Source organism: Heterocephalus glaber, unplaced genomic scaffold (genome assembly GCF_053883595.1).
Source record: "Heterocephalus glaber isolate CG9 unplaced genomic scaffold, H.glaber_assembly_v1.0 deba00001733, whole genome shotgun sequence".
Taxonomy (NCBI): Eukaryota; Metazoa; Chordata; class Mammalia; order Rodentia; family Bathyergidae; genus Heterocephalus; species Heterocephalus glaber.
The window spans coordinates 17,545,630-17,667,633 of NW_028258444.1; the positions used below are offsets into that span (position 1 = coordinate 17,545,630).

Here is a 122,004-nt window from a genome sequence, read left to right on the forward strand (position 1 = left end):
ACAAATGACAGACTCACTGAGAGAGACATAGGGCAAATAATTCCTTTCACAATAGCATCCAAAAAACTGAAATACCTAGGAATCATCCTAACAAAAGAAATCAAAGACCTCTTCTCTGAAAACTATGGCACTCTGAAAAGAGAGATTGAAGATGATATCAGAAAATGGACAGACATCCCTGCTCCTGGGTAGGAAGGATTAATATAGTGAAAATGGCCATACTTCCAAAACTGGTACATAGATTTAATGCAATTCCAATTGAGATCCCAGCAGCATACTTCATAGACCTCGAGAAAACAATCCAAAAATTCATTTGGAAAAAGAAGAGACCCAGAATAGCAAAAGCAATTCTAGGTAACAGAGACATGGCCGGGGGTATCACAATCCCCAACCTGCAACTCTACTACAAAGCTACTGTGATCAAAACAACATGGTACTGGCAAAGGAACAGACTTGAGGACCAATGGAACAAATTAGAAGATGCAGAAACAACGCCAGACACACTCAACCATCTCATCTTTGACAAAGGAGCCAACCACCCTCACTGGAGGAAAGATAGCCTCTTTAATAAATGATGCTGGAAAAATTGGGCTTCAACTTGCCAAAGATTAAAACTAGACCTGTATCTTTCACCATGCACTAAACTAAAATCAAATGGATTAAAGATCTAAATATTAAAATAGAAACTCTGAACCAGTTGGAACAGAGGTTAGGTAGAACCCTTGAAGACATCGGTGTAGGAAAAGATTTTATGAACAAAACCTCAGTTGCCCATGAACTAGCTCAAACAATCAACAAATAGGATCTCTTCTTACTAAAAGGCTTCTGCACAGCAAGAGAAACCACCAGCAGTGTGAAGAGACAACCCACAATGTGGGAAAAAATCTTCACTTGCTCTTCCTCAGACAAAGGTCTACTATCTTAAATCTATAAAGAACTTAAAAAGATCAGACCTCTCAAATTTAAAGACCCAATCCAAAAATGGGCATCTGAAATGAACAGACATTTCTCAGACAAAGAAGTAGAAATAGCAAATAAATACATGAAAAAATGTTCAACATCACTGATCATTCGAGAGATGCAAATGAAAACAATGCTGAGATTCCACCTCACTCCAGAAATAATGGCTGCTATCATGAAATCAACCAATAACAAATGCTGGCGGGGCTGTGGGGAAAGAGGAACCCTGCTCCACTGCTGGTGGGAGTGTCGACTGGTGCAACCACTGTGGAAATCAGGATGGAGATACCTCCAAGAACTAGGACTGGAAGTCCCATTTGACCCCACTATTCCACTGCTGGGGATCTTCCCCAAAGAATTAAAAGAATCATACCACAGTGATATATGTGCGCCCATGTTCATAGCAGCACAGTTTGTGATAGCTAAAACTTGGAAACAGCCCAAATGCCCATCAACTGGAGACTGGATAAAATGTGTTTTTTTTATAAAATGGAGTGCTACTCAGCTATAAAAAATGAGAAATTAGAGACATTTATAGCTAAGTGGATGCACATTGAAGCAATACTCTTAAGTGAAATAAATAGGACACACATGTGTAAATACCAAATAGTTTCTCTGGTGTGAGAAACTGAAAGTGTAAATAAGGACTAAATGTATAATAGGTAATGTGAAATAGGAAGAAAAGGGGCAAAGGGAAAGGAAATGGGAGGGCTAGGGGAAAGGATAGAATGGAATGGGATTAATATGAGAAAATGGAAAAATAGGAACAAAATCTTTGTAAATAGGGAGGACTGGAGGGGTTGAAGGGAAGGCTGGGCAAGGTTGAAAAATAAGAACCAAGAGAGACTATGTAAAGGTGCAAATTTCCAATGATGAATGTCATTATATTGTATACCTAAAATGTACCAATGATTAGAATGAATAGTCGATAATGTAAAATAGGAATAAAAGGTCCAACGGGGTAGGGGTAGTGGGAGGCACAGGGGAAAGGAAAGAAGGGAAAGGAAAAAATGATGAGAAATGGAAAAAATGGAAACGAAGTCTTTGTAAATAGGGAAGGGTGTAGGGCGTGAAGGGAGGGCTAGAAATGGGGAAAAAATAAGAACCAAGATGCATTATATAAAAGTATAATTCCCAATGAGAAATGTACTTGTGTTGTATACCTACAATGTACCAATAAAAGAATTTAATACAAAAAAAAAAGTTTTCACTTGAGAGGAATGAAAACACATGTTCACAATAGATTTGTACCTACAAGTTGACTATCCCTTATCTGAAATTCTTGGGACCAGGGTGTTTCAGATTTTCATTAGAAATTCACTTCATCTGCAAAGAGGATAGCTAATCCTTTTTATTTTTCGGGTTCCTGTCACATGGAGTATTGTTTACCACCCTTTAACTTTCAGACTATGAGATTCTTTTTGAATTAAATTGTATGTAGAATATTGTTGGATCTTGCTTCTTGACCCATTCTGCGAGTCTATTTCTTTTGATTGGTGAATTGAGACCATTAACATTGATGGTTACAACATATCCATATTGACTTATCATTGTCATGACTTTTTCTGTTTGTTGGATTCTCCCCCTTTGTGTTTAATTTCTTGTCATGCCTGATGGATTCATTCTCTTGGCCTTTGTGGGGTTGTGATCCTCATTGTCTGTTCCTAGGATATTGCCTAAAATTTTTTGGCATACTGGTTTGGTATTCATGAAGTTCCTCAGGTGCTCTTTGTCATGAAAGTATCTTATTTCTCCATCAATTTTGAAAGATAATTTTGCAAGGTACATCAATCTGTGTTGGAGGCTGTTTTCTTTTAGGGCTTGAAATACATCACTCCAAGCTCTTCTTGCCTTGAGGGTTTGCATTCAGAAGTCTGCTGTGATTGTGATGGGCTTTCCTTTGTATGTGATTTGTTTCTTTTCTCTAACTGCTTGTAGAATTTTGTTCTTCTGTTGGGTTTCTCGAATCTTCACTATTATATGCCTATGTGTAGTTTTTTTTTTTATCACAGCTACTTGGCGTTCTATATGCCTCACTTATCTGTATGTCAAGTTCTTTTCCCCTGCTTGGGAAGTTTTCTGCCATCACTTTTGAGAACAGTTTTTTTTTTTTATGTTGTCTGCACTCTCTCCTGTTTCTTCATTGACTCTGATCAGTCTTATGTTACTCTTCTTTCCATCATCTAGCAGGTGCTGGATTGATTTTTCATAGTCCCTTACAATTTTAAAGCAATTTTTATTTTCTTGTTAACTAATTGCAATCTTAATCTTGTACATCTGAAATTCTGTTCTCACATTGGTTCATTCTGCTGCATAGACTTTCAATGGAGTTTTTAATCTCCTGGAAATCTGTTTGTATCTGTTTTATGGATTTGATTTGTTTCCTATGTTGAGATTCCATCGTGTTCCTCAGCTCCTCTATTTTTTTATCTGTGTCATCTCTAGATTTATTAATCATGTCTTGCAGTATGGGCACAATCTCTGTTGTTATCTGAGAAATTATTTCTGATTTCATTTTTTCCAGATCCCCTTTAGTTGCCAGTTCAGGGAGTCCAGGTGGTTGAGTATCAGAGTGTTCCCTCTTGTTTCCCTTTGGGGTTGTTTTAGGTGATCTGGAAGTCTGGTTTTGAAACTTGGTTATGTGTCTTCTCATTTCAGTAGAGGGGGGATGCTGCTGGCACCTGTGTGGCTCACCTCTTCTGTGCTGGTGGGTGGTGGTGGTGGTTAGGCGGCCCGGAAGCCTCCTCTTGTGTGCTGGGAGCGGCTCACCCTCTCTATGTTGGCAGGGGTAGCTGTCCTGGAGCTCCCAGAGCTGGATCCTCCTGACTACGGCAAACTGTTAAGATGGAAAATTCCTTAACACAGTTAAATTTAGTCCAGTTTTAGTTTTTGGGGGAATCTCTACACTGATTTCCACACTGATTGCACCAGTCTACACTCCCACCAACAGTGGAGAAGGGTTTCTTTTTCCCCACAACCCCACCAGCATTTGTTATTAGCTAATTTCATAATAGCAGCCATTCTTTCTTAAGTGAGATGGAATCTCAGTGTTGTTTTCATTTGCATCTCTCGAATAACCAGTGATGTTGAATGTTTTTTATATGTTTATTTGCTGCTTCTGCATCTTTATTTGAGAAATGTCTATTCATTTCAGGTAGTGATATATATTTCAAACAAACAAAAAACTTTTAAGTGCAGCCACTATTTGCCCTCTGATACTTTGAGAATCTTATTTTAAGCCTATGCAAAGCCAAGTTCTTACAGGGAAGTTAGGTCTTGACATTTGTGCCATTGAGGAAAGAATTCAGTCAAGGCACATAGTCATGGAAAAGTCTATGCAGAATTTATTGTAAAGCAGATGTAGGGGGATTTAGGCCTTCATTTAGGCATCTGCCTACAATAGAGGTCAGGATACCTTTTTATGCACACAAGAACAACTCCTTTGTTAGGGAGCACTAGGGTAATTATGGTACTTATTGATATTTTACTTAGAAATTACACTGGAATTGCAAAAATATGTTTCTGTCCTTTTTAGATGGTTATTATTCCCTGAGGGGCTTGGTAATGCAAGAAACTTACAAAAGAAATTTAGAAAAGATAAGTTCTTAATTTAACGAAGTCCCAGCTCAAGAAGAGACAGTCTTTAAAGAAGGTTTTCTTTCCTGTTATCATTAGGCAATAGCTCCTGGCAGTCGGGAAGATATATGCCTTGTTTTTGAAATAGAAGATCTGTGTCTTTGAGCCTGGGACCTAATATATGATTATAAATATGTTATACATTAAGGTCTTTCTCTTTTTTTTCAGTTTTTAAAAATTTTTATTTTATTGGTACATGTTTGCAGTATATAATGATTACATTCACTGTGGGCAATTGGAACTTTGTTTCTTAACCATAACAGGCAAAGCATGCTATTTCGGTCTCCTCCTTTGTCCTTCAGGCCCACTGATATCTAACTACTTGCTAAATAAAGTGACAGTAAAATGCTTGCAATGTATCTCTAGATCTGAGCTTACAATGTGTACATTAATTTGAACTTCGATAGTTCCCTGTGCTGTAATTAAGTTTACTATGCATTTGAATGTCTGTGAGTGACAGAATGAAGCAAACAGACTCAGAATAGGAAGCCACCTGAAAACAGACAGTGAGAAAAATCAAACATGGTCTATGGAACATAATTACAACAAAGTTAATCAAGTAGTATTATGGCCAGATTAACTGCCTCTTTATAGTCCTGGGCTATTATACATACATACATACATACATATATATATATATATATATATATATATATATATAATATATATATATGTATAATAAGGGGTATAGTATTAGAAAGTCTTTTCCTCCTAATATAGGACGGGAATGATGCTGGCAATAATTTGTTTTCTAGGAGCCACCACACTTCTGTTTATATTACGGTTTCTTCATTTAAGCAAATGTCTATTCATTCAGCAAAACATCAAATTTCTTAAGCGCTTACCTTATACAGGGTAGTGGCAACCAAGAGACACCTAGATGCTGATTTTTTTTTGGGGGGGGTACCGGAGATCGAACTCTAGTCCTTGCGCTTGTGCAGCAGGCGGCTAAACCACTGAGCTAAATCCCCGGCCCTAGATGCTGATCTTATATAGCTAATGGTCATTTCAGTTTTTCATGATAAATTCTAGGGCATGTTCATGAAATATAAAAAAATCACTTTAACTCAATGGCAAGCTCTCTAGATTATCCAGATCCTAATGCTAGCTGGGTACTCTGTCAAAAGAACTCCTCAGAATGGCTAATCTTAACTCTAGTGTTCAGTCATCAATATAAGATGCTGGGTCCTCTACTAGGAATGCTGAAATGGATAAAACTTCATCTCCACTATGCTGTGCTTACTTTCAATTTGAATACTGTGGTATTTTAGTCAGAGCAAATTGAATATCCTAACCCTAGTTCTTTGCTTTTGTTTTACCTATACCGCCCAGTGCAATATTGATTGGATAGTTGTTAGATTTCAGAGTTTTAACAAATCTTAGATACCCTCTAGCATTTCATATTGAATGACTGGTTAACAACCAGTTAATGGAAATACAAATGGCCTTCATTTTTTTTAAGCTTGGTAATAATGATTACCTTTTATAACCTGTAAGGCACAGTGATTTACTTTTAAATTTTTTATTTTTATTAGCATGTATTTGCAGTACTAATGGTTACATTTATCTTGGGGAGTTGGTACATGTATATAACATGTCTGTCTGAGTTTTTTGGTACATCCCCTTCCTCTCCTCTCTTCTCCTTGTTCTATATATTGGTCCCTTTCCCTTTTATAAAAGATCTATATCTTTGTTTCCTATTATGTTTTATTTAACTCTTTATTTATATTTTGAGTTTCTCATATAAGAGAAATCATTTGATATTTAAGATTGTGGGGGGGGTGTGTTTTATTTCACCTAAGATTATCGCCTCAGGGTGCATCCATATCCATATAAATGACTCATGTTTATCCTTGTTTATTGCAGAGTAGTACTCCACTTCCTTTATTCATTCATCTGTTGGTAAACAGATAGACTACTTCTAAGATTTAGCTATTATTAATTGTGCTGCTATAAACATAGATATACATGTATCACTATAATATGATGTCTTTAACTCTTTGAGGAAAATATCTAGAAGGGGAAGAATACGTGGGTCAAATGAAATTTCTAGTATTAGTTTTTGAAGAATCTCCATGCTGATTTCCATAATGGTTGTGCTCATTTACATTCCCAACAATAGTGTAGGAGTATTCCTTTTCCCCTATATCCTCACCAGATTGGTTATTATTTCATTTCTTGATAATAGCCACTCTTCCCGGAGTAAGATAAAATCTCAGTGTTATTTTAATTTTCATTTCTGTAGTGGCCAGAGATATTGAACATTTTAATGTGTTTACTAGTCATTTGTACTTCTTATGAGAAATGTCTATTCATCTCAGTTGTCCATGATTTAATTGGGTCTTTTATTTTGGGGCATCTAATTCTTTACGTATTTTGTATTTTAGTCCTCTGACTGAAGAATACCTGGCAAAAAATTTTTTCCTATTCTGTAGATTATCTCTTCTCTCTGTTGGTTTTTTCCTTTGCTATTCCTTTGCTATTTTTAATTTAATATGATCACATTTGCTGATTCTCCATGTTATTTCTTGTGCAATTGTTATTCTTTTCTGAAAGTCCTTGTCTATTCCTATGTCTTTAAGAGTTTTACTTATTTTGTCCTCCAGCAGAGTGTCTTTCTGTTTTAACATTTAGATTGTTGATCCATTTTGTACATGGTGAGACATATGGGTCTAGATTTAACCTTCAGCATGTGGATAGCCAGTTTTCCCAGCACCATTTAGTAACATAACAAATTTTTTGAAAGGCGCATTATAGTGGGTATATAACACCCATGTTTATTTTTTAGGAGTATTTTTATTGATGAATTATTAATTTTAATTTTATGAGTTTTGTTGTATTAAACAATGTATACTTAACAGGAAAATAAAATATCAATTAAATAAAATGTTAAATTTTTAATATGTAATGAGTATTTACAATAAACATCAACATTTTTAACATCAACTGTTTACCTGCTTATAAGATCTAAAGTATAACAGCAGAAATAATTTCCTTGTAAGCTACAATGAAAATACAAACATAATTCTACCACAGAAATAATTTTGGCTTCAACTGTCACACTCAACACAGTCTTCACACATCACAACAGCATGTTCCATACAGAAGTCTTGCTTACACTGACAGCACATGTGCTTAGCTTTCCTTTCCTGTTTAGCAGGTCATGCTTGTCACTTCTCTTGTCTTCCTCTTTTGGCAAGAGAGGAAAATGAAATAACAATAAAATAAAATGTCAAATATATAAAGAGTGTTTAGAATAAACATCAACATTTTCTACATCAACTGTTTGTTAGCTTCAACATTTTCTACATTAACTGTTTGTTAGCTTACTAAACCTAAAAAGTAACAGCAGAAATAAATTCCTATGTGAACTACAATGAAAATACAAATATAACTCTATCACAGAAGTAATCTTTACTTCAATTATCACACCTATGGCTCTTTTCACACATGAGAAGAACATGTTCCATACACAGGTATCACTTACATGGAACGCATGTGTGTTTTGTTTTCTTGCCTTCTTGGTAGAACATACTTGACATCTTGCTGGTCTTCCTGTTTTCGTAGATTCTTGTGATGTTTCACCTGTCTGTTCACTGGTCAGCTCCCTAATTCTTTTGAGTTCTTTGGGCATTTACATGCTGTTCTTCCTTTTTTGTAATTGCTCATTTATCAATTCTATTCTCAATTCTCTAAAAAATTTCTGTGATATTTTGTGCTTCTTATTTTCTTTATAAACTATGAAACTATGCTTGACATGTTTAAGATCAAGTAAAATACAACCAGTGGCCAATGCTTTTTGTTTCAAGTGACATCATAGTTGCTGCGTAACTCATCAACAGCATCTACTCTGCCTTTTGTTTGGTTGTAGTGTGACCATTTCTGGCTTGATTTGTGTTCGGGATTCACTATCAGTCATTGTTTGTTTATTTGTTTGTTTTTGAGACAGGGTCTTACCATGCAGTCCAGGCTAGCCTTGAACTCACAAGATCCTCATGCCTCAGCTTCCTGAGGGTTTGGACTATAGGTGTGCACCATGACTCCTGGCTTCACTATCAATCTTATCATCATGGTACAACTACTTTGTTTTTCTTCCCCATGTAGGATGCCAATGTTATGTTTCTCTCAAATCCAGAGTTTGCATTATACATTTCTCTGTTGTGAGCTTGCAACATTATTTCAGGAATCTCCACTTTGTTCTTGTGAATAGTTCCTGTGATGGTCTACTGGTGCTCTTTTAACAAATGTAACATCAATGGGTAACAAGTGAACCAATTGTCAAATATGGCATTTGGGTTACATTTTGAAATAGGTGTAACAAGTCTGTTCACAAAGTCATATGGTTTATTACTCTATGAATAAAGATATGGTGGCTGAGTTCCAGGATAAATTTTAAATTCAAGGTATAAAATGTCTTTGCATCTACCAAGGTATATATTTTTATACCATATTTGGAAGGCTTACTTGGCATATATTGCCAAAAGCTGCAACAACCATGAAATGATGCAAGTTGTTCATCAGTTGTCATGTATTTGAACAGTGTATAAATTCTTCACAGTTTGAAACAAAGCTTTCAAAAAAATGAGCAAGTAGCAGCCAAATTGTTTTTCTTTTCTTGGTAGGTCTTTGTTATCAAAATGTAGGCAAATTTGAAGGAAAATAAAGGCCTTGAGTGTCATTATTGTTTTCAATACCACATCTGTCACTTCTCCATAAATCCTTTAGATTCTGATAATTAGAATGATAAAATCCTTCTTTTAGTTCAAAGTGTAAGATGTCATGATAAATATATTTTGAGTATTACTATTGATGCATATAGAATGTTTTACTTGTATTTCATTATTACTATATTTCAAAACATCTTGTAGCATATCATGCATTACAAACAATTGAATTACAGTGTTGCTATTTGTCCAGTAGGTTTCACCCATGGCAAGAACCTAATAACATTTTCTGACCTAGTTCTAATGTTGGATTGTTCAGGTATACATGATCATTTTGTAGCATTTTGACTAGTCAAATATTTATTTACATTACTGTTTTCTTCCTCATCTAAATCAAGGTCTTCATTCTGTACTTCTCCATCGGTCACATCTTGCTAACTTCTTTAGCTTACATGATCCAAGTCATCATTGGTATCCAAGTCACCTGATGACTCATTTTCAACCTCCTCCTAAAGTTGTAAAAGCAGATTTTCATGAGACATTTTACTGAATTGGGCTAATTCCACAAGAAAAATCAAAAGAATACATTTAGAAAAAAAATTATGCACATACAAAAATATAACATGGTACACAATGGGGGTAAAACTTGCCTGTTTATACTTTGACACACATGCATGAAGCAGAACTTAAAGAAAAACAAGTTCTTCTGAGACTTGGGCAGTCCCCTTGCCTTGGGTCACCCTCCCACCCTGCCCCTGTAGCTGTAACTCCTTGTTCTGGTACAGATAAAATTGACATCTATGTCCTGTAAACAAAATTCATGCACTCTATTCTCACATGATTAATAAGGCTCTGTCCTCTTTTGTTTGTTTTTTTGGTACCAGGGATCGGACTCGGGACCCTGCACTTGCAAGGTAGTCAGCGGAACCACTGAGCTAAATCCCCAGCCCTGGCTCTGTCCTCTTTCAAGGCTGTTACAAAACGATTGTCCTTGTCTTGTTTCTGTAAGTCCTCTTGCTATGTCACTAAAAAGACCACCAACCTTCAATCAAATGTATAAAAAGTAAAACTTTTCATTGCTCTTCCTTTGGACATTAGTCCACTGAGCTGGTGTTCACCTAAAGCCTGAAATAAAGTTCTCCCGAATCCCACTGGTCTTTTCTGTCTCTTGAATTCTGCAACATTGTAACAAGTAGTTGAACACAAAAATTGCTTCCTGTATTCCCCCAATGCAGATACTGAGATGCACAGCCAGCTACTATTATTCTAAAGTACATATTTTCATTAGAAAAATATGGTATGGGTATCTGTGACCTTGAATAAGGAACTGAGAGGCTACCTTTCCTCCAGTGCATTTTTTTGGTCCCTCTGTCAAAGATCATCTAGCTAAATGTGCCTGGGGTTGTTTCCGCATCCTGTATTCTATGCCATTGATTCATGTATTTGTTTTTGTGCCGGTACCATGCTGTTTTTATCATTATGAAGCTTCCCTCCAGTGAAATAGAATGCAGTTATGGAAAGGGAAATTATTATGAAAAACTTCCCAAGATATGTTTAGTGAAAAGAAGTTTCAAAAACACCCAAGTGGTTCTCTATTGTGCAGGGAAAGCAATGGGGATTGTAGGGGATAGATTAAAGTGAGATTCTTATCATATCCTTATATTTATTTTCAGAACCATTTAAATTATAACTTGTTGAAAATTAAGGTAGAAATTTCTGCATAATTGTCAAGGTGGTCTTTCCTTTATAAGGTTGTTTATAGTACTGCATGCAAGCATTAATTCATCTCACCAGTTCAATCTCTAAAATGTGAATGTTTTAAAAATGTACAACTTGGAAATACTTTTAATTGCTAATTCATTGCACTCTGTAATTCTAGAATTTCAGTGGGGCCTAACCATTTGCTCATGAACTCCACAAACCATCTTTACTTATGGAGGTATTACAGCTTGTGTCTAGATGTCTTCCCAAAGTCTCATGCAGTCATAGGTGGGGATTTGTAGAGGTGGCTGGATGTAGACTGTGTGATGCTAGGATTGATTCATAGTGCAATGCTAAGATTAAAGGTGCTAGGATTAAGAGTGTGAGTGCTACCTATCCTAAGGGCAGGTAGTTTGGATACAATATAAAGCCAGAAAGAGGCTTGTTTTCGGTCACTCTCTTGCTTGCTTTTGCTGTCTTCTGCCTGCCATGAACTGTTTTTCCTCTGCAATGCCTCATCTACCCTGTCTTGGAGCCAGCTGATTATGGACTGAATTATGATTATGGACTCTACAAACTATAAGCCAAAACAAACATTTCCTCCTTTAACTTTGAGTGTCAGGTATTTTGTCCTAGCAAAGATAAAAGTAACTAAGACATAGGGCCAGGGATTTAGCTCAATGGTTCTGCCACCTGCCTCACTAGTGTAAGTACCAAAAAAATAAATAAATAAATAACTAAGACAGTAAGTAAAGGTCAGAAATTCAGACTCCATTTCTGCACCGAGCTTTTTATTGTTGCAGAGATTTCACAGTGAGGGGAGCAATGTTCTCAGACATTTAACCCGTGTTTTAGAACATGTAAACATCTCCATTTGTCAGTGGTTTCCAAATAACAGATCTCTCCCATTATCTTGGGGATCTCTGATATGATATAGCCATTTGGGTGGGCTAACAATCACTATAGCCAAAACATAAGCACCTGGGAAGGAACAGAGGTTGTTTGGGAAATTGATAGAGGGGCATCATATTGAAAAGACTTACACACAAGCAAGCTGAAGAATTTGGAAAACAGGAACTGAAGACTGAGGGGTGGTAAAACCAGGACTTCAATCAGGGTGAGAGAGGAATAGGAGGGTAGATAGGATATCATGATTTCAATTGAAGGAACAATTGGGGAGGCTGTTTCTCCTTTCCCTCTTCCCAGTTCCCTTGCCTTCTCTACTTTTTTGGTAATAGAAAAGACCAGACTCATCCAAGTAGTCTTCAAAGTGGCTGGGGTTAAGTGAGTAAACACAAAAGAATAAGCAAACATATTGTCAGGTAAAAGGGCCAAAAACCAAGACCAGACCAGGCCACAACAAGCCTTTATTAGGGGAACAGATCTGCCGGGCTGTCTCTGAACAAAGGAGAGACAAAAGCAATATGGCCGGGGCAGGGAGAGTCTTTTATAGGGACTGGGGTGGGGTTTGTAGGGGCTGAGGTGGAGTTGAGTGAGGTAGTGACTAGGGAATGGAGGAGCCGGTGATGTCACTAGGTGGTAGGAGGTGAGCGAGTATTAGGTGACTTTCTAGGCGGGACCAGGGGCATGCTGGGAAGAAGGGTTTATTCTTTGGTGGGAGCAACCATCTTGGCATGATGTCACACAGGGGAGGGGGCAAGGCACCATAGGAAGAGGGCAGCTACTATACATAATAGCTGCTGAGGCTGTTGTGCCCAGATCGCGAAGTCCCCAAAGACCACCAAGGAGCCGATTCCGATGTAAACACACGAGGGTCGTTTATTCAAGCTCGAGCAGGGGCACTCAACCGTCACCGACTCAGCGGGTCAGGATTGAGAGCCCCGAATTCCAAATCAGCAGGGTTTTTATTGTGGCTACAGCAAGGTTTGGGAATGTTCCATTTAGCAGTTACATGATTGGTTGATATTTAGCAAGCATGGGGGGTTGAGGGGTGGCTACATGTAGAGTTTGTGGGAAAAAGGAACAATCAGCACATTGACAGAATGTTCTATAGATAATGGGCCCGGGAGCATCTGTTTTCTGGGCAGACAGAGGATTGAGTTAGGAGCTGTGTCTCTTTTTTAATCTGTTGTCCCACAGCAAGGACATTTTATCATTAGTTTATGGGCACAAAGGAGACTAGGGGAATAGTTGACTTCAGTGAAGTGGAATTTATGTCAAGGCCACTTTACTGTCTTATATTTAAGATGGAGTCAAACTTTAAAATGGAGTTAGTTAGGTCTCACAAGGCAGTGGGAGACCTATCACATATGAAGCCCTGAAGGCAACAAAACAGGCAGTGGTGACAGAAAAATAACCAGAGATCTGGAGTTAAAGAAAGCTGCAGCTCTGTCTAGCCTCTGTGGGTAGGCATTTAGCTGTCATTTCAGTGTGTCTTCATCATGTCTAGGAGAGGAACTGGAGGAGGTAGCTGGGCCAGGGACTACAAGACAGATCCTTTTCCATAACCAGAACAACACAGAATTTTCGAAGCAGGAATGCATTCTTTTGGCACCACAGTTAAATTGGTTACCTCTACCTAAGAAACAGTATGGGTTTGAATTTTGCTTGCGTCACATCTTACAAAATAAACCTATTTCCCACTTGTTCTCTGGGCACGCTCTGATAGTTCTGGTGCTTGCCTGTTGGGTACACCAAATCAGAGTTAGGAATCCCTTGCATTGCCCCTTACTGGTCACTAATTCAATTTTGAGGTTGGAAAACCGTGGTTCTTAAGGGCTTAACCCAATAAGATTTAATATCTACCTTTCTGCTGAATGCTCACCCCATCGGCCTCCAGGGGAACTTATTAGAAAGCTGAGTGAAAGGACGAGATAGCCAGCAAAGGAAGACCATTTTCTTGAATGCCAGTCTTTTAGTTTAAGTTGGACTATCTTTGAGCTGGCCTCTTCTTTCTGTTGTTTCAGATTTCTGGACCCAAGTGTCCCCAGTGTTCATATTGAAAGCCCTTGCTTCAATCAATTATTGGAGCTTTGTAGTGGCTTCCCACAGTTTCTGAAATTTGTAAGTGATGGCAATTCTTTCACTGAGTTAAGGGTGAAGGAAAGCTTTGGAACTAAGTGGAACAGACTAACGCCTACTGCAGTGAAGGTAACAACAGGACTGTGAAGATCCATTTGAAGAGGGTGAGGTACCACTGCTTGAAACGGAGTTTGAATTCCCTAGCCAGTGTTCTCAAACTTTAGCTAATATCATATACTGGAGGGCATATTAAAAGACTGATTGTTAGGCTCTACTTCCAGTTTCTGACTCAGTAGGTCTGAAGTGAGGTATGAGAATTTGCTGCTGGTCCAAAATTACACTTTGAGAACAATGGTCTGGTATTACACAAAGGGATAGCGGGAAATTTTACCAGCTCAGGCCAAAGGATCTAAGGGAACAGATTTTACTTTTCTGTCATTGCTCATCCCTGCTGAACCACCTTTAGTGAGCCCATCTAGTGATGGAAGGAACCTGTCTCTAGCCCCTGTGGGTCTGAATCAGGGCTTATTTTGTACTTGATGGAAGTAAGAAACAGTGATTGGATTGCAATAGGAAATTATTGCATCCAAATAATCACCTCTTTAGCTCTTCCGATGGCATAACATTTCTGTAACAAGGGAAAAATAGTTCTTTCCAAAATTGAAGCTAAGGCCTAAAATGTAAATAACCTCAAGGAAAAGCTCAGTTAGGGTTAGCAAGTATTCTTTTTATAAGTAGGCAGTAAGGGGAGGATATCTGGAAAAGAACGTAGCATCACAAATGGAAAACTGTGAGAGCTTCTTGAAGATGGACTTCCCTATTTTAAGCTTTGACCAGAGAGAACACAGGCATATTTTTTTATTTAAAGGAAATAAGTGACCATGTGGCATGAGAGAGTTTGGTGAACAATAGAAGTGTGAGACTGATTCAGATCTAGTCACTCATCGGATAGCTTTTACTTGTTCTATTTATTTATTTTTTTGTCCAAGAGATTGGTGTTGGACCGAGGTAGGGAAGACAATGGTACACCAGAAGTGACCCAAAGGATTGCCCCTTCTGCAGAAGGCCCTTAGACTCCACGATGCTTTTTAGCTGGGTATTATAATTGCACCTACACTTAGAAGGGTTCACTTTCTATCCCTACAATTACTAAAACAGATAAGAATTTGGAGGTTAACATGTAGTCATTAAAATCATCTGACAATATGGGATATCGCTTCCCATGTGTTCTTAAAACAAAGTTTGTTAGATGGGCTTGTCAGATCTTTCTTAAAGATGGACATATCAGATCTTTCTTAAAAAACATAGAATGTAAGCAATATCCTTCTAGTCGTTAAACACTATACTGTATATTCATACTCTGATGCCTTTTGGATGTTAGCCCTTAAAATACTTAGTGACCCTTGCCTTGTAATTCTTGATACACATTTATAACCACATTGAATCAGGGTAGATCCCTTTGACCCGTTTACTGATTCCATCGAAAATGTCTGTTTTACTCAGCCATGGGTTTCTGGTTCCCATCAGATTCACAAACATGTATGGGATCCAAAATAGGTTGCACTAGAGAGCTTTATATAGAGCTGATTTGTATTAAATATTTATATTAAAGTGGGAGGGTAAAAAAAAAAAGGCACAGTTCAACTTTAACACCGGAGCACAATATTTTCCTATTTTTCTTGGGCATTTTTAAATACTGATCCTAAAATGCTCCCATCTCTGAGGACCCAGATAGGGCCTGCCTACAAAGGGCTGATCATTTTGCTTTGTTTGTAGGAACATAAGAGAATTACATTCCAGGCAAAGAAGGAAGGCTGCTTTCAATAATAGAAGGAAAGTTGGCCCACCCAAATCACATAGTCTTAAGAAGCCATGTCAGCAAAATGACCCTATTTTCAATTTCTTTTGAGCCCAGGACCCGGAGGAGCTGTGATTCACCCAGCTTTTCCTAAGCAGATGTAACACTTATGAAAGTAGATTGTTGCAGCTTACTTCCTCTTGCCTCTCCGGCTAATTCTACCAATTATGGTTGAGAAATAAGTGTCTTAGAGAAAAACCAGGATCTAAGCATTAAAGTGAAAATATCCCACTTTCATCCTCTTTGCTTCACTTTTTCTCTAACCCCAAACTGCTTATACATCCAAGATAATTTTCAAATTATAAGATTGGCATTAACACAGTCATCAATACAGAGAAACAATGACCAATTCATGAACATATGCTGGAATTCTTATATGTCTTATTGTGGACACCTTAGAGTTAGGAGCTTCTTTAAAAAGTGTGGACATTTTCCCAGGATTCAGAGGAAAACCAACCAGAAAGGTCATCTGCTGAAAATCTAAGCAGGCTTTTCCCCTGAAGTTCTGTCTCTGGGAGAATGATATCTTCCAGAATAACTTCTCCCTTGATGAGGTGATCAAAGTCAAATAAGAGTGATGATGACAACTTGCAAACACTATGATGCCCTTGCTAATTTTCAAGCATTTAAGACAAAATCCCCCACTCAGTACAAACCATATACATATGTCCACCTTGCTTGAAATCAACAAGAAACAGCTCATCTCACTGACGAATTCTCTTTCTCTTCCCAAATAAAAACAATGTGCAGCCCAGAGATTCAGATATAGACATATAAATCTACAATGTTTTGATCTCACAGATACTGAGGAAAATTTTGTATACAACTTACATATCATTGAACCCTTTCCACTCATGCTTCCTTCATCACTCAGATTATTTCCTACCTTGAAATTAAAAACCTCATACAGCCCCACTACCCTCATACCCAGAACATAGCCCCTAGAAAACCTACCAGGTAAATTTGCACTTAGCATGCTCTCTTCAAGGACCCTGCACACATATACACATAGACAACACAGTCAAGAGGACAGGGTTTGTTCAAGGGAATATTTTTTTCTTCTGTGTGGGCCTGGATTACTGGGGGCATAGGTTCATCTTTTAGCACTGTAGCATGACTCTCAGCTGGATATAAGTATGTGTAGACTAATGGGGTAGGAATAAGGGGGTGAAAAGGTCATTATATTTTTCAGCAGGTAGGGGTGAGAGTGTAGATATATATATTATATATATATATATATATATGAATGATGAGGTAAGGGTGACAGACCCACACAGGAATAACATCTGACCCCCCTGGCTTTCCTAGGAATACAAAGGGGTGTTTGCGTGCCTGATCACTATCTCTTTGCTGTTTCCCCAGTACTTTGTAACCCAGTGTTCACCAGAGTGTGTTTCATGGAGTCACCAGTTCTGTGGGATGTGAAATAGGATGCTGAGGTCAAATAAATTTAGGAAACATTATATTAATAGAAGCTAGATTACTGCCAAAGTAATCAGAGCCTTTAATATGCTAAAATGGTCTTCTCTTTATACACATATATAGAGAGAATATAATTAGTATGCAAGGTTGATACGCAAAATATTTAACAATGGGTACAGCATAGATGCCAACCACTTAGAAGTGACCCCAGCTATAACTACCAATAACACGGTACCCTTGTAAATGGGCTCAGGCTGAATATCAGCCCACGTAATATACACCGTTTCTCAAAATTGTGCTCAAAGAACATCGTTTATATGTGTTATCTCACAGAACTGCTGAGTAATGCTCTTCCCAATGCTGGAACATCATCTCTTTAGGGACAGGATGAGGGTTCACTATTCTGGCCATTGCAGTGCACGGAGAGGGGCAGCCCTGGCAGTGACCACTAGCACTGGCTGATAAACTTGATTATAGCTGTAGCAGAAACATATTTCAGAAGACAGATGTCCCTCTGTCCCAGCTGCTCCGGGGACTTTGTCCCTGGTGGGTCAGCAGATGCCTGTCCAGGTGATGTTTTCGGCCAAAGCTCTTTTCACAGCGAGGACACTGGAAGGGCTTCTCCCCAGTGTGGGTCAGCCAGTGTCTCACAAGGTGGTGCCTTCGGCCAAAGCTCTTCCCACATTCAGTGCACACATGGCACTTTGGCACCGGTGCTGCATGCTGCCGTTTCCTAGCCCCAGAATTCTCTCCAATCTCTTGGCCCTTGCAGGATTTGCTTTCTGCATGCACTCTCTGGTGGCTGGCCAAATGGGAGTTGCATCGGAAATTCTTGCCACACTCAGAGCACCTACTGGGCTTGTCATGTAAGTGGGTTTTCTGGTGCCTGATTAGGTGATGTCTTCGCCCAAAACTTTTCTCACACTTGAGGCAGCTGTAGGGCCTCTCTCCGGTATGTGTTTGCTGATGCCTGGCAAGGTGGGAGCCCCACACAAACTGTTTCCCACACTGGGGGCATGTATGGGGTCTTAACAGGGAATCCATCTCTGTATTACACAGAAGGTTTGGGAAGCTATCTTCCTGAAGAAAAGCTGGGCCCAGCAGCATTCCTCTGGAGTTCCTGGGTGTGGAATCCCAGTTTTCATTCTGCTCTGGGTTCCAGGGAACAATATCTTCAGACACACTGGATAACATTCTTGGAGGTTCTGCTTCTAGTTCAGGGGTGTCCCCCTCTTGTTCACTTCCATCTCCTGTGGAGAAGGGAAAACCCCAAAAAGGACATTACAATAGAGTACCTCAGGACCCAAGTCACTGATAAGGATATATGATGCCAAGCCTCACCCCAGAAGAACTCAGAGAACACATTCTAATGTACAAGATAGTGCAAGAGACATAGAGGTTTTTAAGGCTCAGGCTCAGGAGCCAGATTAGGCAAGTTTTAATCTCAGCTATTCTAGTGAACTAAGCTTTCATTTCTTCATTTCAGACTAAGCTTTTCATTCTAAGCTTTCATTTCTTTTCAAAACAGGAATAATCTCTCTCTCTCTCTCCCTCCCCCCTCACTCTGTATTAGGTAGCACGGTATCTACATATATTTACTTAATAAATAGCATATGCTATGATTATTTATTCACATTACTTATTACTATTTATTATTACTAATCATTACCTTCCCACCTAGGAATACATGGAGAAGGGAAAGAATGTGTTTAATCATCACTGGCTGGATTATCACATGTCAGCAATGGTACAGGTACTGTGAAAGGCATTTGCAAAGTGAGTGGGAGGCTGAACTATAACAACAATAACATTTATTGAGTGCTATATGCTTAGCACTGTCTCACCATTCTAACATGTCAACACATTTAATTCTCACAATTACAGATGAAGAAACCAAAAAGAAATTAACTACTTTTCTGAGGTCTCACACAGGTGTGGCTCTTGAATTCAAATTCACAAAATTTGACTCTAGAGCCTGACCTCTAAATAATCCTTCTGCTACCTTGCCTTGCTTTTGAAGCAAAAAAAATCTCTAAACCTTTCCACTCGAAGGACATGTAATGATGACACCCCAAGAATGGAGAAGGTAGTGGCTAAAACTCTATCCTAGGTTCTCACCTATGTATGTGACCCTCAGGATGTCCCTCTCCTCCAAGTCCTGGGGGCCCGGAACCCATTGTTCTTCTCCTCCTCCTAGCTGAGAAAGCATGTCCAGCTTAGGGATTGGAAATCCTGTCACGGGAAAGGAAAATGGAGCTATCAGTTAGTTCAACAGTTAGTCTATATTTATGTAAAAAGCAATTCCCTAGATGATCTATTTGTGATAGTGGGGTACTGAGGTCTCCCACTACAATTGTGTTAGTGTTTATTTGGTTTTTCATGTCTATTAATGTATGTTTTGTATAGTTGGGGGCATTTGTATTGGGTGCATAGATATTTAGGATTGTCATCTCTTCCTCTTGGACTGTTCCCTTCACAAGGATGTAGTGACCATCTTTGTCTCTCTTAATTAGTTTTGGTTTGAAATCTACTTTGTCTGCAAATGAGATTGCCACCCCTGCTTTCTTCTGGGTTCCTGTGGCATGGAGAACTGTTTTCCATCCTTTTACTTTCAGTCTGTGAGTTTCTTTTTGAGTTAGGTGTGTTATATACAGCATATTGTTGCATTTTCCTTTTTAATCCATGCTGCCAGTCTATTTATTTTGATTGGTGAATTGAGGCCATTAACATTGAGGGTTATAATTGATAGATACTGACTCATCCTTGTCATGCCGTTTTACTTTTGTTGGCTCTTTTATTTCTTATTTTTTCCCCCTTTCCCTTTAGTGTCTTACCTTGCCTGGTGGTTTCCCTCTGTTGGGCCTCATGGAGTTGTGACTTTCATTGTTTTTTTTCTAGGATATTGTTTAGAATTGTTTGTAGTGCTGGTTTGGTGTTCATGAAATTTCTCAGGTGTCCTTTGTCGTGGAAGTATCTAATTTCCCCATCAATTTTGAAAGATAATTTTGCAGGATACAACAATCTAGGTTGGAAGTTATTTTCTTTTAGGGCTTGAAATACTTCACTCCAGGCTCTCCTTGATTTGAGAGTTTGTGTTGAGAAGTCTGCCATGATTCTGATGGGCTTTCCTTTGTAGGTGATTTGTTTCTTTTCTCTAACTGCTTGTAGGATTTTGTTTTTCTGTTGGGTTTCTGGGATCTTGACTATTATATGTCTAGATGTAGATTTTTTTTTTGAACATGGCTAGTTGGAGTTCTATATGCCTCACTTATCTGTATGTCCAATTCTCTACCTCTGTCTGGGAAGTTTTCCACTATTAGTTCTGTGAATAGTTATTTTATGTTAATTGTGCTTTCTCCTGTTTTTTCATGGACTTCTATTAGTCTTATGGTATTCTTCTTTGCACCATCTGTCTAGCAGTTGTTGGATGGATTTCTTGTGGTCTCTAACCGTGATTCTGTCTTCTATGTCTGATATTCTATCTTCAGATTCCCTTAATCTGCTGTGGATACTTTCAGTGGAGTTTTTGATCTCCTGAATATCTGTTTGAATCTGTTTCATGGATTCCATTTCTTTATGTTGGGCGATCATAGTTTCCATTTCTTTCTTATGCTGGGTATTCATGGCTTCCAGCATGTTTCTGAGCTCATCTATTTTTTTATCTGTTTCTGTTCTAGATCCTCTAATCATGTCTTTCACTCTGCTCACCATCTCTGTAGATATCTGGGAGATTATTTCTGCTTTGAATTTTTTTAGAGCCTCATGCATCTGTTTTGTTACTTCCTGTGCTATCAGTTCAGGGTATCCAGGTGGTTGGTTATGGGACTTTTCCATCTCATTTCCCCCAGGATTTATCATTGGTGGGGTGGAAATCTGAGTTTGTGCCTTGCTTAAATGTCTTCTCATTTTTGTTTTTGGTAGTGTCCTTGGTTTAACTCCTGGGTTGATAGTTTGAAATTGCTTATTATAGGTATCTTTGTTGCTTGTAATTAAGAACCCTTATGGAATGATTGCTTCTCAGAGGTGTCTTCCAGGTATAGCTGGTCTTTAAATTTTGAGTCTCTAATGTCTCTGAGGCTATTTCATTTTCTATATACTAGGAAGGTTCATTGACTGGATCAATAACAACACCTTAGCCCAAGTGATACAATCAGAACACCACTGCATCAAGTACATCTTCGAAAATGATATTTTGTGGTAGTTATTGATCTATCACCTTTAGCTGTGTGAATTAAATCAAGATCGAGGACCAACCCAACATATAGTGAATAAACTCTTCAGTATAACAACTTTACCCTTTGGGATGGGGAGTTAGAAGGGGTTGGGGAGGGAGAGACAGATGGGAAGAAGGATAGGGAAGGTTAGCAGTGTGGCCAGAGAACACAGGTGAGAAGCAAACAAATATATCAAAAAATGTTCAACATCACTGGTCATTCGAGAGATGCAGATGAAAACAACACTGAGATTCCACCTCACCCCAGAAGGAATGGCTGCTATCAAGAAATCAACCAATAACAAATGCTGGCGGGGTTGTGGGGAAAAAGGAACCCTTCTCCATTGTTGGTGGGAGTGCAGACTGGTGCAACCACCGTGGAAGTCAGTACAGAGATACCTCAAAAAAGTAGGACTAGAGTTCCCATTTGACCCAGGTATTCCCCTGCTGGGTATCTTCCCCAAAGAATTAAAAGAATCACCACAGTGATATATGTGCACCCATGTTCACAGCTTGTAATAGCTAAAGCTTGGAAGCAGCCCAAGTGCTCATCAACTGGAAACTGGATAAAGAAAATGTGGTTTTTCTTATAAAATGGAGTACTACTCAGCCATAGAGAACGAAAAACTAGAGTTATTTTTAGCTAAATGGATGCATATCGAGGCCATACTCTTAAGTGAAATAAATAGGACACACATGTAAATACTGACTAGTTTCTCTAGTGTGAGAAACTGACAGTGTAAACAAGAGTTAAAATGATTAAAATGAATAATTGATAATTTGAAATAGGAACAAAGGTCCAAAGATGAAAGAGTGAAGGGAGGGGAAGGGAAAAGGAAAAGAGGGAAAGGAAAAACTATGAGTAAAGAAAAAAAAATGGAAATGAAATCTATGTAAATAGGGAAGGGTGGAGGGGGTGAAGGGCACAGAGGTAATGGGGAAAAAAAATAGGAACTAAGATACATCATGTACAGGTACAAGCACCCAATGATAAATGTAAACGAACTGTATACCTAAAATGTACCAATAAAATGTACCAATAAAATTAATTAACAACAACAACAACAAAAAAGTAGTTCTCTAGATTACTGCTTCTGACTCCAGGTAAAAGAAGTCCACACTCAAGCCTCTTCTCCACACTCTGCCACTTATGTTAAGTCCTTTTCCTTTGTACTAGAAAATCACATTCTTTCCCTATGGGTCTGTTTTCTTCCATCAAATCCTCCCAGCCCAACTCTCCTTTCTGGTCATAACTTTATTTCAGTCTTACAACTATCCTAACCCTTACATGCTCATCTTCCACTAACTAGATGGTTCCCAAATTTCCAAGGGCAGAGTTCCAGATGTCCCCCTCTCTGCTTTGTAAGAACTTCCCAATTTCCAACCAAGAAGAGCACCAAACTTTTTACTCCTGAATTCACCATTATTTGCTATTGTTTTCTTAAGATGATCCTTCATTATTCATTCTCTTAGGATTAGTCTTGGTGTTCTTTATTTGGTGAAAGTTTAAGATAGATGCCTGCCAGAAAAAGACCCCTAGAAGACACTGCTCAACATCCCTGAAGCAGATAGCTCTATCCTCCCAGGGTGCAATCTTTTAATAGCTAGGAAGAGCATACAGTACTTACTCAGAGAGACCACTATTCCACAGTTTTCCTGCATGACATATTCTCCATAAAAGTCTGTCTGAGAGGGGTCTAGGCTCCGCCACTCCTCCTGGGAGAAGCACAATGATACATCCTTGATGGTTACCAGGCCCTGAAACAAAATATAGAATCATCTGTCAGCAGCCGTTCCTTACAGAAAATGTGATTGTGGCATAAAAGTTATAAAAAGCCATGGTAGTAGAGCAGAAAGGGTAAGAGAAGATCTAGGAAAATAATTGCCCAGAGATCCCTGGGTAAGGCACACGGTTTTGGTAAAGAGGTATTAAAGAGAGGAATAAAGGTAGATGCTCAAGGAGTGAATGAAGGTAATGTAAGTAGAGGAGCTTCCCTAGTGGGATTATGAGAAAATGGAGGTGCCACAAATTCATCAGTCTCATCTTGCTTGCCTTATTCTTTTTATCGCAGAAATTCTGTACCTCCACTTGGTTTTTCCTTTTCTGTCAACAAAATATGTTATAAATAAAACATTCTTTTTTGCCTCCCCTATCATGCTATATCTTTATCATTTTAGGCAGCACAGGTTGGTAGTTAGGCCTGAATTTGGAGCCAAATAACTCTTAGTTTTGCCACTTACTAACAATGTAACCTTATACAAATGCCTTAATCTCTCTCTGCTCTATTTTATTTTTATAAAATAGGATGTTTGAGTTGTTCCCAGAATTAAATTAGTTAATATACATAAGGCACTTGGAAAACAGCTCACATGGTAAGCACTCAGGGAGGATAGCTGCTACCAATGTTATTATTACTTTCAATGGCTTTCATGATGCCTTCTGAATCTAGACCTCTTTTACTTCTTGGGCACTACTCCTGCTTATACCTTTCTTTCCTTCTTTTCCCCAAATGCCCCATTATCTATCCAATCATGTTCACTTTCTAGTCTTTTAAGATCTTTTCTCTCTCTCTTATTTATTATTATTATTATTTATTTATTTTTTGGTGGTACTGGGGATTGAACCCAGGGCCTTGTGTATGATAGGCAAGTGCTCTATCACTGAGCTGCATCCCCAGCCCAGCCAGATTTATTTCTTAAAGGAAGCTAATTTATTGTTTTTAAAACCACCTGCATATATCACAGCCATCCTTTACAAACCTTAACCTCAAAGATTCTTTTTTTTTTTTTCCTTTGGTTATGCCTCCATTTAATATTGCAAGGGTCTCATAGTCCTCTTGGAACAGGATAGAATATGTTCAGTTAGAAGACGAACATACCATCAGTGTTCATGTGAACTAACAAATCAATGGGATGATGCCAAAGCTTTAAAAGGCAATTGTGATGAGACCTTGGGAGAGGCCAAGGGAAGCACAGCCCACCTGTGATCCGGCTGCAAGAAGTGCAGCTGCCATCTCCCAGTCTCCGGTGCTCCCCTCCTGGGGAATTGCAGGAACCCAGGGAGTAGACTGAGCTGGTGAGGGGAGAGAGGAACCATTAGAGATGGACTAATCCACCCTTTGCCAGCAAGCACCTGGGCCCATTTTAAAGGAGCTTAAGAGTCTCATCTTTGCCTATATCTAGCCCACTGGTAAAATTCAAATGCATAAATGTAGGTGAAGAGTCCTTCACTCAAAATGTTCTGTAAGAGTATTGGGTGGCTTTTAGTTAAGACTAGCTGTGGCTGGAATTTATATTACTTAAATGTAATTTTCACTAATAAAGTGCACCTTACTGGGTCTATTCTCTGCCAGTAATCAGTGTCACGATCACTTCCTTCATCTCCCACATTCACTACTACTAATTATGCACTTGCACGCAGAGGGAGTGATTATGCAAAAACAGGAGAAGCTCAGTTATATGGCTTGGAGAATCCAGGACTCATTCTGCATCTGAGAGCAGGGTTCAGGAAGAATGACTGGCTCAGTCCTGGGATTGGGTATGCTGTTCAGTCCATGGCAATGTGGGAATTTTTAACTCTATTGTTTGAACAGAAATAATGGGACTACTCTATGCATTCTGCTTCCCACGTGCTCTGTTGGTTCTCACCCTTCTCCTGAAGGGACTGTGGCTCCTCTTCAAGGCCACAGCAGAGGTGCTCCAGTGGCCCCGGTGCTGTTCTCCGTGGCCCTTCCTCCTGGCTTCCCCTTTGTACCTGGGGCTCTGTCCCATCCAGTTGTATATTCATTGACTCCCATCCTGTCCCCAGGGCTGCTTTCTGTTTTGAAAGCATTTTTTCTGAAAGCCCAAATCGTGACCTGGAATAAATCAGTATCAGCTATGGCCATGAAAATAAAAAGAGGTGATACTCCTGAGAAAGTTATGGAGAACATCCCCAGAGATTAAAGATGAAACTGGATAAGAGAAGCTTAATATAAGATGAATTTTAATAGCTTGATGTTTTCCAATTAACTGAGCCTAAGCCATGCTTCTCGGAGGAACAAAGAAATTGGCATGTGTTACACAGCAATGTCACTTTGGGGACCTCATGATATAAACAGATTATCCCTGAGGGCTAGAAGAACATCATATAAAAAAGAGCAATCTTGGAAATTCATAAGCTATCTATTTTGTCTCAACCACTAAAAGTAGAGAAGCATAAGCAATCTGGAAACATACTGGAACATACATAGACCTGCAATCAACAAAGATAGGTATAATCACACATAAGATTTTCTGCTATCACATCCTCATCAATTAGTTTAGAATGATATAATTCCAAAGGTAGAAGTCCCAGCCAAGGGAGTATGTACACATTATGAACACACACCTCTTTCTGAGGCTGAACCAAATGGTGTTTCACTTAGGATAAGCTTCAACAGAGAGACACATGACCTGTCACTCTCCTGTACTAAATATGATAGACTGATAGCTTGGGAAGCAGGTGTAAGACTGACAAAACCCTAAAAGATAAAAGAAATTGTTGGTCAGTGAAAAGCTGAAGTTTAATTGAGAAAAGTAAAAAATAATGGAAAAAATGTGGACTGGGGCTGCTAACATGAACATGACAGCCCTGAGATTTAAGATACAAGAATAAACCCATTTGTTTGGCAAGTCCTAGTCTTGTCTCATTAGAAAAACACATTCAATTTTAAAGAAGGGTATGGAGAGGTCAGTGTGTGTTCATTAGAAGAGAAATTAAGGTGAAGAAAGGGATAAGGCCAAGTCTGATGGCACACACCTATAATCGCAGCACTCTGGGAGGAGGAGGCAGGAAGATTGCAAGTTTAAGGCCAAATTGGGCAATTTAGTGATTTAGCAAGACTTGGTTTCAAAAATAAATAAATAAACAGGGCTGGGAATCTAGCTCAGTGCAAAGGCTCTGGGTTCAATTCCTAGCAAAGAAATAATAGGCTGATGAATGGAACTACCAATGAATAAAAAGAGAGGTGTTCTCTATCTCTGTGTAGATTAAGGGGTGGGTCTTGATTGTAAGAGAACAGATTCAGGTTAGATTTTTAAAATTCTGAATAATACTACAGTGAATAAGAACAGGTGGTGGGCCCTTCTTTGCTTCACACATTTTAAGAACAGGATAAATCCCAGTTGAGAAATAGTCAATTGTAAGACTGCAGAATCCCTTTCTAGTTTGTGATTCTTATTCACTACCCATGTAGTAAGAGCCAGTAAAAAGCTCCAAAGAACAGGTGAGAACCTTGGTTAAAATCCTGTTTCAAACATTTCCATTTACTAATGTTCTCAAGGACCCAGAAGACAGGATAGGTAATGAAAGATGTCAATGCAGTTATTTCCTTGCCTATTTTTCTTCAATAAAAGAAACAAGTGGGAATCCTAAGCCCAGTGTACAGGAAAAACAAACTCCCCTATCATCTCAGAGGTCCAAAGATGGCTTGGGGCCTTATGGGAGCATCCTAGGCTGATTCCCAGCTAAGGTTTTTGTTTTAGAGTCTTCTCATGAGAAAGGAAAATTCCCGACAAAGCAATAAAATGAAACTTCCACTTAAGCTTTGTGTTCCGAATTTCAGTTTCTGCATTTTCACTTTTTACACATAAGACACCAATTTCCTTCGTCATCCTAAGTCTTACTCATTCTCTTGGCAAATTCACTCCCAAGGGTTTACTTCTAGCTAAGTATCTGGACACCTGTCTCAAACCCATTTCTTCGTTTCTTCTAGTAGAAGATCCATTGATGGGAATCCTCTTTCTGCTGAGCCCACTGAGCCAGGTGTGAGTCTCTGCAGACCCCGACAGAAAACCTGGGGAAGTGCTGGCAAAAGTCTAGCAAAGGAAGGGGTGGGTACCTGTCCCCAGACTGTATTTCCTAAGATGTTTATGGCAGAACCAGCACCAGGGCTGTTAAGGAGCAGCCCTAACTTGGTTTCTCCTGATTCCAGAATAATCCCATGCCTGCCAGCGCCTGGGTACTTGGCTCTCGTTCCCCTCCTTTCCTCACATAACTGGGTGGCAAGGCATCTGCAGAGAGAAGTTTTTGTAACGAGTGCTGCTGGACAGCAAACAGGGCCCTGTTATCAAAAAGAGTGGTCCAAGGGCACAGGGATGAACCCAGCCGGCTGTCAGAAAATCCTGGCCCCAGCCGCAGGTGGGGCTTGGGCGGGACCAGAGCCTGCTGAGGAGTAAGGTTGCTTCTTCCCTCCGTCTCTTCACTGTGTCCCTGGAGAGGGTCAGATTTCAGAGAATCCGAGCAAGGCAGAACTGGATCGGGGAAAGTGAGGTCAGAAAACAGGTTTCCCTCAAGCTGGGGCTTGAACAAGTGAAGAGAAAGGGTTCCGTGGCGGGGTAACCTGCGTGCGACTGACAGCGGCGGGAGCCCGCGGGCCTGACAGCGACGAGGGGAACTAGCGACAGGGCGAGCGGATGGCACGGAACGTCACTGGGCCCCCGGGGAAAAGCAGCGGCCGGAGGCCTCCGCGTTCCTCTCCCGCCCCCTTGGGTGGCCGAGCCCCCCCAGCCGCCCCCCAGAAGCCAGGCTTCTCCCCCTCCGGCCGCAGCACCCTCCGACCGGGCCCCACTCACCCCGGGTCGGTCTGGCCCGCGGCCCGGTACCTCCCTCCCCGGCGCCGCCTGCCCCTCCCCTCCGCCGTCAGCTGGCGTTCCCGGGCCGCCGGCAGCCCAGCGAGTGGCGGGCGCGGGCGGGGCGGGACGGGCACAGGAAACCCCGCCCACTTCCGGAGCTCGGTGGGGCGTGGGGCGTGGGGCGTGGGGCGCGGGGCGGGGCGGGGCGGGGCGGGGGCACCGGGACCAAGCAAGCTGCGCTGAAATGCTGCGGCACCGGGCGGCGGAACCCGGCGTCACCGCCTTACTGGTCGCTCGCCGAGCTTTCCCCCGGTGGACTCTTTTCCATCCTGGCCTCCGAGCCATCCACGGAGCCTCCGCAATCGCTTCAGTAATTACCTCTAATTTAAAAACTGCGCGTTGGAGGCCGGAACAAGGTTGCGAGTGCGATTTTTCAGGACAAGTCTGGAATTCCTCAAGGAGCTGACCCTACAGGTTTCAAGATCGTCAGGATAAAGGGCCTGAGAGAGCCTTGAGGAGTCCGTTCTGAGTGGGGGATCCTTCGTTCAGTTGACTTCACCAAGATGGTGCAGTATGAACTAGGCCTTCGGCTGTGTTGCCCACCAGTCACGCGGGGCATCTGAGCTCTTGAAATGGGACTGGTATGACTAGAGTTGTGTTGTAAGTGTGCATGTTAGGTTTAAAGACTTGATTTTTTAAAAAATGTGAAATAGCTCATGAGTGATATATGGGATACATTGGGTTAAATATATTATTGAAATTAATTTCACCTATTTTTAGCTTTGTTAATGTTTCTACTATAAATTCCTAAATTACAAATGCGGCTTGCCTTAAATTCCTACTGCACAATTCTTCCTTGAAGCATTACGACAGATTTGACCGGAAAAGATCAGAAGGGCCTAAGAAACAGAATAAACATATCACTGTTAGAATCTGTTTATAACTGATAAATCACATTCATTTTTTCATCCTCACAATAATTGTGTAAAATATTATGTTATAGTCTAAAAAATGTCTCGCTTAAGGTTTTATGTGACAATCATTTCTTTAATATGTAGTTCTCTCCTGCTTTATGACATACATTGTAAGTAACAGATGGGAATCAAAGAAAGAACTCTGGAAGCGCATGTCAACAAATATTTGCAATGAAATGTAATAGATGTTGAAACAGAGAAATATGCTCTACACTTGGAGCAGAGAAGTGCCTGTGTGTATGAGGGATGTCAGAGAAGGTGTCACAGAAATTCTGAGGTAGAAGAATAGGCTCCATAATGAGAAGGAGGAGAATGAGCTACACAAACAGTTGAAGAAGGCATAGAACATATTCTAGGAGCAGATCATGGGATATGTGGGGAGGAATGGTAGAGCCAGGATTCATATCCTAGCTTTTGGAACTAAATGTAAGGTTCTTTTCACTTATGCTATCACTGGTGATAAATACAATGTGTTAATTAGGGCTGGGTAACAATACCAGTATTTCAGTAGTTTAACTCCACAAAGGTTTATGTCATTCAAGTCACAGAGTATTTTGGATTGACTGGGCTTGGGTGGAGATATCTGTTCCTTGCATTCGTGGAAGAACTAGGCTCCTTCCATCGAGAGGATCCCATGGCCTTAGAAGACTGCAGTTCCATCTATAGGGCATCTATAAATAGGGAAAGAGATCTGTGGCTAAATTGTCCACAATGGTAGGAGCCAATCCTGGAAGTAATTTTTACCATATACCGTTAGCCAGAATGCATGTGCATGGTCACATGGTGCCACCTAACTATAGGATGGCTGGAAAATAAATTGTGCTTAGTAGAAAAGGAAACAAGAGTTTAATAAACACTCATAACTGCATAAATCTGGTATTACTAAATATTATAACAACCTAGTCTTTCTTATTTGGAAAACAAACCAGTATGAGAGAATATCTTAAAATAGAAAAGAAAAGAGATAAAGTAGGCTTTGACTCAATGACAAAATAGTAGGTCATAAATAGTTAATAAGCATCTACTTTATGCCGGGACATTGTCTTAAACATCCCAGGGAGTAAATGTAAAATACCATTACATTATGCTTTGATGTATATCTCTTTATTAAGTATAGACATTATCTCTGCATGAGTTCAGAGGCAATAAGTGAGCAAAGAGGCAAAATAGAAAATTGAGCCCTACTTTGATTTTTAATCGGGTGTTCATGTCTCCAGTTTGGTACTTGCCTTTCATGAAAGTCCAAACTTCTATGCAATATTACAAAGTGGGATAATTATATGAGAACATTAGGCATATCTTTCCTTTAAAACTTTCTAGTACAAGAGTTTCAGGATCAACTTTGGAGGTAAAATGTAAGAAGAACACCCCAGATTGCATTGGAAGGCAGAAATGGACGTGCTATGTAATGAAAATCTCACAGATGGAAGTGTATCTGCCTAGAGTAGAGAAGAAATGAAATGGGGCAAAATGATAAAAAAAAAAAAAAGGTCAAGGATTTTTTACTTGCTATGCAAGGTGATAGTTACTATTTTTAGGTTTACAAGGAAGTGATATAGCTAGTATTTGTTTGTTTTGTTTTGTTTTTTGAGACAAGGTCTTGTTTATAGCCGAGGCTGACCTCAAACTCATGGTGATCCTCCTGCCTCAGCTACATAGTATTTTAAATTACATCATTAGAAGAAAACTTGTTGGTCCTGGGCTGTCTTGTTGATGAAGCTCTGATAACACAATGGAATGAATTGGGCCCACAGTTGAATTCTAATTTGTGGAATATAGACTTCCTTTAGACATATGAATGTTCTTCATGGACATGAAGGAAAGGTCTCATACATTCAGGGTCCCAAGTTCCATATAAAATTTGAAAATATCTTAAGAGATACTGTCTTTTTTTTTTTTTTTGACACAAGATCTCGTTATGTAGTTCAGGCTGGCCTCAAACCATGGTGATCCTCCTGCCTCTGCCTCCTTAGTGCTGGGATTACAGCCATACACCACCATGCCCACCTGAGATATTGTCTTTTGTATTTCAGCTTGGCTCCTTCATTTCTGAATTCTTGTTCAACTTATATAAGAGGGTATAAGTCAAGTGTACACCAATTTAGGAAAGTATTATTCAAGTTCTTTTATTAGTTGATTATAATAAATTACAGTCTAGCTTATAAATGTCCATTCAGCCATAATGAAATCATGCAATCAGTTGGAAATTAGAACCTAACCACAATTTATGGTATTGCCTTTTATTGGATCCAAAGTTTTGAAGCTTGTGTCAGAGATGAATTTTCTTCCAGCAGGGCAGTGAAGACAGTTGTTTCCTCTATGTCCACAGCTATAAAGGAAAGAACAGGGCTAAAGGAAATCTTGGGTTAAGACTTCTCTAAAGGGGAAAAGGAAAGGCTCTGTAGTCATTGATAACTAAATATAGCTGACATTTGTAAGGCACTTTATAGTTTATAGAGTAAACTGGGTATGTGATCTTCATAACTCAAGGAAGTGAATTATTTTTATTTCCAGTTTACTGTCAAGAAAAAAATGGCTGAGATATTTAAAATTCTAGGCCTACCATTATTTATTTATTTAATTTTGGGAAGATTCACCTGTATTAGCCTCAGTTCTCTTAACTATACAGTGAATGTCATTACTTTATTGGGTAGAAGTGAGGGATAAGAGATACAATGAAAATCAGTAATACATTGGAATAATTCAACAAATGATAAAATACACAGATTGAAGCTGGATAACAAAGGGAAAGACTTTAGTAGTATGACGGACAATAGAAAGAATGAAAATAAAATTTATTTCTAAATAAAACAAAATTTATTTGGGTTCCAGAACTGGTTGGAATGGAATGAGCTGGTGGTATAGGGGGCAAAGGGAGTGCTTGAACTGGGGGTTATGGAGGGGCTGCAGTTGTCGGTAGTAAGTAGGAACAGAGTATGACTTAGGGATGTTCATGGCCGAGGAGGTGGACAAGATCATTTGAGAGAAAGACAATGGCTGAGAGGCTAGGATGTTAACTATGGTTTGAACGTATATCCCAAATGTTTATGGATTGGAAACTTAATCCCCAAATTTATAGGTTAGTGATATTTGTAGACAAGTCCTTTGGGAGGTAATTTGGATTAGATGAGGCCATGAGAAGGAAGCCCCCTGGTGCCATGCTCTTGGACTTCCCAGCCTTTAGGACCATAAGCCAAATAAATTTCTATTTTGTATAAATTACCCAACTTATGTATTTCATTAGACCAATAGAAAATGGACTAACACATGAAAGCAGCACCAAGAAAGGAGTTGCTCCTATACAAATACCTCAGAATGTGGGAGTGGCTTGGAACTCAGTAATTGGTAGAGGCTGGACCAGTTTAGAATTGAATGTTAGAAAAGCATGTATTTCTTTTTTTTATTATTCTTAAGTTCTTTTATTGGTACATTTTAGGGATACAGTACATTTACATTTGTCATTGGGTGCTTGTACCTGTACGTGATGTATCTTGGTTCTTATTTTTTCCCCATTATCTATGCAACCCTCACCCCCTCCACCCTTCCCTATTTACATAGACTTTGTTTCCATTTTTTTTCTTTTCTCATAATTTTTCCTTTCCCTTCTTTCCTTTCTCATTCCCCTTCCACCTTCCCTACCCCTTTGGAACTTTCTTTCCTATTTCAAATGATCAGTTATTCATTTTAATCCTTATTTACACTTTCATTTTCTCACACTAGAGAAACTATTTGGTATTTACACGTGTGCCCTATTTATTTCACTTAAGAATATGGCCTCAATATGCATCCATTGAGCTATAAATGTCACTAGTTTCTCATTCTTTGTGGATGAGTAGTACTCCATTTTATTAAAAAACCACATCTTTATCCAGTTTCCAGTTGATGGGCAATTGGGCTGTTTCCAAGCTTTAGCTATTACAAACTGTGCCTCTATAAACATGGGTGCACATATATCACTGTGGTATGATACTTTTAATTCTTTTGGGAAGATACCCAGCAGGGGAATAGCTGGGTCAAATGATTTTGAATCCATACTGATTTTCACAGTGGTTGCACAAGTCTGCACTCCCACCAACAATGGAGAAGGGTTTCTTTCTCCCCAAACCCCTGCCAGCATTTATTATTGGTTGATTTCTTGATAGCAGCCACTCTTTCTGGGGTGAGGTGGAATCTCAGTGTTTTTTTCATCTGCATCTCTCAAATGACCAGTGATGTTGAACATTTTTTCATATGTTTATTTGCTGCTTTTAATTCTTTTTCTGAGAAATGTCTGTTCATTTCAGATGCCCATTTTTGAATTGGGTCTTTGAATTTGGGGGGTCTGATTTTTTTCAGTTCTTTATATATTCTAGATAGTAGTCCTTTTTCTGTGGAACAGCTGCTAAAAATTTTTTCCCACCTTGTAGGTTGTCTCTTAGTTCTGCTGGTGATTTCTCTTGCAGTGCAGAAGCTTTTTAATAAGATGAAATCCCAGTTGTTGATTCTTTGTGCTAGTTTCTGTGCTACTAAGGTTTTGTTCATAAAGTCTTTTCCTATGCCAATGTCTTCAAGAGTTCTAGCTAACCTATCTTCCAGCAAGCTTAGTGTTTCTGTTTTAATATTTAGATCTTTAATCCACTTTCATCTTAGTTTAGTGCATGGTGATAGATATGGGTCTAGTTTTAATTTTTGGCAGGTTGAAATCCAGTTTTTCCAACACCATTTATTAAATAGGGTATCTTTCCTCCAATGATGGTGGTTGGCACCTTTGTGAAAGATGAGGTGGCTGAGTATGTCTGGAGTTGTTTCTGCATCTTCTAATCTATTCCACTAATCCTCAGGTCTGTTCTTTTGCCAGTACCATGCTGTTTTTATCACAGTAGCTTTGTATTATAGTTTCAAATTGGGGATTGTGACATCCCCTGCCATGTCTCTGTTGCCTAGAATTGTTTTTGCTATTCTAGGTCTCTTCTGGTGACAAATGAATTTTTGTATTGTTTTCTCTAGTTCTGTGAAGTATATTGTTGGAATTTCAATTGGCATTGCATTAAATCTATATAGTAGTTTTGGAAGTATGGCCATTTTCACTATATTAGTTCTTCCTACCCAGGAGCAAGGGATGTCTTTCCATTTTCTCATATCCTCCTTGATCTCTTTTTTCAGACTGCTGCAGTGTTCAGTGCAGAGGTCTTTTGCTTCCTTTGTTAGGTTGATTCCTAGATATTTCATTTTTTGGATGCAATTGTAAAAGAAATTGTTTCCCTAATTTCTCTCTCAGTGAGACTGTTATTTGTGTACAAGAAGGCTATTGTTTTTTGAGTGTTAACCTTGTATCCAGCTACTCTACTGAATCTGTCAATTAAGTCTAGAACTCTTTTGGCGGAGTATTTTGGGTCTTCTATGTAAAGTATCATATGGTCAGCAAATAATGACAGTTTAACTTCTTCCTTTCCTATCTTTATTCCTTTTATTTCTTTCTCTTTTCTAATTGTTGTGGCTAATGTTTCCAGAACTATATTGAACAGGAGTGGTGATAGTGGGCATCCTTGTCATAGTCCTGATGTTAGTGTGAAAGTTTTCAGTTTTTGACCATTTAGTATGATGTTGGCTGTTCATTTTTTATAGATAGCCTTAATCAGGTTGAGATAAAGACCTTCTATTCCAATTTTCTGTATCGTTTTTATCATGAATGGGTGTTGGGCTTTGTCAAATGCCTTTTCTGGATCTATTGAGATGAACATATGCTTTTTGTTCTTGGCTCTGTTAATATAGTGTATTACATTTATTGATTTATGAATGTTGAACCATCCTTGCCATACCTGTGATAAATCCTCTTGTGTATGATCTTCTTGATGACCCTCTGTATTCTGTTTGCCAGTATCTTGTTGAGGATTTTTGCATTTATGTTCATTAGAGAGATTGGCCTGTAGTTCTCTTTTTGGGTTGGGTCTTTTCCTGGTTTTGGAATCAAAGTAACACTTGCTTACAGCAGTGAATTTGGAAGTATTGCTTTCCTTTCAATTTCATTGGAGAGTATAAAGAGTAATGGCAATAGTTCTTCTCTAAATGTCTTGTAGAATTCAGCAGTGAAGCCATCAGGTCCTGGGCTTTTCTTTGTTGGTTAATTTTTTATTACATTTTCAGTTTCATGCATTGTTAATTGGGGTGTATAGAATTTCTATATCTTCATTATCTTTGGCAATTCATATGTATCTGAGAATCTGTCCATTTCTTCTGTGTTTTCCATTTTATTAGAGTACAGGTTCTCGAAGTAGGTATTGATGATCCTCTGGATTTCTGTTGTATCTGTTGTGACTTCACCTTTTTCATTTTTAATCACATGGATTTGCACCTCTTCTTTCCTTTTTTTGATAATGTTGGCTAAAGATTTATCAATTTTATTTATTCTTTGGAAAAACGAACTCTTCGATTCATTGATTTTTCGGAGCATTGTCTTAGTCTGCAGTGCATTGATTTCTGCTCTGATCTTTATAATTTCCTCTCTTGTACGAGTTTTGGATTTGTTATGCTCTTCTTTTTCTAGGAGCTTGAGGTTCTGCATTAGGTTATTTAAATAAGTTCTCTCTATTTTCCTGATATGGGCATTTACTGCTATGAGTTTCCCACATAGAACTGCTCTCATTGTGTCCCATGGATTGCTGTATGTTGTACTGGCATTATCATTTACTTGTAGAAACTGTCTAATTTCTTCTTTAATTTCCTCTATGACCCAGTGGTTGTTCAGGAAGGTGTTGTTCAATTTCCATGTGTTTGTGGGGGTTTTGTGGTTTCTTAAGGTATTGATCTCCAATTTTATTGCACTATGGTGTGATAATTTACTGGGTGTCACTTCAATTCTTTTACATTTACTTAGACATGTCCGATGAGCTAGCATGTGGTCCATTCTGGAGAATGACCCATGTGCAGCTGAAAAGAATGTATATTCTGATTTTGTGAGGTGGAACACTCAGTAAACATCTGTTAAGTCCATTTGTTCAATAGCTTGGTTCAGTTGTAGAATTTTGTTGTTAATTTTTTGTCTAGATGACCTGTCTATTTGTGATAGTGGGGTACTGAGGTTCTCCACTACAATTGTGTTACTGCTTATTTGGTTTTTCTTGTCCATTATATTTGTTTTGTATAGTTGGGGGCATTCATATTTGGAGCATATATATTTATGATTGTCATCTCTTCCTCTAGGATTGTTCCCTTCACAAGTATGTGGTGACCATCATTGTCTCTCTTAATTAGTTTTGGTTTGAAATCTACTTTGTCTACAAATAAGATTGCTACCCTGCTTTTTTCTGGGTTCCTGTGGCATGGAGAACTGTTTTCCATCCTTTTACTTTCAGTCTATGAATTTCTTTTTGAGTTAGGTGTGTTTCTTGTATACGAAATATTGTTGGATTTTGCTTCTTAATCCATTCTGTCAGTCTATTTTTTTTAATTGGTGAATTGAGGCCATTAACATTGATGGTTATAATTGATATTGACTCATCCTTATCATTATGTTTTACTGTTGTTGGCTCTTTTATTTTTTATTTTTCCCCCTTTCCCTTCAGTTTCTTTCCTTGCCTGATGGCTTCCCTCTGTTGGGCCTCATGGAGTTGTGACCTTAATTGTCTTTCTCTAGGATATTGTTTAGAAATGTTTGGAGTGCTGGTTTAGTTTTCATGAAATTTCTCACTTCTTCTTTGTCATGGAAATATCTGATTTCATCATCAATTTTGCAAGATAATTTTACAGGGTACAACAGTCTAGGTTGGAAGTTATTTTCTTTTAGGGCTTGAAGTACTTCACTCCAGGCTCTCCTTGACTTGACGGTTTGTGTCGAGTAGTCTTCTGTGATTCTGATGGGCTTTCCTTTGTAGCTGATTGTTTCTTTTCTCTAACTGCTTGTAAGATTTTTTTCTGTTGGGTTTCTGTGATATTGACTATTATATGTCTAGGTGTAGATTTTTTTGACCATGGCTAGTTGGAGTTCTATATGCCTCACTCATCTGTTTGTCCAGTTCTTTACCTCTCTCTCTGTCTTGGATGATTTCTACTAGTCCTTCTGTGAACAGTTTTTTATGTCAATTGTACTTTCTCCTGCTTTTTCATGGACTGCTCTCAGACTTTTGTTATTCTTCTTTGCATCATCTAGCAGCTGCTGGATTGATTTCTCATGGTCACTTACTATTTTGAAGGAATCTCTGTTTTCATGGTCATTAACCTCAATCCTGTCTTCCATATCTGATATTCTATCTTCACATTCCCTTAATCTGCTGTGCATATTTTCAGTGGAGTTTTTAATCTCCTGGATATCTGTCTGAATCTGTTTCATGGTTTCCATTTCTTTCTTATGCTGGGCATTCATGGCTTCCAAGATGGTTCTGAGCTCATCTATTTTTTTTATCTGTTTCTGTTCTAGAGCCTCTAATCATGTCTTTCACTCTGCTCACCATCTCTGTAGTTATATGGGAAATTATTTATGTTTTGAAATTTTCTAGAGCCTCATTCATCTGTCTTGTTACTTATTGTGCTGTCAGTTCAGGGTGTACAAATGGTTGATTATAAGACTTTTCCACCTTGTTTCCCCCAGAATTTACCCTTGATGGGGTGGAAGTCTGAATTTGTGCCTTGCTTAAATGTCTTCTCTTTTTTTTTTTTTTTTTGGTTCTGTCCTTGGCTTAATTCCTGTGTTGGTACTTTGAAATTGCTTATTGTAAGTGGGTTTTTTTTCCTTGTATTTAGAACCCTTCTTCAATGATTGCTTCTCAGGGGTGTCTTCCAGATATAGCTGGTCTTTAGGTTTTGAGTCTCTAATGACTCTGAGGTTATCTCATTTTCATTATACCAAGAAGGGCAACTGATTAGATCAATCACAACACCTTAGCCTAAGTGATACAATCAGTAAAACCGTAGCATCAAATACATCTTAGAAAATGACAATTTGTGGTAGTTTTTAATCTATCACCTTTAACTGTGTGAATTAAATAAAAATTGAGGACCAACCCAACATATGTGGTTAGTAAATAAACTCTTCAATATATCAACTTTACCCTTCAGGATGGGGAGTTAGAAGGAGTTGGAGAGGGAGGGATAGGTAGGTAGAAGGATAGGGGAAGGTTAGCAGTGAGACCAGGGGACACAGGTGAGAGAAGGAAAAAGAGAAGGAAAGAAAAATAAAGAAGAAATCCAAATTAGGGTCAGAACAGGAACACAAAGGAAGATGAAGAACAATGTGGGCCAGGAAGAGAGTGAGTGTAGGAAAGAGAGAGAAAGAATAGAGAAAAGAAGAAAAAATAAAAATTTGAAAATAATAGGAAAAAAAATAAAAGCAAAAAACTAATTTTGAAAATAACAAATAAAAAATAAAACTGAAAATGAAAGGCCTCCTTCAGGTTATGTCTCTGCTGTCACAATAGACAATGTGGGCAACCGTATGCAGATATAAGTCAATGAGTCTCAGGAAACCAGTTGCAGATCCATGGAATTCAGGCAGATTTCTGGCAGCACGTCCCAAGTTGAACTCCCTGCCCTCTTGCAGGGTTGAACTCTGCAAGGTTCTACTGCAGGTTCTAGCTGCCCCTTCCCCTGAAGATAGTCCAGGTTCTGATGGGAAGTGTTGATCCCTCCAACTTACCAAGTATGGTGGTCTGGTGTGCCTTTATTGCAGAGATTCTCTTCACTCTTCCAGTGGGCTTCAATTTTTCATCAAGGATCCTGAGGGAGGCCCTTTATCTGTTGTTCACTTCAGCTCTATCTTCTGGAGCTCAGGACAACTGCCTCTATGCCCCCCCTGTGCCTTTGTAGAGTAGAACAATGTAGTGGTACTGCCAGGTTGCCCGAGGTGCATGGGGGGGTGCTGCAGGTACGCTCGTGGGGCTAACATGGTTGCTGCCATGGGTGTGGCAAGCAGCGAGGGGTCCTTACCTTGTTGCAGGTTCCCAGTGGTCGAGACGCAGGTTGGACTGAGCAGGGCTCCAGGCCATAAGAGACCTCTCTCTCCAGTGGGCTAAGCTGGTCACTGCTGTATGTGTCTATGCATCTAATTTGAGAGCACCTCAATATATAAAGCAAACTTAAAAAGAAAGAATGTAATAAAATAATAGTATACACCCCTACCTTAATCAATAGACTGGTCATTCCTACAGAAAATCAGCAAAGAAACATCAAAGTTAAACTGCCCTCTAGGCTAGATGGACCTAATAGACTTCTATAGATAGAATACATTTCAATAGCACATGGAACATTCTCCAGGATAGATTATATGCAAGGCCACAAAACAAATCTTATCATTTTTAAAAACCGAAATCATATGAAGTATCTTTTCTAGCTAAAATGGAATATAAGAAAAAAAATCAATACAGAGCCAGAGGCCTGCCATTCCATTGGTAAGTGCGTGCAGATCCCGGGGAGCAGCTATGTGGCCCAGACACAGAGCAGCTATGTGGTGTCGCTGCAGGCACATACCAGCCAGGGCTCTGCCCTGACCCTAGAGGCTACTGCACACCCACCCAAGCCAAAGGCCCACCTGGAAAAGAGCTGCACAGGCACGCAAGCTTCAGCCAGGAGCCCGCCATTCCATCAGCCACAGACAAAGACCCACCTGGAAAAGAACTATTCAGGCACACAAACAATACCCAGAGGCTCACCCTGATACCATTGATAGGTGCATGGAGACCCTAGCAAAAGCCTGTACAGACGACAGGAACTGGGGTGCACAGCCCCCAGTCAAAGGTCCTCCTAGACAACAGCTAAATAGAGGCCCCAGCAAGAGGCATGCCTAGAAACCATCCCAAGTGTGCCCAGGTCCAAGCCAGAAGCCCACCCAGGCAACAGGTCAACTCAGGGATCTAGAAGGTAACCACTCTGATCCCAGGAATTGTTATATTGGTAAGCTGCAGAGTAAAGTCTGTTTGATGGCTTGCTGAGAATTCAAGACAACATGGTGAGCAAAAACTTGCCTCAACAAAGGCACAGCAGGCTGCATCTGTTGAAATGAGAAGACACAAATAAGTCTCAAAACCAGACTTCCAGATCACCTAAAGCAACCCCAAAGGGCAACGAGATGGAACAATCTGATACTCAACCACCTGGACTCCCTGAACTGACAATGAAAGAGGACTTGGAAAAAATGAAATCAGAAATAATTTCTCAGATAACAGCAGAGATTGTGCCCATAGTACAAGACATGATTAATAAATATAGAGCAGACACAGATAGAAAAATAGAGGAACTGAGGAACACGATGAAATCCCAACATAGGAAACAAATGGAATCAATAAAACAGATGCAAACAGATTTCCATGAGATTAAAAACTCCATTGAAAGTTTATGCAGCAGAATGAGCCAATGAGAGGATACAATTTCAGATATAGAAGATAGGATTGCAATTAGTGACCCGGAAAAGAAAAATTTCTTTACAATAGTAAGGGACCATGAGAAATCAATCCAGCAGTTGCTAGACCATGCAAAGAAAAGTAATATCAGACTGATCAGAGTCAATGAAGAAACAGGAGAGTGTGCAGACAGCATAAAAAATTTTTCACAAAAATAATGTCAAAAAACTTCCCATATAGGGGAAAATTGACATAGAGATAAGTGAGGCATATAGGATTCTAACTAGCTGTGATAAGAAAAAACTACACATAGGCACATAATAGTTAAGATTCCAGAAACTCAACAGAAGAACAAAATTCTACAAGTAGTTAGAGAAAAGAAACAAATGACATACAAAGGAAAGCCCATCAGAATCACAGCATACTTCTCAACACAAACCCACAAGGCAAGAAAAGTGTGGAGTGGTGTATTTCAAGCCCTAAAGGAAAACAACCTCCAACTCAGATTAATGTACCTACAAAACTATCTCTCAAAATTAATGGAGAAATAAGATACTTTCATGACAAAGAGCTCCTTAGGAACTTCTTGAATACCAAACTAGCACTCCAAAAAATTTTAAACAGTCTCCAAGGAAATGACAATGAGGATCATAAACTTAGGAAGCCCTGAAGAATGAATCCATCAGGCATGACAAGAAATTAAACACAAAGGGGAAGATTCCAACAAAAAGAAAAAGTCGTGACAATGATAAGTCAGTGTATCACTTAAATAACCATCAATGTTAATGGTCTCAATTCACCAATCCAAAGAAATGGACTGGTAGAATGAGTCAAGAAGCAAGGTCCAGCAATATGCTACATACAAGAAACACACTTAATTCAAAAAGAAACTCATGTGCTGAAAAGTAAAGGGTAGAAAACAATACTCCATGTGACAGGAACCAAAAAAAAAGCAAGAGTACCTATTCTCTTTGCAAATCAAGTGGATTCAAATGAACACTGATTAAGAGAGATAATGAAGGAAACTATATCCTTGTGAAGGGAACAATCCAAGAGGAAGAGATGACAATTATTAATATATATGCACCAAACACTAGTGCACCCAACTAGATAAAACAAATACTAATGGACATGAAAAATCAAATAAGCACTAATACAGTAGTAGTGGGGGACAGCAGCACCCCACTGTCACAAAGAGAATGATCAACTAGACAAAAAATAAACAACAAAATTCTAGAACTCAATCAAAATCTTGCACAAATGAACTTAACATATTTACAGAGTGTTCCACCCCACAAAATCAGAATACATATTCTTTTCAGCTGCACATCAGTTGTTCTCTAAAATAGACCACATACTCCCTCATAGAAAATGTTTAAGTAAGTGCAAAGGAACTGAAGTTATCCCCTGTATATTATCACACTGTAGTGTGATGAAATTGGAGATCAGTAGCAGAAGAAACCACAAGAATTTCATAAACACATGGAAATAGAACAACACACTTCTGCATGACCAATGAGTCACAGAGGAACTTGAAGAAATCAGACAGTTCCTACAATTAAATGATAATGACAATACAACATTTTGGAATCTATGGGACACAATGAAAGCAGTCTTAGGAGGGAAATTCATAGCAGTGGATACTGACATTAGCTAAACAGTGAGCTCAATTATACAACATGATGCTGAACCTCAATCTTCTAGAAAAAAGAAGAGCAGGACAAACCCCAAGCTCATACAAGGGAGGAAATTATAAATATCACAGCAGAAATCAATGCAATGGAGACTAAAACAATAATACAAAAAATCAATAAAGCCAAGAGTTGGGTCTTTGAAAGAATCAACAAAATTGACAACCCCGTAGCCAACCTTATCAGAAAAAGGAAAGAAAAGGCTCAAATTCATGCAATTAGGAATGAAAAGGGTGAAATTACCATGGACCCAGAAGAAATCCGGAGGATCATCAGCACGTACTTCAAAAACATATACACCAATAAGATGGAAAATACAGAAGAAATGACCAGATTCCTAGACATGTGTGAATTACTAAAGTTGAATGAAGATGATCTAAAAATTCTAAATGACCCAATATTAATCAATGAAATTGAAAATGTAATTAAAAACTTACCAACTAAGCAAAGCCTGGGTTCTGATGGCTTCACTGCTGAATTCTACAAGACATTTAGAGAGGAACTACTGCAACTACTGTTTAAACTATTCAATGAAATTGAAATGGAAGCACTACTCCCAAATTCATTCCTGGAAGCAGGCATCACCTTGATCCCAAAGCAGAGAAAGACCCAACTGGAAAAAAGAACAATAGGCCAATCTCACTAATGAACATAGATGCAAAAATCCTTAATAAAATACTGGCAAATAGAATGCAGAAGATGGGTCAAGATGATCAAGAAGATCACACACCCAGACCAAGCAGGATTCATCTCAGGGATGCAGGGATGGTTCAACATACGTAAATCAATAAATGTAATACACTATATTAATAGAGGCAAGGACAAAAACCGTACAACCATCTCAATAGATGCAGAAAAAGCACTCCACAAAATCCAATATGCATTCATGATAAAAACCCCTGAAGAAAATGAAATAGTTGGTCTCCATCTCAACCTGATAAAAGCCATCTGTGAATAACTAACAGCCTATATCATACTAACTGGTCAAAAACTGAAATCCCTCACACTAAAATCAGGAACAAGACAAGGATGACCACTATTACCACTCCTGTTCAGTATAGCTTTGGAAACATTGGCCATAGCAATTAGACAAGAGAACAAAATAAAAAGAATAAAGACAGGAAATGAAGAATTGAAATTGTCATTATTTGCAGGTGACATGCAACTCTATATAGAAGACCCTAAGAACTCCACCAAAAGTTTTCTAGACTTAATGAACAAATTCAGTAAAGTAGCTGGATACAAGGTCAACTCACAAAAAATCAATAGCTTTCCTCTACATGAAAAACAGACCACTGAGACAGAAATAGGGCAAACAATTTCTTTCACAATAGAATCCAAAAAACTGAATTACCTAGGAATCAACCAAACAAAAGAAATCGAAGACCTCAACTCTGAAAACTGTAGCACTCTGAAAAAAAAGAGATTGAAGAGGACATCAGAAAATGGAAAGATATCCCTTGCTCCTGGGTAGAAAGAATCAAAATAGTGATAATGGCCATACTTCCAAAACTGCTATATAGATTCAATGTAATCCCAAAATCCTAGCAGCATACTTCACACACCTGGAGAAAATAATCTAAAATTCATTTGGAACATGAAGAGACCTAGAATAGCAAAAGCAATTCTAGGCAACAAAGACAAGGTAGGGGATATCACAATCCCCAACTTGAAACTATACTACAAAGGTACTGTGATTAAAAACAGCATGGTACTGGCAAAGAAACAGACCTGAAGATCAGTGGAACAGATTAGAAGATGCAGAAACTGATCCAGACACACTCAGCCACCTCATCTTCAACAAAGGAGCCAACCATCCTCACTGGAGAAAAGATAGCCTCTTTAATAAATGGTGCTGGAAAAATTGGGTTTTGACTTGCTGAAGATTAAAACTAGACATATGTCTCTCACCACGCACTAAACTAAAATCAAAATGGATTAAAGATCTAAATATTAAAACAGAAACACTAAACTGTCTGGAAGAGAAGTTAGGTAAAACTCTTGAAGGCATTGGTGTAGGAAAAGACTTTATGAACAAAACCTCAGTGGCCCGTGAACTAGCACAATCAACAAGTGGGATCTCTTCTTACTAGAAAGCTTCTGCACAGCAAGAGAAACCACCAACTGTGTGAAGAGACAACCCGCAATGTGGGAAAAAATTTCACCAGTTGTTGCTAAGAGAAAGGTCTACTGTCTAGAATCTATAAAGAACTTATGAAAATCAGACCTCCCAAATTTAAGAACCCAGTCTAAAAATGGGCATCGGTAATGAACAGACATTTCTCACACAAAGAAGTAGAAATAGCCAATAAACAGATAAAAAAATGTTCCACATCACTGGTCATTCAAGTGATGCAAATGAAAACAACACTGAGATTCCACCTTGCTCCAGAAAGAATGGCTGCTATCATGAAATCAACCAATAACAAATGCTGGTGGGGCTGTGGGGAAAGAGGAACCCTACTCCACTGCTGGTGGGAGTGTAGACTGGTGCTACCACTGTGGAAATCAGTATGGAGATACCTCAAAGAACTAGGACTGGAAGTTCCATTTGACCCAGCTATTCCCCTGCTGGGTATCTTCCCCAAAGAATTAAAAGAATCATACCACAGTGATATATTTGCACCCATGTTAAGAGCAGCACAATTTGTGATAGCTTAAACTTGAAAGCAACCCAATTGCCCATCAACTGGAGACTTGATAAAGAAAATGTGGTTTTTTAATAAAATGGAGTACTACTCAGCCATAAAGATGAGAAACTAGAGACTTTTATAGCTAAAGGGATGCACATTGTGGCCATACTCTTAAGTGAAATAAATAGGACATACGTGTGTAAATACCAAATAGTTTCTCTAGTGTGAGAAACTGAAAGTGTAAATAAGGACTAAAAGGTATAATAGACAACGTGAAATAGGAAGAAAAGGGGCAAAGGGAAAAGGGAATGTGAGCGGTAGGAGAAAGGAAAGAAGGGAATGGAATTAATATGAGAAAATAAAAAATGGAAACAAAGTCTTTGTAGATAGGGAGGAGTGGAGAGGTTGAAGGGAGGGCAGCAGAATGGGGAAAATATAAGAACCTAGATGGATTATTTAAAGGTGCAAATTTCCAATGATTAATGTCATTATATTGTGTACCTAAAATGTACCAATAAAATTAATTTTTAAAAAAATCAATACAATGAGGAACTGTGGAAATTGTACAAATAAATGGAAATAAATCACCCTGTTTCCAAATAAACAACTAGTCAATAAAGAAATTAAAAGATTATTTAAAAGTGTCTCAAGACAAATGAAACTAGAAGTACAATGTATAAATGCCTATGGAATACAGCAAAAGCAGTTTTACAAGGGAAGTGTATAACAATCAAGGCCCACCTTATAAGGGAATAAAGACTACAGATAAATGGTCTAAAAACAAGAAAAAATATGAACAAACAAAACCCAAAATTAGAAGATGGAAAGAGATATTACAAGAGGAGAAATAAATAGAATTGAAACTAAAAACAACATAAAAGATATTGGCATAAATCAGAAACACAGAATAAAACAGAATAAAGACATCTCCAGTCCATGAATTTATAGCTAATTGGTTTTTGTGAAAGGCACCACGAATGTGCATTGGGACTCTTCACTAAAGGGTTCTGGGAAATCTGGATGTTCACACGTAAAAGAGTGAAATTATGTCCCTATGTCTCACTATATATAAAAATCAACTCAAAATGAACTAAATTTATAGGTAAGACCAAAAAACTCTGAAGTTTTCTGAATACAATTTAGGTAAAATACTTTATAACATTGGTGTTGGCAAAAATATTTTTTAGATATGATTTCAAAAGAACAGCTGACAAAAGAAAATACAAATAGATGAAACTGGATCAATCTAAGTTTCTTGTGCAGCAATGAAAAGAATGAACAGAGAGACAACATACAGAATGGAGGAAAATATTTGCAAACCACATCTGATAAGAGGTTAATATCCAGAAGATATAAAGAGCTCAAACAAATCGATAGTGAAGCCTTCAAAAATCTGACTGAATGGACTAAAGATTGGAATAGGAATTTCTATTGGTACATGTTAGGTACACAATATGATGACATTCATCATTGGAAATTTGCACCTTTACATGATACATCTTGGTTCTTATTTTTTTCCCCATTTCCCTGTGCTTCCTTCAACCCTCCACCCCTCCCTGTTTACAAAGACTTTGTTTCCATTTTTTCCTTTTCTCATATTAATTCCATGGAACAGGAATTTCTGAAAGAAGACATACAGATGGACAAGAGTATATGAAAGAATGTGCGATATTGCTAACTGCCAGGGAAACACAAATCAAAATCACAACGAGGGAGGATTTCATTCTAGTTATACACTATCACTGGGAATTTAATTAGTAATAGCCACTATAAAAATATATATGTTAGTATTACCAAGCCATAGAAAAGAATAAATCCAGCCACTTAGGTCAATACTGATGAACCTAGAGGTCATTATATTAAGTGAAATAAGGCAAACACAGAAGGACAAATACTGCATGATCTTGTTCATATGTAGAATATAAAAATGTTAATGTCATAGAAGTAAAGGTAGGATACTGTTTATCAGAAGCTGTGGGGGGTAGAGGAAAAGGAAAGATGTGGAGAGTCAGCAAGTACAAAATTACAGTTTTTAGAAATAAATTCTGGTGTTATATTACACAGAACTTATAGCTGTCACAAAAATAAATTGTATATCTCAAAATAACTAGGCTAGATGATTTGTTCTCATCACAAATAAATAACGGATGTTTGAGGTAATGAATATGCCTATTATTCTAATTTCATCATTTTGCAGTATATACATGTATCAAAACATACTGTGCATAATAGATTTGTATAAATATTAGATGTCTATTAAAAATAGAATAAAACTTAAAAAGGTAGTGAGCTGAAAGATTAGCTACAGGCTGTGCCTCCAAGGAACACAAGGCACAAACCCAGCTGTCTTCTGGGATCTAGCTCAGCTGCTTATCCATTAGCTACTTAAACATACTGGTACTTCCAGTTAGTTAGACCTGAGAACACTGTTTTCATAAGTTCAGAATCTTAGAATGGTATGGAAACAATATAGAAAAATAAGTGAGCAAGTGACTGGGCATGAGACAAGTTGCTCAAATAATTAACTGGTAAGATTTGTAACTCCTTGATTTATATTATTTTCCAAAAGTGTGATACGTCTGAGCTCAGAAATATGTGTGAGGGTTTTGACTGAGGGGATCCCTGGAACTTCAGTTAATATGGTCCTTTTTTTCCACAAATATCTGCAGAAATGAAAAAGGATTGTCTATAGCCAGATTTGTATAGCTGTGAAGTTTTCCTGAGGTTGAAAATTTGCCTATTAATGAAGAAAATCATGCTTCTCTCTTTATCTGCAAGGTAACATCCCCACTAGTTTGCTCACAGAGCAGTCCATTGCACCTGCCCTTGGCTCTTTTCCTGCATTTCACTTCTCTGTTCCTGTGTTTCTCTTTAGTTTTGTAGAAATACTGAATGATGAACAAGTTAGAAATATATGACGTGGTGTGTTTAATTAGAGTCAAACAGTCTCATAAATTATATAACTAAACTATTACAGATTTGCAACTCCATTATAAATTCGAGAAAAATAAAAAGAGAAAGAGCTAAGTTTTCGAAGTTCACACAGTGAGTACATAGTAGAAATAGGATTTTTATTCCTTTCCTCAACTCCATTTCCAATCCCTACAATCTGATCCTCTCATCTCATCAGTGGACCAGAACAGAGCAGTCCCCGAGAACCTGTGGTACTCAGAAAACCACATCTGAGAGCTAACAAGGATATGAGGGAAACAAGCATAGCAGAACAGATTGGCTTCCTTGTTCTGTTCTTCCTTGTTCTTCTAGCCTAATGTCCCACTTTTACGAACTCCAGAGTTGTTTACTCTGACACCATAACCATTCCTCATCTCTGTTCACCAGTGAGGCTTGTAGTATACAGAGCCAAGTAAGGGACAAGTGACAGGCACTTTCAAGACCAAACTCTCCAAGGAGTTTGTTTCTAGCCCCGTTCTACTTCTAGCTTCCTTATTCTTCTTTCAAAAGCTGGCAACTTCTCATGATTCCAGAAGTATCATCCAGGAAGACAGTGTCCCAAAACGTCACTCATAATCACCCAACTGTTACTGCTACCAAGAACAGTGAAATTGTGGATATTGCTTTCATTATTCATTTATTTTTGTTTTCATGTAAAACTTTTAGAATTTTGATAAAGTCAGGTAGCTATTTTTCTCATTCTGGATTGAACTGTTCAAAGCAACCCTTTGGATATTTTCCACTGGACTCATTACATATAATGGTGCTTTTACAAAACTTTTGTTATATTTCCTAGAATTTGTTTATTTTATATTTTAGCTATATAGTCTGAAAAATGTATTACTAATACTAGTGTGATTTCAAATGTAAAAAAAAAAGATTTTAAATTAATTATATGGTTTCCTGGGACACTTCTAACAGAGAAAATCTCTATTTCAGTCTAGAAATTAGGTATTTTGACAGTGAAATATAATAGCCTGGGACAACTTTTAAACTTTATCTCCGAGGTTAGAAATATTTCTTCATAAGTCAAACATCTTTAGTAATTATAGCTGGGGTTATATCTTTGGAGTTTAGGAAATCTGAGGGACACTATTTGCTGGCTCTGAAACTACATAAACAAATACAGCTTCCTTCCTACTCTCTAGGCAAAGTGGTCCCTCCACTTGGAAGCAATGTATTTATTCCTACAAAACTACTTTTTTGTATCATTAGGAGATGAGGGACATATCTCAAGATGAGACTTTGCAACTTCTGAGGACATTGTGCGCAAACCACGGTTCATGAATGAAAGAAAAACAATCCTAGGGAAAATTCACTCTTGAAATACTTACAACAGTCACATATTCTCCATCTCATTTTGCTCCTATAGAATCCAGGGGAAAAGTTTATCTCTCATGGTATCCAACTAACTCTAATCTGATGCAATTTCTCAACTTTTATCATTTAAAAATGTGAGGAGCCTAGGATCAGCCTGAAAATGGAGCAAACGACGTGAATTGTTTATCCTGAGCCAGAGGTAGACATATGGTATCAATCAGAGCAAGGGAAAAAGATCAAACTGTGACTGATGATGAGAAAGTATAGGCTACCTGTGTAACAGCAACCTCATCACAGCACATTTCTTTCATCTATTTGTTTGTAACAATTCTTTATTGTGAGTTTATTATTTTAGCACTTTAAACATATTTGAAAAATGATAGGTCCTTAGAACTTTGAAGTTGGGGAGAAGAATAAAACAACAGGTGGGTTGATCAGGTGGTTCATTGCCTTTTTTTATTTCAAAGAAATTTCTTTGAATCATGCCTCAGTTACATCACTATTTATACCACTAGAGCGAAGATATTTTTAAGAAGTCTCTATCTCTATCCCTATCCTTCCTCCTTGCTTACTCAACTGGTCTCACTCCAGTGACGAAAATTCCAGTCCTCTTGAATCAATCACATTTTCACTATCCATCCATTGTCATTAGAGCTCTCAGTTCTTTTCAGAAGAACATAAGACCTAAAATAAAACATAACAACAAAAGTTCATTAGCCTATGTCATAAGGAAAAGAGTGATCTATGAAGGTAGTGGCTTGTTGTAATGACAGAGATGTGACACTTAAAATACCAAAGTTATTATGGTGTCTAAACTAGTAGTCAATGAAATTTGGATTCCAAGGTTGTCAGACGATAGTACATTTGAAAGAGAAAAGTAAGGCATTGAGTAAGGTGGGATATAAGAGGAATCTTTATTATTTTTATTTTCTGCATTCCAAGGCAAGATGTAGGTATGAAGAACTTTAGTGCTATCACTGAGTTCATCCTCCGTGGACTGTCTCCTGATACCCAGGTCGAAGCTGTACTCTTTGTACTCTTCCTTGCAATTTACCTCCTGACCCTGACAGGAAATTTAATGATACTGTTGGTGGTGGTGGCTGATGTTCACCTCAATTCACCCATGTACCTCTTCCTGGGTCACCTCTCTTTCCTGGATCTTTGGCATTCAACAGTCTCTTTGCCCAAGATGCTGGAAAACCTCATGTCTAATACCAAAACCATCTCTGTGGAGGGCTGCTTGGCCCAGGCCTTCTTTGTATTTGTCACTGGGGGCACTGAGGCCTGCCTCCTGGCTGTCATGGCCTATGACCGTTATGCTGCCATTTGCCACCCTCTGCTCTATAGCCAGATGATGAACAACCAGCTCTGTAAGAGTCTTGTGTGGGGTTCCTGGGGCTTTGCCTTCCTAAATGCCCTCATCAACACACTTCCAGCTGTGAATTTGGACTTCTGTGAGTATAGAACCATCCCTCACTACACCTGTGAGCTCCCTTCTATCTTCCTTCTCTCCTGCTCTAATGTCTCCACCAACATCACTGTCATGTTCTGGTCTTTTGTCATACATGCTTTTGGAACCTTTGTCGCAATTTTATCCTCCTATGGCTGCATTGTCTCCACCATCCTGAGCATCAGTTCTACCACAGGCAGAAGCAAGGCCTTCTCTACTTGCTCCTCTCACCTCACTACTGTGATCTTGTATTTCGGTTCAGCATGCTTACGCTATCTCATGCCAGCCTCAGGTTCTCCCTTGGAGTTAATCTTCTCTTTACAGTACAGTGCGATCACTCCCATGCTGAATCCCCTCATCTACAGCCTGAAGAACAAGGAGGTGAAGACAGCTGTAAGAAAAATATTTGGAAAATATTGTCAGCATTCTAAGTAATTGATCATAGACACAGAGTGTTACGGCTTGTGTTTTGATGTCACCCCAAGTGATAGGTGGAGCTTTTTCTGGATTTGATTCATGGTGTAATGCTAGGCTCAAGGGCGCTAGGATTGATGGTGTGAGTGCTACTTGCCCTAAGTAGTCTGCATAAGATAAAGGGGCCAGAAAGGCACTGTTGAGGGCCCTACCCCTTCCACTGTTGCTTTTGCTGTTTTTCACTGCCATGAACTGTTGCCCTCTCTCATCCTGCCTTGGAGCTAGCCGATTATGGGCTGAAACCTCTACAAACTATAAGCCAAATAAACCCTTCCTCTCTTAACTTTGGGTGTCAGGTATTTTGCAATGAGAGAAAAGTAACTAAGACACAGTGCAAAGAAGAAACGAAAGACAACTGAAGTTAAGATATGTAGCAATTAAGCCCAACTGCCATTAAAGTCAGATGCTATTGAAAATGTTGGGGTTTTTCCTGAGGAATGTCCTTTAAAGTTAATCCTGCCCAGAGATAAAGCATTGAGTGAGCTGTCTTCCTTTTTCATGAAATTACCTTAAAACATGTTGATTTATTGTTTTCTTTGTGGAGGACATTTGTTGGTTTGCTGCCCTGCATGCTTTCTTCTTTCTATTAATAACAGAACCCACTCTTCTTTTAGTAAAGTTCTGCTGACCCACTCCATGCACTAACAATCTTAGTATTCTTCCCTCTGCCACAACAGAAGTGATTGTGAGACCCGAGTGGACCAGTCATTTTATTACATTCCCCTACTACTCTGTGACTAGCCCAACAGTGTGGTCAATTGATTGCAAAAATGGCTCAAATTTTCTACCTCCCCTATATTCACTCCCTTTGCAATTTGACTTTTTACCTCTTCCCATTAAGACATGTATTTTCCACCCTAAAAATGCTAAATCTGGGATGTCCATGTGACCGACCTTCCATGCTTATAGAATTCTAGCTCTGACCCTCAGATGGCCTTGCATATGTCCCCTCTCTCACACACACACACTCTAGCCTCTGTCATGAAAACAAACAGGCTAGCCTGGAGGAAGATGGGTGACTAACACATGTCCAGCTGACCCCCAAACACATGAGATCTCCGTGAGAGTTAGCAGTGCTACCTACCCTCCCCACATGTAGGGTAGCAGCATGAATAAACTCAGCCAGATGAGAATGACCTAATCTATAGATTCATGAGTAATAATAAATGCTCCTTGGTTTCATTTAGTGATTTTTGCATTTATTTTTTGTGCACCATTATTGTACAGATAGCTGATGCAATGATAACATACATAAGACCATAACCCAAAGTAAGCCAGTAATACTTTTCCTCCAGGGAATTTGTATACTGACCAGTGACCAACTAAAAGAGAAAGTACTTGGAGCTGAGACTAGTTGACGGCAGGGCCTAGAAAGACTGTCCATGAATTCCTCTACTCCAAACTACCCAATTTATTTTCTTATCAACAGTCAAGTTTTTCAGCAAGAAAATAACAATAAGAAACATTTTTTTAAATGTCTGTGGTGAGAATTCTACAAAATGCTTCATCCATTATCCTGTTTCCCACTGAAACAAACCTAAAAAATTAATCGTCTTTCTGATGCAAAATGGAAATGTAAAGAGATATAAAACCTGCCCAAGATCACAAAGAAAATGAGTGGCAAACCCAAGATTTTAAGCCAGAAAGTCTGAATTGAGAGTCCAGGTCCCTAATGCCTTTTTTTTCTTAGTCTGTTAGTTACCCATATATATCCATATTGTGTGTTCCACATAATCCATTATCACTTTATGATATCCAAGATTAGATTCTCTTGGGGCATAAAAATCCAAACTGATATGGGAATTTCTGTGACTGCTTTAGCACACTTATCTCCCCCATTATATGATCTTATACCCTTTTCTTAAATAATATTTTTTAGCAATTTAGAGTCAGTTTTTAATCTTAGGACAAAAGAAAATATTATATACTTAAAGTTAATATAAAATGCATAACAGGTAATTACTTCATGAAAGATAATTAAAATTCATTATTGTGCCAAAATGAAACTAAAAGAAAAAATACAACTAACTATACTCTCAATGAGAAAAAGGCACCATAATATGTGGAATGGTAAAACATACCTTTATTTTATTGCCATAAACATATCTTTATCTTATCAACATATCTTTACTTTTCTTTATTTTTATGAGTATACTCATAACTATTGTTGACTAACTTATAGATTACACTGGAAACTTAAAGCAAGGCCACATCAAATCTCCAAATTCTAGCCCCAATGATAAGAATAAAACTCCAGGTCTCTCATTTTCATTATAAAAATTTATTTTATAGTCATAGGGCTGATTTGATCCCCAAAGAAGACTTATTATGAAGTGCAAGTTTGCAGCAAGTTTTGAATTTATTATTTTACCTGCACTTGTAAGGGTGTTTGTCAGAGAGGCAGGGCCACTATGCGTGATATGGACTAAGTGATGCACTGTAGGAATTGGGCCTCAAATAACGGGGAAATGAGCCTGGAAAGTAAAGGTCTGGGAGAGGGAGGTGGGGGACCAGAAGAGGAGTCACTATCTAGTTCTTCTGAACTGTTGGTACAGATCAACAGCTCAGAACTTTCCAGGGAAATATGGAGCCACAGAAATCTGCTGCCAAATTAAAGCCTCCATGAGGGGGAGCTCATGGAGATATCTGTGTGCATCCGTTGCCCCTGTGTCATTTCCATTTCTGGAGATTGGTAGCCAAGGGTCTGGTGGTGCGCTTGCAGCTGCTGCTGTTAGTCTTCCTTGGGAAGAAGAGCTGACGATTTAGTGGAAAAGAGCAAGAACAAGCTTGCATCATGCGTCCATTACCAGATCTGGCCATGGAGACCAGCAAAGAATACAGTATTCATTTCTGCCTTCCAAATTTGACAAATTCTTCTTTTGGTCAATCTAACATGTAACCATATATGGAAGAGGAGTCAGTGAAATGTCATTGCCAGCTTAACCAAGTTGACACAGCATAGTCCAGCACAGCACTAGATTTATTACAGAAGGTAACATTGGCCCCGAAGGTATGAGAGTTTAGAAATTGAATTAGCCATATCTGGGAGAATAACAAATCCATAACCACTCAAAACATTCCCTTTTCTGACAAAGTTATCTCTTGATTGTGAGAGAATGCTAATTGTTCCTCTGTGCTTTAATCTTTGTTGTTCTTGTGCACAATTCAAAGTCAATATGGCCTGCAGAATAAAGTGAAGAATAAGAAAAAGAAAAGAAAGAGTAGCTCATGGAAGAAAGTATAAGAACTCATTTATTCTGATCTCCAAAATCTGGGGAATGTTGCAAAAATGAATCCTGAGTGTTCTGACCAAGAATAATAGTCATCATGTTGTATTTTTGTTATTTTTAATAATTTTGTAGCATAATGTATATAAATAGTTATAAATAGACATGTAAAAATTTACCTAAATGTATAAATGTAATCATATAAATGTTCTGGGTTTTCTTATTATGCCTCCCCTTTCTCTTCTCTGCACTTACTCTACCTGTATATATTAGCTCATGTTAACAATCGAGTACATATAAATATGTCAGTGTATATCTTCAAGTTCTTTTAATCATATATAATCACATATTTATATAGATACATGCAAATATGTACACATTCATGTCTACAAATACAGAGTTTTGCTGCTCTATTTTCCAATGAAACATATAACCAATTCTTTTAATTTTTTTCTCAACCATTTGACAATAAAATCATTCAAAATGCTATATTTCTACTTTGTTTTTGTTATATTTGCATTGTAGAAATGTACAGTAATTCTATTCATTATTGTCCCATATACAGGCATTCATGCATGTTTCTTCTAGTTTTTGCCACTATAAACAATGTTCCAATAAACATTAAATATTTTTAATGTTTAAATTATTTTTTTAGATCAATTTCCATGAAGGAGATTGCTGGATCAATTCCTTAACATTTAAACATTTTTTATCTTTTATATAAGCATCACTGAGATATAACTTACAAAAAATATAACTTATCAATTTAAAGTGTACAGTTTGATCATTTTTTATATATGTACATGTTCTTGGAATATTAAATATATTATGTTTCCTATATTATTTGATGAATAAATTTTCCAGCTCTGTAATTTCATTTCGTACATTTATTATTTCTGTTGCTCAAAGTTCCAATTTTTATATAGTCAAATACATTTTTTCTTATAGCATTGTTATCTAAATTTCTATCTGGGGTCCTGGGATGGTAGGCCCCACGCCTGCCTTGCAAACACAAGGTCCTGAGTTCAATCCCCACTACTGGAAAATAATTTTTTTTCTATTGGCTCCCTTAAGTAACAATTGTGTATCATCTATAACTTCTCTTCCAATATCTTTTTATATAAATTAAATTAATTCAGAAATTATTTGAGCACATTGTATGAAATGGAAATAAATTTTTATACTGTAGATATATAAACACCTCTGACAGACACTTTTACTAAATAAGTTTTTCCTTCTTGACAGAAGTCAAGTAATATTTGTCAGCTGGGTGACAGTTTGAGAACTCTGTCTCAATTTATATTTTATACTAATTTTCCCTTTTCTTTATAAAACATATTAGTTGATAGAAGAAATCTCCTCAGCATGCTTTAAGTATTCACGTTTATTCCCATGAATTTATTCTTTCATTTGATTCAGATATTTTTATCTAATTATCAAACCAGAAATTGGTTCTTAATCTTTTCATGTATTATGTCCTTTGAAGAAGTATTAACTTTTTTCTTACAAAGTTTTTCTCTAAGAACTTTGAAGTTTTGTCACCATGTTTTCCTATTTCTATAAGAAACAATTTCTAGCACAGAAAAGCTGTTGAGTTTTGTGTACTCATCCTGCACTGAGTGTATCAGATACTGTAATGAGTCATCCCAGGTTCACTTCAACACCCTGCTAGAGTTCAAAATCTAGAATGCTAAAAATCATGGCCTCCTGAGAGTACTGATCCAATTAAACAGATGCATTTTGCTCCTGTAAATCCTATGGAGAGAGGAGGGAGAGAAGGAGAGCCAGAGAGAGAGAGAGAGAGAGAGAGAGAGAGAGAGAGTGGTTCTTAAGCAGCATCTGTAACAACCACATTCTGACTCAGCCTGTTGGTTCCTAGATGGGTCAGGTGTTGTAATAAGGGAGACAGGTGTCTAGGAATCCTGCACCCAGCAATAGGAATGGCAGCAGATTTCTGATTTACCAACTTTCTGCAATGTTATTATCAGATTTTTTTCCGAATGAGACAGAAATAAATATATTCAGTGCAATCATTTTTATTGTAGAATCTGAAAACAGAGCCTCTTCTTTCAACCTGTATCATAATTATTATTTAATATATTTACTCTTTTAAACTGATTGTTAAGACTGGATTCTATTTTCTTCAACTAAACATCAATAACACACCATGCACATTATAAAATTATCATTTAAATTCTTATTAGTTTGTATATTTTTGTTCTTAGTATTTCTTGGTCTTTCTAGGTAAATAAGCATATCAATATTACATATGTATAATTTACTCTTGTTTGTAATGTTCATACAGTAATTTCATTTTTATTGTTGTTTTTAAAATGCAACCACTCACAACTACAATGAAGAATGCCTATAAAATGGATAAGAATTTAACACACTAAAAGAGATGCCTATGTAGAGGAGAAGAAGTGATATGGACTCTGTGGTTAGAAAAATACCAGTGAATGGAGGCTCTTAATTAAAAACAGTGATACTAATGTGCTACAAACTAAGATGTTATATTTAACTCAACTCTTTGTCCCTGAGCTAAAATTAAATCCACCTATCAATATATGCTGTCAAAGCAAATATAGCATCAGAGTTAAGCAGACAAGTAAGAATTTAACTGTTGCAATATAGGACAAAGACTGAGCCCAACCCCAATGAAATAAAAGACAAAAGGATTTTTAAACACCAGGGCAAGTTAGTAGAAAGGTACTGGAGCACACAGTCAGGGAGGTTGATCAATAGGATGTGCCCAGTACATTGAATTATTTCTGAATGTTCAAATGTTTTTCTTTGTGATCAGGACTTCTGTGGTTTCTAATGGGGTCTATTTATGTTAGGTTCCTACTTTCCACAGAGATGCTTTCTCCTTCCACGTCTGCATTCCAAAGAGATGGTTCCTGGGTCCTTGAGAACCACATTTCCTGGGTGGTAAAACTGGTAAGGGGCCAGAGGGCATATTTTCATACACTTCAAAGGGGTAGAATATTTATAATTTCAAGTCTTCTTAAGTAAACATTTTAAGAAGACAGAGGCTAGGGGCTTGTACTCAAGAAGAAATTTTCCTAAAGCTTACTCAAACCGAAAAGAATTTAAAAGCAATCTTGACCAATATATACATACAATTAGTTAAAATTCTGAGATAATGAGACCAAAATAAGTATCTATATGGACTCCAGGGGATTCAAGGCATCAACTCAGCTGTTTCCTGTATTTGCAGACTCAACTGCCCATTGACTGAATATCCAAATTTAGGTATTCTGCTGAATGGTTATATCTGAGAAGTCTCTTTTTGTATATTATCTTAGTTGCTGTTCTTGTTGCTGGGACAAATGCTTGACACTGACAGGCTAAAGGAGGAAAGGTTTATTTTAACTCCCAGTTTTTAAAAGTTTCAGTCCATAGTTGGCTGGCTCCAAGGCAGGACAGCTTGGCAGAGGTGCACAGCAGAGGAGAAACAGTCCATGGCAGGGTAGCCAGGAGGCCACAAGCAGTGAGCTTCCCTTTCCTTTTCATTCCATTCAGGGTATAAGCCTATTTTTTGGTGTTACCCATTATCCACACCCAGAACTATGCTAAACCAATCAGTGGAGTAATTTATCACACATCCTTAATCCATATTCACACACACTAGATCCAGCCCCTTCTGAAAACCCCCACCTATGAGTGGGGGCTTTGCTGGTGTCATCTAGATACAAGCCATAACACATATCCTTAAAAAAATGTTGAGAATAAGAAAAACTGTAAAGAACAACTGTGTGTTTGCATTTAAAATAGCCTAATTATTCACATATTTATGATATATATTTCCTGTATATATTGACAATCAGAGCTCCCCAGAGTTATACACTTAATTTGAACTTAATTTGTTTTATGATTTGGGGGATTTGGGGGAAGATGGCCCCATTTGTGTTTGTGTGGGGAAGATAGCCACAGCTGTGTTTTTCACCTGGTGTGGAGTTTGTGAATGAAAGCAAAAGTTTTTTGAACACTTTTTTCTGAGAACCAAATTGTGCCTACAAGTGTTCATGAACCGAGGTATTACTGTATAGTTTTTCTTTTATTTGGATTCAGTGCAACACAAAATTAGAAAAACCTAGAAAAGAATTTTGAGATCTTAGCCTAGAAGGTTCCTGGCATATGGTCTTAGTCCGTTTTCTTCTGCTATAACGGAATATCTTATACTTGCTAATTTATAAAGGAAAAAACTATACATAAACTCACGATTCTGAAGGTTGGACTATCCAAAGTATACACTGGCATCTCTGCTTAGCTTCTGGTAAGGCTCTGCCTCAAGTGAGTGGGGAAAGTGGAGGGGCAAGCTGGTGTATGCAAAAGAGACAAAACATGAGGACCAGCCTCATTTTATAAAAACTGATATTATAGGAATTAATCTAGTCCCATTAGAGCAAGAAGATACTCATGAGGGGGAGACTTAGTTCTACAAGAAAGGAATCAATTTATTCATTAAGGTCCTGTCCCATGACTCAGACACCATCTACTATGCCCCACATCCCAACAGACAGCTGCACTGAGAAATTAAGTTTCCAACATATGAACTTTTGGAGTAAATACTCAAACCCTAGCTCTCATGAATTAAAAATTTTCTTTGTTTCTACAACTGGCACCTATATAAAGGGGGAAAAAGGTCCTTTCCTACAGAAAGATAGTTGTTGGTCTTTTCCTCCTGTATGAACACTTGTGCAGACAATTGTTTAATGGATCAGAGTACATGGAGCCTCTCTCCATTGGGGAAATCAAGAGATAGGATTGCCTTTGTATCCCTGGTCAGGTCCTAGGGCACTAATTACAACTCTTCACCTCTTCCTATCTATTTCTTCTTTGTCCTGAATTTTATTTGTCCTTGAGCTCTCCTATAATGCTGCTGTCATAGTAGAATCATTCTTCATTTCTCCCTCCTTGATCTGGCTTTTATTTCTCTTTTCACTGAATGTTCTACTTTATTCTCAGAATTGACTATTCTTTCTTGGTAGTATTGGGAGATTAAAATGAATGCAATGAATATCATAGAAGTCTTATTATAACTATGACTAATGTACTCTGAACATGAGTTATCTAGATAAATTCTTAAAACCATGCAAGAGAGATGCTGTTACACATCACTCTGTATCGAGAAAATTGAGATATGGAAAGCTAAGAGTGTTTAAAGATCACAGAGCTTGTAAGAAACAACTAGAACTTAATATAACTTGATCCCAGTCATGTCTTCAAGGACTTCTCTGTTTTCACATATCCTGATGCATTCCCTGGATTCTGGAGCAAAGAGTCTGTCTCTTTAGGGTTGTGAACCTTCAGCAAAGCTGAGACTAGAATTCTGGTACTGCCCATCTGGAATGGACAGAAGAGAAGGCATAAAGAACATATTTTGCATTTCCTGTGGCTCAATGAATCATTTCAACCAACATTCTACTCCTATGGACTTGAGCATCAATTTTTCTGCTGTTATAATAACTTCCAATTTCCTAGCTAACTGTTAAGATAGGGAAGTAGACCTTTTGCAAAAGGGAAGAATTCCAAGAGATGGAGAGAGAAGGGAAGGAGAGGAGGGGGAGGGTATGAAAAAATTAAGATGTATTATGTGCATGTACCAACTTCCCATTAGGAATGTACTCAGTATGTACTGAAAATATATATACCAGTAAAATAGAAATTAAGAAACAAAAGCAATTTCTTATGCTACCAAAGGGGACCTTGGCTTTATTTGTAAATTGGTCATTATAAAACTTTACAAGTATTTCTACTATACACTTCAACCATCATCTTGTAAAATGTTTCACTGTTTTTCTAATAAAAAGAATGTTTAGCACCATGTGTACTTCTAGAACAATTCACAGCAACTAATTTTTAAATTCTAAAATAATTGGAAAGAGGAGGGAAACATTGGTTATTTTGGCTATAAGCTATTTCAGAAACTATCATTAGAACAAATGTTTGTTTTCTCTTTAAAGATAATGGTTGAAATTGATTCTGGTTCACACAATTATATGGTGTCTCACCCCCCAAAATGCTAAGATTTTTAGGGTGAAATTAATTTGAAGTTCATTTAGTTCAGTGCCTCATCTTCAACCAATACTCAGTCTGCTGAAAGCACACACTAACTGGGCAGCTCCGTAGAGCGTTTTAAAGATAAAGAAAATCTATAAGCTCTATTCACATTTTTGTCATAAAACAATATTTTAAAAAGTTTTCATTATCTAGAAGCCAAAACACTGCATGTCTACAAAGATTTATTCAGAAAGACCAAAAGTCTGCAATGGGTGTGAGAGAGGAAGAGAAGAATACCTTTGATATCCCTTTATTCCCACCCCACAAGAGCACACAGCATGATTTGCTTTAAGACACAGTCTTCTATTGAAAAGTGTTTTTTTTGCCTTTGCCTTTGCTTATTTTAGTGCAGAGAAACCCCAGCCTCTACCCTTCTCTTCCTACAGACATGTTTCCTAGACATGGGTTTGGAATAGAAGAAATTCCAGACAGAGATCAGGCAAAAGGCAGAATAATTAACGGAAAAATCAAGCTGCTTGGGCCATTTTTAGTCTCCCATTAAATGGTTTCTCAGGTCAAATTCAGTTTTATGAACTCAGGGAAGGAATAAAATGTACTTTTAAATTTCGATTATTTCAATTTTTCAAATTGAAATTGAAATTTCTTGAGATGGCTGAATTTCAAGAAAAAAGTTTGAATGTGAATTATATATTACTTTCCTCAAAAGGTATTTTTATTGAAAGCATAAAAACATATTTATAAAAATAAAATTTTAATTTAAAAATCAGCATACTTCCATGGCACGTTCCTCCAAAGTCATACCTGATCTTCAGAAGCTATAAAGCAGAGCTTTCTAATGATCTAGCTTCTCCCATTCTTAATATATTTTTCAATGACTTAGTAAAGAGATTATCTTTTTTATCTTTCCATTGAATGTTGTTCAGAGATTAGGTATCTTGTATATGCTAAACTCAGTCCTAAATCATTGGACTGTGTCCTCCAACAAAACTTTCAGATTTCAGTCTCATTAAAAGTAACATTGAATTCAACATTCAGAGCCACCTTCATAAGCTGATCCATTAAGTCCAGAACCTCTAATAAGTACACTTGGATCAATGAAATTGGCCTAATCTATTGTTATAGTCTGTTGTCTTTGGCCCAGCACCTGCAGAATCCACTCTCACATGTTAACCTGATCTCAGCTGACATATGCTCACAAACTTTTGCTACTCTTTTGGTGTGTAAGCTATTTCTTCTTTGATCACATTGTCCAATTAGGTCCTTGGGACACAGTCAGATTTAACTCCAGGGTGTAGTTGTGATGCATTTTGAGGAAAGTGAACATCTCATTGCATGGGCTATGTCTCATAGAAGGTTGACACAGAGTTTTCAAGCCAAAGGAAAAAAAGAAAAAAAACTAGTACCTACTGACACTAGAGAACAATAGACTCCATGGTAAGCAAGGTTTAATGTCACTTGGACTTTAAACACTGTAAATTTTTATCAAGGTCTGTAGTGTCCCCTTCCAAGTTTCAGAATTCCATGATTTCATTCATTCCAAATCAACATTATTTTCACATAAGAAGTTGCTAAATCTCTAAATTCAGGGCAGGGAATTTATCTCAGTGGCACCTCGCCTGCCTCAAAAGTGCAAGGTCCTGAGTTTGATCCCCAGTACCACAAAAATAAAACAAAACAAAAAAGAACAAAAACCCTCTAGATTCTACTCTCACTATTTTTGAACAACTCAAACAATTAAATTTTGTGTTTAATTTTCAGCAGCAGACCTGCAACTAAAAAGTATGAACTTCTCTTAGAGCTGCCAGAGAAACTTTCATATTCTCATACCTTGGCTTGAGGTGAGAGTTAAAGGACCAAAACTTGCCATTATACTTTTTTCTATAAGCATTGAAGTACCCTCAGAAGAACCCATTCCACATTACATTCATTATAGTCATACTACCATACCAGCATACTACCATAACAGCAAGTGGGCCCATTGAAAGTCTACCCAGCAAAATGAGCCAATGGGGAGACAGAATTTCAGATATTGAAGATAAGATTACAATTAGTGACCAGGAAAAGAAAAATTGCTTTAAAATTTCCCCTTCCCCTCCCGCCACCCCTACACCAAAGGAAAAATTATGAGAAAGAAAAAAAAAATGGAAACAAAGTCTATGTAAATAGGGAAGGGTGTTGGGGGTGAAGGGCACATAGGTAATGGGGGAAAACTAAGAACAAAGACACATCGTGTTCAGGTACAAAAACCCAATGATAAATGTAAATGTATTGTATACCTAAAATGTACCAAATAATATATAAATTAAAAAATTGTAAGGGACCATGAGAAATCAATCCAGCAGCTGCTAGACAATGCAAAGAAGAATAACATAACACTGATTGGAGTCAATGAAGAAACAGGAGAGAGTGCAGTTGACATAAAAAAAAACCTGTTTACAGAAGTGATGGCAGAAAACTTCCCAAGCAAGGGGAAAGAACTTGATATACAGATAAGTGAGGCATATAGGACTCCAATGAGCCTTGATAAAAAAAATCTACATATAGGCATATAATTGTTAAGATTCCAGTAACCGAACACAAGAACAAAATTCTACAAGCAGTGAGAGAAAAGAAACAAATCACAAACAAAGGAAAGTCCATCAGAATCACAGCAGACCTCTCAATGTAAACCCTCAAGACAAGAAGAGTTTGGAGTGATGTATTCCAAGCACTAAAGGAAAAGAACCTCTGACCCAGATTGATGTACCTTGCAAAACTATCTCAAAATTGATGGTGAAATAAGATACTTTCATGACAAAGAGCACCTTGGGAACTTCACGAATATCAAACCAGCACTCCAAAAATTTTAGAAAAAATCCTAGGAAAAGACAATGAGGATCACAACCCCAGGAAGCCCAGCAATCCACCTGGCATGATAAGAAATTAAAAGCAAAGGGGGGGAATCAAACAAAAAGAAAAACTCATGACTGTGATAACTCAATATGTATCAGTTATAACCATCAATGTTAATGGTCTCAATTCACCAATCAAAAGAAATAGACTGGCAGAATGGGTCAAGAAGCAAAATCCAACAATATGCTGCATACAAGAAACACACGTAATTCAAAAGGAAACTCATAGACTGAAAGTTAAAGGGTGGAAAACAATACTCCATGTGACAGGAACCCAAAAAAAAAGCAGGAGTAGTTATCCTCTTTGCAGATCAAGTAGATTTCAAACCAATACTGATTAAGAGAGACAAAGAAGGACACTACATCCTTGTAAAGGGAACGATCCAAGAGGAAGAGATGACAATCATAAATATCTATGCACCATACACTAGTGCACCCAACTATATAAAACAAATACTAACAGACATGAAAAGTCATATATGCACTAATACAATTGTAGTGGGGGACCTCAATACCCCACTGTCACAAATAGATAGATCAAGTAGACAAAAAATAAGTAATGAAATACTAGAACTCAATCCAACTCTTGAACAAATAAACTTAACAGATGTTTACAGAGTCTTGCACCCCACAAAATCAGAATACACATTCTTCTCAGCTGCACATGGGTCATTCTCCAAAATAGACCACATACTCACACTTAGAACATGTTTAAGTAAGTGCAAAGGAATTGAAGTTATCCCCTGTGTATTATCAGACCATAGTGCGATGAAATTGGAGATCAATAGCAAAAGAAACCACAAAAAATTCATAAACAATTGGAAACTGAACAATACACTTCTGAATAACCAATGGGTCACAGAGGAAATTAAAGAAGAAATCAGACAGTTCCTTCAATTAAATGACAATGACAATACAAAATACGGAATCTATGGGACACAATGAAAGCAGTCTTAGGAAGGAAATTCATAGCAGTGAATATTCATATTAGGAAAATAGAGCGAGCCCAATTAAACAACCTGATGCTGAACCTCAAGCATCTAGAAAAAGAAGAGCAGGACAAATTCAAACCCCATAGAAAGGAGGAAATTATAAAGATCAGGGCAGAAATCAATGCAATGGAGACTAAGAAAACTATACAAAAAAACAATGAGGTCAAGAGTTGGTTCTTGGAAAGAATCAACAAAATTGACAAACCCTTAGCCAACCTTATCAGAAAAAGGAAAGAAAAGGCCCAAATCCATGCAATTAGGAATGAAAAGGGTGAAATTACAACAGAACCAGCAGAAATCCAGAGGATCATCAAACCTACTTCCAGAACCTATATGCCAATAAGATGGAAAACACAGAAGAAATAGACAGATTCCTAGACACATATGAATTACCAAAGTGGAATAAAGAAAACATAGAAATTCTAAACAACCCAATATCAACCAATGAAATTGAAAACATAATTAAAAACTTATGAACCAAGGAAAGCCCAGGTCCTGATGGCTTCCCCACTGAATTCTACAAGACATTTAGAGAGAAACTACTACCACTACTGTTTAAACTCTTCAACAAATTTGAAAGGGAAGCAATACTCCTAAATTCATTCCTGGAAGCAAGCATCACCTTGACTCCCAAAGCAGAGAAAGACCCAACTGAAAAAGAGAACTATAGGCCAGTCTCACTAATGGACATAGATGCAAAAATCCTTTGTAAGATACTGGCAAATAGAATGCAGAAGATCATCAAGAAGATCATACACCCTGACCAAGTGGGATTCATCCCAGGGATGCAGGGATGGTTAAACATACACAAATCAATCAGTGTAATACACTGTATCAATAGTGTGAAGGACAAAAACCACATGATCATCTCAATAGATACAGAAAAAGCATTTGACAAAATCCAACATGCATTTATGAACCCTACACAATATCGGAATAGAAGGTCTCTACCTCAATCTGATGAAAGCCATCTATGAAAAACCAACAGCCAATATCATACTAAATAGTCAAAAACTGAAATCCTTCACACTAAATCAGGAACAAGACAAGGATGTCCGCTATCACCACTCCTGTTCAACATAATTTTGGAAACATTAGCCACAGCAATTAGACAAGAGAAAGAAATAAAAGGAATAAAGATAGGATATGAAGAAGTCAAATTGTCATTATGTGCAGATGACGTGATACTGTATGTAGAAGACATGAAGAACTCCACCAAAAGTCTTCTAGACTTAATAACCAACTTGAGTAAAGTAGCTGGATACAAAATCAACACACAAAAATCAATAGCTTTCCACTACATGAACAACAGACTCACTGAGAGAGAAATAGGGCAAACAATTCCATTCACAATAGCATCCAAAAAACTGAACTACCTAGGAATTAACCTAACCAAAGTAATCAAAGACCTCTTCTCTGAAAACTATAGTACTTTGAAAAAGGAGATTGAAGAGGATATCAGAAAATGGAAAGACATCCCTTGCTCCTGGGTAGGAAGGATCAACATAGTGAAAATGGCCATACTTCCAAAACTGCTACATAGATTCAATGGAATACCAATTGGAATGCCAGGAGCATTCTTCATGGACCTTGAGAAAACAATCCAAATATTCATTTGGAACCAGAAGAGACCTATAATAGCAAAAGCAATTCTAGGTAACAGAGACATGGCAGGGGGTATTACAACCCCAACTTGAAACTATACTACAAAGCTACTGTGATAAAAACAGCATGGTACTGGCACAGAAACAGACCTGAGGACCAGTGGAACAGATTAGAAGATGCAGAAACAACTCCAGACACACTCAGCTACCTCATGTTTGACAAAGGAGCCAAACACCCTCACTAGAGGAAAGATAGCCTCTTTAATAAATGGTGTTGGAAAAATTGGGTTTCAACTTGCCAAAGATTAAAATTAAACCTATATCTCTCACCGTGCACTAAACTACAATTGAAATGGATTAAAAATCTAAATATTAAAACAGAAACACTGAACCAGCTGGAACCGGGTTTAGGTAGAACTCTTGAAGACATTGGGGTAGGAAAAGACTTTATGAACAAAACCTCAGTTGCCTGTGAACTAGCACAAACATTCGACAAGTAGAATCTCTTCTTACTAAAAAGCTTCTGCACAACAAGAGAAACCAACAGCAGTGTGAAGAGACAACTCACAATGTGGGAAAAAATCTTCACCTGCTCTTCCTCAGACAAAGGTCTACTATCTCAAATGTATAAAGTACTTTAAAAAATCATACCTCCCAAATTTAAAGACCCAATCCAAAATGGGCATCTGAAATGAACAGACATTTCTCACACAAAGAAATAGAAATGGCAAATAAATACATGAAAAAATGTTCAACATCACTGGTCATTCGAGAGATGCAAATGAAAACAATGCTGAGATTCCACCTCACCCCAGAAAGAATGGCTGCTATCATGAAATCAACCAATACCAATCAATGGCGGGGCTGTGGGGAAAGAGAACACTGCTCCACTGCTGGTGGGAGTGTAGACTGGTGCAACCACTGTGGAAATCAGTGTGGAGATACCTCAAAGAACTACAACTGGAAGTCCCATTTGACCCCGCTATTCCACTGCTGGGGATCTTCCCCAAAGAATTAAAAGAATCATACTACAGTGATATATGTGCATCCATGTTCATAGCAGCACAGTTTGTAATAGCTAAAACTTGGAAACAGCCCAAATCCCCATCAACTGGACACTGGATAAAGAAAATGTGGTTTTTTAATAAAATGGAGTACTATTCAGCCATCAAAAATGAGAAATTAGAGACATTTATTGCTAAATGGATGCACATTGAGGACATACTCTTAAGTGAAATAAATAGGACACACATGTGTAAATGCCAAATAATTTCTCTAATGTGAGAAACTGAAAGTGTAAATAAGGACTAAATGGTATAATAGATAATGTGAAATAGGAAGAAAAGGGGCAAAGGGGAAGGGGAAGTGGGGAGGGGTAGGGAATGGAAAGGAAAGAAGGGAATGGAATTAATATGAGAAAATGAAAAAAGTAAACAAAGTCTTTGTAAATAGGGAGGGATATAGTGGTTGAAGGGAGGGCAGGTGAAGGGTGAAAAAATAAGAACCAAGAGAATATGCAAAGGTGCATATCTCCAATGATGAATGGCATTATATTGTACACCTAAAATGTACCAATAAAAGGATATACAAAAAAATTCTAATAATTTGTTGCCAGGCATGGTAACACATGCCTGTAATCCCAGCATTCAGTAGGCTGAAGCAGGAGGATCACTGAGTATTCGAGGCCAGCCTGGGCTACATAGTGAGAACCTGTCTCAAAAAACCAAAAAATTTAAATAAAAAAATTTTTTAAAATTCTAATACTTTGTCTCTACACTATTTTTTTCATCTAGGTTTTTTCATCTTATATAACTGGTATTTTATATTTGTTGACTAAGGCTTTCCAGTTTCCCATTTCTCCATGGCCCTGACAACCACCCTTCCAATCTGTGCTTCTATGAGTTTGACTATTTTATATTCCTCATGTATGTGGGATCAGGTAGAATTTGATCTGTGACTGATTTATTTCATTTAGCATAATATCCTGCAGTTTCCCTCATATAATTAGATGATAGACTTTCCTTCTTTTTAAGGCAAATGTTCTGTTGTATGTGTATGCTACATTCTCTTTGTGATTCATCCATCATTAGACATTTAGGTTACCCCATCTCTTGGTTATTCTTAATAATGTACGTGGGAGTACAGATATCTTTTTGAAATCCTGATTTCAATTCCTTTGACAAAAATTCCCACAAAAGTGGGATTGCCAGGTTATACTGAAGTTCTATTTTAATTTTTTGAGGGGCCTCCATGCTGTTTCTCACAGTAGTTTCACCAATTTACATTTCTACCAACAATGTACAAGAACTCACCATCCTACCAACACTTGATATCATTTGCTGTTTTGATAATAACCTGCTTAAGGCTGAGGTGATATCTCATTGTGGTTTTAGTTTTCATTTTCCTGATGATTAAGGGTATTGAGCACCTTTTCATATACCTATTGGTCATTTGTCTATCTTCTTTGGAAAAAGAAAGACAAGTCTTTTTCTTATTTTTTTAAATTGGGTTGTTTGTTTTCTTTCTATTGAGTTGTTTGACATCCATATATATTTTTAATCACAACCCCTTGTCAGATATATATTTTGTAAATATTTTCTTCCAGTCTGGAGGTTGTTGCTTGACTCCAATTGTTGTCTTTGCAGTGCACGAAACTGTTGGTTTGGTATAATCATATTTGTCTGTTTTTACTTTTGTTGCCTATACTTTCTGTGTAATAGCCAAAATAATGATTGGTCAAATCAAAATCATGGACTTTTTCCCTGTATTTCCTCTTAATAGTTTTTAATTTCCTGGCCTTATGCTTAAATCTTTAATCCATTTTTTATTGATTTTTGCATTTGATATGAGATAGTCTAGTTACATTCTTCTGCACATGGATATTCATTCACAAAAATACTATTCACTGAAGAGACTACCCTTCCCTTATTGTATGTTTTTGGCATCTTCATCAAACAATGACAGTGAAATGTGGATAAAAGTCATATGTAAAAAAAAATGTCATATGTATTATTTCTGAGAAGAGCCTGTTTATCGTTCACCACTACATTCTTTTCCATAGGTTCAAACATCAGATATGTCCAGGTTAAAGTTATATCATAGTATAAGTCCTGAAGTAAAGAGTACATAGAACAAAGCCACTGTTAAGTGGACATGAAGCATGAGAAGTGAATATTTTTTGTTAGCCATTGAAACTTGGGATCACTTGTCATCACAGCACAACTTGGCTTGAGGTGACTGATATCTGCAACTTAACCTTTTCTCCAATGATCTCTCTTCAACTCTGAGCTGCCTCTACTTCTCCTGTATACAACATAGTTCTTAATACCAACAGACAATTTTTATGAGATCATTTCCATCTCTGAGATCCATAAAGGATCCCAAATATTTTTTTCCTACTTTAGAGTCATCCCGAACACCCACTCTTCTGGGGCCAAAGCAATAACTTCTCTATATGAGTCCAGCAAAGCTCACCAATCAACCATAGTGTTTGTTTCTCTTTTGGGTTTATGAATATAGTAAATAAATTGTCCCTAGGGACAATGGGGGGAGTGATAAAGAGAGACAACAAGGGCCTGAGAAGTGAATGAGGAAGAGACTGTAGTATTGACTACTCTTCAAAATAAAATGGTTATAAAGAAAGGAAAGAGAAGGAGCTGGTTGGGAAATTAAGCAGCCTGAATCTCATATTTCTTGTAGCTTCCCTCCAGTTGCATTAACTAATTTATAGAGGTAAGCCAACTTTTTATTTCAGTCTTTCTTATGTCTGTCCTCAGTATATGTTTATTTAGCAGAGTAGGTATTTCTCTGCTCTCCCAAGACAACCCAAGCTGGTCTTAGGGAAGCCAATTTCTTCTGGAATGGGAAGGGTTACTAATTATGTCCACTTCATCTTTAAACAGAAAAAGAAATGAGCAAGTTTTACAGTACAAGTGTAAAAGCCAATAGAGAAGAGAGATAGCAAGAGAGATAGGAGACAAATGCTTGAGGTGGAGAAGCAAAAGCGGTATAAAGAGTAAATGGCTTCATAAGAGTAATGAAAATTTTGAATTTATTCCTAGATATATGTGTGCATGCACATATTCATATTCAGAATTGGAGAGCTGTCAGAAACCAAACAAGCCCTTTATAGAGTCTCCGGATTGCTGCTTCTTAATTAGTAAAGGAATTTGTGAGCGGGAACCGTTTTGCACTCCAGTGTCCTTAGCCAGACCTTTCCCAGTAATGGCCATGTCAGTAGCTTCTCTCTCCTGGGACCAGTGGCCATTTTGGCTCTGGCTAAGCCACATCCTCTCTGCACTTGTTTGTGGCTGTATTACTGACTGAGAACAAAATCTACTTTCCTGGGACCTGTCTGGAGACTTCTCATTTCCAGCTACTGGAACCAAGTCTCCTACTACCAACAGTATCCTGTGGCAGGCAATTTGGCTTGAAAGCCAGAAGACATGTCAGATCCAGACCAGCCCTGTTCAGTAAGGTTGGTGAGCACCATTCAGAGGCACATAGATATATCTACTTGGAAGGGATCCGTATAAATATAAATTTATTTTTGTACAGTAGGTTAATTATTCAATTTTACAGATTAATGCGTTAATGCTTAAAAAACTAACTTTTCATAGATGATAGCACTCTAATGTGTGTGGTTCAAAACTCAAACTAAGGATTTTCTTCAAACATTAGTGCTCTTTTTACTTCAGTAGCAGTTAACACAGAACTATTATGACTACTGAGGGTGAGCGCCAAGGAATATTCAGGTATAATTTAACTGAACACTCCCTAGTAGAGCACATGACCCCCAAACTACACAAGCCTCAGTCCTAATAGCAATTCAAAACCAATAAAAGAGGTAGAGTAGGAAGTATACAGTACAATACTTGAAGGACTTGGTTCTATTCCCAATCTTGACATTTCTTTTCTGTGAGAACTTAAGAAAGCATAAATGAAGAGGCTAAAGGCCACTATGAAAATTCCCTCATATACTGTGAGTATTATGTTCTTACTATTTTGAGAAGGACTCACTGGCCCCAAGGCCTTGAACCAAAAAGGGTTTCCCAGGGGACCGCTTCTACTTGTATGAACCTGCTACATTTACTAAAGCTGACGAAGAAGGACTAAGGTATAGAAGTCATGATGAGACAATGCTATTGGGTAAAGAAAAAGGGAAAGTGAAGATATTGTACTTGAGGAGACATTTTCTTTTTGGTACCGGGGATTGAACTTGGGTACTTGAGCTTTAAAGGCAGGCAGGGGAACCACTGAGCTAAATCCCCACCCCATGGAGACATTTTCTTATCCTGAATTTCCCATTTTGGTTTTTAGGGGAGAGGTTATATTATCTGTGATTGAAATCAATGTCCCACCAAGTGGAAAACCATTCATTTCTTTTCTTTCATTTATTCCTTTTTTATACCAGGGATCAAAGTCAGGAATTTTTTTTATTAAATTCTTTTATTGGTACATTGTAGGTTTACAACACAATTACATTTCTCATTGGGAATTGTACCTTTACATAATGTGTCTTGGTTCTTATTTTTTCCCCGTTCCTAGCCCTCCCTTCACCCCCTCCACCTTTCCCTATTTACAAAGACTTTATTTCCATTTTTTCCATTTCTCATCATTTTTCCTTTCCCTTCTTTCCTTTCCCCTGACCTTCCCACTACCCCTACCCCTTTGGACCTTTTCTTCCTATTTTACATTATCGATTATTCATTCTAATCATTGGTACATTTTAAGTATACAATATAATGACATTCATCATTGGAAATTTGCACCTTTACATATTCTCTCTTGGTTCTTATTTTTCACCCTTGCCCAGCCCTCCCTTCAACTCCTCCATTCCTCCCTATTTACAAAAATTTTGTTCCTATTTTTCCATTTTCTCATATTAATCCCATTCCCTTCTATCCTTTCCCCTAGTCCTCCCACTTCCTTCCCCTTTGCCTCTTTTCTTCCTATTTCACATTAACTATTATATGTTCTAGTGCTTATTTACACTTTCAGTTTCTCACACCAGAGAAACTATTTGGTATTTATTCATGTGTGTCCTATTTCTTTCACTTAAGAGTATCACCTCAATGTGCATCCACTTAGCTATAAATGTCTCTAATTTCTCATTTTTTATGGCTGAGTAGTACTCCATTTTATTTTAAAAAACCACATTTTCTTTATCCAGTCTCCAGTTGATGGGCATTTGGACTGTTACCAAGTTTTAGCTACTACAAACTGTGCTGCTATGAACATGGGTGCACATATATCACTATGGTATGATTCTTTTAATTCTTTGGGGAAGATCCCCAGCAGTGGAATAGCGGGGTCAAATGGGACTTCCAGTTGTAGTTCTTTGAGGTATCTCCACACTGATTTCCACAGTGGTTGCACCAGTCTACACTCCCACCAGCAGTGGAGCAGTGTTCCTCTTTCCCCACAGCCCCACCAGCATTTGTTATTGGTTGATTTCATGATAGCAGCCATTCTTTCTGGAGTGAAGTGAAATCTCAGCATTGTTTTCATTTGCATCTCTCGAATGACCAGTGATGTTGAACATTTTTTCATGTATTTATTTGCCATTTCTACTTCTTTGTCTGAGAAATGTCTGTTCATTTCAGCTGCCCATTTTGGATTGGGTCTTTAAATTTGGGGGGTCTGATCTTTTTAAGTTCTTTATAGATTTGAGATAGTAGACCTTTGTCTGAGGAAGAGCAAGTGAAGATTTTTTCCCACATTGTGGGTTGTCTCTTCACACTGCTGGTGGTTTCCCTTGCTGTGCAGAAGCCTTTTAATAAGAAGAGATCCCACTTGTTGATTGTTTGAGCTAGTTCATGGGCAACTCAGGTTTTGTTCATGAAATCTTTTCCTACACCAATGTCTTCAAGGGTTCTACCTAACCTCTATTCTAGCTGGTTCAGAGTTTCTATTTTAATATTTAAATCTTTAATCCATTTTGATTTTAGTTTAGTGCATGGTGAGAGATATAGGTCTAGTTTTAATCTTTGGCAAGTTGAAGCCCAATTTTTGCAGCACCATTTATTAAAGAGGCTATCTTTCCTCCAGTGAGCGTATTTGGCTCCTTTATCGAAGATGAGATGGCTGAGTGTGTCTGATGTTGTTTCTGCATCTTCTAATCTGTTCCATTGGTCCTCAAGTCTGTTCCTTTGCCAGTACCATGTTGTTTTGATCACAGTAGCTTTGTAGTAGAGTTGCAGGTTGGGGACTGTGATACCCCCGGCCCTGTCTCTGTTACCTAGAATTGCTTTTGCTATTCTGGGTCTCTTCTTGCTCCAAATGAATTTTTGGATTGTTATCTCTAGGTCCATGAAGTATGCTGCTGGGATCTCAATTGGAATTGCATTAAATCTATATAGCAGTTTTGGAAGTATGGCCATTTTCACTAGATTAATCCTTCCTACCCAGGAGCAGGGATGTCTGTCCATTTTCTGATATCATCTTCAATCTCTCTTTTCAGAGTGCCATAGTTTTCAGAGAAGAGGTCTTTGATTTCTTTTGTTAGGATGATTCCTAGGTATTTCAGTTTTTTGGATGCTATTGTGAAAGGAATTGTTTGCCCTATGTCTCTCTCAGTGAGTCTGTCATTGGTGTAGAGGAAAGCTATTGATTTTTGTGTGCTGACCTTGTAACCAGCTACTTGACTGAATTTGGTTATTAAGTCTAGAAGACTTTTGGTGGAGTTCTTGAGATCTTCTACATAGAGTATCATGTCATCTGCAAATAATGACAGTTTGACTACTTCATTACCTATCTTTATTCCTTTTATTTCTTTCTCTTGTCTAATTGCTGTGGCTAATGTTTCCAGAACTATATTGAACAAGAGTGGTGATAGTGGACATCCTGGTCTTGTTCCTGATTTTAGTGTGAAGGATTTCAGTTTTTGACCATTTAGTATGATATTGGCTGTTGGTTTTTCATAGATGGCTTCTATCAGTTTGAGGTAGAAACCATCTATTCCAATTTTTGGTAGGGTTTTTATCATAAATGCATGTTGGATTTTGTCAAATGCTTTTTCTGCGTCTATGGAGATAATCATATGGTTTTTGTCCTTGGCTCTATTGATATAGTGTATTACATTAATTGATTTTCATATATTGAACCATCCCTGCATCCCTGGGATGAATCCCACTTGATCAGGGTGTAGGATCTTCTTGATGATCTTCTGCGTTCTGTTTGCCAGTAGCTTATTAAGGATTTTTGCATCTATGTTCATTAGTGAGATTGGCCTATAGTTCTCTTTTTCAGTTGGGTCTTTCTCTGCTTTGGGGATCAAGGTGATGCTTGCTTCCAGGAATGAATTTGGGAGTATTGCTTCCCTTTCTATTTCATTGAAGAGTTTAAACAGTAGTGGCAGCAGTTCCTCTCTAAATGTCTTGTAGAATTCAGCAGTGAAGCCATCAGGGCCCAGGCTTTTCTTAGTTGCTAAGTTTTTAATTACATTTTCAATTTCATTGGTTGATATTGGGTTGTTCAGAATTTTTAGGTCTTCTTCGTTCAACTTTGGTAATTCATATGTATCTAGGAATCTGAATCTGTCCATTTCTTCTGTGTTGTCCATCTTATTGGTATATAGGTTCTGGAAGTAGGTTTGATGATCCTCTGGATTTCTGCTGGGTCTGTTGTAATTTCACCCTTTTCATTCCTAATTGCATGGATTTGGGCCTTTTCTTTCCTTTTTCTGATAAGGTTGACTATAAGTTTGTCAATTTTGTTGATTCTTTCAAAGAACCAACTCTTGGCTTCATTGATTTTTTTGTATGGTTCTCTTAGTCTCCATTGCATTGATTTCTCCTCTGATCTTTATAATTTCCTCCCTTGTATGAGCTTTGGGGTTGTCCTGCTCTTCTTTTTCTAGATGCTTGAGATTCAGCATCAGGTTGTTTAATTGGGCTCATTCTGTTTTCCTAATATGCGTATTCATTGCTATGAATTTCCCTCATAAGACTGCTTTCATTGTCCCATAGATTACGATATGTTGTATTGTCATTGTTATTTAATTGAAGAAATTGTCTGATTTCCTCTTTAATTTCTTCTGTGACACATTGGTTATTCGGAAGTATGTTGTTCAATTTCCATGTGTTTTTGAAATTTTTTGAGTTTCTTTTGCTATGGATCTCCAATTTCATTGCACTATGGTCTAATAATATACAGGGGATAACTTCAATTCCTTTGCACTTACTTAAATATGTTCTAAGTGTGAGTATGTGGTCTATTTTGGAGAATGACCCATGTGCAGCTGAGAAGAATGTGTATTCTGATTTTGTGGGGTGCAAGACTCTGTAAACATCTGTTAAGCTCATTTGTTCAAGAGTTCAATTGAATTCTAGTATTTCATTACTTATTTTTAGTCTGGTTGATCTATCTATTTGTGACAGTGGGGTGTTTAGGTCCCCTATTAATATTGTATTAGTGCTTATATGACTTTTCATGTCTGTTAGTATTTGTTTTATATAGTTGGGTGCACTAGTGTATGGTGCATAGATATTTATGATTGTCATCTCTTCCTCTTGGATTCTTCCCTTTACAAGGATGTAGTGTCCTTCTTCATCTCTCTTAATCAGTGTTGGTTTGAAATCTACTTGATCTGCAAAGAGGATAGCTACTCCTGCTTTTTTTCAGGTTCCTGTTGCATGGAGTATTGTTTTCCACCCTTTAACTTTCAGTCTATGAGTTTCCTTTTGAATTAAGTATGTTTCTTGTATGCAGCATATTGTTGGATTTTGCTTCTTGACCCATTCTGCCAGTCTATTTCTTTTGATTGGTGAATTGAGACCATTAACATTGATGGTTATAACTGAAACGTATTGACTTGTCATTGCCATGACTTTTTCTTTTTGTTGGGTTCTCCCCCTTTACATTTAATTTCTTGTCATGCCAGATGGGTTCATTCTGCTTTGCCTCCTGGGGTTGTGATCCTCAGTGTCTGTTCCTAGGATATTGTGTAAAATTCTTTGGAGTGCTGGTTTGGTGTTCGTGAAGTTCCTAAGGTGCTCTTTGTCATGAAAATATCTTATTTCTCCACCAATTTTGAAAGATAGTTTTGCAGGGTACATCAATCTGGGTTGGAGGCTGTTTCCTTTTAGGGCTTGGAATATGTCACTCCAAGCTCTTCTTGCCTTGATGGTTTGTGTTGAGAAGTCTGCTGTGATTCTGATGGGCTTTCCTTTGTATGTGATTTGTTTCTTTTCTCTGACTGCTTGGAGAACTTTGTTCTTCTGTTGTGTTTCTGGAATCTTAACAATTATATGCCTAGGTGTAGATTTTTTTTGATCAAGGCTCGTTGGAGTCCTATATGGCTCACTTATCTGTATGTCAAGCTCTTTTCCCCTGCTTGGGAAGTTTTCTGCCATTATTTCTGTGAAGAGATTTTTTTATGTAATCTCCACTCTCTCCTGTTTCTTCATTGAGCCCAATCAGTCTTATGTTATTCTTCTTTGCATCATCTAGCAGCTGCTGTATTGATTTCTCATGTTCCCTTATAATTTTGAAGCAATTTTTCTTTTTCTGGTCACTAATTGCAATCTTATCTTCTATATCTGAAATTCTGTCCTCACATTGGCTCATTCTGCTGTGTAGACTTTCAGTGGAGTTTTTCATGTCCTGGAAACCTATTTGCATCTGTTTTATGGATTCCATTTGTTTCTTATGTTGGGATTCCATCATGTTCCTCAGCTCCTCTCTAGATTTATTAATCATGTCTTGCACTAGGGGCACTATTTCTCCTGTTACCTGAGAAATTATTTCCGATTTCATTTTTTCCAGATCTCCTTTTGTTGCCAGTTCAATGGGTCCAGGTGGTTGAGTATCAGAGTGTTCCATCTCATTTCCCTTTGGGGTTGCTGTAGGTGATCTGGAAGTCTGGTTTTGAGACTTATTTACATGTTTTCTCATTTCGACTGGGGTGGGGGGCAGTTAAGGCCTGCAGGGATTACCTCCTCTGAGCTGGGTGAGGTGGGACAGGGGCAGGGAGCAGTGGTAAGGATGGTGACCCAAAAGCCCTTTCCTATGGGCTGGGAGCAGCGGGAGGGATGGTGGCCTGGAAGCCCCTACCTCTGGGCCGGGAGCAGTGGGACTCAGTACCTTGGTCTGGTAGTCTGATGTCCTCTGCGTCTTTGTAGTGTGGAACCAGGTGGCTGCCTGTCTGCAGCAGGGTGATTCGCCATCTTCCGCGCTACTCAGGACCTCGGTAGGGTGTGCACAGACCTGCCTGTCTGCAGTGGGCTGATTCGGCATGTTCCTTGTGACTCAGGACCTCGGTAGGGCGTGGGCAGACCTGCCTGTCTGCCGCGGGGTGATTCGGCATGTTCCGTGTGACTCCAAAGTCCGGACTTTGTGCTTGTGAAGCAGGCAGCGGCACCAGTGAGCTAAATCCCTGGCCCCATTTCTTTTTTAAAAAATTCATTAAGTTTATCAGTACATTTTAGCCATACATTATGATCACATTTATCAATGGGGATTTGTACCTGTACAGGATATATCTTGGGAGAACTATTCATTTCAACTGAGGGACAAAATTTCAAATGTCAATCTTATTACTGAGTTTGTCCTTCTAGGACTTTCCAGTGATCTTGAGAATCAGACCATACTCTTTGTGCTGTTCCTAGTGCTTTATCTTCTGACTTTGATGGGGAATCTGGTGATAATCTTGGTGATCAGAACTGAATCTTACTTCTGCCAACCCATATACTTCTTCCTTGGACATTTATCCTTCCTAGCCCTCAGCCTCTCTTCAGTTACAAGATGCTACAAAATTTTCTCTCTCAAAAAAGCCATCTCAGAGTGGGGATGCATCACTCAAAGTTTCTTTTTCACTCTCTCTGGGGAAACAGAAGCCTGTCTGCTTTCTTCCTTGGCCTATGATTGCTATGCTGCCATCTGCCACCCTCTGGTCTACACCATGGTCATGAATAGAGCTCTCTGCACTGTTATAAGTATAGCTTGGACAATGGGATTTCTGATTTCCTTGGTAAATTGCTTCTTCATCCACAAGTTATACTTCTCTAGTTCCAATGTTATCTCCCACATCAGCTGTGAGCTGCCTCTGCTCTTCCCTCTGTCCTTCACAGATTCCATTATCAATGAAAATTTTGCGGGGGGGAGCAACTGATACTTCCCCTGATCCTCTTCTCTCACTCCAGAATTATTTCTGCCATACTGAATGAACATCCACTCTTCAGAGGGCCAAGGCAAATCCTTTTCCACATGCTCTTCTCACTTCACTATTGTTCTCTTGTTCCATGGGACAACGTTTTTCAGGTACCTGAGCCCCACATCAGGCTCAGTGTTAGAGCAAATGGTTTCCATCCACTCCAGTGTGATCCAACCCTTGCTAAACCTACTCGTCTATAGTCTGAAGAACCAGGAAGCAAACACAGTGCTACAAAGGATGCTTAGGCAACAGAAATGTGCCTTAAGGTAAGCAAAAGCTATGTGATTTTGCTTGGGAAATAGAGTAGTCATCTCTAAAGGAGAAAGGGTTTTGATCTTAGGAATACCGGATTTCATTTAAATTCTAGTATTTGACCTTCAAAGTAAACAAATTTCCACAAACGCTGAGGTTTGAGAAGGATTTGATGTATTAGAGGTACCTCGGCTCTAGCTGAGGAAATCTCAGGGCCAAGACAGACAAACTTTGGAACAAAACAGACCCTCTGGCCAAGTTGTTGATTTTTATGGGGATTTTCACAAAGGTGTACAATAAAGGAGTCTACAAAAGAAAGGGAACAAGATATAGTTAGCACTAAGGATGGAGACATTCAGAGCCCTCTATTCACCTGACTGGTTATACTCACTGGCATAAAATGGCCAGTGTGCCTGCATTTAAGCATGAAGAAGTAGAAAAGAAAAAATAAGTTATCAATAGGAAGTCAGCATAACAAGCTTATTTCATTTTTCCTAATCTCTCCTACCTGGGATTTTCTCCCTAAGATTAATGCAAACATAAATACAAATAAGTACTAATAAAATTTTTTAATTAAAAAATATATGCATGTGATCTAGGTACACACTATATAAAAGAATAAGGAGAGTGGATATTAATAATTATAGAAGCTAAATTGAAAGACCAATAATGAGGTACACCACTGCATATACTAATTAATATATATCAATATACAATAATAACCTATTGAGAAACATTGAACAAGGCCTAACAAAAGGAAGAGCAATACAATGTGGATGGATTGGTAAATTGATTGTTGTAAACATGTTAATTGTTCATATCCTAAGTTGATTTATATAGTCAATGTAATTTATATTAAAATTTCAGAATTCTTATTTCTGAATTTGAAAAGCCATTTTGAAAATTTATATATAAGGAAATGGGCCAAAAAGATTCCAAGTTACTCTTGAAGAATAAAGTGGGAGGTCTTGCTATACCAGATATTATGAAGACTAATTACTGGAGGACCACCCGCCAGGACCTGGCCCAGCACTGACCCCAACACCCAGCACCATCGCCCAGCGGGCTGTGCCTGGGTCTGCTATGCAGGCCAGGCTGATATTCGGATCCATACTACAGAGGCTCCTGGGGCCATAAAGGCCATGATTATGAACTCCAGAAGATAGAGCAGAAGTGAATAACAGAGAGAGGGCCTCTCTGAGGCTCCTTGAGGAAAATTGAAACCCATTGTGAAAGTGAAGAAAATCTCTGCAATAGAGATTCATTGGACCACCATGGTTGGTAAGTTGGTGGGATCAGCACCTCCCATAGGAACCCAGAGTGGCTTAGGGGAAGGACAGCTGAAACCTGCAATAGAACCCTGCAGAGTTCAATCCTGCAAGAGGTCTGAGAGTTCAGCTTGGTCATTGTAGCAAGAAATCAGCCTGAGTCTCAGTGGACTACAACTGGCTTGCTGAGACTGATCAACTTAGACCTGCACACTGCTGCCCACATTGGCTATTGCAACAGCAGAGACATACGCTGAAGGAGGTCCCCCTTCTTTCTCCTTTTTCCTCTCTCTCCCTTCTTGTTCTTCATTTTTCTCCCTTTTTGTTCTTGTTCCTGTCCTATTTCAGATTTTTTCTCTCTCTCTTTCCTTCTCTCAATTGTCATTATTTTTATAGGAAGGTGAATACAGGTTCTAGCTTCCCTACTGCTATTAGTTTATTCTGTTCTTGTCTTTGTTCCTTCACTGTCTTTTCCTATGGTCTTCAACAGTTTTCCATACTGTGTGATCTTCCTCTGTCCTCTAACTTCACTTCTAACCTTTCTCTCTCCTTCTATCTCTCTATGCCTCCCTCCCCAACTCCTCCTCCATCCTCATCCTTAAGGGTAAATTTGCTATATTGAAGGATGTACTTAGTACAAACATATTTTGGGCTAGTTCTCAATTTTGATCTAGCTCATGCTGTTAAAGGTGACAGATTAATAGCTACCACAAACTGTCACTTTCTAGGCTGTGTTTGATGCTATTGTTGATGCTGATTGTAGGGATTGAACTAAGGTGTCATGACTGATCTAATCAGTTGTCCTCCCTGGTATACTGAAAATGAGATTGCCTAAGAGTCATTAGGACTCAAAGCCTAAAGATCAGCTATACCTGGAAGACACCTCTGAGAAGCAATCATTCCATAAGGGTTCTAAATATGAGCAATAAAGATACTCACAATAAGCAATATTGAAGTACCAGCCCAGAAAATAAGCCCAAAAAAAGCACCAATAACAAAAAACTGAAATGAGAAGACACCCACACAAGGTCCAAACACAGACTTCCAGCTCACCACAGACAAATTTGGGGGGCAACTAAGTGCAAAAATCTGATAATCAACCACCTGGACACCCTGAACTAATAGCATGGGAAGTAACAAAAGAGATGAATGAGGCTCTAGAAAAATTCAAAACAGAAATAATTTCCCAGATAACTACAGAGATGGTGAGCAGAATGAAAGACATGATTAGAGACTCTAGAACAGAAAGAAATTTTAAAAAAAATAGATGAGCTCAGGACAATGATGAAAGCAATGAAGGTCCAGAATATGAAAGAAATTGGAACTATGAATGTCCAACAAAGGAAAGAAATGGAATCCATGAATAAGATTCAAATAGATATCCAGGAGATTAAAAACTGCACTGAAAGTATTTGAACCAGAATGAATCAATGTGAAGATAGAATATCAGATATAGAAAACAGTATTGCAGTTAGTGACCATGAAAAGAGAGATTTCTTAAAACCAATAAGGGACCGTGAAAAATACATCCAGCAGCTTCTAGGTGATTCAAAGAAGAATAACATGAGATGGATAGGAGTCAACGAAAAAGCAGGAAAAAGTGCAAATAACATAAAAAGAGTGTTCACAGAATTAATGACAGAAATCTTCCCAAACAGGGTGAAAGAATTTGACATACAGATAAGTGAGGCATATAGGACTCCAACTAGCCATAATCAAAACAAATCTACACCTAGAGACATAACAGTCAAGATCCCAGAAACCCAAAAGAAGAACAAAATCCTACAAGCAGTTAGAGAAAAGAAACAAATCGCCCTACAAAGGAATGCCCATCAGAATCATGGCAGACTTTTCAACACAAACCCTGAAGTCAAGGAGAGCCTGGAGTGAAGTATTTCAAGCCGTAAAAAAAAGAAAAATAATAATTGCCAACCCAGACTGTTGTATTCTGCAAAATTATCTTTCAAAATTGATGGGGAAATTAGACACTTCTGTGACAAAGAACACCTGAGAAACTTCATGAGTACCAAACCAGCACTCCAAACAATTCTAAACAATATCCTAGAAAAAAACAATGAGGGTCACAACTCCACAAGGACCAAGAGAGTTAAGACATCAGACAAAAGAAGAAATTAAAGGGAAGGGGAAAAATAAAAGAGTCAACAACAGTAAAATATCATGACAAGGATGAGTCAATACATGTCAATTATAACCACCAATATTAATGGCCTCAACTCACCAATCAAAAGAAATAGACTGGCAGAATGGATTAAAAGCAAAGGGCAACAATATTCTGTATACAAGAAACACACCTAGTTCAAAAAGAAATTCATACACTGAAAGTAAAAGGATGGAAAACAACTCTCCATGCAACAGGAACCTGGAAAAAAGCAGAGGTAGCTATTTTATTTTCAGACAAAGTAGATTTAAAAGCAAAACTAATTAAGAGGGAAAAAGAAGATCACTACATCCTTGTAAAGGGAATAATCCAAGAAGAGATGACAATCATAAACATATATGCACCAAATACTAGTGCTCCCAACTATATAAAACAAATATTAATGGACATGAAAAATCAAATAAGCACTAGTACAGTTGTAGTGGGGGACCTCAATACTCCAATGTCACAAATAGGCAGATCATCTAGACAGAAAATCAACAACGAAATAATAGAACTGGACCAAACGTTTGAACAAATGGACTTATTAGATGTCTACAGAGTGTTCCACCCCACAAAATTATAATATACATTGTTGTTGGCTGCACACAGGTCATTCTCCAAAATAGACCAAATGCTAGCTCATAGGACATGCATAAGAAAATGCAAAGAAACTGAAGTAATCCCCTGTTTCTTATCAGACTATAGTGCAATAAAATTGGACATCAATAGCATAAGAATCCACAAGACCCTCCAAAACACATGGAAATTGAACAAAACTCTCCTGAACAACCAATGGGTCACAGGAAATTAAAGAGGTAATTAGACAGTTTCTACAATTAAATGGTAATGCCAATACAATATGATTATATTGGCACAATGAAAGTAGTTCTATGAGGGAAATTAATACCAGTGAATGCCAATACTAGGAAAACAGAGAGAGCTCAAAAAAAAAAAAAAAAGCTAATGTTGAACCTCAAGCTCCTAGAAAAAGAATAGCAAGACAAATGGAAAGCTCATATAAAGGAGGAAATAAAGTCAGAGCAGAAATCAAGATGATGGAGACTAAGAAAATGATACAAGCAATCAATGAAGGAAAGAGTTGGTTTTTTGAAAGGATAATTAAAATTGATAAACCCTTAGCCAAACTTATTAAAAAAAAAGGAAGGAAAAGGCTCAAATCCATACAATTAGGGAAAAAAAGGTGAAGTCACAACGGATCCAGCAGAAATCCAGAGGATCATCAATACCTACTTCGAAAACCTGCACTCTAATAAAATGGAAAACCCAGAAGAAATGGACAGATTCCCAGATACATATGAATTACCAAAGTTGAACAAAGAAGATATAAAAATTTTGAACACCCAAATTACAATCACTGAAATTGAAAACACAAGTAAAAATTTACCGACAAAGGAAAGACCAGATCCTGATGGGTTCACTGCTGAATTCTACAAGACACTTAGAGAAGAGAAGAACTATTGTCACTACTCTATAAACTCTTGAATAAAATTGAAAGGGAAGCAATGCTTCAAAACACATTTCTGGAAGCAAGTGTTACTTTGATTCCAAAAGCAGAGAAAGACCCAACCAAAAAAGAGAACTACAGGCCAATCTCCCTCATGAAAGTAGGTGCAAAAATCCTCAACAAGATAGTGACAAACAGAATACAAAGGGTCATCAAGAAGATGATATACCCTAATCAATTCAGATTTATACAAAGGATGCAGGGATGGTTCATCACATGTAAATCAATAAATGTAATATACTATATTAACAGAGTCAAGGACAAAAACCATATGATCATCTCAATAGATGCAGAAAAAGCATTCAACAAAATCCAACACACATTCATGATAAAATATACCCTACAGAAAATTGGAATAGAACATCTTTATCTCAACCTGGTTAAGGCTATCTATGAAAAACCAACAGCCAACATCATATTAAATGGTCAAAAATAGAAAACCTTCACGCTAAAATCAGGAACAAGACAAGGATGTACACTATCACCACTCCTGTTCAATATAGTTCTGGAAACATTAGCCACAGCAATTAGACAAGAGAAAGAAATAAAAGGAATAAATAAAGGAAAGGAAGAAGTTAAGCTGTCATTATTTGCTGATGCTACAATACTCTACATAGAAGACCCAAAAAACTCTGCCAAAAGACTTCTAGACTTCATTGAAAGATTCAGTAGAATAGCTGGATACAAGGTCAACACTCAAAAATCAATAGCCTTCTTGTACACAAATAACAGACTCCCTGAGAGAGAAATTAGGGAAATAATTCTTTTCACAATAGCACCCAAAAAATGAAATATCTAAGAATCAATATAATGAAGGTAGTAAAAGACCTCTGCATTGAACACTGCAGCAGTCTGAAAAAAGAGATTGAAGAGGAATCAGAAAATGGAAAGATATCCTTTGTTCCTGGGTAGGAAGACCCAATATAGTGAAAATGGCCATATTCCAAAACTTCTGTACAGATTCAATGCAATCCTGATTGAAATCCCAACAGTATATTTCATAGAACTAGAGAAAAGAATCCAAAAATTCATTTGGAACCAGAAGAGACTTAGAATAGCAAAAGCAATTCTAGGTAACAAATATGTCAGGGGGTATCACAGGCCCCAACTTGAAACTATACTACAAAGCCACTGTGATTAAAACCAGGATGGTACTGGAAAAGATACAGACCCAAGGATCAGTAGAATAGATTAGAAGATACAGAAACAATTGCAGACACACTCCATCACATCATCCTAGACAGAGGAGACAAACAACCTCACAGGAAGAAAGATGGCCAGCCTCTTTAATAAATGGTGTTGGAAAAACGAGGTTTCAACCTGCCAAAGATTAAAACTAAACCCATATCTATCACCATGCACTAAAGTAAAATTGAAGTTTATTAAAGATCTAACTATTAAAACAGAAATACTAAATTTGCTGGAAGATAAGTTAGAACTCTTGAAGACATCGGCATAGGAAAAGACTTTATGAATAAAACCTCAGTAGCACGGGACCTAGTACAAAGAATCAAAAATTGGGATCTCACCATCTTATTAAAAAGCTTCTGCACTGCAAGAGAAACCACCAACAGAGCTAAGAGACAACCTACAAGTTGGGAAATAATCTTTACCAGCTGCTCCTCAGGCAAAGGTATACTATCTAAAATATATAAAGAACTTAAAAAAATTAGACACCACGAATAAAAAGAGCCAATCTGAAAATGGGCCTCTGAAATGAAGAGACATTTCTCAGACAAAGAAATAAAAGCAGCAAATAAACATATGAAAAAATGTTCAGCATCACTCATCATTCAAGAGATGCAGATGAAAACAACACTGAGATTCCACCTCACCCCAGGAAGAATGGCTGCTCTCAAGAAATCAACCAACAACAAATGCTGACTGGGTTGTGGCGAGAAAGGAACCCTTCTCCATTGTTGGTGGGAGTGTAGACTGGTGCAACCACTGTGGAAATCAGTATGGAGATACCTAAAAAACTAGGATTAGAAGTCCCATTTGACCCAACTAGTCCTCTGCTGGGTATCTTCCCAAAAGAATTAAAAGTATCATACCACAGCGATATACGTGTACCCATGTTTATAGTGGCACAGTTTGTAATAGCTAAAGCTTGGAAACAGCCCAAGTGCCCATTAACTGGAGACTGGACAAGGATGTGGTTTTTTTTATGAAATGGAGTACTACTCAGCCATAAATAATGAGAAAATAGTGACATTTATAGCTAAATGGATGCACGTTGAGTTGATATTCTAAGTGAAACAAATAGGACAAATGTGTAAATACTGAATAGTTTCTCTGGTGTGAAAAAGTAAAAGTGCACATAAGGATTGAAATAAATAATTAAAAATTGAAATAGGAAGAAAATGTCTAATGGGGTAGGGGAAGGGGGAGGGGTAGTGGAAATGAAAGAAGGGAGAAGAAAAAAAACACGAGAAAAGGAAAAATGGAAACAAAGTCTTTGTAAATAGGGAAGGATGGAGGGGATGAAGGAAGGGCAAGGTAATAGAGAAAAAACAAGAACCAAGATACATCACGTAAAGGTACAAGATCCCGATGATGAATGTAATTATACTGTATACCTAAAATGTTCCAATAAATTTAATTTTTAAAATGTTGAGTTACCCAGACTGGGGTCAAATTCTTCATCATCCTGCCTCTGCCTCCCAGAGTGCTGAGACTACAGACATGTGCCTCTGAGGTAGATGGCAGAAAGCAAATCTAGGTAAAAAGTAGGGAAGGAAATTGGGATTTTAAAATTGTACTTAACTCCGGCTTCAAGACACAAATGTTACTCAAGACTTTTTATCTTCCAGGAAATTCACTCCAAAAAGATTCCTAAGGAACCTAAAGAAAATAAGTCTGCAAGTCTGGGCTCTGATTTGTCACTTTCACCTGTAAGTCCAACTTCCTCCACCTCCAAGGAAGCAGCAGTGTCGCATATCTCAGCTTCAAATACGTGTAGATGATTTGCATTGCTCCGTGTCAGACAATAGGAATACACATCCTAGACCACTCATTTTGAAGACACCCCCATAAATATACCCATCACCAGTTCACAACGTGCCTCATTTCTCTCAGCATCCACACTCCATTCTTGAGTGTGTCCTAAAATGTCCGTCTACTGAACTCTTTTCTTGCCCCGTACTGACATGTCTTGAAAATTCTTTTTCTGTGACAGGTATCTGCAAACCTGCTACAAAAGGCGTGGGTTACCTTCTTTATTTCAGCTGTTAGAACTCTCAGACAGAGCCTGGGATACCTCCACACCCAGATAAAATTCGGTTTTCTTTAGGATAAGGTTTATTTACATCTACCTGAGACCAAAATAATACTAGCCTAAACAATACAGAATTTTGTTTTTCTCATGTAAAACTCTGGAGGTTGGAGTCAAGGGTTGATATGATGGTTCTATTGTCCAAAATATCCAGCATACCAGCTCTAAGGAAAAGCCCAAAGGACATCTTCCCATGAGTTCTGACTCTTCCCCACATTGTTTCAGCCTTGTAAAAATATCAGTACCCTTAATTAACTGCCTGGTTCCTGTTTAGAGAACAGACCCTTCTAGACCAAGAGGCCCTCAATTCCAGAAGAACAGGGAAATTTACACAAACAAGGAATGGATCACTGATCGTGGACAAAGGCAGATGATCTGAACCCAGCATAGTTAGTTTTCAGCTTCCTCATTTCCTGCTACCCCAGCTACTCCATACAAGCCCTTTACTCTATAAGAGAGTTGCTGTTCTGGCATTTTGGAGCCAGCAGCACCTCTCAGGTCTTTATCTTAAATAAACCCTGTCCTTGCTGTTAGGACAAAAAGAAAAGAAGCAGGAGTATAAGCTCAACAGGACAGGATTATTTCAGAACAAACCTGAGAAGGACAGCTCTTGGCATTAGAGACCAGATCAGCAACTCTTGTACAGTCTACAGGGTCTTTATAGGGTCATGAGTATAAAGAAAGAGGGGCTTTGGTAGGGAAAACTCACAATGGGACTTTCAGGAGGAGACTTCAATACAAAGGAGTTGTGGCTATCCACCGGGACCAGGCTTGAGGATGTACAAGGAGTTGTGTGTTGTTTATCAAAAGCAGGGCAGCAATGATTGGGAATTATAGGGTGTAGTTGTGCTTACACTGTGCTTACTTTCACTTACTGACCCATGATTATGCACCTGCCACAGGTGTAAAAGCATAGCAGAGGGAAGGGATTTAAAATGGTATCTGCTTAGACCAGGAGAGCACGGGATGGTTTCTTTCACTCGTGGCTAGTTTCTCTCTCTTTATTTCTTACATCAGCTTCTTGAATTTTCATATTACAAATTCATTATTCTGATTTAATGACATAGCCATGCAGCTGCAGAAAAGATTGGTTAAAACTTATTTTGCACATATGTGTATTTGGATAAACAACTATATATTTGCTGAAAACAACAAATCTCTGCCAGATATAAAGCATGCTATTAATACAAAATATGAAAAGATAACCAGAAAAAATTTCAAAAAGGAATAATATCTATTATAAATATCAATTCAAAATAAACTGTTAGCTAGCTGTGTTAGCCTTTCATCATTCTGAGAAGATACTCAAGAAAAAACACTTAAAGGAAGAAAGATTTATTTTGCCTCAAAATTTCAGAAGTCTCAGTCTGGGTTCTGCTGGTGCCATTGTCTCTTGGCCTGTGGTGAGGCAGATCATCATGACCAATGGCAGCCAGGAAGCTGAGAGAACAACTCAGGAGGGGCCAGGGACGAAATACACCCTTGCAGAAAGTGTCCCGATTTCAGTGAGGCTGCACTTCCTAATTATAAAAGTATTAATCCATGAATCAATTAGTCCACTAGTGAGTTCTAGCCCTCATGACCCAGTTCCTGAAAGGCTCACCTGTGAATACTGCTGCACTGGGGGCCAGGTCTTCACATTTGAGTTTTGGGGAAGGCATTTCAGATCTGAGCCATAATGCTAGAGAACCACAGCAATGTATCAAAGGATAATTCTGTATGACCACACAAGGATTAATGCCAAAATGTAAGGATGGCTTAATATCAGGACAACTCTAGTGACAAGATTGCCTTAATGGTTCCATCAGCTTGACTTCTCTTTAAGCAAGGTTTTCACTTAACTTTCCTTTTCTTACAGTGTTATTCCAGGAACTTGTAAACTTGGATTGTAAACCCTTTCTCTGCCCCTTTGAGATGCAAATTACTTAAATGGCTCTTGCCAGCTTTACAACCTACAAATGTCTTCTATAGGGAGTGGGGAACCATCTCTTTTAAATACATTCATCAGGAAAGGTAGCACCTTGTGTTACCAGTTTCTGTGACAGGAAAGAAGCCCAACTTTGAGGGTCATTGCTCTTAAATTGTAAAATTATCTTATTCAGTGGAGAGATGAAAGTTCACTTTTCCTTTGGGCAAAGTCAGTTAGCAAACACAAAGGGACATCCTATTTACAATAATGGTAAGAACTTAAAAAACTCTCCCATGATTGTTGCAATGGCTATTATTAAGAGACAAAGAAAATTAACAAGTGTTAACAAGGATATGGAGAGAAGGGAGCCCTAGTACACTGTTGGTAGAAACATAAATTAATACAGCTATTAAGAAAAACTCTATGGAGGTTCATTAGAAGACTAAATTTGAAACTACTTTATGATCTATCAATTCTACTTCCAGGAATATATCCAAAGAAAATGAAACCAGGATCTCAAATAGACATCTGTGTCTCCCCATGTTCACTGCAGCATTATTCACAGTAGTAAAGATATGGAAATATCTGTCCTCCAACATGTGAGTGGATATTGAAAATGTGTCCTCTATCATGTGAGTGTATTGTGTGTACACAATGAAATATTATTCAGTCTTTAAAAAGAGGAAATCCTGTCATTTGGGACAATATGAAAAAAACTAGAGGACATAATATTAAGGAAATTAAGCCAGACACAAGAAGATGGGTACTGTATGATCTCACATGTGTGCGAAATCTAAAATCGCCAAATCAATAGAAGCAGAGAGTAGAGTGGTGATTGTTAGCAAGTGCAGAGAGGGGTAAATGGGAGATGTTAATAAGAGGTGTAAAGTTTTAGATATACAAGATGATAAGTCCTGGAGATCTATTCAACTAACTGGTGAATACAATTAACAATATTGTGCTATATATCTGACATATGCTGAGAGGGAGATCCTAAGTGTTCCTAACACACACATACACAGATATAAATTGATAGTTATGTTAATTGGCTTAATTGTAGTGATTATTTCACAATGTATCTATATGCCAAATAATCAAGTTGTACATCTTAAACGTAAGTAATTTTTTTAACATATGTAATTTTTAATTGTTAGTTATACCTCAAACAAAGCCAGGAAAAAAACCTTATGGGCATATTTAAAAAGAGTGGTACAGAGTCTTTAAAATGGTAACCTATGGAATTTTATTTAGGGATGAATACAGGATGTAAATAAATTGAAAACCATATTCTTATTGTGATATATTGGGATGTCTTCATATCATAAAAATGTATATTATCCCCAAACAAGTTCTTAGTTTGATATCATTTGAAATGTAACATAATGCAGTGAAACATCTATCTCACACCTAGTACAAACACACATTTCAAATGACTATAGACTCATATGTAAAGATTTTAAAAATTAAAATCTAAGAAGACATAACTATTTTTATTTTATTTGCGTATTTTGCAGTACGTTTGTATTCCTTGTATGAAATAGGTAATGTATATAACACACCTTAATTACTTTTTTCATCCCTTTTTTCTCTCCTCTCACTTTCCTCTATCTCTTGATCCTCTACCCATTTCAGAAAGATCTCCCTACTTCTTTTATTTTGCTCTTTATTTATAAGTTGTGTTTCTCATATAAGAGAAACTATGTGATATTCAAGTTTGTGCATCTGATTTATTTTACTTAATAGTATGGTCTGAAGGTGCCCCTGTTTTCCCACAAATAGCTCGTTTATCTTCTTTATGGTGGAGTAGTACTCACTGTGTGTGAATACCATGTTTCTTTTATTCATTCAACTGTTGATAGACATATAGGCTGCCTCTAAGATTTAGCTATTATGAAATGTTCTACTATAAACATGGGTATGCTGTATCACTGTAAAATGATGTCTTTAATTCTTTCAGGAAGATATCTGCAAGAGGAATATCTGGGTCAAATGAAATTTCTGTTTTTAGTTTTTTGAAAAATCTCCATACCGATTGCTCCAGCAGTTGTATTTCTAGTTTACATTCCCATCAACAATGGAGAAGGGTTCCTTTTTCCCTCACAGCTTCTCTAGCATTTGTTTTTATTTGATTTCTTGATGATTGCCATTCTTTGTGGAGCAAGATAGAATGTCAGTGTTGTTTTAATTTGTATTTCTCTAATAGTCAGTGAGGTTGAGCATTTCTTTATATATCTAGTAGCCAATTTATGCTTCTGTGAAGTGTCTATTCATTTCACTTGCCCATTTGATGTGAAATAGAAATCATCTTTTTTTTTTTAGAAATCATCTTTAATAAGATGATTGAAGAGACTTAAAGTTTGAAGAAAATAAACTATATGTGAATATACAAAAAAAAACTTTTTCAAGGACAGAGATACATTAAACAAAGATGAACAAATAACAGTTTAAAAAACACTGCTGCCTACAATACAGACAATGGTTTATTTGAAATGTAAAGTACTTTAACGTGGATGAAAATGGCAAGTGAAAGAAAAATGGGCTTATATTAAGCTAACATTTACCAGATTCTGCCTTTCATAGTGGTCAGAGGAGTGTAAGTTGCAATAAACGTAAAATCTATGCAAAAACTGAGTGTGTGTGTTTGTGTGTGTTTGTGACAGAGTGCTTTTTCTTTTGCTGGTAAAGAGGTGAAGTGTTACAGTATACCTGGAAAACAATTTGCAGCACACATAGAAACTTAAATATACATACCCTTCACAATCCTACGTCTGGGAATCAGTCCCAGAGAAATAATGACATTACAATTTAATGCTATCCACCCAAAATATTTATTGCAGCATTGCTTTTGTTGGCTTGAAAATGGAATCAAAATGAGTCTAAATGCAAGGAAATGTTTTGAGAAACACACACAAGATGGAATTTATTGTCAAAAGGATAAAAGTAAGTTAGAGTTATGCCATTTGACTTTTAGTAAGTTCTATACATTTGTCATTGTTGTTGTTGTTGTTGCTGTTGTTGAGATAGGGTCTTGTTATGTAGTTCAAGGTGACAATGAGCTCACTATGTAATCAAGGCTGGCCTCAGACCAACAGCAATCCTCCTGTCTCAGCCTTCTGAGTGCTGGGATTACAGGTGTGCATCCAAGTCCTATACATTACTAATGAATGAGAAAAGCAAAGGTGAAAATGTGTCTTATCAAACATCTAGAGTATATAAAGAACTTAACAAATAAGATCCCCCAAACTTAAAGACTCAGTCCAAAAATGGGCACTTGAAATAAATAGACACTTCTCAGATGAAAAAGTACAAACAGCAAATAAAAATATATAAAAATGTTCGATATCACTGGTCATTTGAGAAATCCAAATTAAAACAATGCTGAGATTCCATCTCACCCCAGAAAAAATAGTTATCAATAAATTAAATAATAGCAAATGCTGGCAAGGCCCTGGGGGAAAAGGAACCCTTCTACATTGTTGGTGGGAATGTAAATTGGTACAACTAATATGAAAATCAGTGTGGAGATCCCTCAAAAAACTAAAACTAGAGGTTCCATTTGACCCATCTGTGCCTCTACTAGGTATCTTCCTCAAAGCGTTAAAAGCATCACTATGGTGATACATACATACCCATGTTTATAGCTGCACAATTCATAATAGCTAAATCTTGAAAACAGCCCATAGGCCCATCAACAGATGAATGAATAAAGAAGATGTGGTATTTATATACAATGGAATACAACCTGCCATAAAATGGATAAGCTTGAGCCATTTTTAGGTAAATGGATGCACCTCAAAACCATACTTTTCAGTGAAGTAAATCAGACACACAAGTTTAAATATTGGATTGTTTCTCTTGTGTGAGGAACCAAAGGGTAAATAAGTAGTAAAATGCAGACTAGATATCAGGAAATAGGAAGAACATGTTCAAATGGAAAGAGGAACAAAGGAGTGGAGATGGGAAAGGGAAGGAAGGGAAAAGGGATTTTAAAAAGAGAATAGAAGGGGAAAATGGAATCAAAGCTTTTATAAATGGGGTGGAGGAGAAGGGTAGAAAGGAGGGGAAAGGAATGAGGAAAAAAGAATAATTCAGACATATTATGTATAGGTATAAATCACGCAGAATGAATGTGATCATTATGTATGACAAATGTATAGTAATAAAATAAATAAATAAATAAAATGTGTCCTATATGATCTAGATTTTTTAAAGAGTTGAAAAGCTCCTTTATATGTATTTATAGGTACATACACGTACAGCATTTAGACATGCATATATAAACCCAGAGAAAACTAAGAAAGATCGCTGCTCCATTTGTAAATATGGACTACATATAAAGAGAAGACATGCAAAGAGTGAAAGTAAAATAAAAACAAGCACCAAGAAGTATGTTGTATAATAAAATCCATTCAAGTACTTAGATAAAATTCTGTCTGTATAAATGAATACAAATATGCAAAATTATTTTTAAGAAACAAACAGGACAATCAAAATTTATTCTCTTAGTTAAGAAAACATCTATTCCCAGGAATATTTCCTAGCCTGTTGCATATATCAGTTAATCTATTTCTATTAGGTATAATTCCCTGATTCTGATTTCACCTCAAGTGTTATGTTCCTTTTAACTCCTGGACCTTAATTGAATAATCTTGAGGAATATACAATGTGAGAGGGGTTAATAGTTTTCTCCCAGTAGGGAGACAAGAGATGCAGTAGTTTTAGAGAGGCTTGGAGGTTCATGCTTCCCCAGATCCTCCAAATTTTCCACAAGGCCATTATGCTGATGTTGGAAAGATACCATTCCCTTATTAGTTTAGTGTCTAATCCTTCCACAGGCAACCTGGTGTGACAGTGAGTTCAACTAGTGAGGCAGCACAGCAGGTCACTGAACCCATCTCTTGAGTTAGTTCTGCGTAGTCTTGGCTCCACATGGGTAGAAGGGCAGATTTTTTTCCCGCAGCAGATAGATAAAGAAAGCCCAGAAATTTATTCTGCACCTTAAGGTAGAAACCTGAGAAATGACATAATTGTCTTGAGAACAGAGGCCCTTAGTCTTGGTCTTCCTCATTCTCTTGACCTTACTTAATTTTTGTAACTTTCCATTGTTCACAGGATTATCACAGTGTTCACAGGCAATTATACATCATAATAGAATAGTGACAATGACATACTCTGAGCAGTAAAAATAGATGCCTTGTTTCATTTTGTACATCTTTGCACAATAACATTTCCCGGAGAGATGTCCCTTCAAATCAAATGCAAAATTGAAGAGGAAGAGCAGCATAGTGATTTCTAATCTAAACACTTTTTAATTTTGAAGTTCCCTTGCCAGCAAATCAGCTTTGACACCTGTTTCAGTATCAGTACCCATTCTTTGGTTGTAAGCAACTGAATCTGATAGTAGATAATTGTGGAAAGGATGTGGGAGCTTTGTAAACTTAATGGAGGGGGAAGTTCAGAAACTGAGAGCATATCTCAGCTCTGACTACTTGCCTTGACTTCCAAATCTGTTTCCTTACTATGGCTCTCTCTGAACAGACATACAAATACCCTGTGTCTCATTTCCTCACCAGTAAAGAAAAACTAACAAAAGAATTTATCTCACATACTTGTTGAGATGATTAACTAGGACAATGAAAGGTAAGGTACTATAGTAGTTTTGTATTGTAACAAATTACTGCATCTTTAGCATCTTAAAATAACACTTATGTCATCGCGTGGTTCCATAGATCAGAAGTCTACCCTGGTGCAACTATTTTCACTGCTCTGGGTTACATAAGCCAAAATCAAAGCGTCAACAGGCATCATCTGGAAGATCTGGGGAGAGAACCACTTCCAGGTTCTTTCAGGTTGTAGGCAAGACTCAATCAATTCCATAAAATAAGGTTCCTTATTTCATTGCTGCCTGTTGGGTGGTGTTTTTCTAAGCTTCTAGAGTTGGTCCATAATCTCTGACTCAGAGCTGCCTCTATCATAAAAGCGAAGGATGATACGGGTGGCTTGAACTCCTCATGCTTAAATTTCCTCTGACCTTTCCTTCTGCTTTCTCTTTCCTGCCTAGAGCTAGAGAAGGTTCACTGCTTTTAAGGGTTCATATGATTGGGTTGGGCCTATGTGGACAATTCAGACTACTCTTCTCTTTTAGAGCCTCACTTACATCTGCCCAATTAACTTTGCAATACGATACAGTGAGTCCCAACTTACAAAATGAGTTCCATTCTGGAAGAACCTAAATCCGTTTCAATCCTAATCTGACAAAATGAATCTTATACACCTTTGACACAAATACATAATGTAAAGTATAAAAAAACCAAGCACACACTCAAAAATACATAAGTCCCCAACTGTGCTGTACTGTAGTATAGCATCACACTGTACAGTAAGCACATAGCAGCACAACTGTGACAATGTCCGTTGGGAACCTACTGTAGAGCATATTCTTGGATCCAAGCGATGAGACAGATGACACCTTCTTACCACAAGAACTAAGCACACTTCTTGGCACAAGTTAAGAGGTGTAACAGATTTTCTATTGTTACTCTTTTTATTTAAATATACAATGTAACTAAGATGAAGGAAGGAGGGATCTGGGTCCCCTATTAATATATCCAACTTCCACAACAAGACTGCTAGAAGATTCCCTGGTTTCAGCCTTGCCCCTCACAGGCACAGGCCTACAGTTACTATATTAACAGCGCTTCCAAACACTTGTCAGGTTTAGTCCAGGAGGGCTCTTTCCTATGTACTGACGCCTCAGTGCTGCAGCACAGGCACACATCACTGGGGTGGGCCTGTGAAAAGTAAATTAAAAACCCTCAAAAAGATCATTGTGTGGAGAACAGGGTTGTAGGAATACAATCAGATTGAGTCTATTCCAAATGGTTACTTCTCGTTGTTTGTTTCTGCCCAATATTTTAATTTCCTACAGTAAGTGTCTGAATAACTTGACTCAGATCTTGGTTTCACTAGTTGCCCCAGTGTACACTGCCAAGAGAAAGGAATAGAATGGTCAGCCTATCCTGGGTTAGGAGATCATTCGCCTTGATCACCATATGAATCTGAGAGAATTACTTTTCCTAGGAATTTGGGACATAATTATCAGAAGTGTGAAGAAATAATGAGCAACCTATAGTAATACATATTCACACATGTGAGTAACAAGTATTTCAGTAAATGATTCCCTGGAAAAGAGGGTTAGTTGGTTCACTTCTCCTTCTCTGAATAAAAGTGAACCTCAGTCATACTTAGAGTTTTCTGTCCTCTTTACAATCATTTTCCCAAAACTAAAAGCCCTCACGCTCCTGGTGGCCTCCCTCATCAGAGGCAATCAAGAAACTTTCCTCAAAGTCCAGTACCTGACCTTGTAGCATAACAGTTCTGTGTCCATTTCATCATGATTTTGTGTCTGCCACATGAGAGGATAAAAGTATTTTTCTGAGCATTCTTCTCACTGCTGCCTTCACCTCCTTGTTCTTCAGGCTATAGATGAGGGGATTCAGCATGGGAGTGATCATACTATATTGCAAAGAGAAGATAATTTCCAGAGGGGAACCCGAAGTTGGTAAGAGATAGCTGATGAAACCTGAACCATAGAACAAGATCACTGAAGTGAGGTGGGAGGAGCAGGTGGAGAAGGCCTTGCTTCTGCCCATGGTAGAGCTGACCTTCACGACCGTGGAGACAATATGGCAGTAAGAAGAAACGATCATAACAAGGGTTCCAAAGAAATGAAAGACAGAAGAGCAGAGCAGGAGTGTGAAGTTGGTAGAGGTGTCAGAGCAAGACAAAGGAAAGAGGGAAGACAGCTCACAGCTGAAGTGGGGAATAGTTTTGTCCTCACAGAAGTCTAAATTCACAGCTGGGAGGATATTAATGAGAGCATCAACAAAGGCCAGGCCCCAGGAGACCCATACTAGCCCTACACAGAGCTGGTTATTCATCACGTGGCCATAGAGCAGAGGGAAGCTGATGGCAACATAGCGGTCATAGGCCATCACAGCCAGCAGACAGGCCTCAGTGCCACCAGTGACAAACACAAAAAAGGCCTGAGCCAAACAGCTCTCTACAAAGATGGTTTTTCTTTCAGAGAGTAGATTCTCCAGCATCTTGGGTGCTGTAACAGATGCGTGGCAGAGGTCTAGGAAGGACAGTTGTTTTAAGAAGAAGTACATGGGTGTGTGCAGATGAGAATCAGCTGTGATCACCAGCAGCATTAAGAAATTCCCAGTAAGAGTAAGGAAGTAAATCAGAAGGAACAACACAAAGAGTATGGCCTCGATGTAGGGGTCAGTAGACAGTCCAAGAAGAACAAATTCACTGATAGAACTATAGTTTTTCATTGTCCTATAGTGTTCTCTCTGAAATACAAGAAACAAAATCCATCAAAAGACCTTTAGTGCGCCCCATAGGTACCCCAACACGTAGATCTTAGTTTTCATGAATATCTTGTCATCATTACCTCAGATTCTATGTTCAGATATTTAAAAGCTAACCTCCAGCCATGAACTTACTTTACCATTGCTATTCTAAAACACCCATGTTATTATTTTTATCGTAATTTTTTCAGCTAGAGTATGTTCATGGTGCTGAGAGTGATTCCTTTGAGCAAAGTTTCTTATGAGAAGAAATTACTTGAGAAACGGACAGCAGATTGAATCTATATCAAAAGGATTTACAAAGGAGCTAGAGTACTATTCTACAAAGGAGGGAAAGTTATGGGTGTTAGATCACGTACAAGAAGTTAGGACAGTTCCTTGCTACCAGTTTTCAAGGAGTTTAAATGCAATCATTGGTTGTGCATGTATGTGTGAAGGGGCCTCAATAGTCCAACAAATTATCAAGGCATTCATACTGATTTAAAAAAATGTATTATCATGGGAATGAGAGTCCAGGTGAAGTGCAAGGAGTCATTAAAGGACAGGAAAGCAACATGGCATCAAGGAATTAGAATGTGGAAGTAGGTTGCAGATTTTTCTTGCTTTACATTTTCCCACTTTATTTACTGGCATCATATTCTCATTTAATTTTAAAATATATGCACATAATAATAATAAATTTTAAAAATGGTGGCCTAGATCACAATGCACAGCCATAGTTAGGGTGGGCTTTTGTGGGCAATTCTATGCCTATAAGAGGTCATAAGAGGCTCATCAATGTTAGAGGATAATGCTCTAGATAGAATCACCAGGCCCATCGAAAGCCCACATATCCAATCGTATACGTAGTCACCACTGCTGTGTTAAGCCATAAGCCAGTGTCAAGGCTCCACATGGCTACATGAACTTTCTTCTTGTACTTTGTAATTTGTACATTCATTTTCTACCTTGCCCAGGCACACTAGATTTCATGAGAGTCTCAGGATAGTTGTGCAATACCCTTACTTTCTTTCTGTTCTAATTCAAAATTGCATCTATGAAGATTAAGGAAGCCCTTCTATTGTTAGTTGACTGAATAGCTGATCCTCCATGCTAAAAAGGAGCAAAACTCAATTACCTGAATTCTCGGTTGTTAGGACACTGGGTTGCATGACTACTTTCAGATCCAGAGAGCAGTAAAACTTCTCAGCTTATAGAGTCAACAATGAGAATAATGCTCTAAGGAAAAAGTAGGAAATCACGTTGAAATGTGACATTATAATAGATTTGGCACTAGAATTATAAATGATAAATTACAGGCAATACCTAGACATTACGTAAGGAACCAGGACAGAGGAGACAATTGCATAAATTCTTCCTCTTTGAATCTTTAGACATAGGGGTTCCTATTGATCATCCTGAGATTGCCCCATCACACCCACAGCAAGACAATGTAAAAGGGAACCCAGGCATAGTTTCATAGTAGCCAAGAATGAAGCTTATGCCATGTGATTTCAGAGCCAACACAGGCTCAAAAAAACCCCTTTCTTTTGGCTAACTCCAAACATAGCACTACCAACTACAGAGATTTTATGACCTATAGAAAATTCCATTTTGGATCAAAGCAAACCATGCATTGAAATGGTCAGTGTATAGAGCCAGGGATGTAGCTCAGTGGCACCATGCCTGCCTGGTAAGTGCAAGGACCTGAGTTCAATCCCTGGTATAAAAAAATAATAATAAAATAAAATAAATTGTCAATGTAATAAAAATCACTGCTAGTCACTTGACTTCACAAGTTTCTTCCTTAAGGTTATTTAGAGAGTCTCAGAAAAAGATCTTAAAAATAAAATGAAAACTTTCATTGTGACTGTGGCTAGTGCCTGAAATATCACCATCAGTTATTTATGCAATTAATACTTCATATTTTAAAATGATCAGTTCCAGAAAGATATACAAAAAGTTTGTTTTCAAATATTAACACCATTGTGTGGGGAAAATTGATGGGTTCTTTCCCCAAAGAAAAGCTCCTTGAGAACTGTTCACCTGTTCACTTTGGAGTCAAAGGGCACCATGCACAACGAACTAGTTCATAGAAGTTGCTCTCACAGTGTGATAGTGGAAAACATACATGAATGAGAGTGGGGGAGGGAGGGAGGGGAGAGGGAGAGGGATGCCTAATATCCCTGGCATTATGATGAGAGAGAGAGAGAGTTCTTGAAAGACAAACACAGTCTTCTGAACAGTCAGTGCTAACTTGATGTTTTTTAATGTGTAAGAAGTGCTTGGCATAAGAGGAAAAGTATTAAAGTGAGAAGCACCAAAGATAAATTGCACTTATTTTCTAAATATGTTCTGATTTTGCTCAATGGCTTGTGTGCTTGCTCTATTAGACACACCATTTGCTCTGCAGTAGATTAAGGGAGGGTTTTTTGTTTGTTTGTTTTTGCTTGGAAACAAACATTATCACATAAATTAGAATGCAGGGAAACTTCTCTAGATTTACATACATAGAAATCCCTAATCCCTATTGTACAATCAACTGACAAAGATTTGAACAATACTCCACAGGCCTGAGGACTAGCTATCTATACCGCACATCAACTGAGATCATCTGTACAGTGTTCCCAGTTCCAGCATGTCACAAGAGCACCAAATAATAAAGCCTGCTTCCTCCCATCCAGACCACTGTACAGCAGTTGAATTTGCCCAAGGATTGTGGGCTACACAGAGAGGCTGCCCATAAGGCAGTGTGAAAAGAATCATGTCCTGAGTTCTTTAGAAATGAAAAACCATCTTTAGGAAAAAGAAGTACTCCCTGTTCCAAAGACTTCAAATCCTGTTCATTAAAAACAGACTCATTAAAAAACAGCTGGACCAATTGCTTTAATGTTCAGCTGTGATGAATGTTCACCGAGTTGTGTTTGAGGCCCTCAGTGCCAGCCAGGATGTGTGTGCTCTGGGATCCTTCATTTCCAGCTTTAGGGTCTTACTTTCACAGTCAACATAGCCCAAAAGAGACAATGAAGGTCAAGCACAGAAATGGAAAATACATCTCACATTATTGAACTGCTTGTGTCTATTAATGATTTTAAATGGGCAAATGTTTCAATTAATATTATTTTAAAATATAGTTTTATAGAATAAAATATTGAACTAGACACTTAATAAATGATTGTGCAATTGCTCCACACACAGATCCAAGGGGAATTTTACAGTGCCATGATTTGTGGCTGTGTGCGGGTATAAAGTATTCTATTGATTTTTTGTTTTTTGTTATTGCCTTGTTACTGAAAATCACGGTATGCACTTGCCAGCAATGCACATAATTATTCTAACAATAATTCCAACTTCCTTGAAGGAATTAGATGTTTACCAAGTTAAATGTACTATATATTGTATAGTCTTTATTCCTAGACCTTATTAATGAATATGAAATCAGCAGCAAGATTTCCATTTACGAAAACAAGACCCACTAAATATACTTTTTGTTGCAAAGTATACAGTTCTTAAAGGTCTTGTATAACTTATATACAATACTGACAACTCATAAAATTAAATTAAACAAAACACATCTAAAATTTATCTGATACAAATTTTGAAGGTTTTCTTTTTAATTGCCAAAAAAAGCAAATCTTGACAGTTCAGGGTATAGAGGAGATTTTACTCTATAAAGTTAAGAAATTTGTACTTTATGTTCTTACCTGTTCAAGTGGTAATCTCAGCTCCCCCAACCATTTCAGTACTTGATGAAATACAGGCTGTATTCCAAAGGGCAAGGAGAATCATCAGAGGTAGAGTAGAGCTCCTTGGAGACACATATGTGTGGCCATTTCCCCAGATCTGTTGTTTTCCAGCTATGTAAGCTTTGAAAAATTATTTCATCTTTTAATTTCAAATTTCCCATCTTTGTGGGGATAACAAAGTACACTTTGTAACATTGTGAGAATTTAATTGTTAAAGTTACATAAAATAAAAGCCTTACAAATTCAATTTTTTATTTTTTTTTCTAGATTATTAAAACCCCAAAAGAAGAGAAAGAGAAGCGCAACTGAGTAGCTCACTAGAATGTCTTAGGGAACAAACATAACCTATGTATTCTGTAGAGAAGGTAGCATTACTGAAGAGCTCCAGGATACCAAAAGGGATTAGAGATGAGAGGATTTGAAATACAATGCCTTAGAAAATCATGCAGAAGGGAAAGAGAGGAGAAATGTAGCCCAAGGAGCTGGTAAGAAGAAACAAGAGAATTTATGGAAGTCATATGGTCCTCTTGACTTGTAGCCCAGAGCTCAAAGTCAAGCTTGAACACTTCTTAGCTCAAGGGATTCCCAATTAGCAAGGATGTAGTGCAACAGCTCAACTCTGGGAAATAGACACCCTACAGTCTAGAAAGTTGGATGAGAACAAGTAAGTATGTTTACCTAGCCTCCAAAAGCCCCTGTAGACAAATCTTCAAAACATTTTTCTAATATTTGCCTGTGAATCATCTTGAAGCATTCCTTTTTTTAGTGATTTCTTCCATCTTCTCAGCATGGACTACATAATCACTTGGCCACTTAAATTCCTCAAAGGCTAATCACTTTCTGTTAGCATTATCTGAAGAAAAGATCCTCCAGTACATCGAATCAGAGGAAGGTAGCTGGGCACACAGAGCTAGTGGGTTGGTGGACTCAGTCAGGGAGCCTAAGAAGCAGCTGACACAATGCCAGGTAGTCCCAAGAGTCATGCAAGAAGCTTAGATTTGGGGTCACTAACTAAACAGAACTTTTTCTTAGCGCAACAAGGGACTTTCTTATGTATCATCTTTGGAAATTTTGGGTTGAAGCAATCACCTTAAACAATTGAAGGAGAAATCCCATTCTGCTAATGAGAGTACCACTGGAACACAGTGAGAAAAAAATGTGGTCCCTAGGCATAAAGCCAACATTTTCCCCAAATATAAAGGAGATGAATCCCTAGGGTTTATCATGGAAGCTGAGAAGTGATTATTTCTTGCTCATCTTTCCAATTGTGTATAAAATATGTTTGTAAATACACCATTGACTATTAGGATAGTCAAATGAGCAAAAAGAAGAAAAACTTGCTTTTTATTAGTATTTCGTTGTACAAGAAATTATAACACCATCAGGTACTACATCATTAGACACCACACCCATTTACCCAGATACAAAGATCTAGCAAATATGCTCAGAGGCACTGCCTACATGTATATAAAATACACATGTATGCTTCAGCTAATGTTGCCATTTAATTGTACACTTTGGGGAATTTTTCATGACTATGCAACATTTAGCTTCTTCATCTTTATGTCTACATGACTTACAGACTTACTGTGTTATTGAACCATTCTATTGATGATAATTCAGTCTTACAACGCATCAAATCTTGCAATTAGCACTATACTGAGAAATTTTTGCACCCACATGCTGCATATGCATGCTAGGCATTTTTTAGTGTAGAATCTTATATTGCAGCTGTTGCTTCAAGACCAAAGGTATCTGATGTAGTAGTCCAGGAATTCCACCTCTCAGTTACATCAACTTGATTCATCTCATTGTCAAGTGTCTATATAAACTTGATAGAACTCCTACTCAATGTTAATTTTATGTAGCATAAAAATGTAAAGTAAAACATAAAAAAAACAAGCTCAGAACCTGCCTGTAATTCATTCATCCTCCCAAAGGTGACCCTCTCATCTCTGGTCATATTGTGCTTTTCTGAGGGAGAAGAAAACTATATTTCTACAGATGCAGCACAAAAATCACAAGAAATATGCAATCCAAAGACAGAATATTTTAACAAGTGTATCCCCAGGGAAAAAATGTGTGAGAATAAAAATGTTAATATTCTTGTCATAGTCATTTCTCCTCACCACTAGTGTTGACAGAGGACAACACCAACAGGGCTTTCCTGCTTTCTTTCTTTGACCCGTGAAGAAACATAGTGTCTTAAGTATTTTTGTGATCTGCTCAGCCTTTTTGCCTGAGTTACTAAGAGATCAACATTACGTTAAACATGTGGAAACTAAGTCCATCCCTACACCAAATTACTTAAGTTCTAAAATAAACTTCACAAAGAGGACGTACTTTTTATTAAATAACAAGGTGGAATATCCTTTTCTTTTCTTAAATTCTTTTATTGGTATGTTTTAGGTATACAATACATTCACATTCATCATTCGGAACTTGTACCTTTATATGATGCATCTTGGTTCTTAGTGTTTCCCCGTTCCCCTGCCCTCCCTATTTGTATAGGCTTTGTTTCCATTTTTTCCTTCTCTCACATTTTTTCCTTTCCCTTCTTTCCTTTCTCCTACCCCTCCCATTTCCCCTACCCCTTTGGACCTTTTTTTTCCAATTACACATTCTCAATTATTCATTTTAATCCTTATTTACACTTTCAGTTTCTCACACCAGAAAAACTATTTGTTATTTACAAATGTGTGTCCTATTCATTTCACTTAAGAGTGTCGCCTCAGTGTGCATCCATTTTGCTATACATGTCTCTAATTTTTCATTCTTTATGGCTAAGTCGTATTCCATTTTATAATAAAACAAAAACAAAAACATTTTCTTTATCCAGTCTCCAGCTGATGGGCACTTGGGCTGTTTCTAAGCTTTCGCTATTACCAACTGTGCCATTATAAACATCGGTGCACATATATCGCTGTGGTATGATACTCTTAATTCTTTTGGGAAGACTCCTAGTAGAGGAATAGCGGGTCAAATGGGACCTCCAATCCTACTTTTCTATGGTATCTCCATATTGATTTCCACAGTGGTTGCAACAATCTGCACTCCCACCAACAATGCGAAGCTTTCCTTTCTCCGCACAACCCCACCAACATTTGTTATTGGTTAATTTCTTGATAGCAGCCAATTCTTCCTGGATTGAGGTGGAATCTCAGTGTTTGCTTTTTTCTTTTTTTTTTTTTGTACCGGGGATTGAACTCGGGTCCTGGCGCTTGCGCAGCAGGCTGCGAAACCACTGAGCTAAATCCCCGGCCTAATCTCAGTGTTTTCATCTGCATCTCTCGAATGACCAGTGATGTTGAACATTTTTTCATATGCTTATTTCGTATGCTTTTACTTCTTTGAGAAATGTCTGTTCATTTCAGATGCCCATTTTTGAATGGGGTCTTTAAATTTGGGGGTGTCTGATTTTTTTCAGTTCTTTATATATTCTAGATAGTAGACCTTTGTCTGAGGTACAGCTGCTAAAATTTTTTCCCACATTATAGGTTGTCTCTTAGTTCTGTTGGTGGTTTCTCTTGCAGTGCACCAGCTTTTTAATAAGATGTGATCCCAGTTGTTGATTCTTTGTGCTAGTTCCCATGCTACTGAGGTTTTGTTCATAAAGTCTTTTCCTATGCCAATGTCTTCAAGAGTTCTACCTAATTGATCTTCCAGCAAGTTTAGTGTTTCTGTTTTAATTTTAGATCTTTAATCCACTTCAATTTTAGTTTAGTGCATGGTGATAGATATGGGTGTAATTTTACTCTTTCACAGGTTGAAACCCAGTTTTTCCAACACCATTTATTAAAGATGCTCTCTTTCCTCCAGTGAGGATGGCTCCTTTGTCAAAGATGAGGTGGCTGAGTATGTCTGCAGTTGTTTCTCCATCTTCTGATCTATTCCACTGATCCTCAGATCTGTTTATTTGCCAGTACCATGCTGTTTTTAATCACAGTGGCTTTGTAGTATAGTTTCAAGTTGGGGATTGTGATACCCCCTGTCATGTCTCTGTTGCTAGAATGGCTTTTGCTATTCAAGGTATCTTTTGGTTCCAAATGAATTCGCGGATTTTTTCCTCTAGTTCTGTGAAATATGCTGTTAGGATTTCAATCGGGATTGCATTAAATCTATATAGTAGTTTTGGAAGTATGGCCATTTTCACTATATTGGTTCTTCCTACCCATGAACAAGGGATGTCTCTCCTTTTTCTTATATCCTCGTGGATCTTTTTTTCCAGAGAGCTGTAGTTGTCAATGTAAAGGTCTTTTGCTCCCTTCATTACAATGATTCCTAGATATTTCCTTTTTGGGGGGTGCTAGTGTGAAAGGAATTGTTTCCCTAGTTTCTGTCTCAGTGAATCTGTTATTTGTGTACAAGAAAGGAATTGATTTTTGAGTGTTGACCTTGTATCCAGCTACTCTACTGAATCTTTCAATGAAGTCTGGAAGTCTTTTGGCAGAGTTTTTTGGGTCTTCTATGAAGAGTATCATATCATCAGCAAATAATGGTGGTTTAACTTCTTCCTTTCCTATCTTTATTCTTTTATTTCTTTCTCTTGTCTAATTGCTGAGGCTAATGTTTCCAGAACTATGCTGAATGGGAACAGTGATAGTGAACATCCTTGTCTTGTTCCTGATTTTAGCTTGAAAGTTTTCCGGTTTTGACCATTTAGTAGGATATTGGCTGTTGGTTTTTCATAGATAACCTTAATCAGGTTGAGATAAAGACCTTCTATTCCAATTTTCTGTAGGGTTTTTTTTTTTAATCATGAATGGGTGTTGGATTTTGTCGAATGCTTTTTCTGCATCTATTGAGAAGATCATATGGTTTTTGTCCAATATAGTGTATTACATTTATTGATTTACGAATGTTGAACCATCCTTGCATCCCTGGGATAAATCCAACTTGTTCAGGTTGTATGATCTTCTTAATGACCTTCTGTATTGTGTTTGCCAGTATCTTGTTGAAGATTTTTGCATCTATGTTCAAGAGGAAGATTGGCCTGTAGTTCTCTTTTTTGGCTGGGTCTTTCCCTGGTTTTGAACTTGCTTCCAGAAATGAGTAATACTTGCTTCCAGGAATGAGTTTGGGAATATTGTTTCCCTTTCAATTTCATTGAAGAGTTTAAAGAGTAGTGGCAATAGTTTGTCTCTAAATATCTTGTGGAAATCAGCAGTGAAGCCATCAGGACCTGGGGTTTTCTTTATTGGTATATTTTAAATTACATTTTCATTTTCACTGACTGTAATTACTGCTTAGAATTTCTATATCTTCATTATTCAACTTTGGTAGCTCATATGTATCTAGGAATCTGTCCATTTCTTCTGTGTTTTCCATTTTATTAGAGTACAGTTTCTCAAAGTAGGTATTGATGATCATTTCCTTTTCATTTCTAATTGCAAGGATTTGGGCCTTTTCTTTCCTTTTTCTGATAAGGCTGGCTAAGGGTTTGTCAATTTTGTTTATTCTTTCAAAGAACCCACTCTTTGCTTCATTGATTTTTTTTGTTTCAATCTCTTGGTCTCCATTGCATTCATTTCTGGTCTGATCTTTATAATCTCATCCCTCATTTGAGCTTTGGGTTTGTCCTGCTCTTCTTTTTCTAGAAGCTTGAGTGTCAGCATCAGGATGTTTATTAGAACTTCCTCTGTTTTCCTAATATGAGTATTCACCGCTATGAATTTCCCTGGTAAGACTGCTTTCATTGTGCTCCATAGATTCTGATATGTTGTATTGGCATTGTCATTTAATCATAGAAACTGTCTGATTTCTTCTTTTTTCATTACTTGATTTCTTTTATTAGGACATTTTAGGTATACAAGACATTTACATTTCTCATTGGGAATTGTACCTTTACATGATACATCTTGGTTCTTATTTTTTCCCCATTCCTAGCCCTCCCTTCACCCCCTCCACCTTTCCCTATTTACAAAGACTTTATTTCCATTTTTCCCATTTCTCATCATTTTTCCTTTCCCTTCTTTCCTTTCCTCTGCCCCTCTCACTACTCCTACCCCTACCCCTTTGGACCTTTTCTTCTCATTTTGCATTATCAATTATTCATTCTAATCATTGGTACATTTTAAGTAGACAATATGATGACATTCATCATTAGAAATTTGCACCTTTACATAGTCTCTCTTGGTTCTTATTTTTCACCCTTGCCCAGCCCTCCCTTCAACCCCTCCAGTCCTCCCTATTTACAAAGATTTTGTTCCTATTTTTCCATTTTCTCATATTAATCCCATTCCCTTCTATCCTTTCCCCTAGCCCTCCCACTTCCTTCCCCTTTGCCCCTTTTCTTCCTATTTCACATTATCTATTATACATTTAGTCCTTATTTACACTTTCAATTTCTCACACCAGAGAAACTATTCGGTATTGATACATGTGTGTCCTATTTATTTCACTTAAGAGTATCGCCTCAATGTGCATCCACTTAGCTATAAATGTCTCTAATTTCTCATTTTTAATGGCTGAATAGTACTCCATTTTATTAAAAAAAAACATATTTTCTTTATCCAGTCTCCTGTTGATGGGCATTAGGGCTGTTTACAAGTTTTATCTATTACAAATTGTGCTGCTATGAACATGGGTGCACCTATATCACTGTGGTATGATACTTTTAATTCTTCATGGAGGATACCCAGCAGCTGAATAGCAGGGTCAAATGGGATTTCCAGTCCTAGTTCTTTGAGGTATCTCCATAATGATTTGCACAGTGGTTGAACCAGTCTACAGTCCCATCAACAGTGGAGAATGGTTCCTTTTTCCCCATAGGCACACCAGCGTTTCTTATTGATTGATTTCTTGATAGCAGCCATTCTTTATGGGTGAGGTGGAATCTCAGTGTTGCTTTCATTTGTATCTCTTGAATGACCAGTGATGTTGAACATTTTTTCACCTGTTTATTTGGTAGTTGTACTTCTTTGTCTGAGAAATGTCTGTTCTTTTAGGACGCCCATTTTTGGATTGGGTCTTTAAAATTGAGAGGGCTAACTTTTTGAAATTCTTTATTTTTTTTTCCTTAAATTCATTTATTGGTACATTTTAGGTATACATTTACATTTCTCATTGGGAACTTGCACCTTTACATGATGTATTTTGGTTCTTCTTTTTTCCAAATTCCCAGCCCTTCATTCACCCACTCCATCCTTCCCTATTTACAAAGACTTTGTTTCCATTTTTTCCATTTATCATAGTCTTTCCTTTCCCTTCTTTCCTTTCCCCTACCCTTTCAATTTTCCCTCTTCTTTTGGACCTTTTCTTCCTATTTCACATTATCAAATATTCATTCTAATCATTGGTACATTTTAGGTATACAACATAATGACATTCATCATTGGAAATTTGCACTTTTACATAGTCTCTCTTGGTTCTTATTTTTCCCCCTTCCCCTGCCCTCCCTTCAACCCCTCCATCCCTCCCTATTTACAAAGACTTTGTTTCCATCTTTTGTTTCCTCATATTAATTCCATTCCCTTCTTTCCTTTCCCCTACCCCTCACATTCCCCTTTCCCTTTGCACCTTTTCATCCAATTTCACATTATCTTTTATACCTTTTGATAATTATTTGCACTTCCAGTTTCTTACACTAGAGAAACTATTCAGTATTTACACATGTGTGTCCTATTTATTTCACTTAGGAGTATTACCTCAATGTGCATCCTCTTAGCTATAAATGTCTCTAATTTCTCATTTTTTATGGCTGAGTAGTACTCGATTTTATTTAAAAAACCACATTTTCTTTCTCCAGTCTCCAGTTGATGGGCATTTGGGCTGCTTCCATGTTTTATCTATTACAAATTGTGCTGCTATGAACATGGGTGCACATATATCACTGTGGTATGATTCTTTCAATTCTTTGGGGAAGATACCCAGAAGTGGAATAGTGGGGTCAAATGGGACTTCCAGTCCTAGTTCTTTGAGGTATCTCCATACTGATTTCCATAGTGGTTGCACCAGACTACACTCTCACCAGCACTGCAAGAGTGTTCCTCTTTCCCACAGCCCCACCAGCATTTGTTATTGGTTGCTTTCTTGATAGCAGCCATTCTTTCTGGGGTGAGGTGGAATCTCAGCATTGTTTTCATTTGCATCTCTAGAATGACCAGTGATGTGGAACATTTTTTCATGTTTATTGCGTATTTCTACTTTTTTGTCTGAGAAATGTCTGTTTATTTCAGAGTCGGTCTTTAAATTTTGGAGATCTGATCTTTTTAAGTTCTTTATAGATTCGAGATAGAAGTCCTTTTTATAAAAAAAAGAAAAACATTTTCTTTATCCTGTCTCCTGTTGATGGACATTTGGGCTGTTTCCAAGTTTTAGCTATTACAAAGTGTAACACTGTGGACATGGGTGCACACATATCGGTGTGGTATGATTCTTTTAACTCTTTGGGGAAGATACCCAGCAGGGGAATAGCTGGGTCAAATGGGACTTCCGTTCCTAGTTCTTTGAGGTATCTCCATACTGATTTCCACAGTGCTTGCACCAGTCTACACTCCCACCAGCAGTGGAGCAGGGTTCCTCTTTCCCCAAAGCCCTACCAGCATTTGCTATTGGTTGATTTCATGATAGCAGGCATTCTTTCCCTTCTTCCATTTCCCCTTCTGCTTCCCCTTCCACTATCCCCAAACCCTTGGATCTTTTCTTATTTCAAATTATCAATTATTCATTTTAACCATTTTCATCCTTATTTACACTTTCAATTTCTCACACTACAGAAAATATTCGGTATTTACACATGTGTCCTATTTATTTCACTTAAGAGTATGGCCTCAATATCCATCCATTTAGCTATAAATGTCTCTAGTTTCTCATTCTTCATGGCTGAGTAGTACTCCATTTTATTTTAAAAAACCCACATCTTCTTTATCCAGTTTCCAGTTGATGGGCACTTGGGTTGTTTCCAAGCTTTAGCTATTACAAACTGTGCTGCTATAAACATAGGTGCACATATGTTGCTGTGGTATGATTTTTTTACTTCTTTGGGGCAGATTCCCAGTAGGGGAATAGCTGGGTCAAATGGGACCTCTAGACCTAGCTCTTTGAGGTATCTCCATACTGATTTCCACAGTGGCTGCACCAATCTACATTCCCACCAACAATGTAGAAGTGTTCCTTTCTCTCCACACCCCTGCCAGCATTTGTTATTGGTTGACTTCTTGATAGCAGCCATTCTTTGTGGGGTGAGGTGGAATCTCAGTGTTGTTTTCATCTGCATCTCTTGAATGACCAGTGTGTTTGGCTTCTTTACCAAAGATGAGATGGCTGAGTTTGTCTGGAGTTTTTTGGTATCTTCTAATCTGTTCCACTGGTACTCAGGTCTGTTTCTTTGCCAGTGCCATGCTGTTTTTAACAGAGTAGCTTTGTAGTATCGTTTTGAGTTCAGGATTGTGATACAACCTGCCATGTCTCTGGTACCTAGAATTGCTTTTGCTATTCTGGGTCTCTGCTTTTTCCAAATGAGTTTTCAGGTTGTTTTCTCAAGGTCTGTGAAGTATGCTGCTGGGGGATCTCAATTGGAATTGCATTGAATCTATATAGCAGTTTTGGAAGTATGGCCATTTTCACTATATTGATCCTTCCTACCCAGGAGCAGGGGATGTCTGTCCATTTTCTGATATCATCTTCAATCTCTCTTTTCAGAGTGCTATAATTTTTAGAGAAGAGGTCTTTGATTTCTTTCATTAGGTTAATTCCTAGGTATTTCAGTGTTTTTGGATGCTATTGTGAAAGGAATTATTTGCCTTATTTCTCTCTCAGTGAGTCTGTTGTTCGTGTAGAGGAAAGCTATTGATCTTTGTGTGCTGACCTTGTATCTAGCTACTTGACTAAATTTGATTATTAAGTCTAGAAGATTTTGGTGGAGTTCTTGGGGTCTTCTATATAGAATATCATGTCATCTGCAAATAATGACAATTTGACTTCTTCATTACCTATCTTTATTCCTTTTATTTCTTTCTCTTGTCTAATTGCTGTGGCTAATGTTTCCAGAACTATATTGAACGAGAGTGGTGATAGTGGAGATCCTTGTCTTGTTCCTAATTTTAGTGTGAAGGATTTCAGTTTTTGATGATTTAGTATGATACTGGCTGTTGGTTTTTCATAGATGGCTTCTATCAGTTTGAGGTAGAGACCATCTATTCCAATTTTTTGGTATGGTTTTTATCATAAATGCATGTTGGATTTTGTCAAATGCTTTTTCTACATCTATGGAGATAATCCTATGGTTTTTGTCCCTGGCTCTATTGATATAGTGTATTACATTGATGGATTTACTTATGTTGAACAATCCCTGCATCCCTGGGATGGATCCCACTTGCTCAGGGTGCATGATCTTCTTGATGATCTTCTGCATTCTACTTGCCAGTATCTTATGAAAGATTTTTGCATCTATGTTCATTAGTGACATTGGCCTGTAGTTCTCTTTTTTGATTGGGTCTTTCTCTGCTTTGGGAATCAAAGTGATGCTTGATTCCAGGAATGAATTGGGGAATATTGCTTCCCTTTCAATTTCATCGAAGTGTTTAAACAGTAGTGGCAGTAGTTCCTCTCTAAAAGTCCTGTAAAATTCAGCAGTGAAGCCATCAGGGCCTGGGCTTTTCTTCACTGGTAAGTTTTTAATTATGTTTTTAATTTCATTCATTGATATTGGGTTGTCTAGAATTTTTAGGTCTTCTTCATTCAACTTTGGTAATTCATCTGTATCTAGGAATCTGTCCATTTTTTCTGTGTTTTCCATCTTATTGGTGTATAGGTTCTTGAAGTAGGTATTGATGACCCTCTTGATTTCTAGTGGGTCTCTTTTAATTTCACCCTTTTAATTTTGATTTGCATGGATTTGGGAGTTCTCTTTCCTTTTTCTGTTAAGGTTGGTTAAGGGTTTGTCAATTTTGTTTTTTCTTCTGAAGATCCAGCTCTTGGCTTCATTGATTTTTTTGTATCATTCTCTTAGTCTCCATTGCATTGATTTCTGCTCTGGTCATTATAATTTCTTCCCTTGTAAGAGCTTTGGGTTTGTCCTGGTCTTTTTCTAGAAGCTTGAGGTTGTACATCAGGTGGTTTAATTTGGCTTGCTCTATTTTCCTAATATGAGTATTCACTACTCTGAATTTCCCTCAGAAGGCTGCTTTCATTGTGTCCCATAGATGCCAATATGTTGTATTGTCATTTTCATTTAATTGAAGGAACTGTCTGATTTCCTCTTTAATTTCCTTGTGACCCATTTGTTATCCAAAAGTGTTTTGTTCAATTTCCATGTGTTTATGATGTTTTTGTGGTTTCTTTTGCTATGGATCTCCAATTTCATAGCACTATGGTCTGATGATATATAGAGGATAACTTCAGTTCCTTTGCACTTACTTAAACATGTCCTATGAGCGAGTATGTGGTCTATTTTGGAGAATGACCCATGTACCACTGAAAAGAATGTGTATTCTGATTTTGTGGGGTGGAACATTCTGTAAACATCTGTTAAGTTCATTTGTTCAAGAGTTGGATTGAGTTCTAGTATTTCACTACTTATTTTTGTCTAGTTGATCTATCTATTTGTGACAGTGGGGTATTGAGGTCCCCCACTAATATTGTATTAGTGCATATATGACTTTTCATGTGTGTTAGTATTTGTTGTATATAGTTGAGCACACTAGTGTTTAGTGCATAGATATTTATGTTTGTCATCTCTTTCTGTTGGATTGTTCCCTGTACAAGGATATAGTGTCTTTCTTTGTCTCTCTAAATCAGTGTTGGTTTGAAATCTACATGATCTTCCAAGAGGATAGCTACTCCTGCTTTTGGGGGGGGGGGGTTCCCTTCACCTGGAGCATTGTTTTCCACCCTTTAAGTTTCAGTCTATGAATTTCATTTTGAATTGTTTCTTGTATTCAGCATATTGTTGGATTTTGCTTCTTGACCTATGCTGCCAGTCTATTTCTTTTGATTGGTGAATTGAGACCATTAACATTTATGGCTATAATGGATACATATTGACTTATCATTGTCATCACTTTTTCTTTGTGTTGGATTCTCCCCTGTTACATTTAATTTCTTGTCATGCCAGATGGGTTCATTCTGCTGTGCTACCTGGGGTTGTGATCCTCATTGTCTGTTCCTAGGTTATTGTCTAAAAATTTTTGGAGTGCTGGTTTGGTATTCATGAAGTTCTTCAGGTGCTCTTTCTCATAAAAGTATCTTATTTCTCCATCAATTTTGAAAGACACTTTTGTAGGGTACATCAATCTGGGTTGCAGGCTGTTTTCTTTTAGGGCTTGGGATATGTCACTCCAAGCTCTTCTTGCCTTAAGGGTTTGCATTGTGAGGTCTGCTGTAATTCTGATGGGCTTTCCTTTGTATGTGATTTGTTTCTTTTCTCTAACTGCTTGTAGAACTTTGTTCTTCTGTTGGGTTTCTGGAATCTTAGCAGTTATATGCCCCTGTGTAGATTTTTTTTTTATATAGGCTATTTGGAGTCCTATATGCATCACTTACCTGTATGTCAAGTTCTTTTCCCCTGCTTGGCAAGTTTTCTGCCATTACTTCTATGAACAGTTTCTTTTTTATGTCATCTACTCTCTCTCGTGTTTCTTTGTTGACTCCAATCAGTCTTATGTTATTCTTCTTTGCATCCTCTAGCAGCTGCTGGATTGATTCTTATTGTCTCTTTCAATTTTGAAGCAATTTTTCCTTTCCCAGTCACTAATTGCAATCTTATCTTCTACATCTGAAATTCTGTCCTCACATTGGCTTATTCTGCTGTGTAGACTTTCAGTGGAGTTTTTGATCTCCTGGAAATCTGTTTGCATCTGTTTTTTGAATTCCACTTGTTTCCTATGTTGCGATTCCAACATGTTCCTCAGCTCCTCTCTAGATTTATTAATCATGTCTTACACTACTAGCACAATCTCTGCTGTTATCTGAGAAATTATTTCTGAGTTCATTTTTTCCAAATCCTCTTTTGTTGCCAGTTCAGGGGGTCCAGGTGGTTGAGTATCAGAGTGTTCCATCTCATTTCTCTTTGGGGTTGCTGTAGTTGATCTGGAAGTTTGGTTTTGAGACTTGTTTCCATGTCTTCTTATTTGATTGTGGGGTGCTGTTGTGGCCTGCGTGGCTCACCTCCTCTGTTCTGGGAAGTGTGGAATGGTGGCCCAGAAGCCCCTACTTCTGGACTCGGAGTGGTGGAATGGCATCCCAGAAGGCCTTTTATCTGGGCTGGGAGTGCTGGATCAGTGGCCCAGAAGCCCCTTCCTCTGGCCTGGGAGCAGTGGTGTGGTGGCCCAGAAGCCCCTTCCTCTGCACAGGGAGTGGTGGAATGGTGGCCTGGAAGCTCCTTCCTCTGGGCTGGGAATGGTGGAATGATGGCCCAGCAACCCCATCCTCTGTAGATTCTGTAGTCTCTATAGTCTGAGCCCCATGGGGCTCCATAGTGGCAGTGGGAAAATCTCAGGGGTGGCAGGGCCAAACCAGGACTGTTGCCCGCACTCAAAGATCAGACAGAGACCAAGACAGGTTTCAGGATGCTGGGTCGCTACTGAGATGGACAACAGTGGGACTGGTATTTGAAATTCTTTATATTCTATATAGTAGACCTTTGTCTGAGGAACAGCCAGTAAAAATTTCTTCACATATTGTGGATTGACTCTTCATGCTGTTGGTGGTTTCTCAGTCTGTGGAGAAGCTTCTTAATAAGAAGAGATCCCCTCAGATGAGGTGAATTTCTGGGCTGCTGTGCCATAGTGCCCAGCATAGAGGAGGAGAGCTGGACCCAATGAACAGGAGGTGAACCTTCTGGACCACTGGACCACTGCCCCCAGTGCCAAGGAGGTGAGCTGCATGGGTACCAGCAGCACCCTCCCTGTTTAAATGAGAAGACACATAAACAAGCCTCAAAACCAGAGATCCAGATGACCTGCAGCAACCCAGAAGGGAAACGAGATGGAACAATCTGATATTCAAACACCTGGACTCCCTGAACAGGCAACAAAAGAGGATATGGAAAAAATGAAATCAGAAATAATTTCTTAGATAACAGCAGACATGATGCTGTTGCAGAAATCTCAGAAAGAAATACACAGAGACACAGAATTTGGATAAAATAATAAAATTTCTTCTCGTGAGCAGACGGGAATGTCAGAAACCAGTCTGGTCAATATCCATCCCCTTTGTTCAGCATTTCCCTTTTTATATCCTTTTTAGCCATTATCTCATCCCTAGTGGTCTTTGATATATGAATACAAATCCAGTTCCTATTTACAAGTCACAGACACAAGATAGGCCATATACATTGTAAATTTACCCTGGCATGGTAACTTTGTTAGGTTAATGAAGTTACTGGTTAGAGTCAGATAATCTTCACCTTAAACAGGGAGTTACAGGAAAAGCAAATCTTAAAAGAACACATTACTTATTTTGCTTCTACAACTATCTTAATACTCAATCTATTAAATTATCTAAAACTTTTCTGTATCAGTGCTCATAGTGCAAGACATGATTAATAAATCTAGAGTGGACACAGATAAAAAAAAAAGAGAGGAACTGAGGAACATGATGGAATCCCTGCATAGGAAACAAATGGAATCCATAAAACAGATGCAAACAGATTTCCAGGAGATTAAAAACTCCATTGAAAGTTTATGTGACAGAATGAGACAATGTGAGCACAGAATTTCAGATATGGAAGATACAATTGCAAATAGTTACCAGGAAAAGGAAAATTTCATTACAATAGTAAGGGACCATGAGAAATCAATCCAGGAGCTGCTAGATGATGCAAAGAAGAATAATATAAGACTTATCGGAGTCAGTGAAGAAACAGAAGAGGGGTGGAGATGGTGTAAACAATCTGTTCACAGAAACGATGACAGAAAACTTCCCAAGCTGGGGAAAAACTTGACATACAGATAAGTGAGTCATATAGGACTTCAACTAGATTTGATCAAAAAAAGTCTACACATAGGCATATAATAGTTAAGATTCCAAAAAGCCAACAGAAAAACAAAATTCTACAAGCAGTTAGAGAAAAGAAACATCTCATATACAAAGCAAAGCCCATCAGAATCACAGCAGACTTCTCAATGCAAACCCTAAAGGCAAGAACAGCATGGAATGACATATTTCAAGCCTGAAAGGAAAACAGCTTCCAACTGAGATTGATGTACCCTGCAAAACCATGTTTCAAAATTGATGGAGAAATAAGATATTATCATGACAAACAGCACCTTAGAAACTTCATGAATTCCAAACCAGCAACTAAAAAAAATTTAGAAAATATCCTGTGTAAAGACAATGAGGATCACAACCTCAGGAAGCCCAGCAAAATGAATCCATCTGGCACCACAAGAAGTTAAAGGCAAAGGGGGAGAATCTAACAAAAAGAAAATGTAATGACAATGATAAGTCAATCTGTATCAGTTATAACTCTGAATGTTAATGGTCTCAATTCACCAATCAAAAGAAATAGACTGGCAGAATGGGTCAAGAACCAAGATCCAACAATATGCTGCATATAAGAAACATATTTAATTTTAAAAAAACCTCATAGATTGAAAGTTAAAGGGTGGAAAACAATACTCCATGCAACAGGAACCACAAGAAAAAGCAGGAGTAACTATTCTTTTGGCAGATCAAGTGGATTTCAAACCAACACTGATTAAGAGAGACAAAGAAGGATACTACATCCTTGTAAAGGGAACATTCCAAGAGAAAGAGATGACAATCACAAACATATATGCACCAAACACTAGTGCACCCAACTATATGAAACAAATACTAATGGACATGAAAAATTAAATAAGCAGTAATGCAATAGTAGTGTGGGACCAGAATACCCCAATGTCATAAATAAATAGATAAACTGAAGAAAAAATGAATAGCGAAATACTAGAACTCAATCAAACTTTGAATAAATGAACTTAACAGATGTTTACAGTGTTCCATAGCACAAAATCAGAATACACATTCTTTTCAGCTGCAATGGGTCATTCTCCAAAATAGACCACATACTCACTCATAGAACATGTTTAAATAAGTGCAAAGTAATTGAAGTTATCCCCTGTATATTGTCAGACCATAGTCTGATGAAATTGGAGTTCAATACCAAAAGAAACTGAAAGAATTTCATAAAGGGATGGAAATTGAACAGCACACTTCTGAAAACCCAATGGGTCATAGAAGAAGTTAGAGAAGAAATCAGACAGTTTCTACAATTAAATGACAATGATAGTACAACCTATTGCAATCTATGGGACAATCAAAGCAGTCTTAGGAGGGAAATTCATAACAATGAATACTCTGCCCTGCCCATGCCACGGTGAGGTTCTGGACATGGCTTGCAGCCCCTGCCCCATGCGGTGCTCTGCTTGGGCATGACCAACCAGTGCAAGCAGGGGAGCCAAGCAGTGTGAAGCACCTGGCTCCACTCTGGGCCCCACACATGCCATGGTGAGGTTCCAGGTGTGGCTTGGAGCCCCTGCCCCAGAACAGTGAATACTCATATTAGGAAAAGAGAGCAAGCTCAATTAAACAACCTGATGTGGAACCTCAACCTTCTAGAAAAAGAAGAGCAGGACAAAAGCAAAGCTCACACAAGGGAAGAAATTATAAAGATCAGAGCAGAAATCAATGCAATGGAGACTAAGAGAATGATACAAAAAATCAATGAAGCCAAGAGTTGGATCTTCAGAATAATAAACAAAACTGACAAACTCTTAACCAACCTTATCAGAAAAAGGAAAGAAAAGGCCCAAATCCATGCAATTAGGAATGAAAAGGATGAAATTACAATGGACACATCAGAAATCCAGAGGATCATCAATACTTACTTCAAGAACCTATGCATCAATAAAATGGAAAACACAGAAGAAATGTCCAGATTTCTAGATAAGTATGAATTACCAAAGTTGAATGAAGAAGACTTAAAATTGGAAACAGCACACTATCAATCAATGAAATTGAAAAAGTAAATAAAAACATACCAACTAAGAAAAGTGTTGGTCCCGATGGCTTCACTGCTGAATTCTGCAAGACATTTAGAGAGGAAATAGTGGCGCTACTGTTTCGACTCTTCAATGAAATTGAAAGGGAAGCAATACTCCTAAATTCATTCCTAGAAGCAAGCATCACCTTGATCCCAAAGCAGAGAAAGAACCAACTGAAAAAAAGAACTATAGGCCAATCTCACTATTGAACATAGATGCAAAACTCCTTAATAAGGTATTAGCAAATAGAATGCAGAAGATCATCAAAAAGATCATACACCCTGACCAAGTGAGACTCATTCCAGAGATGGAGGGATGGTTCAACATATGCAAATCAATAAATGTAATACACTATATTAATAGAGGCAGAAACAAAAACAATATGATCATCTTCATAGATGCAGAAAAAGTATTTGACAATATCCAACATTCATTTATGATAAAAACCCAACAAAAAATTGGAATAGACAGTATCTACCTCAATCTGATAAAAGCCATCTACAAAAAAAAAAAAAAACAAGAACCAGTCAATATCGTACTAAATGGTCAAAAAATTCAATCCTTCACAATAAAATCAGGAATAAGACAAGGATGTCATCACCACTCCTGTTCAATATAATCTTGGAAACATTAACCACAGCAAGTACAAAAGAGAAAGAAATAAAAGGAATAAAGAAAGAAAATGAAGAAGTCAAATTGTCATTATTTGTAGATGACATGATACTCTATACAGAAGACCCCAAGAACTCCACCAAAAGTCTTCTAGACTTAATAACCAAATTCAGTAAAGTATCTGGATACAAGGTCAACACACACAAATCAATAACTTTCCTCCACATGAACAACAGATTCACTGAGAGAGAAATAGGGCAAACAATTCCGTTCACAATAGCATCCAAAACAGTGAAATATCTAAGAATCAAGCTAACAACAGAAATCAAAGACCTCTTCTCCAAAACCTATGGCACTCTGAAAAGAGAGATTGAAGAGGATGTTAGAAAATGTAAAGACATCCCCTGCTCCTGGGCAGGAAGGATCAACATAGTGAAAATGGCCATACTTCCAAAATTGCTGTATAGATTCAATGGAATCCCAATTGAAATCCCAGCATACTTCATGGGCCATGAGAAAACAATCCAAAAATTCATCTGGAACAAGAAGAGATCCAGAATAGCAAAAGCAATTCTAAGTAACAGAGACATGGCAGGTTGTATCATAATCCTGAACTTGAAACTATACTACAAAGCTACTGTGATAAAAACAGAATGGTACTGGCAAAGAAACAGACCTGATGACTAGTGGAACAGATTAGAAGATGCAGAAATAACTCCAGACACACTCAGCCACCTCATCTTTGACAAAGCAGCCAAACACCCTCACTGGAGGAAAGATAGCCTCTTTAATAAATGGTGCTGGAGAAACTGGGTTTCAACTTGCCAAAGACTCAAACTAGACCTATAATTCTCACCATACACTAAACTAAAATCTAAATGGATTAAAGATACAAATATTAAAAGAGAAATGCTGAACCGAGTGGAACAGAGTTTAGGTAGAACTCTTGAAGACATTGGAGTAGGAAAAGACTTTATGAAAAAAACCTCAGTTGCCCGTGAACTAGCACAAACAATCAACAAATAGGATCTCTTCTTACTAAAAAGTTTCTGCACAGCAAAAGAAATCACCAGGAGTGTGAAGAGAAAATCCACAATGTGGGAAAAATTTTCACCAGCACTCCCTCAGACAAAGGTCTCCTATCTCAAATCTATAAAGTACTTAAAAACATCAGACCTCCCAAATTTAAAGACCCAGTCCAAAAATGGGCATCTGAAATGAACAGACATTTCTCAAACAAAGAAGTAGAAATAGCAAATAAATACATGAAAAAATGTTCAACATCACTGGTTATTCAAGAGATGCAAATGAAAACAATGCTGGGATTCCACTTCACTCCAGAAAGAATGGCTGCTATCGTGAAATCAACCAATAAGAAATGCTGGCGGGGCTGTGGGGAAAGAGGAACCCTGCTCCACTGCTGGTGGGAGTGTCGACTGGTGCAACCACTGTGGAAATCAGGATGGAGATGCCTCAAAGAACTAGGACTGGAAGTCCCATTTGACCCTGCTATTCCACTGCTAGGTATCTTCCCCAAAGAATTAAAAGAATCATACCACAGTGATATATGTGTGCCCATGTTCATAGCAGCACAATTTGTGATAGCTAAAACTTGGAAACAGCCCAAATGCCCATCAACTGGAGAATGGAGAAAGAAAATGTGGTTTTTTTAATAAAATGGAGTACTACTCAGCCATAAAAAATGAGAAATTAGAGACATTTATAGCTAAGTGGATGCACATTGAGGCAATACTCTTAAGTGAAATAAATAGGACACACATGTGTAAATACTGAATAGTTTCTCTGGTGTGAGAAACTGAAAGTGTAAATAAGGACTAAATGTTTAATAGGTAATGTGAAATAGGAAGAAAAGTGGCAAAGGGGAAGGAAGTGGGAGGGCTAGGGGAAAGGACAGAAGGGAATGGGATTAATATGAGAAAATGGAAAAATAGGAACAAAATCTTTGTAAATAGGGAGGCCTGGAGGGGTGGAAGGGAGGGCTGGGCAAGGGTGAAAAATAAGAACCAAGAGAGACTATGTAAAGGTGCAAATTTCCAATGATGAATATCATTATGTTGTATACCTAAAATGTACCAATGATTAGAATGAATAATCGATAATGTAAAATAGGAAGAAAAGGTCCAAAGGGGTAGGGGTAGTGGGAGGGGCAGGGGTAAGGAAAGAAGGGAAAGGAAAAATGATGAGAAATAGAAAAAATGGAAATAAAGTCTTTGTAAATAGGGAAGGGTGGAAGAGGTGAAGGGAGGGTTAGGAATGGGAAAAAAATAAGAACCAAGATGCATTATGTAAAGGTACAATTCTCAATGAGAAATGTAATTCTGTTGTATACCCACAATGTACCAATAAAAGAATTTAATAAAAAAAAATTGTAAGGGACCATGAGAAATCAACCCAGCGCCTGCCAGATGCTCCAAAGAAGAATAACATCAGACTAATTGGAGTCAATGAAGAAACAGGAGAGAGTACAGATGACATAAAAAAAAACTGTTCACAGAAGTGATGGCAGAAAACTTCCCAAGCAGGGGAAAAGAACTTGATATACAGATAAGTGAGGCATATAGGACTCCAACTACCCATGATCAAAACAAAATCTACACCTAGGCATATAATAGTTAAGATTCCAGAAACCCAATAAAAGAACATAATTCTACAAGCAGTTGGAGAAAAGAAACAAATCACATTCAAAGGAAAGCCCATCAGAATCACAGCAGACTTCTCAACACAAACCCACAAGGCAAGAAGACCTTGGAGTGATGTATTTCCAGCCTTAATGGAAAACAACCTCCAACCCAGATTGATGTACCCTGCAAAACTATCTTTCAAAATTGATGATGAAATAAGATACTTTCATGACAAAGAGCACCTTAGGAACTTCATGAATACCAAACCAGCACTCCAAAGAATTTTAGAAAAAATCCTAGGAAAAGACAATGAGCATCACAACCCGAGGAAGCCCAGCAGAATGAATCCACCAGGCACAACAAGAAATTAAAAACAAAGGGAGAGAATCAAAAAATAGAAAAAGTAATGACAATGATAACTCAATATGTATCAGTTATAACCATCAATGTTAATGGTCTCAACTCACCAATCAAAAGAAATAGACTGGCAGAATGGCTCAAGAAGCAAGATCCAACAATATGCTGCATAAAAAATGCACTTAATTCAAAAAGAAACTCATAGACTGAAAGTTAAAGGGTGAAAAACAATACTCCATGGGACAGGAACCTGAAAAAAAACAGGAGTAGCGATCCTTTTAGCAGACCAAGTGGATTTCATACCCACTCTGATTAAGAGAGACAAAGAAGGACACTATATCCTTGTAAAGGGAAGAATCCAAGAGGAAGAGACGACAATCATAAATATCTATGCACCAAACACTAGTGCGCCCAACTATACAAAACAAATACTAACAGACATGAAAAACCATATAAGCACTAATACAATAGTAGTGGGGGACCTCAATAACCCATTGTGACAGATAGATCAACTAGACAAAAAAAGCGCGACGAAATACTAGAACTCAATCAAACTCTTAAACAAATGAATTTAATAGATATTTACAGAGTGTTTCACCCTACAAAATCAGAATACCCATTCTTTTCAGCTGCACACAGGTTGTTCTCCAAAATACACCACATACTCACTCATTGAACATATTTAGGTAAGTGCAGATGAATTGAGGTTATCTCCTGTATATTATCAGACCATAGTGCGATGAAATTGGAGATCAATACCAAAAGAAACTGCAAAAATTACATAAACACATGGAAATTGAACAACACACTTCTGAATACCCAATTGGTCACAGAGGAAATTAAAGCAGAAATCAGAAACTTCCTTCAATTAAATGGCAATGACAATACAATATATCAGAATCTATGGGACACAATGAAAGCTAACTTATGAGGGAAATTCATAGCAATGAATGCACATATTAGGAAAACAGAGCAAGCCCAATTAACCTGGTGCTGAACCTCAAGCTTCTGGAAAAAGAAGAGCACGACAGACCCAAAGCTCATATAAAGGAGGAAATTATAAAGATCAGAGGAGAAATCAATTCAATGGAGACTAAGAGAATGATACAAAAAATCAATGAAGCCAAGAGTTGGTTCTTTGAAGGAATAAACAAAATTGACAAACCCTTAGCCAACCTTATCAGAAAAAGGAAAGAAAAGGCCCAAGTCCAT

At 37.8% G+C, this 122,004-nt stretch overlaps 3 protein-coding genes across 5 annotated transcripts; 1 reads left to right on the forward strand and 2 right to left on the reverse strand.

The window, feature by feature from the left end:
* Positions 1-17,281: 17,281 nt before the first annotated feature.
* Znf641 (zinc finger protein 641) lies at positions 17,282-28,158 on the reverse strand. 3 transcript variants are annotated; one of them, XM_004863087.4, is made up of 6 exons: positions 28,031-28,158; positions 25,085-25,293; positions 24,418-24,509; positions 23,065-23,194; positions 19,342-19,455; positions 17,282-18,473 (listed from the first exon to the last, which is right to left on the reverse strand). In XM_004863087.4, the coding sequence occupies exons 2-6, from the start codon at positions 25,266-25,268 to the stop codon at positions 17,719-17,721; spliced, it is 1,275 nt and encodes a 424-aa protein (XP_004863144.1). In that variant the 5' UTR covers positions 25,269-25,293; positions 28,031-28,158; the 3' UTR covers positions 17,282-17,718. The 3 variants fall into 3 exon arrangements, with proteins under 3 accessions (XP_004863144.1, XP_087056391.1, XP_087056392.1); XM_087200265.1 differs by having other exon boundaries at positions 25,085-25,273; positions 28,031-28,107; XM_087200266.1 differs by lacking the exons at positions 24,418-24,509; positions 25,085-25,293.
* A 79-nt stretch (positions 28,159-28,237) lies between these two features.
* Positions 28,238-54,564, forward strand: LOC147821509 (olfactory receptor 8S1-like). The gene has a single exon (XM_087199924.1). It carries the CDS (start codon positions 49,862-49,864, stop codon positions 50,789-50,791), a length of 930 nt encoding a protein of 309 aa, XP_087056050.1. The 5' UTR covers positions 28,238-49,861; the 3' UTR covers positions 50,792-54,564.
* Positions 54,565-95,505: 40,941 nt separating this feature from the next.
* On the reverse strand, positions 95,506-96,453 carry LOC101711264 (olfactory receptor 8S1). Its single transcript, XM_004863188.1, has one exon. The coding sequence runs from the start codon at positions 96,451-96,453 to the stop codon at positions 95,506-95,508; it is 948 nt and encodes a 315-aa protein (XP_004863245.1).
* Between the last annotated feature and the right edge of the window lie 25,551 nt (positions 96,454-122,004).

What these genes read in the sequence shown, in the direction of transcription:
- Znf641 (XM_004863087.4), bottom strand. Translation starts at nt 25,268, where the DNA reads ATGCTTTCAAAACAGAAAGCAGCCCTGGGGACAGGATGGGAGTCAATG. An exon ending in TTCTTGCAGCCGGATCACAG is followed by an intron (nt 23,195 to 24,417) that starts GTGGGCTGTGCT and finishes ATTTTGTTTCAG; the next exon opens with GGCCTGGTAACCATCAAGGA. An exon ending in TGGAATAGTGGTCTCTCTGA is followed by an intron (nt 19,456 to 23,064) that starts GTAAGTACTGTA and finishes TTCCCGTGACAG; the next exon opens with GATTTCCAATCCCTAAGCTG.
- LOC101711264 (XM_004863188.1), bottom strand. Translation starts at nt 96,453, where the DNA reads ATGAAAAACTATAGTTCTATCAGTGAATTTGTTCTTCTTGGACTGTCT.
- LOC147821509 (XM_087199924.1), top strand. Translation starts at nt 49,862, where the DNA reads ATGAAGAACTTTAGTGCTATCACTGAGTTCATCCTCCGTGGACTGTCT.